The sequence below is a fragment of the Acomys minous genome (assembly GCF_964271855.1).
Source record: "Acomys minous genome assembly, chromosome: 14".
Lineage (NCBI taxonomy): Eukaryota > Metazoa > Chordata > Mammalia > Rodentia > Muridae > Acomys > Acomys minous.
Window position 1 is genome coordinate 39274516 of NC_140496.1, and position 125355 is coordinate 39399870.

Here is a 125355-nt window from a genome sequence, read left to right on the forward strand (position 1 = left end):
TGCACATACATGCCCATGCACACATGAATGCATGAACGCACACACAGGCACACACACACAAACAATAAAATAAATATATGTCTATTTAACATGAAAACAGGCTGGTCAGTTGCAGAGTTCTTGCTAAGAATACATGAGACACTAAGTTCATGTGGCACCACAAAAATTAAAATTAATGAATTTGTTATATTAAAATCCCTGCTCATGCCTGGAGAGATGGCTCAGATGGCTCAGAAGAATAGCACTAGCTATTCTTCCAAAGGTCCTGAGTTCAATTCCCAGCAACCATAGGGTGGCTCCAACCATCTATAATGAGATCCGGTGCCCTCTTCTGGTGTGCAGGCATACATGCAGGCAGAATACTATATAAATAAATCCTTTTTTAAAATCCCTTCTCAGAGTCAGCTCCTGTGACTAGCCCACCGGGGTTACAACCCGGGAGTCCAAGATTGGCCTCCCCCAATTCTCCAGCCTCTTTTCCCACCTCTGCCCCCTCGCTCTGGTCCCTTCCTCACACATTCCCAGCTCCCATCCACATCCCCGTCCCCCTCCCTGCCTGACACCTTTGGTGAGCATCTTTTACTTATGCCTTTCGTGGAGGCTCCATCTTCGGTTGGTCTGGTGGGATTCTAGAAAGTACAAAATGTCATTTTAAAAGACCAGGCCTGGGGGGTTGGGAAGATGTCTCAGTCAGGAATTCAGGCAGGATGGATCTTAGTATGAGTGAAGTCCTCAGGACCAACATAGTCCCTTGGCATTTGCTCCTTTCTCCTGACAGTGGAGGACCAGCCACTGTTGGAGCATCAAGTCACCGGACTCTGGTGGAATCCATCCTTACTGTAAAAATGGCTTCTCCCATTGGCCAAGTGGCTGCTAGGAAACTAATCCTTTTGTATATTCAGGCTTAGACAGCTCCTTTTTTTTTTTTTTTTTTTTTAACATGCTTCTCCCTTTCCCCTGAACATGTGGGTGTGTGCACACAGTTTTTCAGGCTTATGGCTGTAACCATGGGGCCCTTAAAGGCAAACTACAGGAAGCTCAAATCAGAGTCATTGCCTTAGGTACCTGAACCATCCAGTGAAAGGCCTGAGTCAGGAGCTCCAACAGTCGCCTTGGGCCTTGGTCTCACTTCTTACCTATCAGGGTTATTTTTCTTTCCTTCCTTCCTTCCTTTCTCTCATAATTATTTATTATTTATATAGTGTTTGCCTGCACGTGTGCCTGCAGGCCAGAAGAGGCCACCAGATACATTATAGATGGTTATGACCCACCATGTGGTTCCTGGGAATTGAACTTGGGGCCTTTGGAAGAACAGCCAGTGCTCCTCACCTCTGAGCCGTCTCTCCAGCCCCTTATCTATCAGCTTTCATCTACAGACTCTATTGTGCCTCGTAGGCTCCCCAGAGGTCCCAGCTTCACTTCCTGTCAGTCCCAGGCCCACTAGAACACAGAATGCCTTTTCCGTGCCTCATCTGAATGCATGGTCCAAGTGGACACACGGCCAGCATCACAAGAGCACTGAGCTGGAAGGGAGGATCTACAGTTGGCTCATTCCTATAGGTGTGAAGTGAATTCCACTCAAACTAGTCACATGAACTGAGGTGGGAGAAGGTGTTCCTCAAAGAATATAGTCATTCCTCCAAGAAGAAAGCTCAGCTAACATACAACAAACTCTTGTGTAGCTGGTCTCTGCTACTTTGTGAGTTCTTCTTTTTCCATCCTTTATTCCCTCTGGCTTCATCCCCTATCACTAGATAGGAGAGAAAGAAGGATAGAGGGGAGAGAGAGAGATCTGTGGATCCAATTTCTTTCCTTTTATTTCTTCTTTGAGCACAGCTATTAGCAAACTATAACCAGGCTCCCTGAATGACCAACAACCACCCACCATGCCTATGGTGGGCATTTATATGCCCTCTGAATAGTTCCCAGAATTCCAAACATCACACAATTGCCATCTGCAGCTGGCAAAACCACGCCTTGGCTAAAGCACAAGGCAAATCATAGTCAGCTGCTGGCGGACAGTCCAAAGCGGTCCCACATCCCCACACCTGGGACTAAAACAAAATACATTTTTTATAATATTTCTGTTGGTTTACAAATACTTTACTTATTTTTTATGTGCATTTGGTGTTTTGCTTGCATGTATGTCTGTGTGAGGTGTATATCTTGGAGTTACAGACAGCTGTGAGCTGTCATGTGGGTGCTGGGAATTGAACCCAGGTCCTCAGGAAGAGCACTCAGTGCTTTTAACTGCCTATCCACCTCCCCAGCTCCACTATTTCTCTCTCTCTCTCTCTCTCTCTCTCTCTCTCTCTCTCTCTCTCTCTCTCTCTCTCTCTCTGTGTGTGTGTGGGGGGGGGGTGTTAAAGATTTATTGATTTATTATGTATAGTGTTCTGCCTGCATGTACACCTGCACACCCAAGAGGGCACCAGATCTTGTTATAGATGGTTGTGAGCCACCATGCGGTTGCTGGGAACTGAACTCATGACCTTTGGAAGAGCAGTCAGTACTCTTAACCTGTGAGCCATCTCTCCAGCCCTATTTCTGTGGTTCTAAAAGAAACCAAAATCCCAAAATTGTCACTACAGCCCTGTGATTCCCATATCCAACCAAGCCACCATCTGAATACACACCACCATGATTTCCCCTGCCTGCACTTCAGCCTCCCCACTTTGAGACATGCGTGAGAGATGAGTCAGAGGGCGCTGGTGCTAACCGCACAAGCCTGAGCCCCTGAACTCTGTCCTCAAAACCCAAAAAGAGATGGAAGGAGAAAACTAACTCTACACAATTGTCCTCTGACTCACTGTGGCACATGCATGCCCACTCACATACATCACACACACACACACACACACACACACACACACACACACACACACCATTAATAATAATAATAATAATAATAATAATAATAATAATAATAATAAAGTACTTCCATGACACCCATTTGTCTGACCCATAAAATCCAAAGTACAAAAAACTCAATAGCCTTGCCGTCTGCCCAATCCACCTTCCTATCAGTCAGTTGACTAGCACTTCAGCCAGCCAAGACTGGCTACTGTCCTTCCCACGCAGCTTCTAGTCTCTCTCTCTCTGGAGGGCATCTTTAGCCAGAGTTCCACCACTTGCTGAAAATGTTCCATTATCCATTCTCCATGCCAAAAGCCAGCTCATCACAGGGTCTGCCCCCTCAGGAAGACTCAATGCCACACTGCAGCCATACCACCTACACGGCGGTCCAGCTGGTCCCGTGGCTGATGCCGCTCTCCCGTGGTGTAGTTCATCTGAGACTGTGAGCTCCTAGGTAAGGAAGAATTGTGAACATGGGTGGGACCACCTCAGTCCACAAACCAGTCTCCCTGTAGATCAGGACCCTGTGAAATGAAGGATCTCAATTCGAACCTCCCTATTGCCAAGGAGTTGTTTCTCATTGTCAAAGCTTCCTTTAAAAGCTGGAGACAGTGGCATTCCATCTATGTAGACCAGACAGGCCTTGAACCACGGATGCTCCTGACTCTGCCCTCAATGCTGGGATGACAGGCATGCACCTCCACACCAGCGTGGAAGTGGATCTTTTCTAATACTCTGGCATCAAAATTCTGGGAAGAATCACTTACTTGGCTTGGGCCACAAATCTTCCTGAGACAATCATAGTGGGCTGAGGGATGGGGTCACATGGCCACAGTAGGCTCAACCCCACATTTGAACTGCAGGAAGTCCATAAAACAGGAGCGTGCTGCCAGAGGACAAGGAAGAAGGAGAATGAAAAAAGTCACTGACCCGAGGACCCTCCCACCACTCAAGCCTGACCTGGGGATGTCATCCCTGGTGGATGACATCGGCCCTGGTCTGGATAACACAGCAGGCTCAGCTCCACACCACACACCACCAAGCACAAGCAAAGCAGTGCTGGTTGTTGGGCCCGTGTGTTCCAGATACTGCTGCGCAACTCACTTAATCTCATGGCATCCCTTAAGGTAAATGCAATCATTGCCGCCCTTTCATGGACGAGGAAAAGGAGGTGTAAAGAAAGGGTCATTCATTTGTTCAGAGTTCCCAGATAAGGAGCCAAGGAGCCAACAAAGCCCAGAAGGCATCAGCAGAGCCTCAGTCTCCCGCACCACACAGTACTGCCCACAAGGACTGCCCCATATAGACAGCTGAGCAACGGCAGTCTGCCTCCCCACATGCTTACAGCCTCCTACTTGAAGTACCTGCCACAGCCCAGAGCCCTGGCAAACAGCCTAGGACACCCCTGCTCTCTCCTCTGTCCCGATGGTAGGAACCCAGCCCTCATCAGGTCACAGCCCTCCCCCCCCACCCCCCACCTGGCCTCAGTTCCTCAGTCATCCTGGGGTCCTCTACTTCTCAGCACCCCAGCTCCCCACCCAGCCATGCCTGCACATAGAGATGAAGCACGTGACGTCTTAGATCGTGGGAAACAGGCAATGCACTCAGGACCACGGCACCCTGCAAAGTGGCAAGTGGGAGAGGGTGCCAGACCCCTCCATCTACCTCTCCCACAGGACACGAACTGATCGCACCTTACACAAAACCTCCCAATCCCCAACCTCTGAATCCTCCAGTATTTGTCTTACTTTGTCCCCAAAGCAGCTGTGCGACCTTGATGAACCCTTTTGCAGCTGGGGCCTCAGTCTAAGGCTACAGCCCTGCGGGGGGCGACTTCTAGACCAGTGGTGCCCTGACAGGGATGCTCAGGGACCAGCCCTGTCCACCTGACTTCCCCAGGAAGCCCTCCCTCATCCTGTCCAGTTTCACCACTCCCGCCTGCCTGCCCATCAAACCTCAGCTTTCTGGTCCTCTTAAGCCCTTGCCAAGCAGCTGGTGACCATCCATAGGAATTCCCATGACCTCAGTAAGCACAGGCTGCTCCTGCAGAGGACCTGGGTTTGGGTCTTAGCTCCCTAACTCCAATCCCAGAGGATTTGACACCCCCTTCTGGTGGCTCCCAGGTACTGCATGCACACGGCGTACAGACATACATGCAGACAAAATGCCCATACATGTTAAATAAATTAAAATCTTAAAACAAAACAACCAAAGCAAGCAACAAACAAACAAGCAAAAAGCACATAACCCAGATAGGCAGCCGGTAACTTAAACTCATGGCTTTCCTCCTCTCCCCCTTCCCAAGAAAAAGAGTGAAAGCTGGGGTTGCAGGTCAGAACATTCTGCCCAGGGCCTCTGCACAAGAGCTTTGAAACCTCAAAAGCAGCAGGAAGGAGATGTGCCCACATCCTGCTCACCTGTGACGGGGGATAGGCAGTCCCCAGGGGGTACGCGGGCCCTTACGTGGCAGAGAGGCACAAGGCACATTATTCCTAGCCTGCATCCAATGTCAGTCGCCGTTGCCTGGTACCCCACCCCTGTTCCTGAAAACCAAAGGCACCCCTTCCAGAGAAGAAAGGAGACAGCCTCTTCATTAATAGCGCTGGTGGCAAGGTAAGGCCGGCCGCCCGCCCCAAGCCCGCGTCCCTAATTATGCCACACGCCTTTCATCCCCACGCACACACGCGGAAAGTTTATTGTTGTATTTCGGCCTTTCTTCAGTTTCCTCTGCCTTTCATGCAAGGGGAAGGGTGCTGAGGGGTCAAAGCGTCCTCCCCCAGCGCCTCTCCCCGCTTCAGTCCTTTTAGAAAAACACCCAAAGCCATAATTTGTCTTAGAATTTCTTTTGAAACAGCTACAAGAAAGACTAACGACTGCTCTTTTCCCTCTGTTTCTGATTCCAGCCATCCCTTTATCTGGCTTTCATTAGAGCCTGGGCCGCGCCTCTTTTGTGGGAGAGACTTGAGGGAGCCGAGGCAGTTTCCCGCCGCTGTGATGTTGCTAAAGATTAAAAAGGAGCTTTGAAGCCGCACCAGCTCTGCCTGCGCCCCCTCGGAACAGGACCTCAGAAAGACCCGCGCCATCTGGCAAACCTGACATAAAGACAAAATAAAGTGATTGAAACAGTCTCTTCAAAGCCACAATGGCAGATTTGTTGATTTGGGCGTTATCTTTCATGCGAGGCCCTCAGAAGTCACCAGAACACCTAGATTATCTCAGGCAGGCCTGACTGGAGTGGATGAAGCCTTCCGAGCCTAAGCTTGACGAAAGGACTGGCTGTAACTGGTGGGGGATGAGGGATGAACTGATGGCCACTAGAGGTGGCTTTGGGACACTCAACAATTGAAATCTGGAGGTCTGTTTGCTGGAATTCCTCCTCACCCGCTAAGGCTCCTTCAATGAAGAAATTGCCGTCGTGACTGGGGCTTATATTCTGTTAGGTGGCAATGTAGGGCCCACAGCTCCCCGTCTTGAATGAAGAATGTTCTGTTGAGCTAGTGGGGTGGTGTACACCTGTGAGCCTGTGAGAGGTAGAGTTAGAACAGTCAAGAGTTCAAGGTCGGGGCTGGAGAGATGGCTCAGTGGTTAAGAGTGCCGCCTACTCTTCCAGAGGTCCTGAGTTCAATTCCCAGCAACCACATGGTGGCTCACAACCATCTTAATGTGATCTGATGCCCTCTTCTGCAAATAAAGCACTCATATACAGTAAATGAATAATTTTTTAAAAAAGAGCTCAAGGTCACTCTCAGCTAAATAGCTAGCCTGGACTACATCCAACCTTGTCTCAAAAACACAAATGAACAAATGCTGTCTTGGTTAGCAGTCTGGAGAGAGCAACATAAAAGCTGAGGAAATAGAGACCTTCCTGCACTGAGCTTCAGGCCAGGAGTTCAGGGTTATCATTTACCTGCCCACCACCCATGCAACTTTCCCTAGTGAGACAATGCAAGGGTTGGAACGGGGATAAGTGGGGGGTCAGGTGGAGGCTGGGGAGCAGAGCAGGTGGCCCTCCATCCCCCCACCTGACTTGCCTCAGCTAATTTGTCTTTATCTCCACACAGGACACCTGACTCAATCTCCGTCTTTATATTAAGGCCTTGCTAGCCAAACATGTGCACAACTTAACAAGGTAGAGAGGGTGTCTGGAAGCCTCCAGTCCTTCCTCCTGGTCCCCTTACACTGGAGTTCCAGCCAGCAGATGCTGACAAGCTTGATTTTAAAAAATAAAAATAAAAACAAAAATGAAGGGCAGTCTGGCATGTATTAGCAAAATTGTCAAGTTCACAAAATCTGGCCACTGTTCAGCCTCCAAGAATCTACTGGAGACCTGTTGCGCATGTCCACACAGACAAAAATGATGCCGGTCTGTCCTCAAATGCCAGGCACGGAAAAGACACACAGAGGGGAGCATACCAGCAAGAAGCGGTGCTAAGTCACTTCTGCGTTTGAAGCAGGGCCACAGGTCTGAGTCACAGTCACACACGCACGCACGCACGCACGCACGCACGCACACACGCACGCACATACACACACACACCCTTACAGACAGCCTGTCCACCCATTTTTCTTTGCCTACCCACCCTGGCCAGATGCACTGCCACTGTCTGCCCTCCCCACTCCCTTGCCTTTTCCAGAGGAAGCCTCTCATCACAGGTGGCGCACACCACCCTTCCTTCCTCTCAGAAGCACAGCTGGCTTGGCATGGGGTGCAGGGAGGGGCTCCCAACAGATTTCCTGGCATGAGATTAGGGTTCTATCTTTTTCCTCCCAGATCGAGAAGAGAGTTGTCTCCCCTGAGAGGCAGGCAGCACGGCTGCAGAGCACAGGCAGAAGAGGCTCGCAGCCCTCCAGTTCCAGCGGGGAACCTTCCAAATGTGTAATTCACCCTCCTTTGCCGGCTTCCATATGTTCATTGTCTGACAAACTCCTACCCATCCTTTAAAACCCATCTCCAATGACACTCTTCCGAGCTCACATGCCACATCTCCATCCCGGTGCCTCTAAAAGAAAGATTATAATCTTTTATTTTTCCAGAGTAAGTAAGTATGCATGTCTGAAGTCAGAAAAGCCTGGACCAGTAGATGTCAGCTGCCCTATCCATCAGCTGTGACATTTGGGCAGGTGACCTTGCCCCTCTGATTCCCCCAATTTCCTCATTTGTGAGTAGAGAGTATAAAACATATCCTCCTGGGTTGTTCTGGAGATTAAATGATATAACATGAAGCAGGGCAGATGGCAAGGTGGGCAAGGAGCACTGGCTGATCTTGCAGAGGAACTGGGTTCGGTTCCCGCCACCCACATTGTGGCCCACAACTAACTGTCTCTAACTGTAGTTATAGAGGATCTGATGTCCTTCCCTGGCCTCTGCAGGCCCTAGGCATCCACATGGTACACAGACATACGTGCAGCTAAAACATTTGTGTGCACCAGTAAAATAAAGTACACACGGTGGGATTCCAAGGACGTGAGCTCCACTCCTCCCTTGGCAGAATGTGAGTGCCTTAAGGACAGGGCTCAGGCCCTTCCTTCACTCATTCAAGTCACTCCATCAGTGGTCCATCCGGCCTGAGCTCCCTGAGGTCTTTGTCAGAAGTAGCAGGTCTCAGTACAGACTATGTCCTGGTGCCCAGCAATCCCTTAGCTGATTGGTTCTCATGCAGCCTCAGCACCTGCCGTGAGTGGCACTGTCCCCATGGCCCCATGCTTTTCAAGGGGTTTGGCAAAAGTCGCTCTTCCCCGGTAGTGCATCTGGCTAGAGAGAAAAAAAAAAAAAAAGACAGGACCTGTGTCCCTACTTTGAAAGCAGATGGCAGTGCACCTCTGCATCCCATGGAGTGCCCTGTCCTTTAGGCATCGTTTCTGTGCCTTGGCATATGAGGGCAGAGAGCACGCAGTAGATGTTCACAGCTGAACCTCCTACCCGGCTGCGATGGTCAGCAAACTTCTCCCAGAGCTAAGCATCTGCTTTCCAGTTTGCATTGCTGTGGAAAAAATATCTGAGAGAAAAACCTGAGGGGTGGGCGGGCGAACATTTGTTTCGCTCTGTGTCAGGAGTTTCAACTTGTGGTCAGCTCCATGGATGTTAGGCTCAGTAGAACATCGCAGCAGAAGGCCTTAGTGGACAACTGTGAGTCAGACAAGCAGCAGAGAACAGGGGAAGGCCCAGGGACAAGACACACCCTTCAGAGACATGCCCCCCAGGGACTCCCCTCCCCCCATCAGGCCTCATCTCCCAGTCAGCTATGAACAATTACATAGATTAGCCATCGCAGGCATGAGCATCCTCACAAGCCAGACATCCCTTAGCAACAACAGCAACTGGGGGCCAAGCCTTTAGCTGTAAGTCTTTGGGGAGGACACTTCATAGCCAATCCAAAACAGCACCCTTTGGGAGCACAGCCTCATCTGAACTCTCTGGAGAAGACAGAGAGGGACCACTATCCACTCTTTGGGGCTCCTGATCTGGGTGAAGACAATGTTCAGTTCATCCCTGAGGCTTTGGGGAGGGAGTTTAGCATGATAGAAGAGACAGGCACATCATTCTCAGTCTTGAAACCTGACAACCATGGGACTGGGACTGTAGTCATGGATTAAAATACTTGCCCAGCATGCAGAGGCCCTAGGTTCAACATTCACCAGCACTTTTCTTCTTCTTCTCCTTCTTCTTCTTCTTCTTCTTCTTCTTCTTCTTCTTCTTCTTCTTCTTCTTCTTGTTTTTTTGTTTTGGTTTGGTTTGGTTTGGTTTGGTTTGGTTTGGTTTGGTTTTGGTTTTGGTTTTTGGTTTTTTGAAACAGGGTATCTCCTATAGTCCTAGCTGCCCTGGACTCACATTGTAGACCTGGCTGGCCTCGAACTCACAGAGATCCACCTGCCTCTGCCTCTCAAGTGCTGGGATTACAGGCATGCACCACCATGCCTAGTGGGAATATAACATTTTTTTCTTTTCTTTCTTTCTTTCTTTTTTTTTTTTTAAGATTTAATTTATTATTTGTACAGTAATCTGCCTGCATGTGTGTCTGCAGGCCAGAAGAGGGCACCAGATCTCATTATGGATGGTTGTGAGCCACCACATGGTTGCTGGGAATTGAACTCAGGACCTTTGGAAGAACAGCCAGTGCTCTTAACCTCTGAGCCATCTCTCCAGCCCGAGTACAACATTTTTAATAAGATGAAACAAAGGCTCTTGTTTTGATTACACCCAAAGCTGAAATGTTTTTCATGGAAGAAGAGGAAGAGGAGGAGGAAGAGGAGGAGGAGGAGGAAAAAGAGGAAGAGGAGGGAAGAAGAAGAAGAAGAAGAAGAAGAAGAAGAAGAAGAAGAAGATCTTTCCTTTCTGCCGCCACCATGCCATCCAGACTAAGGAAGACCCAGAAACTCCAAGGGCTACGTCGGATAGCACCGCAAGCACCCAGGATGGCTCAGGAATGCTGGAGGCACGCATCACCAGGGGCTCAACTTTGACAAATTCTATCCAGGCTGCTGTGGGAAAGTCGGTGTGAGGTGTTACCACTTAAAGAGGAGTCAGAGCTTCTGCCCAGCTGTCAACCTGGATAAACTGTGGCCACTGGTCAGTGAGCAGATGCGGGTCAATGCAGCAAAATCAAGACTGGGGCTGCTCCCGTCATTGGTGTTGTGCGATCGGGTTACTTACGAAGTTCTGAGGAAGGGCAAGCTCTCTAAGCAGCCTGTCATCATGAATGCCAAATTCCCCAGCACGAGAGCTGAAGAGAAGATGAAGGATGTTAGAGATACCTGTGTCCTGATGGATTGGAGCCACCTAGAAAGGTTAATTAAATGCTAACATTTTCCAAAAAGGAGGAAGGAAGAAAGGAAGGGAGGCAGGGAGGGAAGGAGGAAGGGAGGGAGGGAGGGAGGAAGGAAGGAAGGAAGGAAGGAAGGAAGCTGCTGATTTGATGGAAGTGTCCCATTTTCCAGATTGAAGAATGTCCAGGTCTGACAACAGGCAGCACTCTCATCCCTGATAGTGCTAACTTGCGGCCTGGTGGGGAAGGAAGCTTCTGACTTTGGCCCAGTCTCTTAATTTGGATTGTTCCTGTCACAAGAGGACGCCTCCCCGGATGGAGGAGGTAGCCTGTACTCATAAGTAGCTTGGCACAGTCAGGTAAGCATGTATTGGGGGGGGAAGCAATCCAACCCCCATGCCTCTAAGAAGCTGGGTGTGCAGCATCTGTGTGAGCTCGGAGAGGCACCGCCCTAAGCCACACGCTCAGGTGACCCAGGATCACGCTCCTCTTGGGCTCCCAGAGAATCAAGCCCGAGGAGCTGGCCTGGGGCCTCATCCCCGGCATCTCATGCCAGCCTAGCCAGGGGAGGCTTTCTCACGATCGGGGCCATCTGGGCTGGCGCAGCTCCCAGAGGCCACCGACATGAAAAGCAAGGGGCTTGGCGGAAACGCCATCTGCACATCATAAAGCCGCTGGTGGTTCCCAGGGGCTGCCTCCAGCTGCGCTGGGCTGCCAGGATAGAAGACGAGTTGGGGCGGGGGGTGGGGGGGGGAGCTAGTGGGGGGGTTAGTTGAGTTGGGGGGGCTAGTGGGGGGGTTAGTTGTGGCAGGGTGAGAACAAGGACGGCTGGAGTGGAGCAAGAGGGAACTCTCCCACCTGGCGTCCCAGCAGTCAGTGCACCAGGCCTGTCTCTCTATAGCCACAGGGACTGCACTGGGGGTCCCCTGTCCCTGAAGGTGATGTGGTCATGCCAGCAGTGAGCAGTAGGGGCTAGGCACTGTTTTCTAGATCGCACTTCTTCGTTCTTTCGTTCTTTCGTTCTTTCTTTCTCTCTCTCAAGACAGGGTTTCTCTGTGTAGCCTTGGCTGTCCTGGACTCACATTGTAGACCAGGCTGGCCTCGAACTCACAGAGATCTGCCTGCCTCTGCCTCCCCTAGTGCTGGGATTATAGGCGTGCGCCACCGCGCCCAGCTAGATTGTACTTCTTGATTCAAATCCTACACCATTCCTGGGAAGAGTGGGTTGTGTGCTTCAGATTCCTCAGAGTGACTGCGGGCTCTCCAAAGTAACACAAATATTTAGGAGTGCACTTTATACCGGAGCTTTGGTATATATATATATATTACCAAAGAGATCACGTGGGTGTGAAGGGGGCGCTCCATCACTGTCTGTTCTCACTACCTTCCTTGCTGTCGTCGCTCCCATCCTGAAGCTCGCAGAGCACTCATCTCTAATGGGTATTAGATAAGTGATGTTGAGGCTATCTCACTGGACCTGCTGCCCAAAGACCGGCCGCACCAAGGCCGCAGCTGATTGGACAAGGGTTTGGACCTGGCTCCAAGGCCTCAGCTAATTGGACAAGGGCTTGGACCTGGCTCAAGGGAAGACCATCTATTGGCAACTGAGCAGGGCGCATCAGGTTCTTCGTGGAGAACTTGAATGGGGGTCAGAGCATGTGAACTGATGATTCTCTTAGGTTCCGAAGAAGCAGAGAGGAGAGACTGGCACAGAGGAGGAGGGTACAAGATCAGAAAGAGATGAGAGAGAACGGCGGCCCCCGTTTCTCTTTGGGCTCCCACGTGAGTTTCTTTGTAGACGAGGCTGTCCCGGAGAAAGGAGTCTTCCCAAGAAGTATCAACCCAAACACACGTCCCTTTGATCCACAGCCAATCACACTTACGTATATGAACTCTCACTTCCTTTACATCCCGTACCCCGCTGACCTTCCAAAATAAAGAACCCCAAGGGAGACGGACTGAAATGAGGCTCAGAAGCTCAGAGCAGGCTGAATAGCTGTGGACAATGGGGTTTCTGGAGGAGTAGGGACGACAGGTTGTAGAAGAAAAAGCACCAGTGCGCAGCAAGATCCCATAAGGATTCTATTAAAGCGTCAGAACTGAGATGCGTGGTCCTTAGAGATCGTCAAAACCCTATCACCTGCCACCTCTGGGCTCCGCCCTTCCCGGCTTGGCTCTCTTCCCCCTCCCTAAGTGTTTACTCTTGGCAGCTAACGAGAGAGGGGTTCGTTGGAATCAGACAACAGACAACAAAAAGGGTCCCACGTCTTTGTCAGAGTTCCCCTTTGGAAGTCCTGAGGCAAGGACTTGAACGCAAGCGGCAAAGGCCTGGGAATATCGACAGGAGGATGAAGACGTGGGCCAGAGCTGATCTGACACCAGCAAGGGGTGGTATAGAGTATACAGTCTCTGTGGGTGCAGATAGCCTGGCCCCACAAAGGCTCTGGGAGGCCCAAGGTAGAACACGTGCAACAGAGAAATTAGGTGCTCACTCACCAACAGCCCCCCCCCCCCCCCGACACCTCTTTAATTGAGGGGAACTCCAGGGCTTGGACTAAGAACTCAGCTTTTCTACCCAAGCACCCTTCTCTCTTCAGCTCCCTTGTCCTCACAGGGACAAAAGAAGCACCAGCGGCCTGGGGGCACCCTCAGGCAGAGACCCAGGGTGAGCAGCACAAATGCAAATGGAAAGTGTCAAGGGACTGCAACGCGTGGACAACCAGCAGCTGCCACACAGAGCAAACTCTCAGCATATCTGTACGGCCCCCGGGCTAATCACTGAGGCCAGAGGATGTGGGCTGAATCACTCCTGGAGCAGGATGGGGGGGGGGGGCGGGGGGCAAGATGATGGGAGGGTGAGTCCAGGTGTGAATCTCTGTGTTTTCCAATGGTCTTAGGTGACCCCTGTAAAAGGGTCATTTGACACTCCCAAAGAGGTTGCGACCCATGCAGGTCCTGACATTGTGCCAGGATCTGAGGGCGCAGAGGGAAAGGTCCCGTTTGCATTCTCTGGGAGATGAGGGTGGCAATGCCCTCTGGAAGTGAACACAGTCGTGGACAACCATTCGATCCTCGTTCCATCCAGTCTGTGGGTGAGATGGCACTGATTATATGTACCCAGACAAATGAAAAGTCGCTAGTGAAATTCCGTTATGCTGTGGATTACAAAAATTCATCCTAATTCTAGAGTTATGCAGTGTTTTTTTAAAGACATATTTTAGAATTTATGAATTATGGCCATACTGGAATATTAAAAAAAACAAAAAAAAAATTCCATAGGCATCATTGTATTTGCCGCTCAGTGAAAACTGGCTGGAAGTTAAATTACACTGCCTGTGTGTCATTCCACACAGTTGCTTCAGTAACCTGCCGGAGGCCACTAAGCTCCTAGGTGGACAAAGCCACAAACTTTGTCCTCTGGCCACTGTGTACCTCTGGCCAGCTCCACTCTCTCCAAATCCCTTTTAACCAACCCTGAACTTCTCCACATCTGTCCTTTCCAGCTGAAAGGAAGCAGCTCGCCCTGCCCTCTGCTCCCACATGCCATGGGCTTACACTTGAGATATTTCTGTTCCCTGGCAATCTCTCCTTTCTAGGAAAGCCCATCCCCCTCCCCTCTTAACCACAAGATAGTACAAGTGACCCCCCCCCTCCCATCTCCCCTCACCCCGAGTCATCATTAGAGATCTGTGAGGGACTAGGCACACAGCCTTGGAAGTACTTTCACTTAGGCCCGTTTGAGGATGGTTAATATGATAACTCCCTCACATATATGCCTAATCAGTCCCAAGCTGAGAAAGCTGAGCATCTCATGTGTGGAGTGTGTGTGTGTGTGTGTGTGTGTGTGTGTGTGAGAGAGAGAGAGAGAGAGAGAGAGAGAGAGAGAGAGAGAGAGAGACAGAGAGAGACAGAGAGAGACAGAGAGAGACAGAGACAGAGAAAGACAGATACAGAGAGAGAGAAAGACAGATACAGAGAGAGAGAGAGAGAGAGAGAGAGAGAGAGAGAGAGAGAGAGAGAGAGAGAGAAAATTGAATCCTGTTTCACATATGCTAGTCAAATATCCTTTCTGCTTTTTTCTACCCCAGGCCCTTTTTCTTTTACTTTTTAAAAAAGAGATTTTATCGGTTGTTGTTGTTGTTGTTGTTGTTGTTGTTGTTGTTATGCAGTGTGTGGGGATGTATGTGCTGTGAGCCCAGGTGCCTACAGACTCCCTGAAGCAACATGGTGCTGGGAACTGAACCACAGTCCTCTGCAAGAGCAGCAAGCAGCAAGCATTCTTGTTTGCCATCTCTCCAGCCTTGTTCTCTTTTGGGGGGGTCTTTTGGGGGGTTCTTTTGGGGGGGCTGGTTCTTATGAAACAAGATCTCACCGTATAAGCCTGGCTGGCCTGGAATTCACAGATTCCCCCACTTTTCTCTCCCAAGTGCTGGGACTAGAGGCTTGCACCACGACACCTGGATACTGTTTTATTATGAGACAAGGTCTCACTACGTTGCTCAGGCTGGCCTTGAATTCCCTGCCCCTCTGATGCTGTGCCACCAACCCTCTCTAAACTCTCAGTCGTTTTGAATGAGGGCCATGTGCTTCTTGGCACTGGCTTCCAGATGATGCACTGCCTGAGATCATCCCACTGCCCCCAGAAGGCATCAGAGCAAGGGAGGCAGCTTTGTTGTCCCTCAGAACTCCTGAGATCGGGAGCTGCATCCTGGTCTCACTGCATGCTCTGGCAACGGGTCAGGCTCAGGTCTTTAAACAGAGGGTGCACTTAGTGAACGCCAGGCAAAGGAGTGGAAGATAGACGTATGTGCACACAGGTGCATATCAGGGTGGCACACGTGTGTCGGCCTATATTCAGCCACTGCAAATGATGAAAGTCCAGTTCAAAGTGGCCAAACTTATAAACGGAATCTACGGGTGCGCTCGATTGAAAAGATCAAGAGGTGACTAAGCTTCTGCCTGGGTTTGATCCAAGGTCTCTTGGCTCTGTTTCTCAGTGTGACTCTTCTCAAGCACCATCTCCCCTGGAGCCTCAGAAGCCCCAGGCTAACACACAGCCAGCTTAGTTATCACAAGACAAAGTGACTAATGCAGAGCGGCTAATGCAAAGTTCCCTCCAAGGCCAACCTCAGCTCCCATCTCTGTACCGATCACTAAGCCAGAGGCTGTGATGGTCTCATTGGCCAGACCTCAGTCACGTGGTTACTCCTGGACCAATCAGTTATAGGCAGTCTTGCCGCCCTGGATGTGGGCAGAAGACAGGATTCTGCCCTCAGAGGAAGAGGAAATACTGTTGGAGGAGCAGAAAACCAGGATCAGGTGCAACAGCTAGAGCAGTGAACAAAATGGACTGATACAGGCCGAGTGTCTGGAGCAGGAACCAGAAAACAGACATAGCTCAGTCAGCTAGAGCAGAGAATGTGCTGGAAAGAGGAAAGAGGGAAAGAGAAGAGAAGAGAAGCCAGGCAGAGGTAGTACACGCCCTCAATCCCAGCACTTGGGGAGGCAGAGGCAGGTGGATCTCTATGAATTCCATGCCAGCCTGGTCTACAGAGTGAGTTCCAGGACAGCCAAAGCTACCTACACTTTGGGGAGGGAGAAGTTTGCACTGATGAGCCAAAAGCAGCCTTCATCTTGGGGGCCCTTTCGCTCCTGAGAAGCGGGAGATTTGGGCTTTGTTCGTTTGTTTCTGGTTTTGGTTTTTCTTCTGTGACAGTTAATCATGGTTGTCAGAAGCTAGAAAGAGACCCACACTCATCTGAGCTTCCCCCACCAAGCCACATGTAGGGCGAAACTATTACAACTAGCCTTCCACAGTTCCAAGCGCCAATAACCCAATGCATTTGCCCGACATGGCCTAAGTAGATGTGGCCAAGCCAAAATAGATTGAGTTGACAATGTCAGCAACTCCAATTCTGGTCTTATGGGGCCTCAGAAAAATAAAGTTACAACACAGAAAAAAAGGGTAAATGAGTTCCTGTTGCACTTCTCTGTGTAACCTTGCTACCAGCTCTTTACTGGTGACCCAGCTCATGAAGAACAGCAGTTAATATTTTGTCTAGCCGGGCAGTGGTGACACACACCTTTAATCTTAGCACTTGGGAGACAGATCTCTGTGAGTTCAAGGCCAGCCTGGTCTACAGAGTGATTAAAGGACAGCCAGGGCTACACACAGAGAAACCTTGGCTCAAAAAACTAATACATACATACATACATACATACATACATACATACATACATACATTGTCTACTTGGGTAGGTAGGTAGGTCAGCCTCAAACTCATTACACCGCTGAGGATGACCCAGAACTTATGACTCACCTGCATCTATCTCTTGTGTTCTGTGATTACAGGTGAGCACTACCTTGCCCAGTTTATGTGGTGCTAGGGATCAAAGCCAGGAGTTTATGTATGGCCAATACTCTGTGAACTGTTACATCCCAGCCCATGAGTTAACATTTTATAAAGCACAATGTATTTCTTACTTAAACTGTGTCTCTATTTTGCATAGAACATGCCTGTCCGCCCATGTTTGGGTAGCACCAGCGAGGCTCCCTTGTGTTTCACTCATCTCTGAATAGATGTTGTCCCATTGGTTCCCATGAAGATCTCTCAAAGATAATCCCCTGGGGCAGATAGAGAAGCAGGTTTAGGAACTGTTCTGGCTGTGTTTCTGTTCTCCAGTGTGCAAACAGGAGGTCAGACCGTTGTTGTTGTTGTTGTTGTTGTTGTTGTTGTTGTTGTTGATTTCTGGGAAGCCCATATGGTTTAGGTGACACTTGCTTCCCCCAGGCTTGAGGACTTTTGATATAAGTGTGGCTTGTAGCTGGATTCTATTTCTACCACTCTGGCCACCCTGCTGACCCCACTGTTGCCTCTTGGTGGTGTTTGGTTCTAAAAAGGCACAGGACCTTAGCCAACCCCATGAGACAACCCCATGACTTTTGATGGCCTTTGGGGGGTGGGGAACATTTGTTTCTCTGGACTGGGACTCATGAGGAGGTCATTGGAGTCTGACTGACGGTGGAGGCCCCGTGCCCTTCTCTGACCTGTTAGCCTCAAAGCTCCCTCCAGCCCCTTCTCCTTGGGTCACTCCTCTCCTTTCCTGCATTCTTATTCCCTCTAAAGGTCTTCAAGCATCTCCATGCTGGCCTGTTTGCACACCTGGCCTGTCCCCCCGGCATCACCCTAGGATCATTCCTTAACCCCACCAAATGCCCCTCCTAAACGACTCTTAGCCCACCACACTAACCAGTACACCCCCACATTCTTCCCTTTGGGACTGCACAGTGACCCGGGTCCCTCTGCCATGTCTCCTAAACCCACTCTAGGTCTCCAGAAACCAAAGCGCCATTTCTTAGATTGTGACGGTGGACATGCCTCCCCTCCCCCTGCCTCTGCTACTTCAACAGAATCACACACCTGGACCACACCCCAACAGAATCACACACCTGGACCACACCCCAACAGAATCACACACCTGGGCCACACCCCAACAGAATCACACACCTGGGCCACACCCCAACAGAATCACACACCTGGACCACACCCCAACAGAATCACACACCTGGGCCACACCCCAACAGAATCACACACCTGGGCCACACCCCAACAGAATCACACACCTGGGCCACACCCCAACAGAATCACACACCTGGGCCACACCCCAACAGAATCACACACCTGGGCCACACCCCAACAGAATCACACACCTGGGCCACACCCCAGCAGAATCACACACCTGGGCCACACCCCAGCAGAATCACACACCTGGGCCACACCCCGCCTGGCCTCTTGCACTCACCTCCTCACACTCTTGATCCCAAGCCTGTCCTCCTTTCAGCCTTCAGTGTGTCCACCAAGGACCCCTCTGCCACTTGCTGCCTGGATGTGCCACGCGTGCCTCGGCTTTGCAGGAGGGCATAGCCAGTAACTGGGGATGTTGGCTGCTAAAGGGTCAGTAGCCACCACTTTCTCTGGAGAATTGCCCGGGACAACTGAGTGGGCTCTATGGCAGGTGGCCCAGGACAGGCCTCACTGTCTGACCGAGGCAATGAGAAGCCAGTCCTGCTTCTGAAGGTGTGACTCTCCATGGTGAAGTCCAACCTCTGCATCCCATCACTGTGTCTCCTTGGCACCAAGCTAAGCTCAACTCACCTCACTTCACCTTAGCCTGCTTCTCTCGTTCCCCTTTAGATTTCTCCAGGTCCTCATTTCCTTTAGAACAACGGTTCTCAACCTTCCTAACGCTCTTATCCTTTAATACAATTCCCCAACCATAAAATTATTTTTTTGTTGCTACTTCATAACTATAATTTTGCTATTATTAGGAATCGCAATATAAATATTTTTGGAGACCGAGGTCTGTCACAGGGCTTGAGACCCGCAGACTGAGAACCAGTGCTCTAGGGCACTGCTGTCTAAGGCTCCCAACTCTTTTCATGTCAAGAATGGTTTGTTCAGGAGACCTTGCCAGAGCCCCACTCTGTTTTCTGCAGAGGTGGCACATCTGCAGTAGTGACCTATGCCATCATCCGTGTGGCACAGGTCTCCCTCACTGAATTGCAAGCTCCGTGAGGCCAAACCCAGGATAGCTTTCCCAGCTTCTTCCTAGTTCCTAGGGGCACCTGGCACATAGGAAACATACAGAAAGCACTAGGTGGGCACACAAAGAGGAAGGAACAGGAGAGAGGCAAGTTAAAGGGGACACAGGACCCCCAGCCCCCTCCCCCCCCACCTCCAGCCCCAGCACAGCTGCCACCTGCTGCCTTCTCTCTGCTCTCTCAGAAGCAGGAAGCTTGGCTGCTCCACCAGTGACTGAAGACAACCCTGGAAGCTGCACTGTCAACTGCATGTCACCACACATCACCTCAGACGGGTCCATCTCCAAAAAGCTGCCCACTAAGCGGCCAAAGCCCCTAAGCCTCAGAGCCTCTCTCAGCAGAGCTGGCAGGCTGGCGCCGAGAAGACCCTGACACACCTGCCCTGGCAAACTGGGAAACCTACCCCAGAGCTTTGAGAGTCCTGGGCTTGGGAAAATGCTAAAGTCCCTTGTCTCTGGGAGATAGAAGGGGCCCCCCCCAACAAAAGTATGCCGAAGAACCATACTTGGGTGGCCTCCCCCACTCAACCTATCCCTTCACATCTGGAAGGCCACCGAGCACTCTCACTCTTGTGCGGGTCACACACAAGTGTGTCACCCATTCCTCAGATGAGCAAACTGAGGTCAGATGGAGGAGAGGAAACAAAGCTAGGAACGGGAACCCCCAAGAGCCTTCCTGGCACAGGAGCAATCTTTAAGGAGAAAGGCAAACAGAGGTAACAGACAGCGACAATAACACGAAGAGCTTCAGGTCCATCTGGGACAACGGACTGCTGCACAGGAAAACTCAGGAGGGCCTCATAGGATCTCTCCCAGAATCAGGCCAAGGAGTTCAGCCCCAGCTACAGAAGATGGAGGCCACAGTGTACCCCAAGGTCAGGTGGCCGGGACATCAGATGATGCCCGAAGAGTACTCACTCATAGGGAGCATAGGGAGCACTAGAGCAGAACCCCTCAGCCACTGCACAGCAACCCTTCCCCTAAAGAGCAGGGCACAGAGGGCAGAGGCTGAACTGGGCAGATTTTCTGAGAATGCTACGCCCCCCAGTGGCCACTTCTGCACGGTGGCTCTCTCTGTCACAGTCTTCTTTACACATTTGTCTCCTGTTCCCCCAGAAAAGACCCCAGGCAGGGAAGGATCTAGGGTTCATAATCACAACACGGGGAGGCACGTTTGTTCATCCATTTATTCGACAAAGATGGCCTGTTTCCATCTCAGTTCTGCAGAAGGTGCGGGGGCCCTGGCCTGACGGTCCCCATCCTCAGGATAGTGAAAGTCCAATGAAGCAGAGACCGTGTGGCAGCAGGGAGGGGCTGAGGTAGGGACGGCAAACGGGCCAGTTCAGGCCCTGAGAGTCCAGATGTAAATGGGCCAGTTCAGGCCCTGAGAGTCCAGATGTAAATGGGCCAGTTCTGGCCCTGAGAGCCCAGATGTGGATCCGGATTTGACTGAAACACAGCAGTAATGCTACCTGAATTGCATGTTTTGTTTTGTTTTGTTTTGTTTCAAGACAAAGTTTCTCTGTGTAGCCTTAGCTGTCCTGGACTCTCTTTGTAGACTAGGCTGGCTTCCAACTCTCAGTAATCCACCTGCCTCTGCCTCCGGAGTGCTGGGATTAAAGATGTGTGCCACCAAACAAGATTTACATTACTATTCAGAACAATAACAAAATTACAGTTCTGAAGTAGCAACCAAAATGTTATGGTTGGGGCTCACCACAAAGGAGGAACTGTATTAAAGGACTGCAGCATTAGGAAAGTGGAGATTCCCTGGGCATTTGGATTCACTGTAGCAAAGTTCCTTTGCCCACACAGTCTGTAGATTTTCCAACGGGTGACTTCAACCTCTCAGGTGCCAAAGAGGCTATAGCAAAAGGGTAAGGGTCAAATTTGGCTTTTGTGAAAATGCAGCTACCTTCACCAGAGGTGCCTCACCTTCCCTGGCCGGCCCCAGATCCTCTTCCTGTTGGCCAGCAGGCTGGACTTGGCACCTAGAACGATTCAAGCTCTTGTTCCCTGGCCTTTCAAAACAGTGGGTATCAGGTGAGCCGATCAGAGCCCTTCCCTGGGATTGTTTTCTGGGTGCAGCTGAGATCTTTTCCCTAGCTGTAAGGACACAGGATGATCCTAGGGACAGCTAGTGGCTATGTTTCCAACTATATGCGGTAGGGGTGGGCAAAACCCCAAGAAAAGGGAGGGAGGGATGAACAGCACCAAATTCTTGCTTACCACCCTCCCCTTTCAGACAAGTAAACTGATAAATCCCCGTTTTTATTGACTTGAAATCATTTAAATGGGGTCTTTTAATTTTCTTCTTCTTCTTCTTCTTCTTCTTCTTCTTCTTCTTCTTCTTCTTCTTCTTCTTCTCCTCTTCCTCCTTCTCCTTAGTATTTCAAGACAGGGTCTCTCTGTGTAATAGCCTTGGCTGTTCTGCAACTCACTTTGTAGACCAGGCTGGCCTCAAACTCACAAGATCCACCTGCCTCTGCCTCCCAAGTGCTGGGACTAAAGGCATGAGCCACCACACCCAGCTCAAATTGGATTTTTCTCTCACTTGCTAACAGCAGGGTCTTAAAATATCATCCTATCGCCTCACCAGTGGAATCAAGGCATGGCTGGAGGTGCAGCTCAGCAATGGAGCATTAACCTAAAATGCACAAGGCGCGAGTGAAGAGACTCTGGGCAGCTCGAGAGTGGCGGGCACGGCTCTGACAGACCTTGCCCTTCTCCTCATTGCGCTTTCCTTGCTGAAAACCACTGGGTTACCTGCCTCAAGCTGGCCACCAAGGTTTATTCCTTTATTTTGGCCACTTCCTCCTCCCAAGGCCAGTTACCAAGGTCCAGCTATCAAAGTATTGAAGTCCAGCAATCAAAAGCTCCCTTTGACTCACTTAATTAACATGCCCAATTAAAATTAAACAACTCATTCTAACACAGGGTTTTCCCCTTTTGCCATAAAAACCCACCATTTCCCAATGGGCCATGTCTGTCTCCTCTCTGTCCAGAGGGGGTCCTCTGTACCTCTGGAACAAACACCTCTTACCCATCTCTCTTGCCCCCCTTCTCCCCCCTCCCCGTTCCCTTCCTCTCCTCCCTTGTCCTCTATCTCCTGTCTTCGCTTCTTATTCCTTGTCCTTTCTGCCTCTGCGGCAAATAAATCTCCTTTGTGCTGAGAACTTGGTCTTGGGGTATCTTAAGATGACTCTGAGGCTCCCTACAGGGGTCCCATCGCTAGCATACCAACACACAAAGATAAGTATACTAATTTTCCTGAAAGAGGCCATCCAGGAATCCAACTTGGTGTTGCTGTTTTAAATTGTGTGTGTGTGGCCGCGTGTATCTATGTGCACTGAATGCATGCAGTGCCCTAACAGCCAGGAGAGAGCTCCAGACCCCGTGAAATGGGAGTTACGGGCGCTGTGAGCTGCTGGATGTGGATCCTGGGGACTGAACCCAGGTTTTCTGCATGAGCAGCAAGGCTCTCAACTCCTGCAGCATCTCTGCACACCTGAGTCCACTTCTTAGTACCGTATAAGTGATGGCCATCAGATTCTTTCTAGAGGAAACCCAAAAGGAACCACAAGCTTATTCAACAAAACGTACAGGGCACTTTAAGGTTAGAAGTGCAGTAAAGACATCTTATACTGTGTACTAATCAATGAAAAGGGTTGGGACTCCAACACGGGCCTGGATTTGAAACCTGATCCCGCATCTGGCCCCACCTCACCTCTCAGGGCATCTGTTTCCTCATCTATAAAATGGGAATACGAATATTACCAGCCCTATTTTGTAAAGCGCTCTCTCTCTCTCTCTCTCTCTCTCTCTCTCTCTCTCTCTCTCTCCCTCCCTCCCTCCCTCCCTCTCTCTCTCTCTCTCTCTCTCTCTCTCTCTCTCTCTCACACACACACACACACACACACACACACAAAACCACTAACCCAGCTTTGTTTCCCTCAACACCCCTGGATGTGCAACAGTGAGCATTCTTTTTAGATAAAATCTCACTATGCAGCCCCAGCTCGTCTGGATTTCAGTCCTCCTGCCTCAGCCTGACGCTGGGATGCACCAGCACACCCAGGCACTCACCACCATACCCAGAACAAGCAGATCTTAACAGGGCATATCTGGGTAAGTGCCAGTGGACAAAATTGTCAGTGAGCCACTGCCCAGAAGGGCTGGGCATCCAGCGATTAGAGAACAGGAAGGGCACTGACAGGGTGAGAAGCAGACAAGGGCTACAAATCAGCAGACAACAGTCTGTGCCTCCCTAGGGAGTCAACAGCCAAAATTTTATCACCTTTTCTGATTTAGGTTCTAGCTAATTTCTAGAGTTCTATCTTTTTTTTCCAGTTATTTTAACATACATATTATCTTTTTAAAAACAGAGAAAAACATAAAACTGAAAGACTTCACCCCCATGGGGTCCGCATTTCCAGCTTTTGAATCGAGACACTTTCACCTCAGGTCTCACTTTTAAAAAACACTATTCCACACTTGGTGGGTTTTATTTTGTTAACGACTTGAAGGCTTTACTCTGTCATCAAAAAAGGCTTTGTTTTCTTTCTTCGTTTCTTTTCTTTTCTTTTTTCTTTTTTCTTTATATTTATTTGTGTAAAGGATGCGTGTGGATGTAAACGAACCAACTTTCAGGAATCGATTCTCTCTTTCCATTATGTGGATCCCGGAGATCAAACGAAGATCGTCGGGCTTGGCAGAACCAAAGAGCTGGTGTCTGCGGGATCCGGTACATATGGAGTTAATACTTTTGTTAAAGGAAAGAAACAAAAATAAAAGAAAGTTAAAAGGAGTCGGGAAAGGAGGGAAGAAAGGACGGAAGAAGAGGAAGTCGGAGGAGCAGGCCCCGCCTCCGACCCCGCCTCCAGACGCGGCCCCGCCCTCGACCGCAGGCTGGAGCGCCGCCGCCTCCGGCCGCCAGGAGCCGCCACGCGCGGCAGCCTGCACCTCGGCCGCTCGGCGCGGCCCCTCTTTCCCGCCGGTGCGCCGGCCTGTCGCCGTCCCGCCACGGCTCTCGTGCTCGGGCCTCGCCTCGCGCGTGGTCTTCTCGTGAGGGAGCTCGCGCCGCCCGGCGCGTGCCGTCCCCCTGCCTCGCGGCGCGGGGTCTCGCGGGCCCCGCTCCCGCCCTCCGCTCGCCTGGCCCGGACCGGAAGCGGCGCCGCACGGCCTGGGCCTGGCGCGGGGGGCGGGCTCTGGGGCCCGGTCGGACATGGGCAAGAAGCATAAGAAGCACAAGTCGGACCGACACTTCTACGAGGGTGAGGAGCGAGCGGCCTGCCTGCGGAACCGCGCCGCCCCCTGCCCGCAAGGCCCGGACCCGCGGAGGTCCCCCGGCGGGCCGGCGTTCGACTCGGGCCTGCCGGTCCGGGCGGGCGTTCGTGGGGCGCTGGGAGGTGGGGCGCCCGCCCTCGGTGTGCCCCGAGAGTCAGCCCGCGCCCTGCTGTTGTTTCAGAGTACGTGGAGAAGCCCCTGAAGCTGGTCCTCAAGGTGGGAGGGAGCGAAGTCACTGAGCTTTCCACGGGCAGCTCCGGGCACGACTCCAGCCTCTTCGAAGACAGAAGCGACCATGACAAACACAAGGACAGAAAACGGAAAAAGAGGAAGAAAGGAGAGAAGCAGGCTCCCGGGGAAGAGAAGGGGAGGAAACGGAGGAGAGTCAAGGTAAAAGGTGGCTTCATTGCTGATGCCTGTCCCCTACTTCCCCCCCACCCGGCTCCCATCCTCCTTGTCCTCTGTCCAGCGGGAAGTCTGGTTTGGTGGAGGAGTAAGACAGACTCACGTCATGTAAGCAGCTGATTTCTAGTCCTCGGTGGCTGCTTCGAAGGATGCTTTTGTAGTTCTCTTGGAAGGGTGAGAAGACATTGATTCTCTGGAAGGCCTCGGAGGTTTGTCAAACGGACCGGTTCTAAAGAAGTGAACGGGACCTGTGGGGTGTTCAGATGTTCTGGAATAAGTGTTTTCATGCCAGATCAGTCTGCGACTTGATGGGACATGCTGTAATCCCAGCAGTTAGGACACTGAGGCCAACCTATGTCTCTTAACAAAACTGTCTGAAAAGTAAAAAAATAAATAAAAAAGGAGAAGCCTGAAGTAACTAAACCAAGAGTAAAAACAAAACAACCATTTTCTTCTATAGGTCCCCCCACCCACCTACACACACACACACACACACACACACACACACACACACACACACGGTTTCTGTGTGGAGCCTTGCCTGTCCTGGACTCACTTTGTAGACCAGGATGGCCTCAAACTCACAGAGATCAGCCTGCCTCTGCCACCCCGACTGCCGGGATCAGGCGTGTGCCACCTACCCTTTATTTATTTATTTTTATTTTTTGTTTTTTGAGACAGGGTTTCTCTGTGGAGCCTTGGCTGTCCTGGACTCAACTTTGTAGACCAGGCTGGCCTCGAACTCAAGGCCATCGGCCTGCCTCTGCCTCCCAATTGCTGGGATTAAAGGCGTGCTCCACCACCACCTGGCCCATTTTCATTTAATAGAATAGATTAAGTAGCTGATGCCTTGATTACAAGGGAGGCTGAATAGTAAAAAATTAACTTTCTTCTCAAAGGTGAGCCCTTCCACATCTGGAATTGTCCTAGAATTCTGCACTTCTGTAATTTTTGCTGCCGTTAAGTGGCCTGTTGAAATTGATTAGTGCTTTTTGAAAGTGGTCCTTTCCGTAGTTTCTTTGTAGAATTTTTCTTTCGCTTTATACAGCCAAAGTGCCCTATTCCGTGTCAGTAAGGATATTGATGAGTAACCAAGCCTTAGAGATTGTCTCTTTAAAATGTCTTAAATTACGGGGGGGGTGGGGGGGGCAGGTTTTTATGGCCTTTAGCTAGACTATGACAATAGTTACAGTCTTTGGTCAGGCTGCCTGATATTTTCATTTCCTAAATTACAAAAACCACAGAAGCTCAAGTCTTTACGTTTTAACTGAGAGCTTTGGAAGTGAACATGAGCATTGTTTTACCTGTGAGCTCAGCAGGTCTTGTCTTGATTATACTCTTGGGCACCTCAACATCAGGTCCGCAGCTGCCCTAGAACTCGGTGTACAGCCATCATGCTGTTTTATCCTCCTAATTGCTGGCCTTATGGCTGTGTGTCACCACCCCTGGTTTGGAAACCTAAGAAAAAGTATATATAGGTAGGTTTTGGTGAGCTTTGCACATTTAAAAGTCTTTGCCCTTGGCCAGACTTCCCATGCAGAGTCAGAGATTGAGTCAGTATAGAAATTTAAGTTGAATGCTGGGTGTGGTGGCACATGCCTTTAATCCCAGACTAGGGAGGCAGAGGCAGAGCCAGGCGGATCTTACAAAGTGAGTCCAAGACAGCCAAGGCTACACAGAGAAACCCTGTTTTGAAAAACCAAAAAAAAGAAAAAAGAAAAGAAAGAAATTTAAGTTGAAAGATATTTTCTCTCAGAATTTTAAAATGTAGTTTGTGTGTGAGTGTGTGTGTGTGTGTGTGTGTTTTGCGGGGGGGGGGGGGGGGGGGGCAGGGAGGTTTGGGGGGCCATGCAGGTACTTGTGGAGCCCACAAGAGGGTGTCAGATCCTTTAGAGCTGGAATTACAAGCAAGTGTGAGCTTTCCTGTGTAGGTACCAAACTTGAGTCCTCTGGAAGAACAAGAGCTCTTAATTGTTGAGCCATCTTTCCATTCCCCCCTTCTCACAGAAATTTAAAATCATTTTAAAATTAGAATTAAGCTTATTTTAAATATTTTCTGGCTACCGTCCAGAAGTCAATCTGCTGCATTCTAATTCTTAGTTCTTAGTTTGTGACCAGTATTACCTTTCTTGGAATTTTTGGGATTGCCCCCTCTGTTATCATTTTTCTTCTTTTTTCTTTTTCTTTTTTTTTTCTTTTTCTTTTTTTTTTAAGGTTTATATATTATGTATACAGTGCTTGTACACCTCTATGCCAGAAGAGGGCATCAGATCACATTATAGATGGTTGAGAGCCACCATGTGGTTGCTGGGAATCGAACCGAGGACTTCTGGAAGAGCAGTCAGTGCGCTTAACCTCTGAGCCATCTCTCCAGCCCCGTTATCATTCTTCTGATGTTTCACAGTAGATACATGTGCCTTAAGTTCTGAGGTGTTGGTTGAAAGTATCGCTGATCATTTTCTTCCCTCTAATTTTCTTATTTTTTCTCTTAGTTTTTTGTGTTCTTTAAGGGAGAATTCAACTTTATCTTCTGAGCCTGAGACTGTGCATCTTAAACGCCTTCAGGTTACTCGGTGTATCTAATGTAGGACTCACATTTTGGGGTGCTGATAGAGAGCTTTGCAGTCAGTTTTCAGGCTCTACTCTACCTTTAGGCCAGCAACTCTGGGGACTGACTAGCCAGCCACCTGTGCTTTAACAAGGCCTTCATATGATTCTCACGTACATTTCATCTTAAGAACCATAGTAGGAAGCCATTCATGGTGGCACACGCTTTAACCCCAGCACTCGGAGGCAGAAGCAGGGAAATCTCGAAGTTTGAGTCCAGCATAGTCTACGTAGCAAGTTCTGTGACAGCCAGAGCTACACAGAGAAACTGTAGAAACGCAAAAAATTTAAAAAGGATCATAAGTCAATAATAATCTTTTATGTATTTCTGTATATACTATGTTGTGATGTTTCTCTAGACTTTGTATACAGAGAAAGGATTAGTTGAGAATACGGGGAAAGCTTTGCGAGGTGATTATAGTTGCTTTCCTAATTATATCTACTCAACCATCTGAAACAGTGGTTCGCAACCAGTGGGTTGCAACCCCTTTGCGGGTAGAATGACCCTTTCACAGGGGTCGCTTAAGACCAGTAGAAAACACAGATACTTACATTACAATTTATAATAGCAAAATTATAATTATGAAGTAGCAACAAACATTTAATGGTTGGTAGTCCATGAAAAACTATATTAAAGGGTCACAATATTAAGAAGGTTAAGAACCACTGCTGTAGGGGAAAGGAATTAATTGATCTACAAGGTATTAGAATCTTATTTCTCTACCTTTTTATTAAAACTTGTTCAGACATTTACATTTTGCTCATCAGGCTATCTTACAAGTTTTTATTTTTTAATGTGGTTGGGTGTTTTGCTTCCATGTATATCTGTGCTGCTTACATGCCTGTTGCCCATTAGAGGTCAGAAGAAGGCGCTGGATCCCCTGGATCTGCAGTTGTGAGCCACCCTGTGAACCAAACCTAGGTCCTGCTGAGGTTTCTCTCTAGCCCCATCTTCTGCTTTTTAAGTTTATAAAATTCCTGAGCCTTAGGGAGCCTGAGCTGGTTTTCATGTCCCTTCTGTGAATTACTGTTATGTTTTTGTTTTTTAAATTTGATTCTTATTCTCTTTATGTGGATTTGTAAATGTTTTGTATCTATTCCTCTTTTCCTTTTTATTGGTATTTGTGTCTTAAGTACTTCATCCCAGCCTATGGCTAGGTATTTTAGCTTAGTTTATTGAAGAACCAAAGTTTAGAATTAAATTTCAAGTTTGGACTGGGGAGACAGCCGTTAAGAGCACTTGCCCTTCTAAAAGACCTGAGTTCTGTTCCCAGTACCCACATCAAGCAGCTCGTAGCCACCTGTACCTCCTGTTCCAGGGTATCTGATGCCCTCTTCTAGCCTTCACAGGCACTGAATGCATGTGGTGTACATACGTACACCCAGGCACACACATATACATAAAATAAATAAAATAAAATAAAAAGGCATGGTGGCACACGCCTTTAATCCTAGCACTTGGGAGACAGAGGGAGGAGCATCTCTTTGAGTTCAAGGCCAGCCTGGTCCACAAAAGTGAGTCCAGGACAGCCAAGGCTACACAGAGAAACCCTGTCCCTGTCTTTAAAAAAAAAAAACTTTTAAGTCAGACTTATCAAAATTTGTTCTTTAAGAATCAGTCTTTTTTAAAAAATAATTTATTCAGATTACATCTCGATTGTTATCCCCTCACTTGTATCTTTCCGTGCCCCCCCCCTTCCTCCCTGGTTCACCCTATTCCCCTCCCCTAGATCTGTGACAGAAGGGGACCTCCTCTGTCACTAAATGATCACAGCCTATCAGGTCTCATCCAGGTAGCTGGCTTACCCTTCCTCTGAGTGCCACCAGGCCTCCCCACCTAGGGGAAGTGATCAAATAGGGGACACCAGAGTTCATGTCAGAGTCAGTCCACACTGTCCACACAACTGTGGAGAATGCACTGTCCATTGACTAGATCTGAATAGGGGGAAGAATCAATCTTTCTGTATTTCATTTAAGGAAAAAAAATTCCCTTCTCTTGGGTCTCAATTATTTATCTGAAGTTTTAAAGTTTTGTTTTCTACATTTAAGTCTTTATTTGGAGTTTTTGTGTTTAGGTTGGTTTCTGCATTTATCTTCTGTTCTGCTTGCCTGTCCCTGTGTTCATGTTGTCTTACGGTTGCACTATGCAAATGCTTTCTATCTTGTGTAGCTTTTGCTTCCTTCCTTGTTTGGTTGCCTGCAGTGCTAGAAATGAAGCCTAGCCAAGCCTTCAGGCTGTTAGGCAAGTGCTTTCCCAGGCACGCACATCCTCAGCTCTTCATTATCTCACTCTGATCTTTTTCAAAAAGCATTCACCCTTTAAGAAAAAAGCATATAATTGGTTTGTCAGATTTCATGGAAAATTCTGTTTTACAATATTGAGTAGTGGGCTGGAGTGGATGGCTCAGAGGTTAAGAGCACTGGCTATTCATCTGAAGGGCCTGAGTTCAATTCCCAGCAACCACATTAGTGGCTCATAACCATCTATAATGAGGTCTGGTGCCTTCTTCTGGCCTACTGGCTCGCATGCAGGCAGAACACAGTATATATAATAAGTAAATCTTTTCTTTTTTAAGTGCTTTAAAACAATTTTGATTGGCATTACTTTGGATTTGATGACTGTGGAGAGAACTGGCTCGCTTCATTAGCATGATATATCTCTTTTATTTGGATCTACTTACTGGCTCACTGGTACTTTATGATTTTTCCCAGAAGGTTATGGGAATCTTTGAGGTTAGCTCTGGCATATATTATATTGTGTTTGTGACTGGTATTATTTTTCTAATCAGTTATTTCTGGCATAGAGAAATGTACTTCTTTTCTTTGATGAGCATGTTCCCGTTATCCAGTAGATGGCAGCAGAATAACTAAGATTTCTTAACTTAGAATTTATTATTTTTAGTGGTACCTTTTTTCCTCGGAAACTAAAATCATATGTATTTAAAGACGTTGATATGAAATATTTCTAAATTGCTTCCCTTTGTTCTGTTTAGGAGGATAAAAAGAAGCGCGATCGAGACCGTGCGGAGAGCGAGGCAGAGAAAGATCTCCAGTGTCATATCCCTATAAGATTAGACTTGCCTCCTGAGAAGCCTCTCACAAGCTCTTTAGCCAAACAAGAAGGTTGGGATTGCTCTGAGCTGTCTGTCCTGAGTGCGGAGTCTGGCGCTGTAGGGAGGGAAGGGATTAGCATTAGCTCCAGTTACAACCTAAAGACCTTAGATGAGTTTATCCTAAGGTGTCTTATTTCTCTTGCTGCGTGAGAGCTCTGGGTTTGTTCTACTGTTAGATGGGTATTCTCAGACCTCAACACTTTTCTGATAAGTTGAATTTTTGTGTGAGGTATTTAGTAAAACATAGTTGGGTCATACAAATAGAAAACTGAAGCGCTAGATGATGCCCTTTTAACACTGGTTTCCTGTCTACTTTAGAAGTTGAACAGACACCTCTTCAGGAAGCTTTGAATCAACTCATGAGACAATTGCAAAGGTAAATGTTTTCCAGCTTTTTTTTTTAAGATGGCAATTAAAAGGATAAACATTCAGATCCAAACCACGTATCTGTTTTTGGTTATCTAAAGTAATTCTGTGTGGCCTAAATCCAAACATACTTACTTTTTTTTTTTTTTTTTTGGTTTTTGAGACAGGGTCTCTCTGTGTAGCCTTGGCTGTCCTGGACTCACTTTGTAGACCAGGCTGGCCTCGAACTCACAGCGATCCGCCCGCCTCTGCCTCCCGAGTGCTGGGATTAAAGGCATGCGCCACCACGCCCGGCTCATACTTACTTTTAAAGTAGATGATAAGTACCTTGTTTGGCAACACAAGTAGTCCCAAGATGGTGACACATATTATTCTTTGGTTTGTTTTAACAGGCAACTTGAAGGGTGTTATGAAATGTCAAGTTTCTCCTTTCTAAATTAGTTTCTCGTGTTCAAACTTGAAACTAGGAAACAGTACAGACCCTGCCCCCTCTGCCTTTTGCTAGTAGTACAGGCAATCCCTTCTGTGTGTTTGTGCAACACCTAAGCCCTGGTGTTCAGCAGTTACTAAGTCTGGCAAATAAAAGGAAATGCTGTACGTTTTATGCTCCTCCTTTGAGTATTTTGTTTTTGAGACCTGGAATTCACTGTCCTCCTGAATGTTGGGATTGTAGGTGTATGCCACCATGCCTGACTTAATGCTCCTTTTAAATGTAGTGGGTTTTGTCAAAAATATTCTGGTAGGTTGATTAAGCCAGTGTTAAGTTCATAAAGAGAAAAGAGGGACTCAGCTGTAACTAATATGGTTATTTTGGTGCATTTTTTATTCCAAATTTGAATTCCAACTCAAAGATGCATTACTTGACATTGATGGTCTTGGGCATGCATTCTGCTAGAGAACCTCTCTCCTAGCTGTGCTATCCATTAGTGCACATCACATCCTTTTTTAAAAAAAAAATCTGATACAATTTGCATTCTCAACATCTATCTGGCTTTTCAGTTAAAATCAGCAGTTACTAGCCTCTTTGGATTTTTCTGAGACAAACAAGTAGCTCTGGCTGTCCTGTAGACCAGCCTGGCCTAGAACTCAAAGAGATCTGCCTACTTCTACCTCCCAAGAGCTGGGATTAAAGGCAGGTGCCACTATACCAAGCTTTGGATAGCCGCTGTTAAGGTGCTGGAATAGCTAGGAAAATGCTATCAACAGCAGTCCAGGAGAGGAGAGTTAAGTATTAGATATTGTATCCCATTTGGGAGATGTAACTATGAAATGTTTTGGCTTTTATAACAAAAGAACGGAATATTTGCAAGTCCAGAGAAACCCATTAATCAGAGCAGTTTGGGGATGAGAACCCAGAACCACATTTTGTGATTAGCCTTGGTGATTGATTTTTTTTTAAACCAAGAATGAGACTTTAATCAGTTTTAAGTGGAGTTTATAACACTAAGAGATAAAAGGGCTGTTAACACACACAGTAACAAATGGACATCTGATTGGTATGAGGGATTACCCTGTATACGTCATAGCTGTGTATCCTCAGTGCATGGCATCTAGATGGAATGATCTTTATCCTTGAAGCTCAGATCTAAACCTGGCTTTAGAAAAGTATACTTGATAAATTCTGATAGTACCATTTTTGGCTAGAGAACAAGGTGGTCTTTATATTAAAATGACTGTTTTAGGGAATGCAGACACTTTATCCTTAACAGTAAGAGGTCAGCCACTGGTGAAGATTGTTACCCATAGTGACCCTGTGGACTGTTTTTAATTCAATGTGTGGGTTCCATAGTGGATGTTTGCTGTCTGGCATTATGTACTGGTTTTGCAGCTTAGCTACCTCATAGGAATAAAAGAAGCACTCTTAAATAGACTGATTTCAGGTTCCACCTCTCTTATAACTCAAACAAATAATTGTTAGTCCTGAGTTTCTGTCATCATCTGTCAGTGAGGAAACTACCAGTTTGGTATGCCAGCTCTGTCATTGGACCTGGGAAGAGAATAAACAGGCTTTTTAAAATTGCTGCTCCGTGACTGTTTTCTTTTTAATCGTTTACTATCGCTGCTATTTGAAGTTTTAAAAAAAAATTTTTGATATGCCAAGTTTACAGGGTGGACAAGTATGTCTAATGACCTAATCTTATAGAATAGGGCTTAATTCTTTTTTTACTTATAACCTCTTTTCACCCAATGTTTGTGCAGCTTTAAATATATAGGAACATAAAATAGGTAAGCAGATCAAACATACAAACATTTTTAAAATGTATTTTTTGTTTATTGTTTTGTTTTTGTTATTTGTTTGTTTGTTTGTTTGTTTTTGAGACAGTCTCTCTACACAGCTATAGCTGTCCTGGAACTCACTATGTAAACCAGGCTGGTCTAGAACTCAAATCCTCCTGTGTCTGCCTGTACCTTCATAATGCTGGGATTAAAGCTGTGCACCGCCAGGCCCAGCTTGAATTTTATTTTAAAACATTTTTTTTGGTCTACATCCATTTTTACCATTTGTTGAAGATGAAAGTGAATTTGCATACAAACGACAGAGATGTATTTATACATTCTTAAAGTTGCTGGACGGTTGATAATGTAGAACATAAAGCATCTTCAATGATTTTCTGAGTTGACACATTTTTAATTTATAATTGTCAATGCTGAGAACGCTGCTTCACGTAATATATAATACACAAAGAAATATTTGGGGATAATTTCAGAAATTGTTATGAGTTCAGTCCTAATCTCAAGCCAGAATTCATCTTACATTTTTTATGATATTTAAAGCAACTCAGAATTTTTAAAATGTCTTTTTAAAAATCAGGCATTCTTAAGACAATACAATCCAAAGATACATTAACCTGGTAGCTGCATACTGAGGAATAAAGTGAGAAACTATTAAGACGCCTTGTTTTCTCTGATTGAACCACTGTGTTTGGGTAAGAACTGAAAACCTTGCTCGTATAATAAAAGACAGTTGATAGCATAAAATAGTCTTCAATCTGATCCACGGCATTTTAGACAGCATTTGTCACCATCATATGGCATGAAACTGCATATGTGTGTTCAAGGGCAAGGCTACAATGAAGTCACGCCACAGCAGAAAGTCCTGACAGAAAGAAACACCTTGGATAGAAGTTCGATTTTGAGTTAATTTTTGGTTGTACCTTCAGAAACCTTTCCCTGTTGCCAAGTTTTTCTTGACACCTTCCCCACTACACCCTGTAGTATAAGGAGCTAGTCTGTAGAGCATGGATACTCAACCCTGACAATATTAAAAATACCAGTGCCTTGTACTCAAACACCAGTACCACACTGAACCCTGGCTCCGCCAATGACTGGAGCCCTTCCTTAAGAGAGGCTCTATACAGTGAGGTTGGAGTGGATCTTCCCTGTCCCGCTAGGTTTTTTGTTTCATTTTGTTTGTTTGTCTGTCTTTGGTTTTTGTTTTTAGGTTTTTGAGACAGGGTTTCTCTGTGTAATGGTCCTGGCTATCCTGGGCTCACTTTTGTAGACCAAGCTGGCCTCGAACTCACAGCAATCCGCCCACCTCTGCCTCCTGAGTGCTGAGATTTGAAAGTTCCTCTTGTAATAAACAGCTAGCCTTGTATGAATTTGTGATAGGAATCACTGATTTTCTCAGGTAGGGGTCAAGATGTCTGTACATAGGCATGCATGTGTTTGCCATAGCACACATATGAATGTCAAAGAACAGCTTTTTTTTTTTAATTATTTTATTCAGATTACATCTTGGGCCGGGCGTGGTGACACACGCCTATAATCCCAGCACTTGGGAGGCAGAGGCAGGTGGATCACTGTGAGTTCGAGGCCAGCCTGGTCTACAAAGTGGGCCCAGGACAGCCAAGGCTACACAGAGAAACCCTGTCTCGGGGAAAAAACAAAACCAGATTACATCTCGGTTGTTATCCCATCCCTTGTATCCTCCCATTCCTCCCTCCCTCCGCTTTCACCCTATTCCCCTCCCCTATGTATGTGACTGAGGGGGAACTCCTCCCCCCTCTATATGATCATAGGCTATCAAGTCTCGTCATGGTAGCCTGCTATCCTTCCTCTGAGTGCCACTGGGCCTCCCCATAAGTTAGCATGTGGTACTTATAGAACGAAGGACAACTTTTAGGAGTCAGTTCTCTGCTTCAACCATGTTGATCCTGGGAATTGAACTCAGATGTTCAGTTTCGGTTCTTTTTGGTTATTTGAACCAAGGTTTCTTTGTAACAGCCCTGGCTGTCACCTGCCTCTGCCTCCTGAAGATGTTCAGTATCTGTTAAAGAACAGTACCCCTTCCCCCATTACATTCACACAGCGTTCATAAGACCTCCTGTGGTGGTGAGGTACTCTGGAAGAGGAGGCGATTTAAAGGCCCTGAAGGCATTATGTGCACATCTCTATTGCCCCTAAGTTAGAATTTCCCCCCACATCTGTCTCTTATGTGTGCTCTGAGGCCTCTTCAGTCCTGAGCACCTGCAGAAGATGCTCTGCAAACAGACAGCCTGTAGGGTAAGGCTCCAGAGCCTTAGGCTCAAGAAGGTCATACAAATGGCTAACTTCTAAGGCCACTGCCTCAACTGGGTGCCTGTCTGGAAGGGACAATGAAGCTGCCAGGAGGGTGCTGCTACAGAGTAAGCCCAGGTGGCCTGTCAGGGCCTGGGGAAAGGAAGCAGAGCAGAAAGACCAGACCCTCTGCCGGTTCCTGTCCCTGTCTTCACGCCCAGTCTTATCCCTGCCCCACATCCTATCAGTTCCTACCACAACCCATTAGGAACTTTTTAAATGTCTTTTGTGGAGTAGAACCTCCACGTGTATTTAGTAGAAATATTAATTTGTTTGTGGAAAGTATGCATTTATGGACAAGGGAATGTATACCTATTAGGTACAGAACCAGAAAGGTTGCAGGTATGTATTCATAGATAAACCAGGTTGAGTCACTGCATAGTTAGCTGGTCTAGGTTACTTATAGAAGGTGTTGCTTGTTAATTAGGCTGTTCCTCTAAGAGGAGTTCTGTGTCTTTAAGAGTACTACTGTTGAGCTGGGGAGACGGCTCAGCGGTTAAGAGCACTGCCTGCTCTTCCAGAGGTCTGAGTTCAATTCCCAGCAACCACATGGTGGCTCATGACCATCTATAATGAGATCTGATATCCTCTTCTGGTGTGTAGGTGTGCATGTAGACAGAAAGCTGTATATGTTATAAATAAATAAATCTTAAAAAAAAAAAGTACTACTGTTTAAACTATTAGTTGGTCTTGAAAATCATTTCTTCAACTTCTCAACAAGAAACAGATTATTTTCTATATATAAGATTTATTATTCTCACTTCCACTTTTATAAAATATAACATTACCATTTACATGTCTACACAGAAAAGACCCAAGTGCTTTCTTTTCATTTCCTGTGACGGATTTTATTGCTCCTGGCTACTCCATGATAATTAAACACCCAATGGATTTTAGTACCATGAAAGAGAAGATCAAGAATAATGACTACCAGTCCATAGAAGAACTAAAGGTAACTGTATTTAGTAGTTTTACTTTTGTTTTATGATGATAGAGTCTTGTTTAGCCCAGCCCAACCTTGCACTTCTGATCCTCCTGCCTCCACTTACCAAAGACTAGGATCATAGATGTCTGCCACTAGGTTGGCTCATTAGGTTTTTATTAGAGAAGTAGATTAAACTGTAATGCGTTTAAACTGAGAGTCAAACTTTTATGTAAAACAGAAATCATATTAAAAATCGTAAATTTGCATCAGATTCCCAGGATCAACATGATGGAAGGAGAGAACCAACTCCACAGAGTTGTCCTCTGATTTCCATGTGTGCTGCAGTAGGTGGTGTGACAGGCATGTGCATACACACACACACACACACACACACACACACACACACTAGGTAAATAAGGTGATTTTTTAAAAGATGTATTTAGTTGCAGGGCATGGTGGTACACATCTTTAATCCCAGCACTAGAGAGGCAGAGGCAGATGATTCTCTGTGAGTTCAAGGCCAGCCTGCCTACATAGTGAATTCCAAGACAGCCAGGACTATGTGGAGACCCTGTCTCAATCAATCAATTAATTTTTTTTTTTGAGTAATCTGCAAATCTGAGCCACCAAGATGGATAAGGAACTTGTTATGAAAACCTAGTGGCCTAAATATTTGCTGTACGAGCATGAGTTTGAATCCCTAACACCTATGTAAAGCCACACATACCAGCAGGCATCTCTAATCTCAGCACTGTGAGGAGGAGGTTGTGTGGAGACAGGCAGACCCTTAAGGGCTTGTTGGCCAGCTAGTCTGGTCACCTGCACACACTCCCTGAAATAATCTAGAGGTCACCAGGTCAGCGTGTGCATTTCTTGTTTAGGTTTTGTTTCCTCTTTAGTCTGAGTATATGTTGGTTTCAGGGATGTGCTTTCATGTTAATCTTACGTGATCAAAGTTTGCATTAGGCCACTCAAACAGGTAACTTGATTTAGGTAATTTACCCTTTGGGTAAGTGTAGGGGCTTCCCGTGGTAATGGTCACCCACCCTGAAAGATGGGCACTACACAGTTAAGGAATGGAACAGTAAACTTTTTTTTAATTCAAATGTTATAATCAGCTCAAATGTATGCAAACTGCCAGCATCTAATTCTCTTCAGTTTTAGTTTGAGTGTGTAGGTAATAATCAAACTACTTCCTGACATATTTTCATCTAGTGAAAATGAGTCTGAAACTTTATTTCAGACCTTGTTACTGGGTAGAAAAGCATTTTAGAAGATGGGGTTTGTTGTTGTTGGTCTTGTCTTGTGGTCTGTCGTAGTTAGGGTTTCTATTGCTGTTTAGTTGAGACTGCTTATAGTTTCAGAGATTTAGTCCATTTACATCATGGCAGGACATGGCAGTGTAGCGCTGGCAGACACGGTGCTGGAGAAGGAGCTGAAAGTTCTTGATCTGTAGGCAGCAGGAGACTGTGACAGTAGGCCTAACTTGGGCATATTAGACCTCATATCCCACCTCCACAGTGACACACGTCCTAACAAGGCCACACCTCCTCATAGTGCCACTCCTGATGGGCCGAGCATCCAAACACATGAGTCTGTGGAGGCCATTCCTATGCAAACCACATGGTCACAGGAGGGAGTAGAAGTGTGTTCCTTGAGTGTGTTTAAGCCAAGACTCAACACTCAAAATGGAGTATTTTAGCCTTCTGGAATTTTCTACAGGCCAAAAAAAAAAAAAAGTGTATAGAAAGATTCAGTTTTTTGAATGACAATTCAATTACATGGCAGCTAAAATGTAAGAACTCTGAAAGTCACCTCGGCCTGGGGATATAGTTGGTTCCTAGGTTTAAGTCCCAGCAAATTACTTTAACAGATTAAAGTGATCTGCCAATTCGTAAACTCACTACTGTCTGCCAGATATAGCCAAGTGTTTGTTTACTAAGTGTACATAAGCGTCTAATATCTTATTTCACTTGCATTGCTCTGTAGCTCACGTAAGATTCTGAGAGGTCCAGAGCTAAGTGTCCACATATACTTCCATCTGGTTTTTACTTGATAGCAAATTTATTGTGGACTTTGAATCTGTCTGCTTATGAACTTAAAAAGAACTCAGTCTGTATTTTTATTTTGTTTAGAGTGTTCTAAACTGTCATCACTACTAAACAGTGAGAGTTGAGTGGCTTTGTTGTGGATTTGGAGGTTTGTGGGGTATTTCAAGTTAGATTCCCCCACTCCTGATTTAATAGTAAGACAGTGCCATGATCACACATGCTTACTAGGGAAAAGTGCAGGGCTCATGCCTAGGACACACACGACTTTGAAATGTAAGCCCCAATGCATTTCTGATAATTCAGCTCCTCTAGTTTATGTTGCACCTCCTTGAGGTTTATTTCACTTTGACATGGTTTTAGAATGTCTGCCAATTATGTTTAATTTTTGGTACTGTCTAAACACTTAAGGTAGCATAAATATTTTAATGTTTTTGTTCAGCTTATTTGGGATTGACAGAAAAAAATGTTATAATTTAACTTTGATCCCAGTTTTTAATTAAAATTTGAAGTAAATATTTGTCTTAAACGCAGGGTAATATATTTTCTTTAAATTTTTTGTGCATATGATTTTTTTTGTTGTTGTTTTTGTTTTTCTTTCTTTTTTTAAGATTTATTTTTTATTATGTCTACAGTGCTCTGCCTGCATGTACACCTGCAGGCCAGAAGAGGGCATCAGATCACGTTGTAGATGTTTGTGAGCCACCATATGTGGTAGCTGGAATTGAACTCAGGACCTCCGGAGGAGCAGTCAGTGTGCTTAACATCTGAGCCATCTCTCCAGCCTGTTTTTGTTTTTCGAGAAAGGGTTTCTCTGTGTAGTCCTGGCTGTCCTAGAACTTACTCTGTAGACCAGGCTAGCCTCAAATTTACAGCAGAGTACTGGGATTAAAGGCATATACTGGCACCATCACCACCTGGCTATATGATTATGCTGAAAAAACTTTTTAAATTTACATTCTAGATTGAAAGTCAATACAGGCCAGGTGTTGGTGGTGAGCGCCTGAAATCCCAGCACTCAAGAGGCAGATGGAGGTGGATTGCTGTGAGTTCGAGGCCAGCCTGGTCTACAAAGGGAGTCCAGAACAGTCAGGGCTATACAGAGAAACCAAAATTTAAAAAAAAGAAGAAGAAAGTCAATACAGAGATAGTAAATGCTTAAGAATTAGAAACATGTACAAATATTTTGTTAGGTTTTTTTTTTTTTTTTTCCCATGACAAGGTCTCTCTGTGTAACAGCTTTAGCTGTCGTGGACTCGCTTTGTAGACCAGGCTGGCCTCGAATTCACAGAGATCTTCCTGCCTCTGCCTCCCAAGTGCTGGGATTAAAGGTGTGTGCCACCACCACACAGCCATTTTGTCAGTCTTAAATTGCTGTAGTTGTTACTTAATAAATGGTGACAGAAAAAAGATGTCTTCTTTTGGTTTTGTTTGTAAATTTTTACAGGGCCTATATGATTTCAGACAGAATTAAGAGTCTTATTCTAATGCATTTTTCCTCTTAATATTCTCTTTGTAGGATAACTTCAAGCTAATGTGTACTAATGCGATGATTTACAACAAGCCAGAAACCATTTATTATAAAGCTGCAAAGAAGCTGTTGCACTCAGGAATGAAAATTCTTAGTCAGGTAAAGAAACTTACCACAAATCAATGAATAGTATAAAATCTAGATATTTGCTAAAGCTACACTTTACTCGTTAGCAAATCATATTAAAGTAGTGAGAAATTAGGGGATAATTTCTATCAAGAAAAGTTAGCAAGATGCTCAAATATAGTCACTTCTGTTTCACAAGTTACATTACTACATTTATTTATGATATCTGTGTGCTCTCTCTCTCTCCCTACCCCCTACCTCTCTACACGAGCAGTCCCTTCCTAGAGGGCTGATAGTTAATGGATAATAAAGTATGTGAGCCACTGGGAGGAAGGCAGATCTCTGTATGTTCGAGGCCAGCCTGGCCTGCAGGAGAGTTCCAGGACAGCCAGGGCTACACTGAGAAACACTGTTTCAAAGAAATGGAAAGAGTGTGAGCCACCACCCAGCTACAGGAGAGAGCTTAAACTGTACCGCACATAGATTATGGCAACAAAGTAAATGAGTCTTACCCATAAAAGGGGGTATGGTGTGGCCTCAATCTTAGTCTCCTAAGAGACTTCTAGTGAGACTTCTAATTCCAGATAAAAGCTAAAATAGGGAAGACAACAGAACAACCAGATTGGGGAGGGATTATACAAAGAAATGAATTTCAGTGTGACAGACAGGCAGAAAGGAATCAGAATGAAGAACTTAAGCCCAGGCTTAGGGCAATTAGAGAAAGAAAAAATAGTTGTATGTATTCCCTTAGGTTTTCTGAATTGTCTGGCGATCCTATATTAAATTTCTACAGTTGAAGAAAAGCCTCAGTGTGCAGGTGTCTGGGTGCCTATGCTTGGCTTTGAGAAGTTCTTGGATCAGCTTACCTAGGAAAAGGAAACATTTGAATTGATGGTTATCCTTGCACTCCTAATATTTTGACAACATCAGTTCCCACTCACCTAGGAGAATGTAAAATGTTTGTTTCGTTTCTTGGAGACTCTCAAAATCTAAAATACAGCCATATTCCAGGTTTGGGGATGCGGGGGAGGGCGGGCAGCGAGAAACCCTGACCTCTAGCTGCGTGTTGTGGCACATGTCTTCAATCCAGCACTCAGGAGGCAGAGGTAGGTGGATCTTTGTGAGTTCGAGGCCAGCCTGGTCAAAAATCAAGTCTAGGCCAGCCAGAGCTATTACACAGAGAAACCCTGTCTTGAAAAACCTAAAAAATATTTTTTTTAAAAAACCTGGCCTGTTTATTTTAAAAGTACATAGAGAAAATACAGTCTTCATTCACTCCAAAATAAATATGAGATGGGGGGAGAAATATATATCTTTTGCTGTTTTTTGTTTTGTAACAGGATATCACTATGTTGTTCTGACTGTTCTGGAACTTGCAGTGTAGACTGGGATGGCTTTGAACTCAGAAATCTGCCTGCCTCTGCCTCCCAAGTGCTGGGATTAAAGCACCACCACACCCAGTGTGTAATTGATTTTTAAGGAAATGTCTAGTGGTGCTTTGCTATTATTTTTTCTTTCTTTTAACCAATTTTCTCTAAACGGTATAGTCAGTATAACAAGCGAACAAACTGAAATGTCTGTGGAGTTTACTGGGCACAGGAGGATTAGTTTGTCCCCTTTCCCTTCTCTCTCCCTGTCTTGTTTTTTAAAAATGTCTTGGAGTTGCAGCTCTCTTGTGCCCCACCTCCTTTCGAGTTACACTCTAGGTAGAAGAGCTCTTCACAACGGTGGTTCTGCATCTTTAAATGTAGACTCTCTGAGTTAACACTACATAGTGTAGCAGTGTAGACTCCCAAGAGAGTCTGCACTCCTTTCCATGGATGGTATCTTTTCAGAGACAGATCTTACGAGTACTCATTGAAAAAATGGTAATAGCCGTCACTTTCCATTACACTCAAATATTAATACTTAACACATCTGTTGTTTTTATAAAGAAAGAACTGATGGCCAGGCGTGGGGATATAATCTCAACCCTTGGGAGTTGGAAGGAGGGGGATCAGGAGTTTGAGGCCGCTATAAGCTACAGAGTGAGGTTCTTGTCTCTTAAAATAGCAACAGAAAGCAAAGCAAAGATCACTGTAAATACTTGAGAGAATGCTATGTTCTGGTCCCCTTTTTTGTGGTATAAATAGCAGTATTTGTAGCGTTGTGTCTCTCCCTGCTGTTTAGAATCTGGGTGACCTGGCTGTGCAGCCTTTCTCGGCTTCTGTCCTGTACATGGGGTTGGTGCTTAACTCAGAGCTGTCTGGTACAGAGAAAAGCACTCCACCAAGTGTCAGGACTCTAAGGCAAAAGGTGGCTTGAGGCCAGGATTTAGTAAGCCTTCTTGGAAGGAAGGAAGGCTATATTAAACAGCATGCTTATGTGGAGACATGAATTACAAAAAAAGAAAATGCATTGCTTTCTAAGTAAAATTAAACTTTTTCCCATGACATTTCTAAATTTAGAATTTTTTTTTCTTGTTTATACTTTAGTATTACATACGTCATATTTAACAATGTCCCTAAATGTTTTTTTATTCAATGCTTTACAAAATTATGGAATGGAAATTTTAAAAATTACTGAGAATTTGTGATCTAAATCTGCTTGTGTGGCTGTTTATTAAGTGGCTACAGTGTCAGTCTGTTGCCAGTACTAAGGATCCACGGATAAATAGACCTTACCTAAGTGATATATGCAGTGAATAGCCAACTCACTGTTGAGAAGTATGAAGTAAAATAGCACAGTTTTAAAAAGCATACTGAGTGGGAGTTTTTTTGTTTGTTTGTTTTGTTTTGTTTTGTTTTGTTTTTGTTTTAATGATACTGTTGAGTTTGGCACTAATTAAGAGAAACTGTCAAATACTGGTGCAAACTGATAAAATCTTCCTGGAAGACAGCTTGACAGTAAGTATCCCTTTACCCTCCACTGTAGGAATTTGCCCTAGTATATGTTTTTAGTTAAATAACTGTTTTTATTATACATTATCATTATTAGAGAGCATACTTGGCCTCTATCGTGTCTTCGTTTATTTATAGTCTGGTGCATCACTCCATAGTTTTACAATTAGGTTAAAAGCCAAGTAAAGAGACTGGAGATAGCTCGGTTGGCTGAGTACTTTGCAAAGCATGCACAGAGCCATGGGTTCAGTCCCCAGTGCTGCATAAGGGGTAGGGTCAGGGAGGCAGGAGGACCAAGATCTACATGATGAGTTTGGGGCCACCTTGAACTATATGAGACCCTGTCTCAAAAACCCAAAAGTGTCCAGGAGTCACGCTCTTGGGTGTTTGTCATTGGCTGTACCACTTAACAGTGCAATGATAAGAGGCCTGGGGGTTCAGCATTATTTCTCTGGCCTTAGGGAATCACTCCTTTCTGGGCCATGTTGCTGTTATTTGACTTCTAGTTCTTCCTAGTTTCTGTTTCTCCACAAAAGCTTCCAATGCTGTTACAGTGTTCATTCAGGAGGTGGTGCTTCTGGTTTATCTGGTAGAAACTCTCAGAGCTAAAAAGGCAGAGTCATCTGTAGGAACAAATTTGTCTTCTATAAAATATATCCAGAAACCTCAAATCCCTAACAAATGAAATTTTCACAGCACATTATTGCAGTAGAAAATTAAGCATGTGCTTAACAAAATAGGAGCCAAGTTTTTTCTGGTTAGCAAGAACATTATGCACTATGAAAAAGTATGCTACCAGCCACTTATTCTCCCCTAACGCATGTTGTTTTCACACAGCAAAATGCTAATCATCTGGAATCCACCATAGGATTCCAGAATATAAAGATCCTAAGTCCTCAATCACTCCTTAGCCTTCAGAAGATAAACCTGTATGAATTCTTAGTCCCAATTCATACTTTGTCCTTGTTAACTTTTTCACGGTACAGTATATTTGTAAAGCCTCCTCTTACAATGGAAATTAAGTGGTCTGAATTAAATGGACTTTTTCTTCCTTGTTCCTTTGGTGTACTTATATTTGTTTCTCTTCCCTCATTAATAAGTGCAGACTCTGATAGCAGGTATGCATTACTCATTAACAGTCATATAATATTTTTTAAAATATTTTTAGGAGAGAATTCAGAGCCTGAAGCAGAGTATTGACTTCATGTCAGACTTGCAGAAAACTCGGAAGCAGAAAGATAGAACAGATGCCTCTCAAAGTGGGGAGGACAGTGGCTGCTGGCAGCGAGCGAGGGAAGACTCTGGAGATGCCGAGACACAAGCCTTCAAAAGCCCCACAAAGGACAATAAAAAGTAATACATTTGGGGCTGGAGGGATGGCTCAGAGGTTAAGAGCACTGACTGCTCTTCCAGAGGTCCTGAGTTCAGTCCCCAGCAACCACATGGTGGCTCACAACCATCTATAATGAGACCTGGTGCCCTCTTCTGGCCTGCAGGTGTACATGCAGAGCAATATGTACATAATAAATAAATCTTTTTTTTTTTTTAAAGTAATACATTTGGCAATACAAACGTTTGTTTGTTTGTTTAGCAAGACAGGAGTATTAAGTCAAGTTTGACTTGGGAAAACCAAGTACCCATACATCCATACTGCCTTTCTTGATGTAAAAGTGCATTTTAGTAGTCTGATACCCATCTTGTCATATACAGCACTGTATGAAATTGACCGAACAGCTCATAGAACAATTCCAAATAAATGTTTTTACTAGTTTTAAGACAGAAAATTAAGGCATTATAGTGTCAAGGAGTTCGGTTCCATAAGTGTTTTATATAACTTAATTGCATAGAAACTTAGGGGTTCCTAAGTGGATGGGTTGACACTGAGGTGTCACATTTTCAACCGAAGAGCTGCTGTTAGTTCTCTGGCATGGCTACCCACTCACACCACTAATTACTGAGTACTTCTTTGCCAGCCATACTGGAAAGTTAGAATTAGCATTTTGGGTCTTTGCTCTCATAATGCAAAGAAAGTTTAACTTAAATTTTAGACTTCCTCTTCAAAATAGTATTTGCATTAAAATTTACTTTCAAGACTGTACCCAGAAAAAAATGTGTAAGGCAAGTACCACTAGTACCCGTTGCCAGGTTGCTGGGGAGTAACACTGGTGACCGTAGGACAAGTGTCTCTACTTCCTGTGTTCATCTTTGGGGTGCCTTTTAATATTTTTCATTTTACTTAATTAGATACTTCTTTTTAACTTTGTGTTAACATGTGTCTCAGGAAAGACAAAGATGTGCTTGAAGACAAATGGAGAAGCAGCAACTCAGAAAGGGAGCACGAGCAGATTGAGCGCGTTGTCCAAGAGTCGGGGGGCAAGCTGACACGGCGACCAGCAAACAGTCAGGTGAAGGCCACCTTCTCTCCACCCTCAGACCAGTAGCTTTTTGATGTCTTGTGTCCATGTCATTGTACCTGCCGTAGAACTGCCATCACTAAGTCATTACCCAGTTGTCTCAGCCCCTCATAATGCTGGAATTACAGGTGTGCACCTCCATGCCTGGCAGCAGACTTTATCCTAACTTAGATTCTGGTCTTTTGAACTTACACTGTATTGATTATATTGGTTTTACAACCAGGTAGATTCATACATGGCTTCACCTTCCCACCTTCCAACCCCCAGCAGTTTGTGCACCTGTGGTAGTTTTGATCGGTTTTTGTTTATAGTTTGGGAGAACTAATGGCCCACACAGCTTCTCAAAATTAGATTTTCTCAGCTTCCATTTCTCTAGCCTATCAGTACCTTGTAGACATAGCTCTGAAGATGAGGGTTCTGAATTTAATGATGATAGCCTAGGGTGTTCCGTTTGATGGCTAGTGTTCTCTCTATATAGAATGTGTTAAACTTTATTCCACTGCTACTTCGGTCATTTCAGTGTGAATTTGAAAGAAGAAAACCAGATGGAACAACAACGTTGGGACTTCTCCATCCTGTGGATCCCATTGTAGGAGGTAGGATCTCAGTTTCCGACTCTGTGAACCTGGTACTGTTTGCAAAGGACAGTAAAACGTGCATGTTGGTCAGACTTTGCTTTTGACAGGATACAGGTCACAGGAAAAAGGACTCATTATTACTTGGGTACACATTTTGAGAGGATTCTGTCCAGAATTCTTGGCTCCATTGATGCTGAGCTTCTGCTGAGGTAGAAGAGGTGGTTGGAGCATGCAGTAGCAGTTACTCCCCTTATGGGGGTACAGGAGGGCAAGGACAAGACCCTGCCAAGAACTTGACCGCCAGTGACCTACTTCATTTTCTAGAACTTCCCAGAGTAGATGTGTGCAGCCTTTCAGTACAGCCTTTTTGAGCAGCACTTCATGTCCAAACCATTAACACAACATTCACGTTTAAAGCAACCTGAAAACTAATAAATCCAACTCTTAACCACTGAGAACAAGTCTGGGTGCTGTATGTTTTGTGCTAACAACTAGCTTAGCTTCTGCCTAGATTAATTTGTTTAGTAGATAATGCATTTTTATACTATCATGAGAATGTAGTAGGAACACAGAAGTGGATACTAACAGAATTCCTACATTTAGGAAGTGATGTCCAGTAGTCATTCTTTGCTGTGGGTAAATCACTGTCTTTGGAGCCGAACGTAAGTTACACAAGGCATATGAAAGGAAGCAAATGAGAAAAGTCCCTTACTCTAACACCCTGTGGGGTAGAAGAGTAAAGACACCTGAAACATCACAGGAAACGATGAGGGCCATGAGATGAGTACTCCCTAAACGGCTGTCTGCAATCCTTAAGTGCCCTAGCCAAGTAGCTCGGCCATAATTGTGTCTAAGACAAGGTGTGGCTGCCTAGGATTTGATAGAAAGGGAGGGCTTCCTAAAGGAGATGATATTTAGGGTCATGTCATAAGTGAACTAAGGAGAGGCAGGTGGATCCCTGTGAGTTCGAGGCCAGCCTGGTCTTCAAAGTGGGTCCAGGACAGCCAAGGCTACACAGAGAAACCCTGTCTCGGGAAAACAACAACAACAACAACAACAAAATAAAACAAAAGAAAGCGTGAGCTAAGGGATTCAGGGATAGCAGTGGAAGAGCTTGATGCGTTCTGAAACCGAAAGGGTAAGCCTATATTCAGTGACCAGTAATAGGACTAGCTCAGTTGATAAGACTGCTGGCCAGGCAAGAGCAAAGCCATGCCCAGCACCATAGAAACTAGGTCTCATCCCAGCATGTGGAATACAGAGGCAGAAAAGCCAACCTGGCCTATGTGAGATCCTGTCTCAAAAAGCCTCAGCTTTCTTCATGTTGGGGTTTAGGTGCATGACACTCTGTTGAGGCTACTTTTAATAAAAATTTATTTGTGAGTGACGTGTGGCATGATAATAAAGAATTCAACAAGGCAGTGCAGTATAATGAAGAGGACCAGGTTTATGTTCTGAGCCACATTCCTTTCCAACTTCACATTTTCTTAGCTTAAAAACTGGATAGAGTGACAGGTGATGTGGCACACACACCTTTAATCCCAGCACTCAGGAGGAGGCAGAGGTAGGCGGATCCCTTGAGTTTGAGGCTAGCTTGGTCTACAGAGAATTTCAGGACAGCCAGGGCTCCACAGAGAAACCATCTTGAAAAACAAAACAAACAAACAAAATGAACAGAGTAAAATCTGCCCAACCTCCTTCACATCGAATAGATAAAGTGACATCTCTGCCTCACTGCCATGTGTGCCTCTGTCATTGTGCTGAGTTTTCTGCCGTAGAGCCAGGCTACTGCCCTGTAAGACTGGGGATGACAACTGGAAGACTGCAGTCTGGAGTGAATACCCTGCAGGGCTTCAAAGAGGATAAAAGGAACCGAGTAACCCCAGGTGAGGCCCCCACCTGTTTCAGGGAAGTGGGGAAAGAAAGGGAAATTATTATTCATGGCTTCATTTGCTAGGTCTTGGTGGTATTTTTACAATAGCAATTCATTGTCAGCGTCTAAGACACTGGAAAATTGGTTGTTAGTATTCAGAGTTTCTTCCTCCCTTCTCTGTAGTAGTAATTCCCTTGTGTAGATGCTCTTTGGTGCAGGTGTCTCTCTCTTTCCAGCTTCAACAGTACTCATTCAACAGGTCAGAAATAGGACAGAAAGACAATATCCCTTAAACAGTACAGTATAAAACACTTACACTGGATTCTGTAAGTTGCCCAAATATAATTTGGTATGTGATGAGGACATCTGTGGGAGTAGAGGCTCCAGTCAGTCCCCAAGTATACTGAGGGATGACTGTACCTACTGGGAGTGTCTTAGATTTATTTATATACAGGGCAGTGAAATTAGAAGGTATTATCTTTTAATAAAATCAAAAGGTACATTGACAGTTTTAAACGCTACCATAGCATTTAAATTTTTTTGACAGTGTTATACTTGAATTATGGACCCTATAGTTCTTATGCCCCACATTATGACTCTACATTTGCCAATATCAGCAAAGATGATTCTGATTTAATCTATTCAACATATGGGGAAGACTCTGACCTTCCAAACAATTTCAGGTAAGCCCCCACTTAATACTCTGAACATGCTTTTTCCTGAAATATTAATGTATAATGTGTGATTCATAGGTAGACTTACAAAGTTATGTAAATGATAGAAAATGTGTTTAATAGTCTTTTAGAGGACATATCTTCCTGGTATTGGCCTTTGTAGTACTTTAATAGAAATATCTTTATTTTGTAGATTTATTTTATTTTTTATTACTGTTACTATTATTATATGTATGAGTGCTTTGCCTGTATGCCCCACATATACCAGCCTGGTGCTAGAGTTGGTCAGAAAAGGGTATTGGATCCCCTGGGACTGCAGTTACAGACAGTTGTCAGCTATGTTGTAGGTCAAATCCAGGTTCTCAAATGCTCTTAACTACTGACCCAATTCTCCGAGCTCAGAAATGTTTCTGAGCTGGATTCTACAAGTTGCCTAAATATAATTTGATATGTGATGAGGACATCTGTGGGAGTAGAGGCTCCGGTCAGTCCCCAAGTATACTGAGGGATGGGCAGAGGGAGATGTGTTTATTTGGTTTGTTTGGAGGTTGGAATTTTTTGTTTGTTTTGTTTTGTTTGAGATAGAGCTTCTTTGTGTAGCTTTGGCTATCCTGGAACTCTGTAGACCAGGCTGGCCTCAAACTCTGCCTCCTGAGTACTGGGATTACAGGTGTGCTCCACCACTGCTGGCTACAGAGATACCTTTTTAAAGATGTTTCTGTTACTGAAGTTCAGGAGCTTCTTACATTAGAAACTGCTTTCCTATAAAACCTTACATGTCAGTTATGTTTCAGACGTGATCAGTTTAAGAACCACAAAGCACTACCCCTAAGCCATTCAGGACAGCTTGACTGTCCTGTGCCAGCCAAACCATTGTAGTTACTCCCTCTTCAGGATGCTCAGTGCTTTGTTTCTGATCAGTTTAATGAGATACTGTTCCAGTTCACCAGGACCGTGGCCCAGGATGGGCCTTTGAACCTACATTTTCTTTTCTCGACACTAGTAACTTGTTCAAGAATTTAGTCCAGTAGATTAACCAGTGCCCTGGTTTGGGGTCTTGTTGTTGCTTTGGGGTTTGTTTATTTATATTTGGCAGGGGCACATTTAACTCCAATCATTCACATGTTAGTGTGTGTGATTGTGTTGTTTCCAGACAGGATCCCTAAGTTAGGACTGACTATGGTTTCAGATTGAGCAATTCTTATTCTTAGACTCCACAGAACGGGACACATTCCTTCTAGATTCCTCACTGTGGCAATCCTCAAATCAGCAGTGGGTGCCCACTGTGTACCAGACATTCTTCCATAACAGAACCCTGTTCTCCTGTCAGATAGTGACAGAGCTTTGGAGCAGGACAAAGGCTCAGGGAAAGGTAATGCTACATCAGCAAAGTGACAGGAGAGGGAACTGGCAGTGCTCCTCTATGAAGGAAGGACATCCTGGCTCTGAAGGAGCTAAGCAAGGGACCTGAAGTGACAGCTTGCCTGACCCAGTATCAGGAGGAGCTTTAAGGAACGGAACAGGTGGAGAGGAAAGCAGCGCTCACCAGAGTCACTGTGGGAGGACTAGGGGTACTTGGTTGGTCGGTGGCACAAATCTGGCCTGTGATTCTGAATTGACCACTCTGGCAGCTATACAAAGTTGGGCTGCTAGGGCAGAAACCAGGACATGAGCAGTAGACCAGGGACATAGCCATTGTGGTGCCAAGGGTTGGTAATTAGTAGGTTGCTGGCTTTTAACTGGAGGGTAAGAGAAGCCGGGATAATACCAGGGTTTTCAGACTTGCAGTTTTCTGAAAGGGGGATGGTTTTAGAACACTTGGGGAAAGTAGCTGACATTTCAATTTGGGGTATTTTAAGCTTGTGATACCTGTTTATGGAGGGTTTGATATATATATGAAAATCCTGAGGTGAGTGAGGTTATTAAGGGGAATGAGGCCCCATTGCTGACATCTTTGTTTTCTTCAGAAGATCCTTAGGAACATTTCAGTTTTGCTGCTTTTTTGTTTTGTTTCGTTAATTTTCTCATGATGGTAAGTATACAGGTGCAACGTTGTTTCTGAACAGAACATTTTCTTTATAAACCCAGGGCATCTGATGGGAAAAATTGGCTGTGGTAGACACTAAGCCATGGAGACTTTCTATATGTAAGTGATTTTCCCAACTCTTTTTTTTTTTTCCAGCATCTCTGAGTTTTTGGCCACATGCCAAGATTACCCGTATGTTATGGCAGATAGTTTATTGGATGTTCTAACAAAAGGAGGGCATTCCAGGAGCCTACAGGACTTGGACATGGTAAGCACGCTGCTCAAGAAACAGGCAGTTTATAAGCGGCTTTGAAGTGCTAGACATTCAGGGGAGGATTAGCCAGTGTGACAGCTAAACTCCGTTCCGTGGAAGGATGGCCTGCCATGGGTGGAGGACAGAACGGAAAGGACTAACAGTGTCTGCCAGTGTCTGGGAGAGCTGGAACATGACCATTCTCTGCTAATTTGGGTAAGACTCAGAAGTCAGCAAGTGGTGTGCAGCCTCATGAAATGAAGTGGAGTCTTGCTGCTGAGCTGGGAACTAAGTTGGCTGACAGGATGGGGAGTGTGGCTTTCCTCATAGTGCATAATAGCAACACACTGGGAGCCTCAGAAAGGAAATGCTTCTCTGTTGCATCTTTTGTCAGTAAGTGTGAGCTCCCTAGTTCAGCTCAAAACAATTTACACTCGGAGCTTAGAACCAGGAGAGGGATGCTGATGGCTAGAACATTCTGGTCACCAAGTTAGAGGAGTCTTGGAAGTCATCATTTTTTTTAAATTACATTTATTGTTTTATGTATATGAATGTGTTTTGCCTGCCTGCGTGCATGTACACCACGTGCACGTCTGTTGGATCCCCTGGAACTGGAGTGGCAAATGGTTGTGAGCTGCCATGTGGGTGCTGGTGATCAGACCCAAGCCTTCTGCAAGAACAAATGCTCTTAGCCCTGAAGTCATCACTTTTCATGATGGCTATGACCTCACTACTTTATCCCCTGTTTGCAACTACACAGGTGGTGATAGTTGCTTGGGTGACTTAGCAAGTTCTGTCAGTGTCTCCTGCTTCAGAATCCTACCACATGAGCTGCTTTCCCTCTTGAACGTGAAAGATAGGAGGAACTTTTTCATCTGTTCAAAAACAAGTGTACTTCATCCTTCCCTCAGCTAATTGGAATTAGTAGTTAAAATCAAATTACTTTTATTTGGTGTCTATAGTAATACATTTAAAATACGGTCTTTCTGCCCTTTGATCCAGTAGTTTCTCCTCTCAGAGTTTATTCTAGATAGTAAGATGAGAGTTACACATATAAAGGCTATATGGCTTACAACTTTGAGAAATTGGAAATGGGATGAATCAGAGTATAAACCTTCAAAAAGATAAGTTTTATTGATGTCCATGATGTGTTCCCCCACCTCACCCCCAGGACAGGGTTTCTCCGGGTAACAGTCCTGGTTGTCTTAGAACTCACTGTGTAGAGTACGCTGTCCTCAAACTCCAAGAGATCCACCGGCTTCTGCTTCCTGAGTGCTGAGATTAAAGGTGTGCTCCACCACCAGGCTAGATGTGTTCCTTTTTATGTGTGAATTACACTAATACGCACACAATCATGGGGAGTCATCTACATTCTGTGGCATGTGTATATTTTACAGTAAGCCTCTACTATCAGATAATATTGCTTCCTGTAATGCCTATTTGTCTCTAAAATTATTCCTGTATCTCCTTGTCAGAGACGCAGTGTTTAAAAGACTATATTTAGGTATTTATATACTATTACCAAATATCTTAATATATAATAGTATTCTTTTAAAAAGAATTTTTTGAGACAGGATCTATGCAGCCCAAGCTCCTCAGACGCGTGGTACTTCCACTTCCGCCTCCAGCTGCTAGTTACTAGGCATATACTGCCACACTTGGCTATGTGTAATCAGGCATGAATCTTAGCATCACTAGCCACTCACAAAGACTCAAAATGCTAATAATCACATTAATTAATTTGGGCTTAAAAATATATTCTTGGGGCTGGAGAGATAGCCCAGCAGTTAAGAGTACTGACTGTTCTCCCAGAGGACTCGGGTTCAATTCCCAGTACCCACATGCTAGCTCACAACTATCTGTAACTACAGCTCCAAGCGATTCAACACTTCACTGTGACATACATGCAGGCAACACATCAATGCACATAAAATTAAAATAAGTTGTTTAAAATACATATATTCTTATTTTCCACAATACTTGTTTTTTCTTGGCAACAATGTTTTCTATTTACTTTGATATTTGCGTATATTCTGTTTGTTTAAAAACTTTTTACTTTATCCATATAGTCATCACCTGAAGATGAAGGCCAGACCAGAGGGGTGGACACAGCAAGAGAAGCAGAGGTACTTACATTTTATCCTTTAAATGGAGAATAAGTTTAAGAGACCTAAATGATTAAGCTTTATCTATTTTAAGATGACAGTACTACTTGGGGCTGGTGAGATGGCTCAGCAGGTAAGATACTTTGTCACCCAAGCCTGGGGACACAGTTTAGTCCTTAAGAAAAAGAGAACTGACTCCACAGAAATTCTCCTTTGAACTCCCAAACACCATACTGCTATGGCATGTGTATTGTGAATACATACACATACACACACACAAATGATTGATTGGTTGGTTGGTTGATCTTAGTTTTTCAGGACAGGGTTTCCCTGTGTTATCTTGGCAGTCCTAGACTCGCTTTGTAGACCAGGCTGGTCTTGAACTCAAAAAATGATCATTTTTATAACTTTGGGGGGCAGGGATAAGACAGTGTTTCTCTCTGTAGCCTTGGCTGTCCTGAACTTTCTTTGTAGACCAGGCTGGCCTGGAACTCACAGAAATCTAACTACCTCTGTTTCCTGAGTGCTGTGATTACACCACACCCAGCTGATTATTTTTATTAAAAAAATATATTAATTGGGTATCATCTGGAGTAAGATAAGTAATTTGGGGAATATATAAGTAGCTCGTGTAGTAGACAAGAATTTAAAGAAAGAAACCCAAAGCCATTACCACAGGGTAACTGCCCAGCATGCACACTCAAGGTTGTTTTCAGGAGCAAGAACAAGCCTGGCAAGATGAAGACAGTCGCTCTCCCAGCAGGCAGGGCATATGCTCAGTGAGCTCAGAAAGCAGGTGACCAGGGCTCCCAAAAAGAGGAAGACAGATGGTGAGACTGTGTAGGTAGAAACCCAGTGATGAGTCCCTGTGCAGTGTTAAAAGGCTGAAATGTTTCTTAGAAGGCAAAAGGTAGGCTACTGTAATAAATTATGAAGAGAGGGACCATTCAAAAACTGTAGGACTTGCTGGGTGTAGTGACATGTGCCTTTCCCCCCACCCCACCCCCGCAAGACAGGGTTTCTTTCTGTAATAGTCCTGGAACTCTTTGTAGACCAGGCTGGCCTCAGAGTGATCCCGTTGCCTCTGCCTCCTGAGTGCTGGGATTAAAGGCGTGCACTAACTCCACGCCAGGCATGACACATGCCTCTACTGTTAGCATTCAGGAGACAAAGGGGAGTGGATCTCTGTGAGTGTAAGGACAGCCTCGTCTACATGGCAAGTAGATATAGAGTGACCCTGGTTTGTTTGTTTATTATTGTTGTTGTTTGGGTTGCATTGGATTGGTTTTTTGAGACAGGGTTTCTCTGTGTTGCCCTGCCTGTCCTGGAACTCACTCTGTAGACCAGGCTGACATCGAACTCACAGAGATTCACCTGCCTCTGCCTCCCAAATGCTGGGCTTAGATTCACCTGCCTCTGCCTCCCAAATGCTGGGCTTAAAGGCCTGTGCCACCACACTTGGCTGTTGTTTGTGTAAGAAAAAGGCTGTGGGACTTGTCGTAAGCAAATAAATAAATAAATAGCTTGGCCTTTTAACTAACATACAAGAATCTAAACTCAGGAAATACACCAAAAGAAAAGGTTACTCAGTAATACAAAAGAGAGACATAATAAAAAAATTGACAAGACCTGGTGGGTTGGGGTAGGTGATAGCATTGTTAGCTCATGTAGGACTTTCAGGGAAAAGGACCCTACCTTTGAGAGAAAAGGTCCAGAGAGATTGACAAGTGTATTTGGGACTTTACTGGAGGTGTGGGCCTAGAAGTCCAAAGTCTGGGCTATGGTGGGAATCTGACATGTATGATACAAAATTAATTTTATTCAGCCATACAGTGATATTCTCCAAGGAGAGCATGGAAGATCTTGAAGGCTAGAACCTTGGAGATGTCCAAAGTTGAATGGGCATGAACCCTCTGAAAGGATGGTTAGCAGAGATGGAGCCGCTTTAGCAAGATGAGTCCAGTGAAGGGCTCTTGGAAGTATCAGTCATAACCTTGACCAGGGCGATCTCGGTAAAATGGTAGAGGCAAAGGGTAGACCGCAGTGACTCACACAGCTTGAGGGCCCTGGGTCATATAGGGATGTTTAAGAAAGGACAGACTCAAGCCAAGCTTTAACTGAAGGAAGGGAAAATTGTGATGTGAGGTCCTGATAAAGTAGGTGGTATTTAGATAGCCATGCCATCTTAGGGAGAGAGAATCCCAGCAACAACTTGTGTTTGGTCAAAGAATGGGAAAGGAACTCAGATAAGAAAAACGCTGTTGAGTAGTGTTGTAAGGGTCTAGCTGCAAAGGTGAATCACAAGTACACACTTTGTGCCCTGCACACTCTTCAGCCATGTGTAGACAGACGGTGCTGTCAACACCCAAGTAAAATTGGAACCATGAACTTTGGGTTACTTGTTAATTGGGTGATGCATTTCTTAAAAGTTGTGTTGAAGTTACGGAAACTCTGAGTCTTATGTTTCCAGAAATAAAACTCTTAAGACTTTGTTCTCTCGTGCAGGACTGATGACCTAGCAAGTGGCAAGTGTAGAGACTGGGCTGGAACAGTCACCTCTGAAACAGGCATTGCCATAGTCACCGAAAGCAACAGTTTAGACAGTGACAGGCGCTTAGTACTTGTCTTCAGAATGGTTGAATATGAGTCAAATGATGCAAATTGCATAAGCTGTCATGTCATTACAGAGAAGTGTGGATTTATGGACGCTTTTTTTGGCCAAGATCTGAGAACAGCATTTTAAAAGAGTTCTTGGAAGACATAACCAAAATTATGACTGTAAGGTGACTAGGTGGAATAACTTTGCTTGTAAGCAAAAGCTATCATACTCATTTTTACTTGGCACTGTCATGGTTTAGCAAACTCAAATAATTAACTTTTTTTCCTTTTGAAGCAGAATACACAAATAGAGCCAACAGGTCGTTTGGAGTCCAGCAGTCAGGACAGGCTCACAGCACTGCAAGCAGTAACAAACTTTGGTGCTCCAGCTGAAGTCTTTGACTCTGAAGGTGAGTGTCTGAGACCACAGGTCGCTGGAAACTGCTCAACACAGGCAGTTAGACTTGCTGCCATGTCAACTCATTAACCTAACGTCTACTACAGGAAGATTCGGCCAACTAGGTTCAGAGAGTAGTAGAGCTCAGCTGTACTGTTGGCCTCAATTAGAGTCTAAGCTAACTATAACAAAGCCTAGAACCACAGATCAGACACGGGTTGCCTTTGTTTTCTTCAATCTCTTTTTCTTACCACACAGAGGCTGAGGTTTTCCAGAGGAAGCTTGATGAGACTACAAGATTGCTCAGGGAGCTCCAAGAGGCACAGAATGAGCGGCTGAGCACCAGGCCTCCTCCCAATATGATCTGTCTCTTGGGTCCTTCTTACAGAGAAATATACCTTGGTATGTTTGTCTCAGTGACGGGAGGTAGAGCAGGGCTGGGTGCATGAAAGAAAGGCTTCCAGCAAATGACAGTACTATAATGTAACTACAGTGAACACACCATGAATGCAGCATTTCTGCATTGATACATTTATAGTTCTTTAGGGGTTTATCAGGGGCTAGGCATATGGCTTAGTCAGCAAAGTGTTCGCCATGACAACATGAGGGCCTGAGTTCAGATCCCCAGCACATGAAGGTGTAATGGCATGCATCTCTAGCCTGAGTGAGAGAGGGTGGGAACAGGCAGATCCCTAGAGCTCACTGCCTAGTCTAGCTAATTCAGTGAGAAACCCCATCTTCAAAATTCTTGTCCTTGTGAGGCTGAGGCAGGAGGATTGCTGTGAATATAAGGCCAGCAAAGGCTACATAGCAAGACTCTTTAAGAATAAAATGGTGCTGGGTGGTGGTGGCACACACCTTTAATCCTAGCACTTGAGAGGAAGAGGCAGATGAGTCTCTTGAGTTTAAGAGACCAGCCAGAACAAGTTCCAGGACAGCCAGGGCTACACAGAAAAACTCCGTCTCAAAAAACCAAACATAAAGAAAAAGGGAAATGACTAAGGAACTACTTTGGTCCCTTGAGCTTATCTTCCTGTTTTTCCTAGCTGAACAAGTGACCAATAACCTTAAAGAACTCACACAACAAGTGACTCCAGGTGATGTTGTAAGCATACACGGAGTCCGAAAAGCAATGGGGATTTCTGTTCCTTCCCCCGTCGTGGGAAACAGCTTCGTAGATTTGACACAAGGTAGGTTCCCTATTTCTGTGGGTGGGAGACTTCTGTGAATATTCCTTGAGATAACATTAAGAACCCTTGTCTGGGGGCTGGAGAGATGGCTCAAGAGGTTAAGAGCACCTGCTACTCTTCCAAAGGTCCTGAGTTCAGTTCCCAGCAACCACATAATGGCTCACAACCATCTATGAGATCTGGTGTCCCTTGGGGCGTGCAGGCATACATGCAGGCACAACAATGTATACATCATAGATAAGCAAATAAATCTTTAGAGAGAGAAAGAAACCCTCGTCTGGCTTGATTTTGCTTTATTTAAATTTTGAGATTTTAGCATTACAAAATAATGGGTTTTTATCATGGCATCTTTTAGTTTTCTATCTTGTTTAAAGAATTAATAGATGTGGTACACCTGTCAAAAGCTGCAGTGATGACTTAATGCAAGGCTTCTCCTTAGCTGTGAGTGTGGCATGAAGGGCTGGAGCAGTGCTTCTCCTGGATGCTAGAACAGTGGGACAAAATGCTGAGTGCTGTCTTCTTCCTTCAGAGTGTGAAGAACCTAAGGAGACCAGTGCTGCTGAGTGTGGGCCTGACAGGAGCTGAACTAGACTGGTATTTGATTATATTTTGTACATATTTTTTCATCCTGAACTTGGAGGTGCTTTTCAGAAGATATTAACTATTTGTAAATTGTGTTTTAATTAAGCTTTGGAACAGTTCCTTTTAATGTTCCAGAGATTGGACTTGTATTAGGAAATAAAGCTGAACCTGGGACTGTGAGGCTTGCCAGTGTGTCAGCTGAGTTGCTCCTTGCCTTTCTCTGATTTGGGTCTGAGGTTGGACGCCTAGAACACACACAAGCCTTTTCATGATCCTCTTTCAAAGGAGCAGGTCCTCAAAACAAATTAATTCTTCCACTTTTCACATTTACCACCCCCATAAAAGACATTATAAACAGGTAGTTGTAAAATCTGCCTTCCCAGAGTTCATCTGAACCATTTAAAAAGTAGTCTTGTGAGCAGGCCATCCTGGTGGCCTTGCAGACTGCCACAAACATTGGTCTGGTTTAACTGACAAGACCCAGCTATTTTATTATTGTTGTTGTTACATTATTATCATTAGGTGTGTATTATGTAAATATGGGCACATGGTGCATGTGTAGGGATCAGAGGAAACCGGTTGGTTGGTTTGTTTGAAGCAGGGTTTCTCTGTGTAGCCCTGGCTGTCATAGAACTAGCTCTGTAGACCAGGCTGGCTTCACACTCAGAGGTCTGCCTTTGCCTCTCGAGTCCAAGGAGTAAAGCCATGCAGCACCACTGCCTAGCTCAGGACAGCTTTTAGAAATTGGTTTTCTGCTTCCATTGTGGATTCTATAGATTGAACTCAAGTCACCAGACTTGTCAAAAAATGCTTTTTTACTCTCTAAACCTTCTCACTGGCCCAGGACCCAGCTTTTTAAACATAGTCTGTCCATAGAGATTTTCTAGCATTACACCAGGAAAGTAAACACTCAAGATAATGTTTAAAAAGTGGGCTAGGAGATTCATGGGGTTAAAGTGTGTCTAGTGGATTTTCTTTCCTTTTCTTTTTTCTTCTCTCTTTTTCCCCCCGGTTATTTGAAGCTATAGCAAAAGGATATACCAAATAAGATGAACCAAATCATCCTTTACACACAGTAGTCTAGAGCTTAAAGGAGAGCTTGCTTCTGCTCAGTTTCCCAAAGGCTACCTGTGTCTCTTTGTGCCCCTGAATCCTAGCCTATTTCTAAAATACAAAGGTCAAGTGACCAAGCAGATTAAGTAGGAGAACATCAGATATGTCTCCTTATATCACACATCACTGAGCTGAAAGGAAAAATAATTTTTCTGAATATAACCTGTTTAAATAGCAAGCTGGGTATGGTAGCGCATGCTTATAATTCCCGGTACTTGAGAGGCTTAAACAGAAGGATTGCTATAAGTTTGAGTCCAACTGGGCTACATAATGAGACCCTGCCTCCCATTGCTCAAAACTGCCTATAAGTTCAGTTCCAAAGACTCTCATACCTCTGGCCGCCTCTGTAGGCACTGGCAGATATATCATCTTTCTACAGAGCTTGTCTGCAAAACATCTAGACAGAAAGACAAACCTATTTTCTTGATTTGAAACTAATGATAGGGGCTGGAGATAAGGCTCAGTGCCTGCCCTTCCAAAGGACCTAGGTTCAATTCCCAGCATCCACATGGCAGCTCACAACTGTCTACAACACAGACATACATGTAGACAAAACACCAATGCATATAAACTAAAAATAAATTATTTTTAAGCAATAACAAGGACAGTGAAGTTGGTTTTCTCCAGATACTACAGTGACCCTCTTGTAGACCATTATGCTAATTAAAGAAAAGATCAATTCCTGTATGTTTATATCAAGTCTTTTTAAATTCTGACTTTAGACTCTAAAATATAATTTAGGGGCTGAGGAGTGGAGTCTGTTGATATAATGTTCGGCTAGCATTCATGAAGCCTGGAGTGTGGCCCTCAGGACCATCTAAATTGGCCATGGTGAGCTGCAGGTAGAGGGTGACTCAGTGATTAAAGCTCATGTACAAGCCTGGCAGTCTGAGTCCCCAGAGCCCAAGTAAAAGGATGGATGCAGTAGCATGCATGTCTATAACCTGTACACTCCTATGGGAAGATAGGAGGTGGGGACCAGCGAATCCCTCAAAGTTCATGTAACAACAGAAGTGGGAAACTATCTCAAGGTAGAAGATGAGGACTAACACTCAAGGCTGTCTTCTGATCTCTACACATGCAGGCCACACATCATATAAGCATGTATACACACACACACACACACACACAGTAGCAGCACATGTCTATAATCCTATCACTATAGGAGTAGAGATGGGAAGTTAGGAGCTGAAGGTTTGAGGACATCCTGGGGTACATGAGACCTTGTCTCAAATACGTAATCCATTTTTCACCAGTAGATCTACTTTGCACAAGTCAGCTCCTTAAGACCCAGAAATTTAATTCAAAACACCTTAGGACATTCAGGTTTTCAGTTGTTGGTTGGACATATAAAAAGCCAGGCACTGATGACTTATGAAAATGAAACAAAACAGAGACAAATTATTGATCTATAAGTAGTAAACATATAGAAGAAACCATAGTTATTTGCTTGTACCCATTCACAGTACTGACCTGTTACCCATGAAGTACACAATAATCATCATCTTTGGTCAGGAAGTGTCCTTAAGTGAGCCAGAAGACTTAGGGTGTTACTGTCTAATCAGTGAAGGCTACGAGGGGATCCTGAAACAAATCCTTGACCCATAGAAGGGTTTAAAAAAAAGGGGGGGGGGGTCCTATAAGACACCTGTGAAGAAATGGCTTGGAAATTAAAAAACAGGTATGTATGCTTTAACTTCCAAGTGATTTTTTTTTTGTCAGTTATGCTCTTATGACCTGAACAATAACTTAAAACTACTCCTAGCACACTGCTTCAGTTAAAAATAGAGAACAGTACATAAATGGTAGCCAATTACTTCTAAAGTCAAGCTAGGATTTCTGTTGCTGGAGGGAAAAGTAACTTGAATGTTGCAAGAGTAGAAATGTGTCAGCCTCAGGGAGGTTCAATTTTGCTGTGTCTGAACTGCATTGTGGCCTCAGCAGGAACTTTCCTAACTCCCCAGGGGAGCCTTGCTGGGAAGCCCTGGCCACTACTAGATTCCTTTGTGCAAACAAGAATCAGCCCTTCTTGCTGGGCTGATCAAGCTCCACCGAACACAGCAGAGGCAGACAGGGTCCTCTCTCCCTCCCCTCTGCATCCCCGGCCACTCATCTTTGGACCAAAGTCCCAAGTAAACCTGACTGGTCAGACATCCTGGCTGCAGCACTTACATCATTTGCAGACTCCTGTGTGCATACTTTCCTGTACTTTAGGAGGTTCCTTGGTGACTACTAGCTAAGAATACCATGATGTAGTGAAGTTCTGTGGCAGTGAAGTCATTTCCAAAAAGGAGTAAGATGATTGGTCATCTCACTTTGAATGGTCTGGAGCACAGTAAGACATCATCCTACAAAGCTGAGTGAGAACAGCTTGGCATTTGTTGAGGGGCTCAATTCACAGGCCAGGGTCTTCAGCACATGTTCCTGCCAGGTAAATTGTACTTGAAGCTCCGCAGAGTCAGCTCAGAAGATTGGAGAAAAGGCAGGTGGCACACAGGTTGTCCAAGCCCACACAGGCTTTCCCACAGAAAAAAAGCTGGGCACAGTAGTGCACATCAGTAACTGAAGCACTCGGGAGATGAAACAGGAGGGTTGAAAATATGAAACCAACCTAGGCTGACCCTGTCTCCAAAAAAAATAAATAAAGTGCAGACAAAAAAATTGAAACATTATACCAAATTTCTAGGTTTTTGGCTTCCTGAACCTTATCCCAGAAGACTTGCGTCAAAATGCTTGATTGTCGATCCAAAGCTTTATTGTTTCTTGGTCATCTTGCTGCTTAGAACTCTATTCCTGCAAAAGCCAATCCTATAAACTGACGCTGGACAGAAATCTATTTACTTATAGTCAGGGGGTTAAAAAGAAAATATACTAGAAAGGAGATCTTTGTGTAGCATCTAACAATAGTAAAGATAAAACTCTGACTACAATGACACATCCATTTCAAACATAAGCCAGGAAGGTTAAAAAGTGACAAGTGTCAATTTGAAGGTTTTCCTCTACTGCTTAAGACTACCTGCCAATGTGCACACTAACCTCATTTGCCAGAATGCCTGTGCAGGAGATTAGCATCCCATGATGGGTACTGATGGAAAGAAAGGAGGCTTCACCAGTGCTAGACAGCCTAGCTGAGCCTCCTGTAGCCAGGAGAGGGTTTGTCTCCCTGTATATGCTAGTTACTGGCCACCAGGGCTGATGTCTGTCTTGATGATGTACTAAGATCTCTTCCCCAGCACCCTGGGAACAAACACCGCCAGGAATAAACCAGCCGTCTTGCTAACTTGGAGTTGCACGGGCTTCAGCACAGAGGTTCTGTGTATAACTTAGTAGCTGCTTCAAACAGAATCGGGTCAGAGCCATCCTGTAGTGCAAGTCCAAAGAAGCCACACAGCCATCTGCCGCTGGCACGGGGCAGCAGTCTTGGCTCCCTCAGGGAAGGAGCCTGACCACCAGACTTCTCAGTTCAGTCCCAGTCCTTGAAACTTGGCGGTGTCTGTACACACAAAGTAAGTCCGCAGCTCCCCTTTGCCTTTGACATTGATCAGTCCTCGGCACTCACAAGAATATCCTAGTCCCTGGAGGATGGTGCACGTCTCTTCTGTAACCTAAAATGAAAAAGAGCCCTATCTTCAGAGAGGCAGGGGATGGCTAACAAGCAGTGTGCCTGTTGTCTATTGCTGACAATGATGGCTAGAGTGGGGCTCCTTTGGGGAGGATGTTTTCCCCTGAGTCAGTGCTTCACAGTAGACTTACCTGGATTTTCCCAAGCTCTCCAGTGCTCTCCATGCGGCTGGCAACATTGACTGTGTTTCCCCAGATGTCGTACTGAGGCTTGCGTGCTCCGATCACTCCAGCAATCACAGGCCCATGGTTTATGCCTTAAGATGGTTTACAGTTAGCCATGTATAGTGACACTGAGGGAGCCCGCAGAGGGGTGCAGGTCTGTTCTCTCCAAGCTCTGATGCCCCTGAAGCTGAAGGGCCCAGCTGCTTCTTGTCTGTACTCCAGGACTCACTAGCTCTTCCCTAGTATCTTCTAATTTCCCTTTTTAACAAAAATAAGCAGGCTTTAAGTACCTGCCCTTAAAGCTGGTTGTGACTAGTTAGGTTTAATAAATTTGTCTTATTCTCTATATTTTATTTGCAGCATGATGTGGCCCTGTATTTATATAGTTATTACTGAATTTTCAAAGGTAGAAGGTTTGTGGCTGGCAAGATGGCACATCAGGTAAAGATGCCACCAAGTCTGATGACGTGAGCTGAATTCCCAGAACCCACACAATGCAAAGAGAACCAGCTCCCTATACAGTGTTCTTTGACCTCCTCACTTGTACTGTGGTATGTCACACAGTAAGTGTAATTTTAAATTTTCTAATAAAAAGGCATTAGGGAGTAAGCTCACATGAGGAGCTGAGTTGGATACCCAGCACTCAATGTACAAAGTGTGCTGACACACTTGTAACCCTAAAATTGGGGGTGTGGATACAGGCAAATCTCTTGGGTTCACTTGCCAGCCTAACCTCATTAGCAAGCTCCAGGTCCCAGAGACACAGTAAGAAATAAGGTACTCAGCTCCTGAGGTTGCCCTCTGGCCTCCATACATGCATCCACTCATAAATACACACTCTGCCCCCAAAGGTAACTACATGAGCATATGCAAGGAAGGTCAGTGTTAATGATAATATCAGAAGGTCTGCTGAAGCCTCACAGCAGAGGGCCTGGGGTGCCCTCCAATGAGGGCGTGTGCAAGGCTGAGCTGCCCGTTTGGAGCCCTCACCAACTCGAAGGCGGAAGGAATTGAAGGAGTGCCTGTTGATTCCATCCAGCTTGCTCATCAGGGCCATGCTGAACTCAACCAAGACACCGATGTGCACATGCTGCCGCTCCAGGTCCTGCAGGAAATGGATTGCATCCCCACTCTGCAGCCTTGACTGAGGGCAAGTACATCCCATGGGGATAGGGTTCCTGTTCCCACCAGGGGTCTCCAGGCTGCACTACAAAGGTCAGAGGCCTCCTGACACAGCACCTTTAGAAGGTGATGGGACTGGGGATGGCCTGTAGTTACTTTCACACAGGCCTGGGATACCTGGTTCTCATGTCCTGACGGGGCACTGAGCCCTGCGGCAGCCATGTAGGTGCTACCAATGGTCTTGATCTTCTCCACACCACTGAACTTGGGCTTCAGCAGCAGCTGCAAACCAAACAGAAGCCTAGGAAGTCCTGATGCTAAGAGGAAGGAGCCTCCTTCCCACACACAGTGCAGACAGCTCAGCCATGGCCATCTGAGCTGACGGCTGCAGGTGAGAACACAGCCCCCATCATCATCTCCCGTTCCTTCTCGGGACTCCAATCCTTTAAGAGTAATCAACCCAGCATCAGTTACTTAGAGGTGGATTGGTGGCTCCCACAAAGTTTAGCCCAAACTGACTTCCTGAAATGGTTGACAGCATGTGTGTAGCCTGAGTCAAAATTGTCTGGAAGGACCTAAATCTACATTTTAGTACATGTCCAGTAGAGATTTAATAAAAGTTAGCTTACTTGGGCTGGAGCGGTGGCTCAGAGGTTAAGAACACTGCCTGCTCTTCCAGAGGTCCTGTGTTCGATTCCCAGCAACCACATGGTGGCTCACAACCATCTACAATAAGATGCAGGCAGAACTCTGTAGATATAATAAATAAATCTTTTTTTTTTTTAGTTAGCTTACTCAATAAATAAGTGTGTCTCTTAGTGTTTAATAGAATATAGTTTCCAGCCGAGCCTCACACATAGCTGAGCTTGAATTCTCCCACTGAGCCTCCACCCTGCCCTTGCTAACACACAGGTGGCAAGCTGCACACCCCTATAATGACTAGTCAGGCTGTACCTCATCAAAATCAGCAATGATCTCATTCAACAGGCGAAGGCACTCTAGCCCTTCTTTGTTGACATCGCACTCAGTGTAGAACACTTTGAAATCCGGAACAGATGCAAACATGACACAGACACAGTCATAAGACTGATGGTACCAGTCCTGCAGCAGGGGAGGGGAGAAACAGGACCCTGACTGAGACCACTACCTAGGGGCTCCATCCTGGTGGAGACAGGCACCCCAGGCTGCTTGGCTGTGTGAGCTGTGACAGTGAGTGCAGCTAGGAGATGGCTTTATACTGAGCTGTCACTGGGCCTGTTTTCCTGTCAGAAAGGCTTTGTCATCTGCTCTTCATGGAAGTATAGATGCCTCATCAGTACAGAACATCCAGATGACAGACATCCCAGCATCTCACGACCTGTTTTTCAGGGTAGAAGTTACGGCCAGGGAGGTAAAGCTCCTTGCCCACAGCCCCTGGTGGACCTCTGACTTGACTGCAAGCCTGCCTTTGCACCTAGCACACTCTCAGGGGTACTGCTGAGTAGGCCAGCTTTGCCAACAAGGGCACTCTACCCTTCACACACCTCAGCTGCCTTGTCACCAATGAAATGGGCAGCCACGTGCGCTGGCAGCACATTTTCTAGGAGGAGGCGGTTCACGTTCTCCATCGTTTCAAACTCCTCATGCTCCTTCTTGAACTTCTTCTTCCACAGACAGTCCAAGCGGCAGTAGTAGTCAATCTGCAAACCAGGGAGCTGGTGTCATACCTATCACAGCTTTGACACACCACCCGCCTACCTGCAGTGCTGTCCACCTGCCCAGTCCTGTGCAGAACAAGACCAGCACCTCCACAAAAGGTCCCTGCCATGCTGGTGTCTCAGCCCCAGCCATCTGCAGAGGTTGGGCAAGGAGCCTACAAACCTGTCTGGACAGCAGGATGAGGGTAGCATAGAACAGGACCAGGTAGAAGTTGATCATGGTCTTCAGGTCTCTCTCTAAACATCTGCTGGGGGAGGGTGCAGTCGCCTGAGCCTCCAGAGCAAGGGTGTGGTTGTGCATGCTTTGTTCAGCAGACAGGAGCTGACACGTCCTAAGGGAGTAGGGAGTAAACACTTTACAGATGTGCAAGGAAGAAGCCTCAGCCAGGGACTCTGGGTCACTCTAAAAGGCCCATCTGCTAAATGAGGGTCCAAAGGCAGCCAAGAGCTCCCTCGGGAGGAGCCACAACAGCTACTGTAGACTGGCATGGGGACCTGGCCAGAATATGGCAGGTGGGGCTTTTTCCCCTAAGTCCTCACGCTTCTAACCACATGGGAGCCAATTCCTCTCCTCAGTCCAAAGCCTTGAAGGCTGCAGCAGTGCCTTTTCCACCCACACGAGTGCACCTGCCCATGAGGAAACAGGCGGTCTGCACTTCTGACATTGGTGCTCTAGAGCACAGCTCAGACTAAAGTGGTTCAAGGCTCCCTTCTTACCCCTTGACTGGCCCAGAAACAGGAGGAGTCTGATTGCCAGGACTCCCCCCCCCCCCCCCAAGAACACATCAGTAAACCATATACACCCAGCTCTGGCTGCTCGAGACCTGGCTCTGGCCATATGCTAGGTCAAAACAAGACGGCTTGCAGCAGTGGGCCACAGAAAGGCACCAGCAGATCAGGCCCCACCTGTTTGTACTATTGCTCTCAGTGCTGTGGTCTGGGTCGTGCCAGCATGGGGAGAGGTTGAAGAGCAGCAGGTAGGCCACCAAGGCCACCGTCAGCAGTATGGCCTTCAGTTCCAGGCTCATCCGCAGGAAAACAGAGCACGCCATGAAGCCCAGGATGCAGCTACAGGTGTAGTACTGCAGGTGGGGACAATGTCCTGTCAGTCACCCGAAGCGGGCTAGCAGTAACAGTCCACTGCCAGCCCCCTCCTGCTGAGGGGCTCAGGCCAGGCGTCTGTACCATCTTGGCCCACTGCATCCCTTTCCAGCGGAGGTCAGCAGGGGCGCTGCATGACACTGGTGTGACGATGGTCATCCCTAGTCTTGCCACTTTTCTCATGACTCCTCTTGCCTTGGGCCTCTCCAGGCACAGACCTTGGTTTATGTCAGCAGCCCTGGGCCCAGCCCTTTACTCCTTTAATGCCTCAGTTAGCCTCTCTACAGAAAAAGTGACCCAAACACACCCTAGTTCAGCTGATGCTGGTCTGCACTCCCTGCCCACCCCCAAAGCTTAAAGCAAACAGCCAAGACCCTGTTTCCTGTTTTCCTGGCATTGGGGTGGGCAGGAAACAAGCTTGGTGGCCTGGACCTTGCCTTCTCTACATATGCTGGGAGACACTGGACTCAGTCTTCTCCACAGTCTGAAGACTCAGACTTCAAACCGTGAGCTGTCCACTCTGGCCCGGTAAGAGCAGGTAGCCCTAGAAGACTGAGCCAGGGGCTGGGTGCTGGGGGATGCCAGGATGAGCATACTCACTGGAAGGAGCTTGCATGGGATTCCAACTCTGTTCCCTGAAGTCAGAGGGTTCGTCTCATTGTCTCTCGGCTGCTCTGGGCCTGGGTTATGCATCAGTGCCTACGGGGAGACAGGTTGTCATTAGAGTATATCCAGGGACTCAGACCTGCCAGGCCCAAGGGAGGTGACCCAAGACTACTATGGGCACCAAAGATACCATGAGGCTGGGTACTAGGCTCTCTGCTGAGCCCAGTGTGTGGCCTTATCCACAGCAACCACCCAGGTATGGAGTACTTGGGGAGGGGAGGAACAGAACAGCAGCAGCCCAGGACAGGCATGGGAGGAGGCTAGGATCTGCCCTCTCAGGAGCCCCCTCTTTTTCTGAGAGGGGGCCATGAGAGCACATCACCAAAACTGCAGCATCCAGTGCCAGGGGCACAGTGTGAAGGAGACCTCTGTTCCAAAGGAAAGAGCGAAAAGCAGGGATGTGAGCTCCTGCGGGCTGCTCTGCAACTACCAGCGTATGACCTGCATCAGAGGGCAAGTCTACCCCTTACTGAGAAATTTTAGTTCCAAAGACTGTGGGAAGGAGGAGCTGCTCCCAGCACATACCTATAGAGTTGCTGGGTGCCTCAAGCCCTTCCTTGAAGGATGAAGAGCTCTAAGCTTGTGGTGGGGACCCAACAGATCACTGCAGAGCTATGGGGGCAGGGAGGTCACACCAGATGGAGCTGTTCAGGTAACAAGGTTGGGATTCTACAATCTAGGTTTCCCAGGTCAAAGATGGTCCCTTTCCCCAGGAGACAGCCCCTTGGTACACAGCCCCGCTAGGGCTTGCTGTCCTGACCCCAAGACTCACCAGGTTGATGATGGCAACAGTCAGTAGGCTGCCAACAGTCAGCACAACCAGGGACAGCCTGAGCAGGGGCTGTGTCTCCACACTCTCCGAGATGGCCCAGAGCGTACCTCGGCCTGGAAAGCACCTCTATGGAGAGGGACAAGTCATGCAAAGCAGCAGCTGGGATGAAGGACAGCCTTACTCAGGAAGGATGGATGGCACTAACCAGCCTGGGAGGCTGAGGACTTGGGGGCAGCCTGCAGGGACTCAATGGTCCTGGACGTAAGACAAGGCGCCCAACCGATGCCCAAAGCAAGACTGCCTGGGAGGAATAGACCATAGGGCTGAGGATATGTCCACTGAACTCGGGGACCCACTCACCGAGAATTCAGTCGCAAAGCAGAAGCTTAGAACCAGCCCCAGCAGGCAGGCCACCAGCCCAAAGGAAACGCCCAGAGTTGCCATCCTGGAAAGGAGGGGAAAATATGAGTCCAGGTCCCGTCCACCAGTCCCAGTTCTCCATTTCATGAACACCTGTCCCTCCCCAGGGGATATGCTGCATCCAAATGTCCCACAAACAACAGTCTTGAAGGTGAAGATTGTCATCAAGTCCCCCTAGGGGCCAAGTTTCTAAGATGTGAGTCCCATCATTAGCCTCTGGGACCCTGGCTGGCACACAAAACACAAAAGCATTTGTGTAGGGGGCTGGAAAGATGGTTCAGTGGTTAGGAACACTTGTTGCTCCTGCAAAAGGATCCAGGGTTGACCCCCAGCACCCACATGGTGGTGGCCAACCACCTCTAACTCCAGTTCCAGGGGACCTGACACCCTCTTCTGACAGCCTCAGACACCAAGCAGCTATTTGCTACAAATACATACACGTAGGCAAAACACTCACATAAATCCAATAAAAAAAATAGTAATCATCCATATATAATATTCTATTTAGTTTGGTTTTGATACACCGTCTTACAGCCTGGGTTAACCTGGAATTTACTATGTAGACCAGGCTAGCCCCAAACTTGCAGCAACCCTCATGCCTCTGTCAGAGTGCTGTGGAATCACAGGCCTAGGCTGCCATACTTAGTTGCTATTTGTCTTTGTGCATGTGTGTCTGTGTGTGAATGTAAGCACCTACATGCCATAGCATGCACATGGAGGTCAGAGACAACCTCTGGTGTCACATTTGCCCTTTAGCCACGTGGGTGACAGGAACTAAACTTGAGTCGTCAGGTTTGTTGGCAGGTGCCATTACCCGCGGAGCCATCTCACTAACCCTGTCTAGTCTACTAAGCACGTCCAATCTCACAGTAACAACCATGCTTGTTTTAACTGCCTTCTGGAAGTTATCTGCGGCTAAGCTTTGCTCCCTCTGGCCTTAGCCGCTTGTCCCTGACCATCCAGAACCTAAAGGAGGAATTGCAGGGCTCTGGAGTCCAGACTGGATACCACCATTCCTATAAGTCTTAAGTTCCCTACTTGAAAGAGGGAAATGACAATGCCCATTGTTTCTAGGGTGTAGGGGCCAAGACCATACAGATAATGGCACCTGGCAAGAGACAGAGGAACCTGGGAAAGTTTCACACCTAGTCACAAGGAAGTCCAGGCACCCCAGCTCTGGGGCCATCTTCCTGCTCCGGTGGGGAGGGTCACTGGCCATGAAGCACCTTGCCAGTTTCTGCTGGGTCCTGCTATGGTCACCACCCCATCTAGCTGGACCCCAGTGGGCTTGCCCCCATCCTCCCCATCACGGGCTGACCTGGGCATCACTAGAAGGTGGACAAGCAGGATGCAGACGAAGACGAGGCTGGCACAGGCGAAGTCATAGCGAGCCCGGGGGATGGGCACCAGGCGGTACTGAGGGAAGGCGGGGAACATGACTGTCAGAGACAGCTACCAGCAAGGTCTCTTCAGTGCCCCACCCCCAAGTTCATATCCTAAAATAAAGTGCCTGGCATACTCCTGGAGTTGAAGGGTGGTGTCCCAGAAGGCCATTCGCCTGCCAACCTTATACAGTTCCTCTCTGCATGGGCAATACCCTGCACCCAGCAAGGTTTTTGCTTTCGTTTCTCAGGCCCCATGGACTGGAACCAAGCCTGAGCTCCTGTGGTTCAGTAGGCCTGACCACACCCCTAGCCAAGGACTATTATCTGGGCCCTGGACAAACAAGCAGAGACCCCCGAGGCTCCCTCTCTACACGACACCAGTTCATTACCACTCCATCATGCCACCAGAGTCGACTCAGGTCATGTGACCCATAGGCCCGGAACTCTGCTCAGATCCCCAGGGAGAGGAACCCTCCCCTTAATCTTGGACACAAGGTCATGAAGGCCAGGACCCTCTCCTCCAATGGTTACAGCCTAAAGCTAAGGACACCAGCTTTGGAATGTCCAAGTTGAAGGCTCCTTTCTAAGCCACCTGCCACCTACCTGATGGCCGCTTGGGGAAAAGGTAGGTTAGATCCTAGTATGGCCCAAGGCCTGCAGGGAGCCATAAGGTGCTCTAGACACACAGGGCCACTAGAGCACAAAAGTGTGTCACAACAGCCAGGCAGGAGATGCTAACAGATTTTCAACAAGGAGACTGTATTTGAGGTGTCTTTCTCCCAGAACCCTGAAGCACTCACTTGCCCCAAATCTCAAGGACAAATCTCTAGCATGGTGTCAGGTAAAGGGGTGAGGCCAAGAGAAAGAGACGCAAACGAGATGGCACAGAGCCCTGTCCACCCCCAACATCCAGTGCAGAGATCCCCAGGGGCCTCCTCACCCTGTGGGATTTGCTGGACGCCAGAAGCCCATGCCCCACCCACCAGACCTCGGCCTGTTCCTCTGCGGGGGCTGCCCCAGCCTCACCTCACGCTCAAAGCCCTTCTCCAGGAAGATGGGACCAAAGGTGTGGAAGTCATCAGACTTTGAGCAGCAGGGCCTACGGGAACAGCAGCAAAATGGCGCCCAGAGCGGCAGAGGGCCTCACTCTTGGAGGCAGCCCCAGGGCAAGGGAAGGAGCTACAGGCCAGAGCCAATATCCAGTATGAGGGGGCCAGCCCTGCTACGGGAGGGAGGAGGTAGAGGTCACAGGCCTTACCTGGTAGAGCTGAGTCCCTCAATGGCTGACAGCATTTCATCATCACAGTCATCCTCCAAGCGCCTCTTGGGGGATGCACTCCTAGAATTACAGCCCCCCCGCCCCGCTGCATCATCCCAGGGACCCACATGCCCAGACTTCCCCCCAGACCAAGGCCACCTCCGCTAGGATAGAACCAGCACAGAAACCAGAGGAAACACCTTTCCTCGCCACCATCACACAGTACCCTGCTGACCCAGTCCTAGGGTTAGCACGCAGTGAGCACTCCACTCCAGACATTCTATGGGAGCCCTGCACCCACAGAAAACGAACCTGAGCCCTGACAAACCCATGGAGGCCCAGACTGGGCCTGGCCATGCTGCCCCAGGCAGAGACTGCTCAGGGCACCTGCCCATAGGAGGAGCCTGGGACAGCTCTCCCCAGTGAGCAGTGTGCTGGGAAGGCAAGGTGCCTACCTGTCAGGGGTACGGTGTCGGCGCAGAGGAATGGTCTGAAAGGGGTGAGAAGGAGAAAGTGATCACTCCCTGAACACTGGACCCTCATTCACCATGGGCCTGGCTTTCTTTTCTCAGACTGGAAAAGGACCAGGAGATTCTAGGATATTCCAGGCCCCATCAGAGCATTCTCCAAATACCTCCTCCTGTTCCAAATGGAGGCTTGGCAGAGACTACCCACAGTGCAGCTGAAGGAGCAAGGCTACGGCGGAGCCTTTTGCTCAGAGGGCTCCTAACCCAGCAACCAGGTAGAAGGGGACCTACCTTCGGCCTCCGTCCACTGGGGATGGTGGTCTCGCTGCTGCTAACGCTCTCCCGGTGGTTAAGGTGTGCAAAGGGCCGAGCTGCCCCCCAGGACTCCAGATAGCGGGTCACACGCACTGAAGCTCGCATCTTCAGAGTCACATCCCCTTTGGGCTTGGAGAGGTGATGGCTGGGTGGGGGTGGCTGCTGGCTCTGCAAGCATACAGACAAGACCTGTCCCACATGTTCCCCTCTCAACTACCTCTGGCATGCATGTGACCCGGCACGCCTGGAGCACTGGCTGATCTGGTCAAGGGTAAAATGTTACATTTCTGAGCCTATAGTATTCTTGGAGAATGGACGGCCCTGGGGACCAGCTTAAGGCCTCAGTTTTCATCCCTGTCCCAGGCCAGGAAGAGGCTGATGGCTGCACAGCCCAAGCTCAGCACCACTTTGAGGAGGGGGTAACCATGAGCCTTGCTCTGCCCACCCCCATGTGGCTCGCACATGCTGCAGTGTGAGAGCAGTGGGCAAAGGACGTGTGCTGGCCTGAACCCAGAGACACAGCTGCTAAGGCACAGGCCACTCCAGGGCAGCCTTTGAAGGAGTGCCACACCCAGCCTTAAGCTCAGCTCCATGCCCATGGTTTGCCATATGCTTGCTGGACCCTGCACCGTTCTGGAGCCTCAGTAGCGTAGCCAGGCCCTGAGTTAGGGTCCAGCTCTGCCTCTGTCCTCGTGTCTCTGAGCCCCAAGTTCCCCTTAACACATTCCTGGGCCTTCCCCAGTCAGAGTAGCCAAGTATGGCTGGAGGCAAGAGAAGAAAAGAAAGAGCCCCAGTGTCGTCAGACACAAGCATAGACTGCCTTGTATCTGCTGAGACTCTTGTCTCCCCAGCCCCCAGCACCTTAGATACCCTCTCTCTTCAGCCCATCTCTTCAGGCTTGCCAGCACCAACAGGCAGAGGCCCACCCAAAGCCCAAGACCCTGGCCAAAGCACAATGGCAAATTTACTGGAAACTTGCATTGTCTCTGAAGATGGAAACCTCTTTAAATCCTCACCGCTCTCCATCTACTCAGGCCAGGACCAGGATGTGGAGGTCCACCCCCCGAAAGGCCTAGGGTCTGTGCAAACGACAGCCAAGCCGTACAGTGAGCACGAGTTCCCAGGTCTAGAAGTCAGGGCCTTCCTCTGAGGCGCTTCTATTGCTAGCAAGCCTGGCCTGGTCACATGCTGGCTGGAGACCTCCAGACCCCTCTACACTGTCAGCTGTGTGACTGAACAGATGAAGGAGAGAGCTGGAGAGAGAGCTGGAGAGAGGGGCCAGGCGGGACAACAGTTCCACACTGCCAGTGCCACACACATGCTGCTGCTTCTCTGGAGCCCGGCTGGAGTCTTGGCCAGCATTCTGCAATTCTACTGGCTCAATCTCTGGCAGCCCTGGGGGCGGGCTTTGGAACTAAGCCTGCAGATGTCTTTGAGGTTGGGGGCTTCATCCATTTCAAAACCACCAAGTGCATGCTCAGAGCTGAGCTGGGCCATCTGCAGGCTGGAGGGCCAGGGGCAGAATGACAATAAACAAGGAAAACGATAAATAAACAGGAACACATGGCGGGCAGGAAGGCCTAGGAACAGGGCTTTTCCTGTGCGGTGGCTGGCTGCCCTGGGGAACATCAGCAAGATCAGGAAGACATGAAGCAACCAAGGCAGGCAGTGGAGGCTAGGTGGGCTTGCAAGCTGCCACCCCCCACCCACCCCCACTCCCCCGCAAGCATAACTAAGGGCCAGGATGCAGAGAGCTGGGAGAAGCCCCTGACAGCAGCATTCTTGAGCAAACTGCAAGGATGTATCAGGAGGTCAAGGCCACAGACTGCAAAAAGCAGCAAACTACCAGCCTGGAGCAGCCAGCAGCCAAACACAGGGGACTCTCCGACTGGGCTAGGAGGGCAAGTTGGGCTCCAGGAGAAGAGACAACAGGAACAAGCCATCTGAGAGCCCCAGACTTGCTTGCTCCAGGAGCAGGCTGCCTGGCTATTCTGTTTCCCTAGGCCTTCTTCACAGGAGTTCGCGCCTTGGCAGGAGGCCTTCCTGCAATTAGCCTCCCCCATGGGACTGCACACTAACTCTGCACCTGGAGTCACTGACACAGCCCTCACTCCCACACCTTACAGAAAACAGGAAGAGGAATGTTCCTGTTTCAAGGAAGTGCCCTCTTTTTCTGGGCTAGTCTCTGCTACCTCGTCACAGTCTTGTGAGTCAGTTGCTAGTAGTTGAGACCCTGTTCCCAGGCTGCCCAACCCCCACCCACTCCCCAAGCCCTCTGTACCCGGGGGTCGATCACCAGATAGGTCCTGATGTTCATCTCTTTCAGATAGGGGTCGCGCTGCTGCCCGTGCCCATCCTCCACCTCGTACGCCTTGTCCAGGTGGTTCAGTGTCGCCTCTGTGATGTGCACCCGGCTGGGGAGACCCAAGTCAGATAAAAACACCATGGCCCCGGGCACCCACTCTGGGGATGCACAGCAGGTGGGCTGGCTCCATCCCCTGCCTCCACACTTCACTCCTCCCGGGGATCACCCTGGCCTTTGCTCCAACCCTGATGAACCTCACCCGGGGACTCCAGATGCCTCCATCCTGTTGGCCAAGGACACATCATGGGACCACACATCATATTGCCACTTGCGGAGCCCGATGACCCCACACAGCACATTCCCCGAGTGAATGCCCACACGCATGCTGATGTCCACTCCTGTGGCCTCGCGAACCTGCCTGGAGCAGAGAGGTCTGTCACCTACCGCCGCTTCAGAGCCACACTGGGAGTCTTGGGTATGGCAGGGCACCAGGGAGGGAGACAGAGACCGCCCCTCCTCAGAGAGGCCACGCATCCTGTCCGTGGGAATTGTGCGAGCTCACATCCAGCTAAAGGGCATAACAGGCAGGAACTTAGAATGCCACTTATGCGGATGGGCCACACTCTGTCCTGGTGCCCCTTGCCTGGCATCCCTGGTTGGCACTGAAGAGGCTGCCAAGATGTAGGGGGTGCTAAGCCCTACATGACACCCAGACAAGGACCCTGGGGGCTTCTCTACCCCAATTATAGGAAGTGAGAGTCCCACTCAGGGGAGTTGGAAAGATGGCTCAGAGGTTAAGAGCACTGGCTTCCAAAGGTCCTGAGTTCAATTCCCAGCAACCACATGGTGGCTCACAACCATCTATAATGAGATCTGGTGCCCTCTTATAGCATGCAGGAATACATGCAAGTAGAACACTGTATATGTAATAAATAAATACAAAATTAAAAAAGAGAGAAAGGGAGTCCCACTCAGTACAAGGAGCCTCCAAGGTGGAGCCTCCCAGGACACGGCACCCATGCCACCTCCGGGTATGAGCAGAGCTCTCCACTCCTCAGGCAAGCTGTTTGTTAGGAACACAAGACCACCAGCATCTTTGTCCACTGCTAGAACTGGGGATAAGCAAAGCTGCCTCCACACAATGCAGAGTGGCGACCTGTGGGGTCACATGACAGGCATCTCGGGCACTCTGCACTGTGGACTCTTACTACTTGGGGACGGTTTTGGAGCAAAGTGGTACTGAAGGGAGTATCTCCTGTGCTACCTGGACAGGCCACCTCCATCACCTCATGATTCCCCCTGCATGGCCCTGAGCACCTCACCATCACCATCAGATCAATGCCAGCAGAAGGGCCCAGAAGATGCAGGTCATCCTGTTGCTGAACAGTGAGGTCTCTAGCACCAGCAGCTTCCCAGAGGAACAGGAAGCAAAGAGGCTGACCTAGCCTGTGGAAGGCCTCCCTGCTGTCTGCCCTGAGCTCCTCCTGCTGTCTCAGTCCTTGGAAGGATGGAGCCCAGCTGCCCAAGCTCAGCTTTTTATTCCATTTGGTTTTTTGGTTTTTGTTTGTTTTGTTGTTGTTGTTTTGTTTTTTGAGACAGAGTCTTTCTACACTGTCCTAGAACTTGCTATATAGACCAGGCTGGCCTTGAACCCACAGAGATCCATCTGCCTCTGCCTCCTCAGTGCTGGGATTAAAGGCATGCACCTCCACACCTGGTCTAGCTTAGATTTGTAGATGCTTCTAGGACTTGAAGCCCAGAGGAAGGGTGGCCAACAGAAAGAGTTTGAATCCTCCACATGGCATACTGTGAGAATCCAGGCAGGCCCCATGCCCCACCCACCTCAGTCTGGAGTTTGGTAAGGGACATGATCCTGTGCCCTAGCCCGCCTGCACCTACTTAATGGCCTCACATATGTCCAGACCCATCTTCACGCAGTTGCGGGCATGGGTGGGCAGCGACACAGGCAGGCCTGACACGCAGTAGTAGCAGTCACCCAGGATCTTGATCCGCATGCACTCGTTGGCCTGCAGGGTAAGCGAGCAAGGGATGTGCTCAGGGCAGGTGTGGGGCCAGCCGGATTCCCCCCTGCCAGGAACGGCGCCTTCAGTTCTGGCTCGGTAGCTGCTACCGAGCTTGGCAAGAGGACTGGGGCCCAAGGACCTGGAGAGTTCCAGCTAGGGACCCAGATATGAAAACAAGGCTTAGTAAGGGCTGTGCAGGAAGGATTGTGTTTTATTTATCTACGCAGTGTGTTCAGCATCTTCTGTAAACCTGGCCAGGTAACAGGACTTAAGTAGCAGACAACAGATTTAAAATCCTGCAGCTGTGGGATGTGCATGCTACTAGGAAGTTGGAACTAAATCGACACAACTGGGAGATGTACCCAAAGAGAAGATGTGGCACTGGAAAAAAGAGGAAGGGCCCAGGGGACCAGAGCCCACACAGCCCTTAAAAGAAGAGCATGCCAACATGTGCAAAGGCCCTGAGGCCAGGAAGTTACTTGAAACAAAACCAGGGCAACTAGCGTGGCCAAATTAGAGTAAGTCAGGCAGGAGCTATAGCAGGCATCCTACGCAGAGGCCAGCGGGAGGTAAGCCCAGGGATGCTATGCTGCTAGGCCTAGAGTGTAGGGGAAAGCAGAGAGGGAAGGTGCAGTAGGGAGCCAACCAAAGGTGAGTCTGGGTCCCCCACAGGCATGCTCAGAGAGAGAGGGTCCTGGATGGACGTCAGCAGTCCCACCAGAGACTGTGCTGAAGCCACTAGTCCTCTCAAGCCCCCAGCAGGGACCACGTGTAGGGGCCCGGTGTGGTCGCCGGCCTTTGCTTTGCAGCTTCTTGCACCCTGCTCAACACCTTCTATCCCAGGTGCCCCAGCAGGCAGCCCGGCTGGGGCAGTGACATCTAAGTTCCCTCCCCCCAGGGGTGAGGGCCAACTGTGTCCAGCCAGCGCTCAACCAGCTTCTGATCCCCCTGCACCTGGTCTTGAAAGCACATAACCTGTGGGACATGAGTGTCAGAAGGGAAGCCCTAGTCACACAGCTGAGCCAACACTCAGGAGCCACAGGGAGATTCACTAAAGGATGAAAATCCGTTCCTGGGGCTGGAGAGATGGCTCAGAGGTTAAGAGCACTAGCTGCTCTTCCAGAGGACCTGAGTTCAATTCCCAGCAACCATATGGTGGCTCACAACCAGCTATAATATAATCTGGTGCCCTCTTCTGTTGGGCAGGCACACATACAAACAGAACATTGTATATGTAATAAATAAATCTTTTTTTTTTTTTCAAATCCGTTCCTGTTCGGTACTTCCCAGGCTCCTCAGCACCAGTCTTTGCCTAGGCCACTGTGTCTTTATCTGTTTCCCTCACACTCTGTTCCACACACACTGAACTGTGTTCATGTCAAGGAAACAGATCTTTGTGTCTATTCCAGGCCCTGTTTCCCTGCCCCACTGGCTTCCCTTCCTCCTCCAAGCCTGAGTCTCTGTGTCTCTGTCTCTCTCTGCCTCTCTCTTCCCCTCCCTCCCCCACCCTTTCTTTCCGCCTGTTCCTCTCCTTGTCCCTGTCCATGTCCCTGTCCCTCTCCCTCTCCCTGAGACAGGGTCTCACTATGTAGTCCTGGCTGGCCCCAAAGCACAGAGCTCCACCTGCCTCTTGTTGGGAGTGCGCCGCTGCACTGGGCCATGGGTCTTTATTGAAAGCTTCTCAAGCTTTCTTAATGTGCACAGTTCACCTAGAAATTTGTCAAGCTAAGACTCTGATTCTGGATGCTCCCAGACCCCCAGATAAGGCAAGCCTCCCAGACTAGAAGGCATCCCCTACAGGTTCCACATCTAAGTCCCCAACTGAGCCTCTGGACCCACAAACACCCTAGCTGTGCACTTTGTGACCTGTTCTCCTCCTGCTAAGGCGGGAAACAAGCTTCTGCACCTTGGCACCCCGGGCATATGGGGTACTCAGAAAACCATCTACCACCAAGACACTAAAATTCAGCCCCAGGCTCCACCCACTCCCAGCCCAGGGAGCACATGACACCCTGTGAAGGCAGCAGCAGGCTGACAGCACGCCCAGGCTTACCTTGGCAATCTGGTCAAACTTCCCAAAGAGCTCGTTGAGCACGACCACCAGCTCCTTGGGCGAGCAGTCACTGGCCAGCTGAGTGAAGCCCACGATGTCGGCATACAGGATGCTGGTCCAGGTGGACAGGGCTTGGATCAGACCCCCAGGAGGCGGCCCCGCCTCTCCCCACATCAGCCCCCAAAGGCCAGAAGAGGAGCTTCCAGCCAGCTTGACCCATCTTAGTTCCAGAGCCTTTCACTACAGCAAGACAAAGCAGACCATCTACAGCCTGACCTCCCTGCACCTGCACCTGCACCTGCACCTGCACCTGCACCTGCACCTGCACCCAGGGAGTCAAGAGACCTGAACTCCCAGGATACAATTCCGCCTCCTTCCAATCATCCCTGGGCCCTGAAAAAACCACAAATGAGCAAACTGAGCAGTGATTCTCAACCCTCCTGACACTGCCACCCTTTAAAACAGTTGCTCATGTTGTAATGACCTCCCCCAACCATGAAATTATTTCATTTCCACTTCATAACTATAATTTTGCTATCGCTATGAATCGTAATGTAAATATTTGTGTTTTCTAGTGGTCTTAGGTGACCCCCCCCCGAAAGGGGTCGAACCCCATGGGTTGAGAACCACCTAGGCTGAGGTTCCGGGAGGTAGGTGGTGATGCCTTCAGGCCTGGCTGCCTGTGTGTCCAGGGCCTGTAAGATCCCCAGGTAGATAGATGCAGCCCTAACTGATGCTAATAGATGTTTGCTAGGACATAACGCGGGCCCTTAGGCAGAATGTCAGGAATTCCAAATGACCATATTATATCTCACAAGAGATCCTGCACCCTGTCAAACTAGTCAGGCCAAGTAAGGACAGGAGGCACCTGGTCACCAAGCTCGGGAGCTTTACCTCCTTTGAGAATCATCATCAGGGAGGCCCTCTGTGCCCTACCCAACTGTGCAGCTAAATTCCCTTGGACTGCTTTGATTTTGGAGAGACTCCACGCCTTCTTCCCATAGAACCACACTCAGTCCTTTAATAGCCTTAATCTGATCCTCCCCCTGAAGGAACAAAAACAAACGGAGGCCCAAGGAAGGGCCTGACCACCAATCCCTGAGTAGTCTGAAGCTCCCTATGGAACACCATCTGCCCAGGGCCAGGGGAGTGGCGGCTGAATACTCAGAGGACGTGCACCATGCATTTCCTACTCCCTGCTCACCTCACATTCTGGTGCCGCTTGACGTAGAGGCTGTGGAAGTTGTTGTCAGGCAGGTAGCGGCGGTCACCACCCTCTTTGAGACGTTCGATGATAGCCAGCTTCATGCCCATGGAGATGTGAGCTGGGAGCACCGAAAGCAGTAGGTTCTCCTGGGCACGGGAGGGCGGACCAGTGGGAGGACCAGTGGGAGGACCAGTGGGAGGACCAGTGGAGACAGGCAGAGAGGATTATCATGCCCTAGGCTCGCAGCCTGGACATGACTCTTCCCACAGATTCTGCCCACAGTGCCATGGTTTCCTTCTGGGTTACACCCATCACCAAGACACGCCCTCCCACTTGCAAGGGACCAGCCACTTGAGCCACACGGGCAGCACTCAGCCCAATGGAGGGAGGTCAAGGCCGGGTACATAGTAGGCGGGGAGACAGGCAGAAAGGATGCAGGTCCTTACCTGCTGGCGCTTCTCCACACGCAGCTTCCGGCGGATCTGGATGCACTTGACGGTGTAGATGAAGAGGTCCCGTGAAGCATCCTGCAGCTGGTGCTTGTGGTAGGCACCCGTGAAGTTCCCACCCAGGAGGATAACGGCATTGGCCAGGAGCTGAGGGAAGCCGAGCGCAAGGCCGGCACACTTGCTCAGTACCAACCCCACAGCAGACATGGTGGCATCTGTCCCCACTGCCTGACCTCAAAAACTCTTTAGGTTGTCATGTCCTGGGTTAGACAGAAAACTGAGGCCCACTTGGTGACTGATTCCCTAATGAGTTGCGATGATCACAGGACCAGGTCTGGGCCTTCTTTGCCCTACCAGACACATACCCTGCCAGAGTCCAGGTACTTCCAAGGAAATGGTGGCCACCTCACTGAACACCAAACCCAGCCACAGACAGCACAGTACCCGGCTGGCTGCCCAGAACTCTGCCCTCTTCCCCAGAAGCGGATATCCAGGCCAGTCAGAGGAAGACACATCCCTACACCCCAGTGATGTAAATGAGGGTACACACCCACTCAATAGAGTCACCACCACCTAGACTGGGGTGCCATCAACCTCAGGCCAGGCCCTGGGGAGAGACACTCAGGGCAGGATCTCACCACAACAGGGCCCTGAACAGGGCTATCCTAAGATCAGCAGTGAAGAGAGTACAGGGCCCTGCCTGTGGCCACCTGCCTACAACAAGTCCCAAAACTTAAGGCCCAGAGCCCGCCCCACCCAGCCTCTGTCACCCTCACCTGCAGCCCCAGCTGTGTGCTGGACGTGGATGTCTTGAGAGCTCCTGTCACAGCTCCAAACACCAGGAGGTGGGAGACAGTGGAGACCACCCCCACAGCGATGGCTGCCCGCGTACTGAGGGGCAGCAGCACGTACACCACAAAGACGATGAACAGGAAGAAAGGCACCTGGGGACAGTGTACCCAGAGAGTCAACACGGCCCAGGCCCCTCATCCTGGGACACCCCCAACCTGGGACCTCTCATCTCTCCCCTACATGGTGAGGCACAGTGACATACGCGCAGCAGTATGGGAGGGACCAGCAGAATGCTGAGTTACCGTCTGTGTCAGGGCCCTCGGGGCTGTTGGCCTGGAAACCGCTGCCTGGGGCTGGATCACTTGTTGCTGCCCAGGGACAGCGCATCCTCACTCACTCCCCCTGCCCTCCCAGTCTCTGGTTTCATGAACCTGACTCCACCCAACCACAGAAAAAGGAACAGGCTTTGATCAGACTATATGCTACCTCACAGCAACGGAGGCTAAGCAGGCCAGGCCGGTGCACCTCGACCCCAAGGTTCGAGCTGCTTGAGGGAGCTCTCCAGCCTTCACCTGAGATGGCTTGCATCTCAGCCTCTGCTTGGGGACAGTAGAGGAGAGCAGAGTCCAAAGTGTCCAGGCTGCTGGGACAGGGGGCCAGTCCCATTCAGCTCTTCCTGGCACACCAATCCATTCGCGCCTTTTTTGCCTCCTTGGGTTGGAATCCTGCCGTCCCTAACCAAACAAAACGCCAGCTACCCGAGGCGACCCTCCTCTGAGAAGAGAGTCAATTGTGGGCCACCTGAAAGTCAGCACCATAGTGTCTACAGGCTGTGTTGGCCCACTTCCATGGGCCCACTGCCACAAGTGGGCAGGAGCTGCCTGCCGGCTGCATGCTCCAGCTGCCGGTGCCTAAGCCCAGTGACGTCAGCTCCCACTCTTACCTGCTCCCACGCATAGGCTTTCTTCTGACAGGATTCCCACACCAGCACAGAGCCTAGCATCATGAGACAGGCCCAGATGAGTAGAGCCAAGGCCCGCAGCCATCTCCGCACCAGGCACTCAACGTACACCAGTATGTAGAGAGCCACAAACAGCGTCAGCATGAAGAACGCAGTGCCCAGGACAGCCTGGTGTGTGGAAGGCGCCTGGGTAGAGCAAACAGACACAGAGCACCTGGTCCTCCAGGAAGTCGACTCAGGAGGACATCAAGCACCTTCCACACTGTTGGGCTCCCCTGACTCGTGATCTCCCCCACCATAACCCCCAGGCCTTGCTAGCATTGCCTTTCCCAGTCACTGCAGCAGCTTGGGCACCCCCAACCCTGCCCTAAGAGACCACTGTTCTCCTGTGGCGGAGAGGTGACCACAGGAGCCAGAACAGGGCCTTTTCTCAAGCAAAGCCCTGCTTAAGTGTCTGGAGGAGGGCTGGAGAGATGCCTCAGAGGCTAAGGGCACTGACTGCCCTTCCCGAGGTCCTGAGTTCAATTCCCAGCAACCATATGGTGGCTCGTGACTATCTATGATGTGATCTGGTGCCCTCTTCTGGCATGGAGGTGTACATGCAGTACAGAGTACTCTATACATAATAATAAATAAATCTTGGTTTTTTGTTTGTTTGTTTGTTTGGTTGGTTGGTTGGTTGGTTGGTTTGGTTTTTTTAAGTGTCTGGAGGAGGAGAATTTGTGCCTGACTAAGAACCGGCTTCAGAGAGACACAAAGAGCAGCCATCCTACAGAGGGGTGGCATTAGAGTAGAGGTGCAAACGGTGTGAAGGGTCCAGAAGATGACGAATGCACCCAGAATATCCTGGGTCCCCCACAGACCCTAAGCTTTACAAGAATGAAAGCACCACCAGCCTCTGGAAAATGGTGTCTGTGTTGTCGCTGCAAGGTCCGGTTGTCCCTTTCCACACCCTGAAGGACACTGGCTACCCAACGCAGAACTCCCTGCAGCCTCTGATATTATTTCAGGAACTTCTGATTGCATCTACAACAATCAGCAAGAAAATGAAGATTATAAGGACAGATTCTCAGTCGTACTGGTCACATGCTGAGTGGCCAACAACTGCACACAGCAAGTGGCTGCAGGAAAGCAAGGACACAGGTCAGGAGCGGGAGCCATGTTGGTAATATCTGCCCTGACAGTCATAAGGATCCTACACCAGCACTTAGGAGGCTATGAATTCAAGGTTAGCCTGGGCTACATAATGAGACCCTGTCTCAAAAAATAAAATAAAATAAAAAAGAGGAAGGAGAGGAAGAGAAAGGGGACAGGAGGAGGAAGAAGAGAAAAAGGAGAAGGCAAAGGGGGAAAGAAAAAGGAAGATGAGAAGAAGAAAAAAATCTGAGATCATAGATTCTGAAAGGAATATAGGGATTGATTGGTGATGTCTGCCATGGTCAGACAAGGGAGGAATTTTTTTATTTTTATTTTATTTATTTATTTTTTGTTTTGTTTTGTTTTGTTTTTCAAAACAGATTCCTCTGTGTGGCCTTGGCTGTCCTAGAACTCATTCTATAGACCAGAATGGCCTTGAACTCACAGAGATCAGCCTTCCTCTGCCTCCTAAGTGCTCGGTTTAAAGGCATGACTTCCATCAGCCTGCCTGCCTGCCTGCCAGCTCCTTACTTGCTTCATAGCTCCAGCTTCACGAGATCCCGGAATGGACCCCAACTGTGCCTGTTCTACCAGCAGCTCCTGCACCTGCTCCAGCTCCTGTGGCTGCAAGAACTGCAAGTGCACCTCCTGCAAGAAGAGCCGCTGCTCCTGCTGCCCTGTGGGCTGCTCCGAGTGTGCCCAGGGCTGTGTCTGCAAGGACGCCTCTGACAAGTGCACCTGCTGTGTCTGATGTGGGGACAATGGTGCTCCCACTTGTAAATAGTAGTGCTGGACCGCCCCAGAGTTTTTCATACAGCTCCACCCTTTTCCCTTAACCCCCTTTCTATAAATATGTGAATAATAAAAGCCAATTAGGTTCTTTAAAAAAAGGTGGTGGTGGGGGATTAGCCTCCACTACCTGTGGCTTGACTCAGGTTCTAAACAGAATGAATTTTATGGTGAAGAAATTTAAGAGTGATTTATTTGGTATTATTCATGTAATAGCTTAAATCAACCAGACTTCAAGATTAAATTCAGATTGACTTGTTTTCCTCCCACCGAGAGGTTCACAGAGGAAGAAGATGAAGCTCTAGGCAGGCACCCGTGTGCTGATGCTTTCCCATCGGAGCCCGAAGGCCGGAGAGCCACAGCCCGGGCGGGGCCTTACCTCCTGGCTGAAGGCGATGCTGATGAGTGCAATGCAGGTGGCCACAGCCACGAGGAGGAGCAAGAGCAGCAGGGGCCCGTGATGGCTGGTGAGGCGGTACTTCTCGTAGAGTGCTGCCTGGTTGGGGCCTTCCTCTCCCTCATTTAGGAAGTAGCGTCCCTTGGCTGGCATCGTCTTCCCCAGTGGCCTGGTCCAGCAGCCTGCTCAGGAGCCCTACGGCCTGAGATGCATCTGTCCGCATCTGACACTTGTCTGTGTGGCCTAGGCCTCTGGCCTCTCTGAGGCTAGCAGGCAGGACTGGGCAGAGGCACCCAGAGCCTGTGGCTCCATCAGCGTGTGGCACCTGTTCCGGCCACTGGTGTCTTCAGGGTGTCTAGGGTGAGCTGATAGGACCATCCAGGTCCTCAGACCTGTGGAGTCAATGCAGACCAAAACCATTTGATGTCAATGGGCCAAATCAGGAAAGAACTGGCACAAGGAAAGGCAGGGCTAGGTGAAGTCTTTTGAAAACTACAGTTCCATACAGTACGTGGGCATATGTGAATCTAAAGTCATTAAAAATGAAATTACGGAAGCCATGCTGTAGTTGTATTCAGGAGGCTGAGGCAGGAGGATTCTGAGTTTGAGGCAGCCTGGACTATATAACAATACTCTAATTATAAATTCCCAGCGCCCCGTCATACTAGTCACTGCCTAAGGCACACATCACTTGTGGCTACCACAGTGGATGGCACAGACCCACAGTGCCTTCGTCACCATGGAGACTCACACCGCACACTGCCACTCAAAGCCTGACCAAGCCACTTCCTGTTTGGTGACCGACTTCCTAGCATCGTGTGCGTGGTGTGAGGCTGGGCCACAGGCGTTTCTCTTTCTAAGTGGATCCCTACTGATGGCCACAGAGCCTTCTAGCTCAACCTTTCTTTGTTCTCCGAGCTTCACAAAAGCCACCTGCCAGATCAGATGAGCACAGTACGGGATCTGTCTAAACCTCCACTCCGTTCCCAGGGTTCCTGTGTGAACAGCACACTGTCTAGATGCCTGGGGCTCAGTCTGTGTCTTCAGGGCCATAGGGTCCCAAACTGAGGTCCTGGCAGCCTGGGACTTAAGGACAGTCTCAGGATCCAGATGGTTTGGGGATGCTCAGAGACAACAGGCTCAACTTGACAGCTTCAACCAGGACAACGCCCTGCACCTGGGTTATACTAGGTATCCATGTAAAACTATGTTTTCTCCTTTTAGATTTTTTATTTTTAGCTATGTGTGAGTGTATATGTATGCCGTATGTATGCAGTTGCCCAGGGATCAGAAGAAGGTGGCCTGGGGCATTTGTGAGCCACTCAACATGGACAATGGGAACAGGTCTCAGGGCCTCAGTAAGAGCCCCCAAGGACTCTTAACCATTTCTCCAGCCCCAGATGGGCTTTCTTGTAGGTTCGTTGTTTGTTTCTGTTTGAGACAGGGTTTCCCTGTGTAGCCCTGGCTGCCTTGGAACTCACTCTGTAGACCAGGCTGGGAGTAAAGGTACCACCCAGCTTGAGATGTGTTAAAGGGACCCACAGACAGAGAAGGTTTTTCTGGTACCAGGAGTTGAACCTAGAGGCTCACACATGCTAGGCAAACACTCTATCACCGAGCTACGGCCCCAGTCCTTCTTTTTTCCTTTTCTTTTTGAGACAGGAGCTTACTAAGACACCCAAGCTGGCCTAGAACTCCTTCTATAGCCCAAGCAGGGCTTGACCCTGCCATCTTCCTGCCTTGGCCTCCTGTGCAGCTGGGATTACAGGGAAGTGCCAGCACACCTGGCCCACTGACACTGACTCATGTAGTGTGCAAGCTCTACCTCACAGGACAGAAAGCAGAGTCAGGGAAAAGGACAAGGCAGCCTTTACTACAAAAGGACTCCACGCTGCCAATGCTAACCAGAGCCCCACCCCCACCCCACCCTCACCCCTAACTCCCATCCTCACCCCCCACTATGCTTGACATCAACATCCATCATCCAATCATCAATACAACTGTGTTTTCCCAAAGGGCTTCTTAGCCAGCCTGTGATGTGTCTGCCCAGGCTACCTCCTCGTGGTGCAGGCTGTGATGGCTATTCTTGGTTGTCAACTCTACAATATCTGGATTCAACTAAAACCCGAGCAGCTGGATACGCCTGTGAGGGGTCTATCTTAAATCGTTTGGAGTGGGAAGCACCTCTTTTAATCTGGCTCTTCTGAAACATAATTTTTAATGATTTCCTTTTATTTTATGTACATCGGTGTTTTTCCCTGCATGGTGTGTCTGTGTGAGGGTGTCAGATCCTCTGGAGCTGAAGTTACAGACAGTGGGGAGCAGCCATGAGTGCTGGGGGTGGGGGGCGTTGAACCCAGGTCCTCTAGAAGAGCAGCCGGTGATCTTAAACCGCTGAGCCAACTCTCCAGCCCCTAATCTGTTTTTCAAAGATTTATTTATTCATTATGTATACAGTGCTCTGTCTACATGTACACCCATAGGCCAGAAGAGGGCATCAGGTCACATTATAGATGGTTGTGAGCCACCATGTGGTTGCTGGGAATTGAACTGAGGACCTCTTGGAAGAGCAAGCAGTGCTCTTAACCACTGAGCCATCTCTCCAGCCCTAATCTTCTACGGTGGAAAGATCTACTTTAAATCTGGGCTGCACCTTCACTGGCATTAGAGCCTGCTTCTCCAGGATTCCAGCAGCTGAGACATCCAGCCTTGCGTGGACTAGGAAACTACTGATTCTTCGATCCTCCGTTGATAGCCAGCCATTGTCAGATTACCTAGGCCACAGCCTATAAGAAGTCACTCTAACAAATCGTATATATCTTTAATACAACTCCTCATGTTGTGGCGATCCCCCAACCATAAAATTATTTTCTATGCTACTTCATAACCGTAATTTTGCTGTGATTATGAATCATAATGCAAATATTCCATCTGCAGGAAATCTGGTACCTATGAACCCTGTGAAAGGATCATTCGACCCCCAAGGAGTCACAACCCTTAGGGTGAGTGCTGCTGCTCTAGAGACTCCTGACTAACACAGGCTGGCCCTCCCAACCTCCAGTTATGACAGCGACTACACACAGATTCCACTTGAAAGCAGCCGCCCTGTTCCAACAGAAGCCTCATAGAAGAGCCATCCTGCATCGGGCATCTGGCGACCCCCTTCACGTATGCCTCATAGTTGGGGGTAACAGGACTGAAAGCACAGAGTGTGCAGCCCACTGGTCATAAGAAGACAGGGAGGTCAAAGGACACAAGCCGTCAGCTGCCAGCAGAACCTTCAGAGAAAGAGGTCCAGGAGTACTAGGCAAGAGCCCAGGCCTCGCAAGGGCCTGCAGCAATAGGCACACTGGAAATTGTTGTCCAGGAGAATCCTGTCTGCCGCAGGCTGGCAGTTCAAGTCTGTTCGCATCAGCTCCCTAAGTTGCTTCTTCTGTATCTAGGCAAGCCAGTCTCAACTGCACAGAAAGGGCTGACCAAGCACCATCTGTGTGTGCCCAGCCCTGTGCCGTGGGCTCTGCAGAACAGAGCAAGCCCCATCCCTGAGCAGGGCCCAGCTAGGGCAGCCTGAAGAAGCTGTGCAGTTGCTGCCCACACATTCATACCTTGTCATTACAGACGCAGAGCTGAGCCCAGCAAGGCACAGTAGCATGTCTAAGATCGCACAGCTGGAGGTGCTTGCCAGAGGTCTGGGATTCAAACCACAGCTTCTGGGCCCAGGCCTCTCTATTGCCACTCTAAGGGACTAAACCAAATGCCACAAGCACACAAACAGCAGTCTTGCCTGACCCCCTGGCTCAATGCCAAACACCCGTGGGCTAGGATTACTGGGCCGAGAAACCCCAGACACCTATGGCCAAGACAGCTCTCCAGAGACGCTCCGTCCTCTAGGCAAAGCCAAGCCCAAGCTGTGGGCTACCAGGACACATGTGCATACTCAACACATGCACATGCCGCGCCTGGTTCCAGCCGTGACCCTATCTCCCCCAAGCACGGAGCCAGGCGAAGAAGCTGTGGCAACAGCCCCCGCCACTCCCACCCCTGCCCTATGCCTGTGGGAAACCAGGCCGGGTGAACACTTTTATTTATGGATTTAATTAAGCCACTTCCTGAGCGACAGTGGCCCCGGGATGAAAGTGGACAATGAGATGCACCAGACACAAGGATTCTGGCCACCCAGGGCTCTCTCATTTGGCTCTCGGAACAGCTGAGCAGACGAATGCAGGAAGCCAAGTTTCCCCCCTAGCCCGCTAAGACAATCAGAAACCCAGCGGCAGCTGCGGCTTTCCTGGGGCCAAGCTCTACCCTGAGCTATTTCCAAAGGCTAGACCCAGATGCACTGCACCAGGACAGGGTTCAGAGCTCCTCCATAGAGCCTCCTTCCTTCCTTCCTCGCTCAAAAGCCCCTGTAGCTGGGCCGAGGAAATACTTCAGGGGGTAAGAGCATGTGCTGTTTTAATGCAAAAAGCTGAGCATACTCCTGAAAACCCCAACACTGGGGGCCGTGCAGAGACAGGTGACTCTCTGGGGCTTGGTAACCACCAGCCTAGCCAACAAACAAACTGCTCCAGGCCCCAGTCCTTAAATCTGCACTCTGCCTGGAGGCCTCCCGTTCCCATTTCCCGGATATGGGGAATGAGCTTCAGAGAGGCCAGATCGTTGTCACGGTCACACAGCTAGTGAGACAGAAAGCTATGATTTGAACACAGGCCATGCACAGCCCACTCCCCAGCCTGCCTCTCACTCTCACAGAACTAACAACCAGAAAGCCCATTAACACCTCAAAATGCCGACCCCTTCCCTGTCCTTATCCCATAAGGCCAGGACAAGATGATGGTAACAACGGGTAGGGGTGAGGCAGAGGTCATCAGACACTTCCTTCTGCCCTATAGGGTCGGGGACAAAACCAAGCAATGGGATCCAGGAGGCGTGCCTCATCCAGGAAACCCAATAAGCCATGTGTTTATTCCTTTCCTGTATCCCAGGCAGGGCTGGGACCTCCTCATCGATCCTGACCAGTGGTGTTCATAATCCTGAGTAAGACAGTAACAGGAGGCACAGACTGGCACACAGCTGAACCTTTAGGGTGTTTGGGAGACCTAGCCACCCCCTCACCCCCTGTGGCTCTAAACCACCCATGCTTGTACCCACTTCCTTACCTAAACAAAACTGGCAAGAACCCTTCTCCAGCTTCCTCAGCAAGCCTGGAGCTGCCGAAGGCTTAGGGCCCTGGTGTCCTCAGAAAAGGGAAGTGGGGGCCTTGAGGCATGAGGGCCCCTCTGTAGGCCTGTGAGGAAGAGAGGCCCCACCAGGCCCTGGCCCCACCCGGGCCTGGCAATCTACTACTCTTGTCACACCCACAGCAGACCCTGTTCCCGGGCCTTGGTGGGGCCACTGGGGAGTGTCACCATCACCAGCAGACTCCTTACTGCCGAAAAGGTCTCACCATAAGCCAGCTCCTCAGAAGACCCTGGGTTTCACGCACAAGCTACCAGAAGCGTGAGGGGCACCCAGGAAACCTGAGGAGCACATGACCCCATCCTATGGCTTCTCCACTTGTGTCTCCCTCCCCAGCGTGGTCTTGGCCCCCACAGCCCTGTGGGCCATGGCTTCCATGCTTGCCCTCCAACTCAGCATCTGCTGCCCAGACCCCAGCCTCCTAACAGGGTCCAGACAGAATATGCTTTTCTGTCTAGCCTTCAGCTGGTCCCAGCTAGTCTTTGTAATGGCAACGGTAGGCTTTCAACAGCACGGGGTGGGGATGCAGGGCCTAGAGTGAGCAGGGAAAACAGAGAAAGCAGCCATCAGCCAAAAAGCAAGCACACAAGGGTACCGCAGAGGAGCCTGCAGCCTTCCGCATTACTTAGCTCCCAGGTGTCGGGGTTCAGGCAGCTCTGCACTGGTTGGTGGAGAAGCGGTATTGCTCACACTCTGCGAGGGCCCTGACTTTCTCTGGATGGAAAGGGGGTGCGCAGAGCCGCAGGCCTGCTGAGCCAAGCTTGCAAGGACAAAGGGACATGTGAGTCCAAAGCTAAGGGCCAATCTAGGTCAAGGAAGTGCTTCAGGAGCAACACCTAGCAGCAAGGCCCAACATAGAGAGATAACTGTGGTAGGAGCAGGCCCAGGCCCCAGTGTGGCTCCCACCCACCCCCATCTCCTCAGGAGAGCCTGCCTGCCAAGGCAGAAGAATCATCAGACTCCCAATGTAACTAACTTTAGCCTCCTGTCTCCTCCGGGCTGGCTTCACCTGGCCCTGAGGCCACAGCTATGGTCCAGATTGTCACACCAGTCACCATCTTGCTGTGTGGCCCTGGGCAAGGCCCTAGCCTGAGTTAGGCCTCAATTTCCTCTCTTTCAAAAAAAAAAAAAGCAGTATGTAAGACCTCCGAGGTCTCAGCTTGATCTGGACTTTGCTGGGCGTTGGGTAGAAACTACCTCACGTGGTAAAGACCCTGAAGGTTGAGGACAAAGCAAGGGCAGGCTGGGAGTGGTCCCGGGCACTGCAGTCTTCCCTTCTCCCACTGCTACACAGGAGCTGCTCCCACATCCTTGTGGCTTTTTTTCTGTGTGGGTGTCAGGGAGGGTTTGGGGTCCCCTGTGGAGGCTAGCAGAAAGCACCGGATCTCTTTACAGCTGGAGTTACAGGTGGTTGTGAGCGACCGGGTGTAGCCGGGAACTGAACTTCAGTTCTCTGGAAGGCAGCCAAGGGCCCTTAAGCACCGAACCATCTCCCCAGCCCCTGTCTGTCTGTAGCAAGGTCTATGTTGTTCAACCAGCTTCAGACTCCAGATCCTTCTGCCTCAGGCTCAGAAGTGCTGAGTGCTGAGTGCTGAGATCCCAGGGGTTGGGCCAGCACAGCTTCTCAGTTAAAATGCAAATACAACAGGTGTGTGCCACCCATCTGGTGAGGGGCTTGGTGGCCCTGATAGTCAGTCATTCGTTTGTTCCTTCACTCTTTTCTCGGTATGCATTCCAAAACCAGTTACGCCATCCGCATGCCAGGCACCTGGCCAGGGCCAACCGAAGCTGCCTAGGGCAAGCTCCAAGAAGCAGAGGACTTAGGGCCTCCATGCCACGTCTGCTGGGACTCTGCAGCCAGTGGGAACGGGCAACGTGCTAGCTGACACGCGGCCAGCCAGACGTCCCAAGGAGCATCAGCTCTGCCCCCACCTCTTCTTTTCTTTATTATAATTTTTTTTTTTTGGTACACTTATTTATTTACTTTGTGGATGGGCACACATGTTAGGTCAGAGGACAACTTGGGGTGGGAGGGGGCATTTCTCTTCTTTCACCACGTGGATCCCGGGATTACCCCTAAATCATCAGTCTTGCTGACAAGTGCCTTTGCCCGCTGAGCCATCTCACTGGCTCCGTGCCCACCTTGTGCTCCAAATTCCATTATTCGTGATTCATTCTTTTAAACGTTGCCCTTCCCCAGCTCCACCCACCCTCTAGAATGGAAACACTTTCACACCCACGCAGAGCAGGGTTCTGATCGCCTTTCCCTTGATAGGAAGGAACCAAAAGCGGAAGTCTACCCAGCCTCCCCGACCTCAGTGGTGCCAGGCCCAGGCCACACAGCTGTCAGGAGGCTGCCTGCTGGCTTCACGCTTTGCAGAGGGCCTCACCCAGACGCTGAGTGGCTGTGATGGACAGAAGGCAAGAGAAAAGCTGGTGCCCTAACTATCTAGAGATCAGCAGAAGCGAGCATGTGAGCCTTTAAACAACACAGGTCGAAAGAGGGCAGAAGACTGTGAAAACACTGCACATCAACACTGACATGGCTAAGGCCGGCCCTTCCTTCTTTCCTTCCTTCTTTCCTTCTCTCTCTCTCTCTGTTTCTCTCTGTCTCTCTCTCTCTCTCTCTCTCTCTCTCTCTTCAAGATGTGGTTTCTCTGGAAACCATAGACCAGGTTGGCCTCGATCTCAGTGATCCGACTGCCTCTGCCTCCTCCTCAGTGCTGGGACTAAATGTGTGCGCCACTACCAACAGGCTGGCTAAGGCCTTCCTCACTTGATTCAAACTCAGGAGCCATAAGGAGACGACTGACAAATTCAAGCATTTAAATAAACAAAATTTACTACTTGGTTTAAAAAAGAAAAAAAAAAAAAAAGAAAGAAAGAAAACTTACCAAAAGAATAACCAACAGGAGAGTCGAGCAAGGGAAATACATCTGCAAGTCACACCACGGGGAGCTGACCCTCTTCATAGGAGCAGAACACCTACAAAAAGAGTAAGAGTGAGAGGAGATCACAAACACAGAGAACAGAGAAAAGGTAACTTTTAGAAACTTGGGGGAAAGATGACGTCACCTCCACCAAGTACAGGAAATGCAAATTAAAACTACCAATTGGCAAAGATGAGCTTACTTCTTAAAGTCTGTGAGACAGGCACTCGCATTCACTCGCGGCAGGCATGTGTGTCGGTGCACACACTGACACTTTTTGACTTAGCAGATCTATTGCCATAACTGGTTGTGTGCATGCTCTTGCATGTGTGCAGAGACGCATACAAGATTCTGTGTTCCACTGTTGGTGACAGCAAATGCCTGAAAGTATGTCTACCACGGGGGCTGGCACTACACATCCTTGTGGTAGAGCAGATGCCCTTGGTATACACAGCTTCCCGTGAAACTCTACATGGTCAATGTCATGCCTAGTGGATACAGACTAAGCCAGAGCAGTCCCACCCCAGTACCCCTTCCCCCTCCAAAAAAAAAAAAAAAAATAGCTCTGGCCCTAATGGCTAAGTCTCCAATCTCATTCTTTTTTTTTTTTTTTTAAGATTTATTTATTGTATTTACTGTATATGAGTGCTTTATCTGCAGAAGAGGGCATCAGATCACATTATAGATGGTGTGAGCCACCATGTGGTTGCTGGGAATTGAACTCAGGACCTTTAAAAGAGCAGGTGGTGCCCTTAACCACTGAGCCATCGCTCCAGCCCTTCCAATCTCATTCTTATCCTCTATGCCTATTGTTACACTCCCTGTACAACCGAAAACAGTCTCAGTAGGAGAAGTGACTCCAGGCTTTATCAGATAAAGCTGCATGGCTGCGCTCCGTATGCCTCAGTGTCCTCTTTTGGAAATGAAGAAGAGCAGTCTGACCACAAGGCTCTGAGAGGGCTCCACGGGGTCACGCACACAAGGTGCTGAGCCAGCATCTGGCACAGGGGAAGGACATCTACATGGCTGTTACTACACCAACAAAAAGCATCAGGAGTGTGGAAAGAAGTGAGCTGGGAAGAACTCCTTTCCCCCATCCTGTCTGAAGCCCAAAGCACGAAAGTGGCCTGGCTCCTAGGGAGGACAGAGCAGAAGCCGCCTCCTCAAGATGACTTTGGGGGGTCCTAGGCAGCAGCAGAGCTGATTTTGTGGGGCAAGCCCAGCTGGGCCTGGAGGAAGCGGCCCCAGAATGTGACTGACGGGGCTGAGGATGCTGATATGAGGAGCAAGGAGAGCTGGCAGGTAACACCCCAGAAAGCGCTGGACCCTGCTCTATGCCTCCCAGGCTTTCTGACAGACAGGAAGTGGTGTGTGCACCATATGTGTATCTGGCCTGAAGAGGCCAGTAAAAGGCACATGATCCCTTGGAATTGGAGTTACAGATGGTTGTAAGCCACCAAGTGGGTGTTGGAAATTGAATCTGGGTCCTCTGGAAGAGCAGCCAATACGCTTAGCCTCTGAGTCATCACCCCAGCCCTAAATACAATATACTAATTTGTTTTTTATAGGTGTGACTTGCCTGAATATATATATATATATATATATATATATATATATATATATGTACATCACAGGCTACGGTCCGGTGCCACATCTCCCAGAACTGAAGATATAAACAGTAGTGAGGCATCGTGTGGATGCTGGGAATCAAATGCAGGTCCTCGGCAAGAACAAGTGCTCCTAACCACTGAGCCATCTCTCCAGTCCCGCAGGCTCATTCACAACTTCCACCTGCATCCACTGACGCACAGTGCCAAGCAAGATGGCCACAAAAAGCTTTACACACATCCACAGTGCCCGATCACAGGCTGCTCCTCCTCCTCCTCCTCCTCCTCCTCTTCCTCCTCCTCCTCCTCCCCCTTTAAAGCCCTTATGCATATGATCAGGTGGGTGACCTAGAGCAGTGGCTCTCGACCTCCCTAATGCTGCGGCCCTTTAATACAGTTCCTTATGGTGTAGTGATCCTCAACCATAAAACTGTTGTGTGTTGCTACTTCCATAACTACAGGATTGCTACTGTTATGAATTGCACTGTAAATATTTTTAGAGATAGAGGTTTCCAAAGGGGCCGCGACCCACAGGTTGAGAACCTACAGGGACCCTGTCCTACAGAGGGTAAAAAGCTGCTGGTTTAAAGGGTTTTTCTCTCTCTCTCTCTCTCTCTCTCTCTCTCTCTCTCTCTCTCTCTCTCTCTCTCTCTCTCTCTCTCTCTCTGAGCTCTTCTAATGAACTTGCTTTAGGAAATCCTAGCTCTGCAGTCTCCCTGCCCCAACTTTAAGCTCCTCCCCCCAGGAAGTCTCTCCAGGCCATGATGGCAACTCCCCATTTCTGGCAGCCAGGAGCTCTTAAAGGCTGGGAACCCCACTTCCACTTGAGGCTGGGTCAGACAGGGTGGAGACACCTGCCAGGGACCAAGCAGCCTTGCCCTCCTGGATGGAGGGACCAGAAAGATGAGGTCAAGGGCACAGGCCTGGGCTCTACGGCTCTCCTGGGCTCAGCAGCTGCCCCCTGGAAGTTTCCAGGTAGGATTACCTTCTCCCCTGGTGAAAGGAAGCAAGAAGATGGCTCCCAGCGCCAGCCTGTGCCCAGGTGCCTTCACTTCCAAGCCTCACTGGGCAGGGAACAAGACTCACAAATCAGTACAGCTCCACCACCCCCTGCCCAGGCCTGGCCACTTTAGGGTGCCTGAGCTTCTGTCCTGCTCTTCCAGCAAAGGCCTGACAGGCAGGAGTGAGCAGCCTGCCCTACCAAAGCCCAACAGCAATCCTGAGACCACCACTCACCTCAGACGCCCCAACAGCCTACACAGCAAGCACCAGTTGTGGAAAAGGCCTCCCTAGGCCAAGGTCCTGAAAGCCTCCCTTCCCAGGCTTCCTGAGATCCCCCTACAAGGCCAAAAGGACCTGTCCACAACGGGGGAGAGGCGGGCCTGTGAACGGGAAGTCTTCAGGGAAAGCAGCCCCTGTATCCCCCGCCCCCCCAAAAACCACAGGCTGACTTCCGGAGTCACACCCACCCACAGGCTCAGAGGTCCTTCCCATAGTACCTGAAGCCTGGGCACCTCCTCTGGTCTCCCCCAAACTCCAGCCTTCCAGAGCTAGGCTGTAGGCTGAACACTGAAGACTCACCCACGGAACCTCAGGCTCAACAGGCCCTGCTCCCTAAACCCTGGTCTCCCCTGAAGACACTCTTTGGAGGGGTGGGGAAGGGAGGGGCTGTACCCGGCCAGAACACAAGGAGCAGCAAGCCCACCCCCCCCCCACCCCACCCCTGCTTACCCCAAACTCTCTCGGCAACTTCTTGGGCCTTCCTAGTGCCTGTGGATTTTGTCTGATTTTGCTTCCCCAAACAAGCTCCACCCTCTCATCGTTGGATCTGGGTGGGCCCCGAAAACGCTGCCTGTCGCCCACCTCCCGGCACACCGACCTGACCTCGCCAATTCCCACCCTGCTGAACCAACTCTTCTAGGAAGCCCACCCAGTCCCCCCAGCTCCCCACCTGGCTTCCCCAGGGCTGCCATCCTGACTGAAGCCCAGAGGAGGAGGTGACAATTCCTAGAGACTGGAGACAGGGACAGACACACCCACCAGAAGGGCCCCAAGTCCATATTCTTCCTGTTGCATGAGAGACCAGGAGGTAGAGCCGTGGACAGAGCTGTGCCCTCCCACAGCACTCACCAGAAAAAGCCATGCTATGCTGCTTGCTGCAGAGCTCCGAGGCCCTCAGTTGTCCCACCTGTGCGCCAGGACCCCGTGCTTCTCCCTGCTCAGTCAGAGCAGGTGTAAGTCATCTAAGCCTGAGACCTGAGACTTAAGACGCTTCCAAGGTGGGCAGCTGGGCCAGGGCCCTGGAAAACAGGGGCCTCAAACAGGGCACTGTGGACCAGGTGACGATTAAGGTTCAAGTCTCTGGAAGGCATCACTGGCACACCTTTCCTCCCTCCGGGAATAGCATGCCATTATGCAAAAGAGGCATAAACTCCCTCTTTTCTGGATCCAGGCCTCTGCCCCAGGACCATGGCCACTCTGTGAGGACTAGTTGGGTGCTGATACCCCGGGAGGAAGCAAAGAAGATGGCCCTGGTGCCAGAAAGCACTGCCAAGAAATGGGGTGTGGTAGCAGAGGCCTCAGTTGCAGGAAATTCTAGTGGCCAGCCATGGGTGGGGGTGAGGGACAGGAGTGGGCACAGAGCCATAAGGAGAGGACGTAAGAAAGAAAATGTCTGGTGACCACAGGAACCTGCAACAGAGAAGGGGGTTGACCACAGAGCCACGGGTAGGAGGCAGTTGCCGTATGGATGGACTCAGGGCAGACACATGGAGCTTCTTGGTGGACCCCCAATACTTCTGAAAAGGGACCCCTGAAAGGCTAAGTGCATGTGGAGGCTGCACTGGTGGGCAGAGCGCCTGCACAGGCAAGCGGCAGGAGAGCACCAAGCCAGTGTTGTGAGCAAGTAGGGCGGGGGTGACCAAGAGTGGACAAGGGGGACAGGATGGTGCTGAACACAGAGGACAGGCTTTACGGAAGGCCTGGCCCGGGAGGCTGACAGGGTTCACAACTGACTACTGCAAAGGCGAAACCAATCTTACACTATTAGAGGTCTCAATACTGTGGAATTCCTACCAAGTCCGGGCTGCCCACCCCTATCCAGTACTGACTACAGGGCCTGAGGCAAACCAGCGCCTCTAAGTCCAGCCTGCAAGGGCAGCAGGTGCAGCAGGAAAGCTCTGTTCTAGGCATCCCTGGAGAAGGTCAGCTAGGGAAACAGAGCTCGGGACCACGCTGTTTCCCATTCCATCCACCGCCTGGTCTGTCCAGCTGAGGAAACAGGGAACAACAGACACTTCAGCCAGGGTGGGTCTGAACCAAGACTGATGAAAGCCAGCCATGGTGCAATGCTGACACACTGAGCAGTAACAGCAGGTTGAACCAGATGCCTGTGGCTAGCTGGAAAGTGCTGGGCTACCCGCTATGGCACGACAGAGGAACAGACAAGAGCAGAGGCCGTGGGCTATCCCTCAGCCGATGCTCTCCAAGCCGCCCATCACAGCATGTGTCTGACCCTCGTATTTACCTCCCCGGCACCATCGACTCCATCTTCCAAATGTGAAAAACAGAGGAACAGAGGGGGAAAAAAAAGGTCAACACAAGGGACGTGGGTTATCCTGGAGCTGCCCGCTGACCCTGCCTATCTCCTACCCACGGCTGAGGAGAACCCCATGACGTGATGATGACCGGCATTTTTGGAGCACTGGAGATTAACAGCAAGCCATTTCACAGACAACGGAAACGCCCTCCGTTGCTAGTCCCATACACGGGGGTACAGTAGAATTCTGTTGGAATGGGGGCATGGGGGGGTGGAGCCTGGTGACCTCCAGGTGACCCCTTCCTTGGGCGGCTGACCAGACGTGGACAACTTGCAGATGGAACTCACTCCCAACTGTGGTCTGCACAGGACTGTCTGCTTTGGTGAATGCGTCCCTCCTGAGGCGGGAAGGGCTTGAACAGCGGCTGCTGTAGCATGGGCCCTCGGCAGCGACCCCCTCTGCCTGCTCGTGGGAAAACCAAGATCATTCTCCAGCTGGGCTAAGCAAAAACTTGTACCCAGCGAGGGAGAGGGAGGGTTGTTTTTTTTTTTAATCTGCTTAGTATGAAGGACCCCACGGTTTTGTCTTCCAGAGCAGGAGGGACAAGAGGCCTTATCAAGAGCCGGGCGTGGTGGCGCAAGCCTTTAATCCCAGCACTCGGGAGGCAGAGGCAGGCGGATCGCTGTGAGTTCGAGGCCAGCCTGGTCTACAAAGTGAGTCCAGGATGGCCAAGGCTACACAGAGAAACCCTGTCTCGAAAAACCAAAAAAAAAAAAAAAAAAAAAAATGAGGCCTTATCAAGGGACAGACCATGTTGCCGCTCAGAATGGCCCAAGCAATGGTGGGGTGGCAAGGATGCACTTTCCTAATGCACCTCCCTGCTGAAGCTAGACACAGCCACATGTCCGAGAAGACTGGGCCCAACTAAGGACTCAGGTGGTCTGGCATACGGAAAGTCCCATGTCACCCAGCTATTTCACCATGGGTCCAGAGACAGCAGTCACACCATCCATGGGGACCTCTCTAGGAGGGAGCTGTCCAGGAGGGCCACCACCATTAGTCCCCCCCCTATTCCACAACAGAGCTCCTGTTCTCTGCTCTGACCCTGTACCTTACCAGAAAAGAAGGGGTGTTCCAACCCCACTCCTACCCTCAAGCATGGTGGCCCGCTACCCTTGAGGTGCACAGATGGGGGGACTAGAGGAGAAAAGACTTGATTCAGGACAAGACACACGCCAGCATCTGATTCCCCCCCCCCCCCCTGTGAACTTGGCAGTGAATGGCTTCAACCATGTGGTCAAAGAAATAGTCACAAATTTTAAGGGGTGCTCACATGTCCTTCAGACAGTGTCAGACTGGACCTCTGTGCCTGTCACTCCTGCCTTCCCTTTTACCATGTCCACCCATTCCCTAGAGCCCCAGGACTAAGTCCTAGCTAGCAATGGAGGCCTTTCAAAGCCCCTCTCCAGACCCGGAAGTCAGTTGCTAGAACACACCCTCTTCTCCCACCTCTCACAGGAGAGCTATTCCTCCTTCCACGGCAACCTTCCTGCTGCCCCTCCCCACACAGACACCTGGGACAGGAAGGCCCAGAACACACTCTCACTCTGCAGAGATGAAGAGACGTCAACCCTGAACTTCCTGTAGCGTGCCTTGCTTCAGACTTCCTCTGAAACCCAGCCCTCATCGCTGCGGTCTTTCCACTCTCCAAGACAATAACACATTCCGTGCCAGAGGCAGTATCTTTCTACATAGTTTTGGTTGTTTCATTTATTTATTTTTTCTTTCCAAGACTCATTCAAACACTAAATACTTACATCTTAAATGTGTTTATTCACAAACTGGCTAAGATTTCCTGAGCAACGTGGTCCGTTCCCTGGAGTCCATGAGTTTAGACCCACCTCTCACACCACCTTACGTTTCATGATCTGGTGACAACTCAGGGTTACATGGAGCCTTCTAGACAGAGCTAGCCCATGTTGTGGCCTCCAGTCCAAGCCTTTGAGATCTGTCTGGGCCCCACAAGCAGACAGCATGCCACTGTGTCCCAGTGCCTGCCCCCTAACAGGAAAGAGGCACCTATTCCACCCTGTGCCATGTGCATGGGACCCCCCCCTCCAGATGGTCCACCACGATCCCGGGGTCTTGAGACACAGGGCAACAGGGAAAGAAACCGTTCCCTTTTTCTTAGACATCTTGGTTTTCTGTCTCTTAAATGTGTATCCCTTTCAGAGTATGTTTTGAATTTTTTTCTTTCATATGTTTGGTGCTGTGGATGGTACCCACTGCCTCAGGCATGATAGGGGAGTACTCTACCACTGAGCTACCCCGGGCCCCACCTCCAGAATTATCTCTGATTGCTTTGTTTAGTGATGATTTCTATTTTCTATGAGAAAAGCAAGGTGTGCTTGAAAATGTAAAACTCACAACCTTGAAAGAAACAAAGGCTTCTAAGAGTATGCAGTTCCCAGAATTCCAGGTTACCAGGGCCAAGTGGCGTTGCCTAAACCGCCCCCCCATCCCCCCCCCCAAGCACCGGCAGCACCGTTTTTTCTGCCAGGCTAGGAAAAGCCTGGGCCAAGCTGTCTGGGTTCCTCACTGGGGAACCGCCCTCCGGGCTGCCTCTGCCCAGGAAACTGAGGAGGCCCCCTCTTCCCACCAGCCAGCCCAGCCCACCAACAAACAGCCAGGCTTTGGGCTCACCTCCTTCCCACCAGCCTGGGGGCCAAGGCCTGTCCTGCTGTTCCCCCAAGGCCGAAAAACAGGCGCCATCCCATGCCGGAATCACATTTTTACCTGGCTCTTCCGAGGCTCTGAAGCCATCCAGCCAAACTCTGGGCCTGCAGGGAGGTGGCCGGCCCCTCGATACCCTTGTTCCGAAGGCGGCCAGGCTCACACATGGGAAGGCTCCCTCCACCAGCTACCTAATGAGAATGAGTCACATCTGGGACCCACCACTTCCTGCTCCGCAGCGGTAGCAGCAGAGGGCTAACTAAGGCTGGGCCCTCAGCTCTGCTCAGCTCCTGCTGTGGTGGGGGTGCGAGGAGGGCCCCTCTCCCAGCCTGTGAGCCTGCCACAGGAGTCGAGGAGCTGCCAGGCCAGGCTCCCAGCTCCAATGACTTCATGGAAATTTGAGGCTTGAAGCTGGAACGATTTAAAAAAAAATATGAAACAAGAAGTGAAAACCTCCATTAGAAGCTCGAGACAACTGCACCCAGAGAGCAGATGCATCCTTATGGGCAATTAAAACTGACAGCCTGGCACGAGCCTCCAGCTCAGCCACTCCCGGACAGGCCCCTTCCCTCACTGATGTCATCCCACTGGAGTGAGGTGGCCTGGGGTACCCATCTGAGAGGTCACAGATCTTTCTGCACTTCCCTTCTGTCTCCCGTCGGAGCTAGGGCAAGAGTAAGGTCTAGGCTTAGCATTAAGATTCTGATTCCAAAGCAGCAAAGCTTTCGCCTGAAGACACCCAGGAGCCATGGCCCTCATGAGCTCAGGGCTCAGATCTGGCTCCCCTTCTCTCCTGCCAGGCCTCACTTCTCCCTGGGGTCCCAGAGCTAGGGGACAAGGAGCAGGAGCCTCCTCAGACAGAGAGGGAGCAGCCACCTGGTCCCCAGGCAACCTTCCCAGCAAGGTAACCTAAAGTACTGCGCTTTTTTTTTTCTTTTTTTTTTTTCTTTTTTCTCTAGACACCCCAACTCCACGCGAGCTCCTTACAGGGAGTACATCTGCCCCTTCCACAGTGCGGGGCGTTCCTGGGCTGGGTCCCAGCCTCTATCCTTTCCCGTGGTGGGGTGTCCTCCCCACACTGCTGAGAGCGGCATCCTTTGTGCCCAGCATCCAGGACACATTGGCCAGGTACCAGGACATGGATGGGACTTCAGAGCCAGTCCCTGTGCACGGGGTGGGGCGGGGAGGGGAGGGGAGAGGGGAGGGGGTGGTCTACAGGTCTCTGTTGAGCTGCTAATACAGAAGCTACAGGAAGGCAGAGGGAACATCACAGAGAAACCTGACGTTGCTACACCCTTCATTGAGCAACTGTCTCCAGGCCCAGCTGGGTATGGTGAAGCAAAGAAGAAGCAGGTGTCACTGAGGAAAAGTGTGCCTCTGCAACATACACAGCTAGAAAGGACTCCTGAAGACTATACAGAGATCACCCACGGAACCAGCAAGATGGCGCAGAGGGCAAAGGAGCCCGCTGCCATGCCTGACAACCTGAGACATCAACCCTGTTGGCAGTTCAAGTTTGTTCAACCCCGGAAACCTGAGGGGCAGAAGGAGAGAAGCAACTTCCACAGGTTCCTCTGACCGCCACACATGTGCCATGGCATACGCGTGTGAACACACACACAAAATAAAATGCAATAAGGCATTACAAAAAAAAAATATAGATCACCCACAAGTCAGTAACAGAAAGACAACTGGCCAGGAGTAGTGGTGCAGGCCTTTTATACCAGCACTTGGGAGGCAGAGACAGGTGGATCTTTGTGAGTTCAAGGCCAGCCTAGTTTACAGACTGTGTTCTAGGCCAGTCGGGACTAAATAGTGAGCCCCTCTCTCTCTCTCTCTCTCTCTCTCTCTCTCTCTCTCTCTCTCTCTCTCTCTCTCTCTCCCTCTCACACACACACACACACACTAATAATAATAATATTTTAAAAAGACAATTGGTCCAATTAAAAGGCAGGCACCAGCCAAGCATGATGGGACACATTTGTAGTCCATAGCTACTCAGGGGACTGAGGCAGGAGGATTGCTTCAGCTCAGGAGTTTCAAGGCAGCCTGAGCAATATAGTGAGGCCCTGCCGCAAGTAAACAATAATAATAAACAAAACAGACAAAAGATTAACCAGGTGCTTCAACAAAGACGCTACTTAAATGATCAGTAAGTGCCTAGAACGGTACTTAGGACCATGAACCAGCAGAAAAGTAAAGCCACACAGACTGTGCTGTGCCACTGGGACAGTTAAAAGCAAACACCAAGTGTTGACAAGCTCTGGAGCGATGCCAGCTCTCACATGCTACTGGCAGCAACGGAAACACTGGAAAGCCGCTTGGTGTGCAGACAAAAGGTAACCAGACGCTTCCCCCGTGAGTCCACGTGTAGGTATTCATACAGCAAATGTGCAGCTCTAACCGTGACTGGCAAGCTGCAAACAGCCTCCAGGCCTGGAACAGTGAAGAGGCAAACAAGCCTTCATGGGTCTCTACAACATAAAAAGGCGGGACCACTGATCAGAGGTCACGACACAATGACCAGCGACTGATAGAGTAAGAAGCATGGTGCTCCCAGGGCAGTGCTCCCAGGGAGCCTGCTACCAAGTGGACACAAGGGACCTTCTGAGATCAAAGGGGGTGCTACCTCTCCCTCTGGTGCTGGCCACACTGGACTACAGTAGCATCTCTTCCTCCACCCTGTTCACACCAGTGTCCTTTCCTGTCTGAATTACACATCTCTTTCTGATGGTCACGGATAAATGTCCATTTACTCAGGAGGCTAGGCGCTCTAAGGCTCACAGGCCTGGCATACACCAGAGGACAAGGCTTGAATTAGGACCAGCAAAAGGAGAATGCAGCCAGGATGAGAGGTGGACTAGACCCTGACTGGAGCTTGGGAGCAGGAAGAAGCCCGGAAAGTGGGGGTGGGGTGGACTGTTGGTTCCACCTCTCTGTCAGGGAAGGTCCAGGGACCAGGCGTTCTCAGGCTAATGGAGGAAGAAGTCCTCTGCCCCATTGGTAACTCTGAAAAGTGACCCCAGAAGCAGTGGGGCGAGCACACAGAAGGCTGGTCATTGGAGAGGATCCTAGTTATGAGAGGGTCTCCCCTGGGCCCCTGTCCATCTGTCCTTGAAGAGCTTGGCACACCAGGCACACTCAACTCCCCCCATCCCATAGCTCACCCTCCCATGAGGTCCTCTCAGCACTGCAGTTGGTGTCCCCTGTGGTCACATCTGACACTTGGATGTGTTCTGGGCAGCACACTGACTTCAAGGCATAGTTCATTAATTCTCACTTTGTCCGACCCCACCCCCCTCCTCGGAGGACATCAGGGGTGTTCAGACAATGCAGTACACACAGCTCTGAGGAGCCAGACTGGGAACCGGTGTCACCTCTGCCTGACTCGGCAACGTACCCTCAACCACTCCTCTCAACCCCCCCTGGGAGCAAGGCAGGACTTTCTTCGCGAAGACAGGGACCTCTAAACCCCAACCCGTGTACAGGGTTCCCAAGGCTTCTTTGGGGACACTTCATCTTCCCCTCACTCTCCCATAACCTGGTGTCCTCAGGCCTGGGAAGCAACAGACAGGCAAACTGGTTTCTGCAGGTTCCACCACTAAGCCTTACTGTCCAGGGCAAGAGACACAAAACAGACTTAAGAGTGCCCAGGTCAGGAGGCCGGGCGGTGGTGGCGCACACCTTTAATCCCAGCACTGGAGAGGCAGAGGCAGGTGGAACTCTGTGAGTTCGAGGCCAGTCTGGTCTACAAAGTGAATCCAGGACAGTCAAGGCTACACAGAGGAAACCCTGTCTCAAACAACAACAATAAATAAATAAATAAATAAATAAATAAATAAATAATAAAATTAAGAATGCCCAGATCAGAAATCAGCAGATGGTGAAAACAACCACACGGGGAAGTAGGGCACACAGATCTGAAATGCTCCACTATGAGATCTGGGGTCCAAACTCAGGCAAATAATCTCATCCATGCCAGAAAGAATTTGGTCTTCACGGAAAGTGGTCCCAAGGTGGGCCCGCAGCCACATGCTGGGTGGGCGCAGACAGACAAAGCGCAACTGTCAGTCAGCCAACCAACAATATCAAGTGCTGAGCAAACCAGTTTGACCCAGTTTGTCAAGCCCAGATGAGGGGCCCCTCCCCCACAGGAGAGAGACACCACAGCACCCCAGTGCCTTTCAAACTCTGGCCAGTTTCTGCAGGCGTGAGGAAAGAAACCACCTTCACTCTGTCCCATAGCCTCATAGCCACGGTCTTCCTCCCCTGCTTCAGGGGCTCAGCACCCTCCAGGGCAAACCACACTCTAAGCAATGGGCTGGACGCTCACACCAGCCCAGTTCCTTGACCTGGAGCAACAATGCTTCACAGACAGAGCTTCCGCGTGTGACCTCACCCAAGCCGCAGCAGCATTCCAGCGAGTGAGTGAGCGAGAGCAATGTTGCTCTACTGGCTGAGAGTCTGTGAGAGCTTAGGCCCATAGTTGGTGCTCACTCAGTTAAAGAGACAGGCCAAGATGCCTGCTGGCACCTCACAGTGAGACCCAGTGTGATCCACCTGGCTCCTCTCCTGAGAGCCCACTTCCTGCCTTCTCTCCTCACAGACTTTACATGGCTAACCTGTGTCTCCTTCCTCAGCCCATCAGACCTCAACACTCAGCCCAACAACTCCTGTCTCCTTTATATGCCACCAGCCAACTGCTCCATTCTGCCAGGCCCCTTTACTCCCTGGTCATGTCAAAATATTTACAAATCCTGTCAAGTCAGGTATAGGAAGCCTTCCTCTGGGCCCCAGGCCCCACTGCCACAGGTCCCTCCACAGGGAACAGGCAGTGTTAACCTTCTGTGCAGCTCCCTGATCCTGGAGGGTAAACAGCTCAATGTATACTTGTGGTCAGCGAGAGCCAAGGAAGGGACAGGCATGGGCCTTTTAGGTGGACCGCTGTGACCTATACGAGAGCAGGGTTCCCATAAGAAGCTGTTCATAAGGCTGTTGGCATGTGAGCCTCCAGGGAGCCTGCTTCCTGGGAGTTATACCTGACGTAGCCCTTATTCCCTGTGTGGCCAATAAAACACACACACACACACACACACACACACACACACACACACACACACACATTACTGAAATCACATGTGACCACTGAAGTCAGGGAAGCTATCATGGTTTCTCTCTTGGCTTAGCCCCTTTAGAGAAGCCACCTTGCGAGCAGACCCCCAGTCTTCTGGCAGGCTTGCTGCTCCACGGGCAGTCTGGCTACAACCTCAAGCTGCCCCCCCAAGCCAGAGCCACTAGGCCTGACGATCTGACCTCTGACACCAAGGGAAAGCTAGAGTAATGCATCCTGCCTGGTAACAGACAAGAGAAGGAGCACTGTGCCCGGGAAGTGTCTCAAAATGAAAGAACTGGAGGGCTAGACAGAGCCATCTTCACAGCCACTGGAGCCCTCAGGGTCCAGCCACACATGGCTCGTGCCAGAGCTCCCGGGCTTTGATTCCAAGCATGTTACGTCTTCTTTCCTTCCTTTCCCTTGGGTTTGAGCAGAGTGCTTGACACACCTCCGAAAAAGACTGGTCTCTTCCCCTCTCATGTGGCAGCCGTGCCTGTTTATGGAGGCCTAACAGGCCTCTGGTCTCTTGCCTCAGAGCCCCCCTTAGAAGGAGGTTTTCCTTCTCCAGTCCCAGCCACAGGAACTGAACATGACCTCGTGGTGTCTCTGCCAGATTAATGCAGCATAGGACCATGGCACCCACACTGCCGGCAGCAGCAGGCTTGCCTCAGGTCCTCCCCCCTAAGCTCTTTCGTGCTCTGGCCAGTCAGAGGCGGCTCGGCAGGCTTGTGATCCTGTCACTTAACCTCCCTGAGATGATTTTCCCTGAGGTCCAAGGGGGCATTCCAGTGCTCAGCCTCACCTCTTCCAGAGCAACTCCTCCCAGCCTGAGCTCAGGGACACATGGGGATCCCTTCCTGTCCAGGCTAGGCACGTAGACATTGTCCTAGTCACGCCTTCATTCCCTAGGCAGACAGCAGGATTTCCAGAGCTCAGGCAAGCCAAGACAAACTAAGGAAAAGCTGGGGCCTCGTAGTCACTGGTGGTCTGAAAGGGTGAACTGCTGCTGGGCATCAAAGCCGCTCCAAATGTCCACCTCGATAACAAGCATACCTTCCCAAATCCAGCCTGGCCTGTGCAGAAATGCCACACCTGCCGCTTGGCCTAGTCTCACGAGAGGTAAGAAGAGAGCCCCCACCCCATGGTCAGCAGATGTCGGCCAGGCCTGGGAGACAAGGCCTTTGCAGGAGGAAGAGGGCAGCCCGGGTCACAGAATGTTGAGTAACAGCAGAGACTCCTAAAAGAACAGATGTGAAAGCTATGGTCCTGCCAACCAAATGCTTGATTGCCTTTGAAAGATTCAGCAGCAGGGCCCGGCCAAGTGCCTGTTCTTTCCTGTATCCAGCCCAGAATGACCTTGGGAGGGCAGGGAGGAAGACCGCATCCCTTCCGACAGAGCCTGGGGAGCAGTTCAAGCAAGGAATGCAGCCCGGTGTGCACCAGGCCTTGGGTTCATACTTAGCACCGCACAGGAAAAAAAAAATCAGATATTTCAGGCCTTAAAAGCTACTACTATATGTGAGCATTTAGCCTTTTTCTTTTTTTTTTTTTTTTAATTTATTCATTTTTGGGTTTTCGAGATAGGATTTCTCTGTGTAGCCTTGGCTGTCCTGGACTCACTTTGTAGACCAGGCTGGCCTTGAGCTCACAGAGATCCCCCTGCCTCTTCTTCTCCAGTGCTGGGATTAAAGGCGTGCACCACCACTGCCTGGCTTAGCCTTTTTATTTCATTTTGCCTTTTAAAAAAGGGTCTCGCTGGGCACAGTGGCACATGTCTGCAATCCCAGCTCTCTGGGAGACAGAGGCAGGCAGATCTCTGAAGTTCAAGGCCAGCCTGGTCTACAAAGCCAGTCCAGGACAGCCAAGGAAAGAAAAAAAAAAAAAAAAACCAGGGGGTATCTGTAGCCCAGGCTGTCCTTGAACACTTTATGGTGCCAAATATGACCTTAAATTCCTAATCCTGTGGCTTCCCTTCCACACTCTGTTTATGTTGTAGATAGAACCCAGGGCCTCCTAGATACCAAGCATCCTGGCCCCTAGCACATTTTAAATGTCTTTTTATTTATGCTTTCAGTTTTCAACTTACATGAAGAAAATACACCCCCAAAATTAAAAGCTAATGAGAGGATGAGGCTCAGTATGGTGGAAGAAACAATGGAGAGAAGGAGGGAGGGAGGGAGAGAAGGAAGAAAGGAGGGAAAGAGGGAAGGAAGGAGGGAGGGAAGGAGGGAGGGAGGGAAGGAAGGAGGGAAGGAAGGAAGAAAGAAAGGAAGAAAACAGCAGGAGGAAAAGCTGTCATGGGTAAAATGTAAAGAAAAGAGGAAAAATAGGGCTTAAGACTGCACTCACCAGGAGGTTCCCCAAAACTGGCCACACTCAGCAGCCAGAAACTGGTTAAAAGTAAAGGCTGGGATCCTGGTGTGGAACCCCTTTAATCCTGGCACTCGAGAGGCAGAGGTGAGCAGATCTCTGTGCTTTGATTTGAAGGTCAGCCTGTTCTACAAAGTGAGTCCAGGATAGCAAGGGCTGATTGATACACAGAGAATACCTTGTCTCAAAAAACCAAGAAAAAAAAAAGTGGAGGTTGAGCTTCATGGGAAAGCCTGAAAGTGACTGTCAGAAGTCCACCAGGAGGGCCCATTACATATCTTCCAGAAGTTCACACAGCCAACTTCTCCACACTGTATGGAGCACAGCCAAGCTGAAAGGTAAACCTGTGGCTACAACCAACTGACAAGATTCAGGGGACCAGGGACACAGTAGGGGACTAGTGTCATGGGAAAAGCTGTGATGATCAGGAAATGAGTATCAACCACACACACACACACAGAGAGAGAGACAGAGAAACAGAAAGAGACAGAATAGAGACTGAGAGACAGACACACACACACACACACACACACACACACACAGAGAGAGAGAGAGAGAGAGAGAGAGAGAGAGAGAGAGAGAGCACATGAATGGCAAATATAACAGTAACCGCCTCAAGATCTGGATTGTTTTGTTTTTTGAGACAAGGTCTCACTATGTAGCTCTGGCTGTCCTCGGATTCACTATGTAGACCAGGCTGGCCTCAAACTCATAGAGATCCTGCTGCCTCTGCCTCCTGAGTGTGGGGATTAAAGGCATGTTGCCATCATGCCTAACTTGGATCCGGATTCTTTTAAAATACTGAAAGATAGCAATTTTGTTGTTTGAGACAAATGGTCTAAGCTGGCCTTGAACTCCTGACCCTGCCGTGGCCTCCTGAGTGCTGCGGCGTGTACACAGTGAGCTCAATATTTTTTGTTTTTCCTAATAAAGCACTGGAAAGTCCTTGTAAATGAGTCATGTGCATTATGAACAAGAGGGCCATTGAGCTCCTGCGTGAAGTGCTTCATCTAATGACGAGATTGTCCCCTTTGGCCTGCATCTCCCCCTTCCCCCTTCCCACCTCCTTCCTTGCTTCTGAGTTTGATCATTTTATATCCCACAAAGGAGTGAAGGTGAGCAGCATTTGGGCCTCTTTGCCTTCCGTGGATGCTGTGAATAGCAGAACGTCCTCCTTTTAGAGTCTCCATAGTAGTTCACTGCATAACTTGCCACATTTCCTCCACTGTGTTATCTCCCGAAGGGACCAGAGGCTGCCTCTTTACTTTGCTGCCTACAGAGACAGAGTCGCCACAGACATGGAAGTGTTGACAGTGTCTCTTCAGCAAACTGAAGGTTGACTTATGTATCCAGGGCTGCATCATGTGTTAGCTCTGTTCCAAGTTTCCTGAGAAGCCTCCTCTCGGTTTTCAGCAATAGCTGCACTGACTCCATCCCTACCAGCCCTGGACACGTGTTCCCTATCTCCACATGCTGGCAACAGTCATCTCTCATCAGTTTGCTAATAGCCATTCTGACAGGTGTGACGTAGCCTCTCCTTGTGGGTTTGCACGTGTGCTTTCCTGATGACTCACGAGCATGCTAGCGTCTGTCCGCTGTTCCCTTGTAGCCTCGTGTCTGTGTATGCCCCTCGCCCATTTTAAATAAGGCTCTTTAATTTCTTGCTATTATCTTACTATCTCACATATTTTGCATATTAATCCCTTATTAGATGTTCACCTTGCACATATTTAGCCTAGTTCACAAACCAGTCTCTTCCAATGGCTGCCTCCTTCGCCGTGCAGAAACTTTAGTATCATGTGATTCTATAACCTGAGATTAAAATCCAGATTATTTCCCAGAGCAGTATTACAGTACACTTTCTTTCTCTCCCTCCCTCCCTCCTTCCCTCTCTCTCTCTCTCTCTCTCTCTCTCTCTCTCTCTCTCTCTCTCTCTCTCTATTTCTCTCGTGTGTGTGTGTGTGTGTGTGTGTGTGTGTGTGTGTCTCCTCTTCAAGCAGTTTTATAAGTCTCAGGTTTTATGTCTTTAGTCCTCTTGGCTGGTGTATGTGTAAATTGTGTGAGATAAGAGCCTAATTCCATGCTCTTATAGGCAGAATATGTAGTTTTCACTGTCCTTTTCCCTTTGTGCATTTTTGGCACCCAGTTGGAATCAGTCATAGTACACAGGTGCACTGCTGGCCTTTCCCTATCCAGTTCCATTGGTCAAATCCATATTTATGCAGTACCATACTGTTTTAATTTCATAAGCTTTGTGGCATAGTTTGGAACCAAGTTCTGTAGCCTCTCCAGCCTCCAGAGTCTTTTTGCTTGAAATAGCTTTGACTATTTGGGGTCACTTTTAGGTTTACATGAATTTTACAATTATTTTTTTTTCTATTCCTGTGAATAGAAAACTGTTGTTGGAATTTTTATAGAGATTATTTTCAATCTGTAGATCACCTGGGCAATTTGAACATCTCAACATTATTAATCCTTCCAACCCATGAACACGGGATATAGTTCCATTTCTTTTTGTTTGGCTTCTCATCATCAATACTTGATAAATTCCGGGTAAAGTCTGCAGAGCTTTCATCTCCGTTGGCTAATTGTATTGGTAAGGCTCTTCTGGGCCATGACGCTACTACAGATGGGACTTATTTCTTCCCTGGCTAGTTCCCTGTGGAGTGTGTAGAGACACAGCTGACTGCCTTGCGTGTGGATCCTTACACCCAATCTTTACCACATCAGATTTGGGGGTCATGTGTGTGCGTTCCAGAATCATTATCTGTTTGTGAAACAGCCCAGACTCCAACGTCTACGGATAAAGTGATCCGTTGTCTGGAAGGGGAAGTGTGTGGGCAGCGATGACTCTCGGCTAGCCAGCCGCGTGGGGGGGGGGGCATGAGTCTACGGTGTAACCATAGTATTCTGCACGCACACCTTCATTATATTCCAAAATGAAAATTAAAACTCGTCCCCAGCAGAGCTCTGAGACCTACTGTCTCACCCCCAGCGACTTTTAGCCCCCTCTGCAGGTGAGGGATGTGTCCTCTGAGAAGGAAAGTGGCCCAGTAGGACCTCAGCCAGTGTGCCTTACTCCCACCTGGAAGGAAGACAGACCAACATAGCCTCCCCCAGCCTGCAAGACCCTCTTGCTGGAAGTACAGTAGGCTGCAGCGTCTCTGCCTCCCCACCCCCAGAGCACACTAGCTGCCTTCCCAATGTATCTGCACCTCACCTGTTGGGCTCAGACTACAGATTCCGGCCCTGCCAGAAGCATCTCATTCTTGTCCAGGCAAAACCCTCTCTAAGGAGCTCCTCCCTGTCTCATCCCCAGACCACAAAGGAGCTTGCTAGGTAGCAGAAAGCCCTTGGAGCCTGTAGTGTCCACACCCCAGACATAGTTTAGTATAAATCTTTGTGTGTCTGCGGCCACCACTGTGTCAATAAATGGATTTCGCTTAGCCTAAAAAAAGGTTTCCCACTGCATGCAAAGGTGTCCGATGCCTCATGCCTCTTGCCTTTGCAGGTACCTGCAATCACATGCACAATGGTTTCCCCTCACCACATATACATGAATATAATTTAAGGTAATAAATATTGAAAAATACCGAGAACACTCTTACTGTCCAGCTGTCAGGAAAACTAGCAAACTCCCCTGGTTGAATGCTGATCTGCCTGAAAAGGCTTAGTCTTCCGTCCCCAAGGCTACAAAGAGCAGGGTCACATGACCTTCTTCCCCGGGAGCAGTCAAGAGAGCTCGGATGCTGTTTCCTCTTCTGTACTGGAGACCGAACTCAGGGCCTCACACACAGTAGACAAGCACTATGCCGCTAAACTACATTCCCAACTGTTTACACATGTTTGCGTGGGAGGCACACATGTGCTAGCTGAGCTAATTAATGTTATTTCATACATGCACATGTCCACCTCTATGAGACAGATTGGCACTGAGATACCTTCACAGTCACCTTCCCTTTTTTTTTTTTTTTTTTTTTTTTGAGACAGGGTCTCACTGACCATGGAGCTCACCAATTTGGCTAGACTGGCTGGCCAGCATACACTGAGACCCTCTTGTCTCCGCATCTCCCAGGCACTGGCATTCCAAGTGTGGACACCTGCACCTGGCTCTTCATGTGGTTATGAAAGATCCAATCGTACTGTCACACTTGCACAGCAAGCACTTTGCTGGCAAAAACTTTCTCTCTAGACTTGCCTTTTGCTTTCAGTGTGAGACAGGGTCTCACTAAGTTGCCCAGACCTTCCTGGAAACCTATTCTGTAGCCTACACTGCCCTTGAACCTGTGGTCCTCCTGCCTCAATCTCCAGAGTAGCTAGAACAGGGCTGTGTGTGTGTGTGTGTGTGTGTGTGTGTGTGTGTGTGTCTGTGTGTGTGTGTGTGTGTGTGTCTGTGTGTGTGTGTGTGTGTGTGTAAAGTTAAGAAGAAGTGGGCTGAAAAGACATATACCAGTATCCAACATTATTCTTTAAAGAGTAAAGACCCAATCCAGGCATGCTAGTGTACACCTGCAATCCCAGAACTTGGGGAGACTGAGGCAAGAGGATCAAGAGTCAAGACCCTGTCTCAAAAATAACCCTCAAAAAGGAGGGGAATGAAAGATGGTTGCAAGGTCTTGCTCCCACAATATTACTATAGCTTCTGGTTTTTATTCCAGTAATGAAATTGGGATGTTTCTGGAATTTATGCCAACCAAAGATAAGGACCATGACTCAAAGCCTTCCAGACAAAAGATGCTCTGCCATCCACTCATCACACCGTGGCCTGGTTGAAGACCTCTGAGGCCATATCACCCATGAAACCAGTTTCCCTATGTGTCACACCCCACACCCACCAAGCCAAATGCCCCTGCCATCTTCACAGGTCTGATCCCCCCTCTCTATTAGGTGGGAACTGTAATATACAACCCCATAGGGTCACATATGCCATGTCTATGGCCACTGCTCCTCCTTTCCTGCCTAAAGACCCTATTCCTAGGCTCTTGGGACCAGCTATGTGCAGAGCCATTCTGTTCTCACTGGCAGACTGTTCCCTGATGGAAGCATGTGTCCCCATTTTAACAGAAAATAACCCAGAAGCTCAGAAAAGAAGTGGCTACTTCCTCTGTAAGCCGTGGTAGGGCAAAAAAAAAACCACAGCCCAGGCCCCTCGGTGAGCCCCAGCCCCACCCCAACCCCTGGTGAGGGACCAGGGACCAGTAACCTCTCATGCCTCCTACAGAGACAAGTATACAGTTTGGGGTGGATAACAGGACAACTGGAATATAATGCAATATAAAGGCAGGAGCCTCCACCTGCCCCGCAGCCCCCAGTCCCCCTGCCACTCACAACCCTGGATTGTCCCCGAGGACAGCAAGCCCAAAGTCTCTAGAGGCCACGAGACACTGGCCAGTAAGACAGGCTGGCCAGCTAACGCCTGGGTGTAAAAGGGACTGCCACTGAACGTCAGGCAATGACTGCCATGCCCCAACACAGCCAGTGGCACGGACCTTCTGAACTGGCAAAGGAAACCAGAAGGTTGGTGGTTTTGTGTAACACTGCGTAGCAATTAATGCAAAGAAAACTCTAAACACTACCGTGATCCTCCTGTGGATGTCCTGGAGTCTGCTGTGTGGACCTGAACAAGCCATGTAACAAACATCTCTGGGCTTTAATAGCTGTGAGCTGCAACACAGGGGACTGAGATGTGTCTCTCGGTTATTCTGACACTGAGACAATTAGCCCTGACTAGTGATAAAACAACACTAACAGCTGGTGCTTCCAGAGACAAAATGAATGTTATTTCATTCAGACCGCAATCTCATAGGAAAGGAATTATTTCAAAGTCTACGCTGCAACGCCAGTGCCCGGAGCCCGCCTGTAATCTCAGCATTCAGCAAGTGGCACAGAGGACCACAAATTCAACAACAAACCTCGGTGTTCTAAAACTAAGGAGAAAAACAATTCGGAAAAGTCTTAAGACAATTCTATATTCTTCCTCTGGTTTTTGTATAGTCGCCCTATTTTGATCCATTTTCTCATGTCTGTATGTGTGCATGAGCGTGCAGTTTTTGCAGTACTGGAATGAAACCTAGTGGTGTGCGTGTGTGTGTGTGTGTGTGTGTGTGCGCGCGCGCGCGCGCGCGCGTGTGCTCGTGTGTGTGTGTGTGTTTGCGTTTGCGGTGCTGGAATGGAACCTAGTGGTGTGCGTGTGTGTGTGTGTGTGTGTGTGTGTGTGTGTGTGTGTGTACGCGTGTGCGCGCGTGCGTGTGCTCATGTGTGTGTGTGTTTGCGTTTGCGGTGCTGGAATGGAACCTAGTGGTGTGTGTGTGTGTGTGTGTGTGTGTGCGCGCGCGTGCTCATGTGTGTATGTGTGCATGAGCGTGTAGTTTTTGTAGTACTGGAATGAAACCTAGTAGTGTGTGTGTGTGTGTGTGTGTGTGTGTGTGTGTGCGCGCGCGCGTGCTCATGTGTGTTTGTGTTTGCGGTGCTGGAATGGAACCCAGGGCTTGGCACAGGCTGGACAAATCCTTCATCACACTGCTCCTAACATAAAACACCCATATCTCATCTCCAGTACCACTGTTTTCGTAAGCTTTCCAGCTTTCTCAGTCCTGGGCTCCCAAGCTGCAGCTCACTCTCAACTCTCTTTTGTATCCTTCAGCCCGGAGCTGGTCTTGGCCTTGAATTCTTCTTGTCTCCATTTTTCGATGAGAAACTGAGGTCAGAGCGCTTGAAGCAATTGCCCAGTGTCACACTACATGGAAAATTGGTATGTGTGGGGGGGGGGAGAGGGGGCGGAGAGTGTTAAGCTCAAGAGCGCTCCCCTCCAGGCTGTGCACTTGTCTCCAGGCCTCAGACTGCAAACAGCAGCGTCTGTTGTCAGCAGCTGGGGGCTGGGCGCCCTCCACAGCAGGTGGCCACTGTGCACAGACACCTCACTCCGCAGATGGTCGTTATCAAGCACCTTTCTGGGTATACTACCTGGGGTCCCACACATGGCTATGGGCCTGGCTAGGTGTCACCTCATTTTGTGTCCCCAGTTAGGCCATTGGAAGATAAACCGTGTGCTCAGGCAGAGAAGACTCACTCCCACAGCTATGTATCTATGTAAGCCTGGGACAAAGGGAACCAAGGGAGGCTGGGGCCAGAGTTACCTGCCTTTTCTTGTGGCGGGGGGGGGGGGGGCACCCACGCCACCACAGTACCGAGTTAAGGGCGAGGGACTGCGGATTTAACTCATACATACAGTGGGTCCTTCGTGCTAAGAGAGCAGCAGCCACAGCAGCAGCCGCGGCAGCGGTTTTTTATTCTCGTTCCCTTCAGAGTTCCAAAAAGCCTTCTAATAGGCAGCAAAACAGGAATCCTCCTCCCAGGTGAAATCCCTCAAGAGGTGATTGCACACAGGAGGAAAAGTCTCGAGGAAGGGAGGGGCGCGTTCTCAGAGCAGTAAACATGACTAGCTAACCAAGATAAACACAGACATGGAAGCTGCTAGAAACAGGACGTGAAACAGCAAGACAGGCAGGCAGCCCAGTCGGGCCTGGTTCCTACGCACGTGTGTGTGTGTGTGTGTGTGTGTGTGTGTGTGTGTGTGTGTGTGTAGGGGACATTATGTATGTACATAAGCATGTAAAGGTCAGAGCCAATCTTATACATCCATTTCTCAGATAAACCTTGTTTTTAAAAACAGAATTTCCCACTGGCCTGGAACTAGGCTAGACTCAATAGCCAGCAAACCTCAGGGACCTACCATATCTTTCGGACCATATGACAACTTCCCCTCCAAAAGTGGGGGGAAATTACGGTGTGCCTTATGGTTCAATTGCTGTCTATCGGGCATCAACAAAGAGGTTACTTACTGATGTCTTCAGTGTACCAGCCAAGGAACGCGCAGGGTTCAGTGTGTCCGTGGGAACAGAAAGAGGGGTGGGCGGTATCACTGAAATCCCTTCTCACACAGAGCTTGGTCACTGAGCCCCCACATCCCCATCTCACTGGTCTAAGCTGAATGCCTATCTCAGCTTGCCTGGTAAGCAGGTGCGTGTCAGCTTGCTGCAGGGAGGGGGCAGGGGGGGTGCAGTAAAACGTGTAGCAATAAGGAAGCTCTATCTACCATTTGTCCCTCTTTAACTCCAATGGGGCCACGTTGCTATGCAGAAATCGTTACTGGGCATATGGAATAAGACAGAATTGATCATTCTGCATTGTGACAAAGCTTAATCTTATATGCTAGTTGGGTTGTTTAATAAAGTTTAATTGTTAATAAACAGAGCCAACACTGCATATGTAAGAAGACAGATAGATTGAAAAAGTGTGGTTGGCCAGGCGTGGTGGCAGCACTCAGGAGGCAGAGGCAGGTGGATCTCTGTGAGTTTCAGGGCAGCCTGGACTATAAAGCAAGTCCAGGCTACCCAGGGATACACAGAGAAACCCTGTCTCTAAAAATGAAAAAAGTAAAAAAAAAAAAAAAAGTGTAGTCCAAACGTCTTGGAGGGCTTCTGGAAAAAAAAAACAAAACAAAACTGCTTTATTAGTGCTTGACCAGTTCAGAGCACATGTGCTCAGAGCACATTTTTGTTGTAGCGAAACAAGAAAAAACAGATTTAAAGAGATGAAGACTCATATAGCTATAACTCCTGGGAGTCTTACCAGCCAGTTGCAACCTCTTGATGTTTCAATCAACAAATCATTTAAAGTCTTTATGAGAGAAGAGTGTAAGAAATCGATGGCAGCTGGGAATCATGATCCAACTTCAACAGGAAGGATAAAAAGGCCCACTATCACTCCAGTTTGTGAGTGGGTTCAAACATCATGGCAGTCAGTGAAGGAGGAAATCATATGATCATTCAAAAATTGTGGCATTAGCAATGCCTTAGACGGAACTGAAGATAGAATCATAAATGAAGATAATGAAGAAAGTGACACAAGTGATTGTCAGCAACTGAGCTTCCTAAATCCTGACACTAGAGACAATGAGTGTTTGGGGTTTCTAGAAAACTAGAAAAGTGCTTGAGTATCTAAGTCTTTCCTCTATATTTTGTTATTTTAATAAATATTTTATTATACTAGTACTAATTTGGTTCAGAATATTTTTTTTCTTGTTCTACTACCCTAAAAACTGGGTGCATCTTATGGCCAGGTGCGTCTTATGGACCAAAAAAATGCGGTATCCATCTCTGCCTCTTTGTGCTGGCATTACAAGTGTGTGCCATCACTCAGATGCTTTGTTTAGTTGTTTTTTGAGATGGGGTGTCTCAGATGGAGGGGTGCACACCTTTAATCCCAGAACTTGAGAGGCAGAGTCAGGTGGAGCTCTGAGTTTGAGGCCAGCCTGGTCTACAGCGTGAGTTTCAGGACAGAAACCCTGTCTTGAAAAACCAAGAGAGACAAACAGAGAAGGGGGAGGAGGGAGAGAGAGAGAGAGAGAGAGAGAGAGAGAGAGAGAGAGAACGGAGAGAGAGGAGAAAGGGGAGGGAGGGGGCTCTCAACACAGCTCTCCTGCTGTCCTGGAACTCTTCTGTAGGCTGTGCTGACCACAGAGATCCCCCTGCCTCTGCCACCACACCTGGCCCACCCAGCTTTTCTACTCGGATCCTGGGGATTAAACTCATGTGCAAGCACTTTACTGACTGGGCTTCCTCCATAGGCCTGGCCTTTTCTCTTCTTTGTGCAGCAGCAGTGGCGGCAGCAGCAGGTTAGACCACTATGTCCAAAGGGCAAAAGAGGATAAATGCTCCAGAGACAGAGCCTAAAGCCCCCAAGAGCCCCAGGCCATTTCCCTGACCCACAGACCAACCAGGCTGAAAGGAATGCTGAGGCCAGCTCTGAAACCAGGGCCTGAACACTTTCCAAAGCTGGCTAGAGCTGCCCAGCGGGAGAGGGAGAAACACCAGAGCAAAGGCTGGGAGGTGGACGTGGCACAGATGGCATAGAGAGGTACACCCTAAAGTATCTGGGAAGAACAGGGGAGCCTCTGGGCTGAGCCCACACACTCAGCCTCCTCAGAGAGGGACTGTGGGCCAGTGCCCAGAGCCCAGCCTGCAGGGCAGGAGTCATCCCAGAATCCCACCCACCATCCTGTGGACCAGGAAACACTGGCTTCCCAAAATGAACACTGTCACCAGCCTTGCCACCTCCATCCTTGGGCTACTGTCTCCCGGAAGGAAATCTCCAACCACTCATCTCCCCATCTACCCTTTGTCCAGCCTCCTCCCATCAGCGAACACGGCACACATCTCAGATCCTGCTTTGCAGCGCTCTACAGGTGGCCCCTCAGGCTATGTCTTCGGCCTGTGTCCCAGGCCTTTCTGTTGGGAAGAAAGTACCTCATGACCTCACCCTGGGACATCTAGCAGATAAACCAGCTTCATGCAACGTCAAGGGTCCCATGGCCAGGGCCACTGTTGAAAACTCAGCAGAAAGGGCCGGGTGTGGTGGCACACACCTTTGAGCCAAGCACTCAGGAGGCCAAGGCAGGCAGATGGCTATGAGTTTGAGGCCAGCCTGGTCTACAAAGAGAGTTCTAAGACAGCCAGGGCTACACAGAGAAACCCTGTCCCAAAAACCAAGAGAAGAAAGAAAAAGGAAAGAAAACTCACTAAAATGAACATAGAAAAAACTGGCCTCTCCTCCCCACTACGATATTTTTTTTTTCAGAGACAGGGTTTTTCTGTGTAGCCCTGGCTGTCCTGGACTCCTTTTGTAGTCCAGGCTGGCCTTGAACTCACAAAGATCGGCCTGCCTCTGCCTCTCAGGTGCTGAGATTAAAGGCATGCGCCATCACGCCTGGCTCCCACTAGGACATTTTGAAAACACGGCATAAACAAATACATGACAGCAATAAACTTCTCCAAAGATTTCTCCACACAGACCACACTCCACAGATGAGCCAGTCCTTGGAGGCAAAGGACAAGCCACCCCGTCTTCCCTATCACCCAGTGTCCCTTGTAGTAAAGGACCACTTGAGACTAACTTACCAGCTCATCTGCCTGCCGTGCTCGTAGGACTGGTAGGCCTACCAGGTTCTTTCCCTGAGTTCAGTGAGGGAGCAACCAACATAAACTAAGCCACTATGTCCCGCTACTGAAGAGAGGCATCCATGAAGTGAGATGAAGTGCATAAGGAGATACAGGAGGAAGGGAGAGATGGGAAGGCACTGAGCAAGCAATATGGCCTTTCTCTCCTCAGGCTAGCTCAGGCCCACAGGAGACTTTTGCCTTTGGGCATGGGGGTTGGGTTCACAGATCTGACACATGGGCACTGTGTCAGAACTAGATGCGAAGGCCAGAAGACTAGGTCTTGCTCCCAGCTCCTGGCCTGACTTGCCTTGAGACTCGAATGACCTCATCTTTCCCAATAGTCGATGGGGCTGCTGGTCCCAATCTTGCCTAACTCACGGTAAACCGATATGAGGCATGATCAGGACCCGTTGGTACGGGAGGACTCGGCCTCCCCACCCCGAGGCCTCCTTTGTAGAAGCCCTCAGAAGAGCATCATGGAAAACCAAGATGACCTAAAGCCCGAGGAGCCTTATTCAGCACCACCGGAAATGGCTCTGAGATACCTGTCTGCACAGATAATGACTTCAAATCCCCTAAGGGAGGAAGTCTGACCGTCCGCATAGAGCCAGCCGCCTCTTCCGAGTGGGCTTGTCTCCTAACAGATCTGGGAACTGACTTTTCTTGTCCAACCAAACCCCAAGTCACCAGCGCACAAGCTGCCCTACTCTGCGTAGCCTCTGTCACTTATAAAAGCAGCCCCTGCTCCAACAGTTCCCTTGTCCACGGGCCTAGAGCTGCCTGGTGCCCTTAACTACACAGTAGGCCAGGCAGTTCTACTGATCTTAGCTCATCCTCCGTCCAGCATCATGGATCCTGGTTCCTACTTTCCTCTTGAGCTTTCCCTCTGGGCTGGGCCTCTTTAAAAGACCAGCTACCCAAAGGATAGCAGCTAGCCAGCTACTCAGCACCTTGGAGCTTCCTTCCAGTGGTGTAGGCATGCGGGGCGGTGGGGGTTCCCCGCTGGGATCACTCCGAACCCCAACCTAGCAGGGTCCAGCATCCTGGTGATTCCAGTTAGGTGATGGCTTTTAGCGAGCGTGTCCCTTAGTCACTCTAAGCAGACCGCCTAGCCCCCTGGCAAGCCCCCAGCCACAGAGTAGGTCGTCCCTGCCACCAAAAGCCCACAGATATCCAAGGGAGGGGTGTGCGGGAACCGGTGCCCCAGTGATCTAGAGCCTCGTGCTTCCCATGTCTCCCGTCCCCCGGCCCCCGCCACGAACCCCACCCCCGGCCCCCGCCGCCGGGCTGAGAAAGGAAGCTTCTAGGGAGAAGCGCGGGTCGGAGGCGGCCTGTCGGGTCCCGCGCCCCGACCGGAGAAGCGGAGGCTCGAGCCGCCTATGACCACCCTGTGCGTCCTGTCCCGAGGGAACCGAGGAGAGGACCCTACAGCCACGCCCGTCGCCCGCGCTCACCTGCCGCCGCCGCCGCCGAGGGACCTGGCTCACACTGCAGTTCCCGCCGGAGGGCGCGAGAGCCCGGGAGCCCCCAGATGGCTGTCCTGACCATATGGGGCGCCGGCCGGGGAGCTCGCGGCGCAGGCCGGGAACGTTCCTCACACGGTCCCGCGTAGCCGCCTCCGGCTCCGTTTCCAGCGGCGCTAGACCGCTAGACCGTCTTCCGAGTCCCTGAGGCTTCAGGAGAGAGCCACGCCCGCAGCCTTAGGTCACTAGACAGACTACATCTCCGGGTTCCCAAAGTACCTCTCCCACGTGGTCCCCGGCGCCTGGCCCATTCCCTCCTCCGAGGAGACCAGACAGTGATGTCTCAGCTGCCTTCCTTCAGATCTCGCCTACCCTTTGGCTACGCCTGTTTCTGGAAGGCTCTACGCAGCAACTAATGCTCTCCGGCCAAACGTAGACGTTCCAAGCTTCTGTCACCCAGACCTTGACCTCCTAGGACTGGCTGAGGTGAAAGCCACCCACCCATCTGTCTTGCAAGCACAACTCTATTGACCTAGAGGACAAAGCCAGCCTAATAAAGTAGGTGTATAACCTCATGGTGACCCCTATAACCTGGGGTGGGGCACCAGAGTTGGCACGAAAAGAAAATCTACCGTTTCTGAGACTGGGCAAGCAAGAAGTGAGTCATTATGAAGTCCACCCAGCAGGACATTCAGCTGGGTGAATGTCCTTCTGTCCCCGCATCCTTGTATCTATGAATGACGTTTCACCCTGTTGGGAGCGCTCAGGGCATCTGCTATGTACGTTTTTTCAAGAGCCAATTCAGCCTTGATAGGATCTGCCCAAGGATGTGTTGAGCATCTGGCTTCCAGCACACAGGTGATCTTGGGACAAATAGAGGGGAGGAACTTGTCTGGTCTAGTGGGACCCTGGGACCAAGGACCCTTTTTAAACAAGAAAAAAGAGACTCTAATGGGTCATGACTCTGTTTCCCACAGTAATTCTGGGACCCAACCCAGAGATCATACTGGGTTGGAATCATCTGGAAGGTAGAAACTGACTTCCACTCCACGTGGCCAATGAGGCCCCAACCAAAGCTTATACCCCTGTTTCCAGCAAGCCTACCCAGGCTCCCTGAGATTGGGCCAGGCATTGCTTCTGGCATGCCACAGTGATGGCCAGGCCAAGGCAACACTTGCTATCTAGACTGGAGCCTGCTGGTTTCCTTACTAGGAGCCCTGGCCTCAGTTCCCAAGAGATGAGCCCCTGGCAGCAATGAGATGGCAGCCTTTGTCAGAACCCCAGCAACCCCACCCCATCAGCAGAAGCCAGGACATAGGGAGCCCTCTTAATTGGTTCCAAAATGGGGTGGGGTGGTGGTGGTGGTGGTGGCGGCATCTTGGTGCAGAGGTGGCATATCCTCTGGCCTTTCCAAACAGACTGCAAGGAGCCCTCAGCTCTTTTGGTGTGGGTAGCATAGTTAACGATGCTATGACTTTGGTCTCTGTCATTTGTATGTCGTTGTCACACAGGCCTGTGACCAGCCTTATAGCAGAGAGGAAAAGAGCTGGAGGATGCTTGCCTCAGCACATGCTGCCAGCCCACATGGCACCTTCATCATCCTCATCTCTGTGGTGGACATCCCTGCTGAAGTCTGATGGGATGGACACTCTGAACCCAGTCAGTGAGTCTGTCCAAACTGTGGGCCACACAAGAGTCTCCCAAAGGTGTAATGCAAACACTCACTGGGTGGGGCTGACTTGAGTTCTTACTCAGCATAGTGGTGCTGGGGACTTGGCTTTCTATTGTTTTGTTTTGTTTTGTTTTGTTTTGATACAGGGTTTCTCTGTGTAGCCTTGGCTGTCCTGGACTCGCTTTATAGACCAGGTTGTCCTTGAACTCACAGCGATCCCACCTGCCTCTGCCTCCTGAGTGCTGGGATTAAAGGCATGTGCCACCACACCTGGCTTGGCTTTCTATCTTTAAAAAAAAAAAAAAAGTTTATTTTTATGTTAGGTATATCTGCATGTATGTCTGTACGCCAAGTATGTGTAGTGCTTGAAGCGGCCAGAAGAGGGTGTCAGACCCCTGGATCTGGAGTTAACAGGCAGGTGACCGGTGGTGATGGTGGTTCACACCCTTTAATCACAACATTTAGAGGCAAAGGCAAAGGCAGGTCTCTGAGTGAATTCCAGGACAGTCAGGGCAGGGCTACACAGAGAAATCCTATATCAAAAAAAGAAAGAAAGAAAGAAAGAAAGAAAGAAAGAAAGAAAGAAAGAAAGAAAAGAAAGAAAGAAAGAAAAGGGCCTCTCATTCGTTCTCATTGAACCTGGAATTATGTTTGGCTAGAGTAGCTGGCAGTGAGTTCCAAGGATCCCTTTGTCTCCACCCCCTCCATGCCTGGTGCTGGAGTTACAAGGGAGCACAGACCCAGCTGTGCACCACCTCGCTGTGTGGTCTGGGGACCTGCTATTCGGAGGTGGAAGGCTGTTTAATAATGCAGCTGTTCAGGGGTCTCCCACCCTCTCAAAAGTAATCCTGTGGCTCGCCAAGTTGTGCCAGAGCAAATTGGTCCTTTGGTCTGCTGTTGGCACCCTATCTGGGATGAGCAGAATTTGTTCATGTCTGCAGGCAAAGAGATGGCTCAGTGGTTAAGAGCACTAATTAACTCTTGCTCAGTTCCCAGCACCTACATGGAGGCTCACAATCATCTGAAACTCCAGTGCCTAGGGATCTGACACTCTCTTCTGACCTCTGCCAGCACCAAGCTCTCACATGGTGTATATACATACATGCAGGCAAAAGAACCAAACACAAAAATAAATGTTAAATGTGGGCTGGAGAGATGGCTCAGAGGTTAAGAGCACTGGCTGCTCTTCCAGAGGTCCTGAGTTCAATTCCCAGCAACCACATGGTGGCTCACAACCATCGATAATGAGATCTTGTGCCCTCTTCTGCATGCAGGCGTTACATGTAGGTAGAGCACTGTATACACAATAAATAAATAAATCTAATAAAAAAATAATTTGTTTATAACGTCGCAGGAAAATTTAACCCAACACCCCCCTAGCTCGTGCTTGGGACATTGCTTTAGGAGTCTGTGAGGCCTTTGAAGGTCAGAAGTGAAGAACTGGAGGCTAGTCGTTGGAGGTCAGGCCCACTCTGGTTCTAGGCTGGCCTTTGTATTTTGCTTCCTGGTCCTCTGGAGCGTGGGAGAGCTAGCTGCTCTGCAGTAAGTTTCCGATCCCACCGCAGACCGAGCCATTCCCTCTCTGCTGTGCCTTCTTCACGGGCACAATAAACCTCTCCCGCTAAGTTGTTCCCTCCCATCAGGTGTCTGGTCGTAGCAATGAAAACTGTGAGTAATCCAGAAAATTGGTACTGAGAAGTGGGGCTGTTGGTGTGATGGAGCTGGACCATGGGTCTCACCAGCCTTGAGGATTGGCTTCTGGAAGACTTTGGAGTTGAGGAAGAAAGCAGCCCCGGAAAGCTGCAAGCAGAACTTAACAGGCCATTCTGGCAGGAAAACAGAAGACCAGAATGCCAAGAGAAATGAAGATATGGGACAATGTACCCACACTAATAGAAAAAGGGCACCTCCAAGCCCAAGACCATACAAACGCCCTATAGCCCCGTGAGCTCCAGCTGCCTTAGGGACCCTGTACCTATAGCCTCACCTTCTGTGGCACACACAGGCTGTCCCTAGGGCTGCCTTACTGGGTGCCTACGACTTTCCTCAGCAGACATCCCACGTTCCTGGTATCATCGATGTTTTCATAGCAACCTTGGGTTGACCTTCATTGCTAATACCCATTCACAGGTGTACACACTGTGTCCGTGGCAGTCAGAAGACAGGTTTCAGGAAGTGGTTTTCTCCTTCCACTTTGAGTTCTGGAGATGCTTCAACAAGTGCAGTTACCTGTGGAGCCATCTCGCTGGCTCAGGCCCAGCTTCCTCTTGCTGTCTTCCCATTCCCTTTTGGGATGGGAATATTTACTCTGTGGCAATGAACATTGGAAGTCTGTAACTTCTGATGGCACGTGTCTTTGATCTCAACACTCAAGAGGCAGGCAGATCTTTGTAAGTTCGAGGCCAGCCAGGTCTACAGAGTGAGTTTTAGGACAGCCAGGGCTATATAGAGACCCTGTTTCAACCACCCACCCCAAGAAAAGGGAAGTTTGTAACTTTCTAAATATTACAAGGGCTCAAAACTGAGTTTCCCCTGAATCTCAGAAAAAAATTTGGATTTTGGGCATTGGGATTCAAAACTGTGGATATTTCTGAGATACTGAATTTCATTTAACTTTTTTGGTTTGGCTTGGTTTTAGGTTTTTGAGACAGGGTTTCTCTGTGCAGCCTTGCCTGTACTGGACTCGCTTTGTAGGCCAGGCTGGCCTCGAACTCACAAGAGATCCACCTGCCTCTGCCTCCTGAGTGCTGGGATTAAAGGCGTGAGCCACCACTTCCCAGCATTCATTTACATTTTGAGATGTCATGAAGCCAATGGGGGGCAAATGTATAAACTGAAATGTCCCCCATAGGCTCATGTTTGGGGCACTTTGTCCCTAGCTGGTGGCACTGTTTTTGGTAAGCTATGGTGGTAGTGACAGCAGCAGGGCATCAGGGGGCTTGAAAAGTGACATTTCTCATCCCAGCCTGGCCCATGCTCCCTGCTTCCCAGTTCTCCAAGATCTTACATCTAGGTTCCCATGGCTAGGCCTTTCTCACATGATGACTGAAACCAGGAGCCAACACACGCCTTTGTCCTTTCTCTCTCTGTGAAGGCCTGGCTGTCTCGGAACTCCCTCTGTAGACCAGGCTGGCCTCAAACTCAGAGAGATCAGTCTGCCTCTGAGTGCTGGTGGGTAAGCTTTCTTTTTCTTTTTCTTTTTTTTTTTTTTTTAACTTTATCTTTTTGTTTTGTTTTTGTTTTTGTTTTTCAAGACAGGGTTTCTCTGTGTAGCCTTGGCTGTCTTAGACTTTCTTTGTAGACCAGGCTGGCCTTGAACTCACAGAGATCCACCTGCCTCTGCCTCCCAAGGGCACACACGGGCTGGATAAGTTTTCTTAGAAGAAATATCAGAGGATGGGCTGGAGACATGGCTCAGAGGTTAAGATCACTGGCTGGTCTTCTAAAAGTCCTGAGTTCAATTCCCAGCAACCATCTATAATGAGATCTGGTGCCCTCTTCTGGCCTGCTGGCTCACATGTAGATAGAATACTGTATAAATAATAAATACAGCTTTAAAAGAAAGGAATATCAGGAGACACAAAGAAAAGAAAAACTGGAAAGCAGAAATGAAACCTTCCCAGGAAGGTTAGAGATACAAAATAAAGAAGTCAAAGATGGAAAGGATGGGGGGGAAAAAAAAAGACAAATAGAGGCTCTGTCCGGGTCACTCAGTATGTGAACAAATGCGGAGTTCCTGGCAAAGCAGTGGGGACTGGAGTAAATAATACTTCAGGAT

At 48.9% G+C, this 125355-nt stretch overlaps 3 protein-coding genes and 1 long non-coding RNA gene across 10 annotated transcripts in view; 2 read left to right on the top strand and 2 right to left on the bottom strand.

Moving 5' to 3' along the window:
- The window catches only part of LOC311582711, a 21785-nt gene extending 9708 nt beyond the window's left edge, over positions 1 to 12077 (bottom strand). The window contains exons 1-2 of the long non-coding RNA XR_014774206.1: positions 11949 to 12077; positions 10508 to 10577 (exon numbers count right to left, since the gene is read on the bottom strand). This is a non-coding gene — a long non-coding RNA (uncharacterized lncRNA). The remainder of the gene's footprint in view (positions 1 to 10507; positions 10578 to 11948) is intronic.
- A 12124-nt stretch (positions 12078 to 24201) lies between these two features.
- On the top strand, positions 24202 to 57876 carry BRD7 (bromodomain containing 7). 2 transcript variants are annotated; one of them, XM_084757158.1, is made up of 17 exons: positions 24202 to 24493; positions 24688 to 24896; positions 30512 to 30641; positions 30950 to 31007; positions 36365 to 36509; positions 40050 to 40160; positions 44175 to 44359; positions 45288 to 45411; positions 45941 to 46016; positions 47777 to 47884; positions 48419 to 48554; positions 50728 to 50839; positions 52894 to 52950; positions 55823 to 55937; positions 56183 to 56326; positions 56971 to 57114; positions 57644 to 57876. In XM_084757158.1, the coding sequence occupies exons 1-17, from the start codon at positions 24445 to 24447 to the stop codon at positions 57697 to 57699; spliced, it is 1959 nt and encodes a 652-aa protein (XP_084613284.1). In that variant the 5' UTR covers positions 24202 to 24444; the 3' UTR covers positions 57700 to 57876. The 2 variants fall into 2 exon arrangements, with proteins under 2 accessions (XP_084613284.1, XP_084613285.1); XM_084757159.1 differs by having other exon boundaries at positions 55826 to 55937.
- A 2213-nt stretch (positions 57877 to 60089) lies between these two features.
- ADCY7 (adenylate cyclase 7) lies at positions 60090 to 120410 on the bottom strand. Of its 6 annotated transcripts, none has more exons than XM_084757145.1 (27): positions 119897 to 120410; positions 92045 to 92135; positions 83895 to 84304; positions 81572 to 81775; positions 80613 to 80780; positions 79834 to 79983; positions 79385 to 79533; positions 78181 to 78292; positions 76003 to 76130; positions 74363 to 74521; positions 74080 to 74212; positions 71775 to 71966; positions 71472 to 71506; positions 71017 to 71097; positions 70785 to 70857; positions 69692 to 69789; positions 68314 to 68398; positions 67954 to 68079; positions 67116 to 67214; positions 66321 to 66496; positions 65578 to 65746; positions 65241 to 65396; positions 64672 to 64818; positions 63895 to 63999; positions 63586 to 63700; positions 62563 to 62687; positions 60090 to 62414 (listed from the first exon to the last, which is right to left on the bottom strand). In XM_084757145.1, exons 3-27 carry the CDS (start codon positions 84063 to 84065, stop codon positions 62268 to 62270), a joined length of 3303 nt encoding a protein of 1100 aa, XP_084613271.1. In that variant the 5' UTR covers positions 84066 to 84304; positions 92045 to 92135; positions 119897 to 120410; the 3' UTR covers positions 60090 to 62267. The 6 variants fall into 6 exon arrangements, with proteins under 6 accessions (XP_084613271.1, XP_084613270.1, XP_084613274.1 ...); XM_084757144.1 differs by lacking the exon at positions 119897 to 120410 and adding an exon at positions 100023 to 100233; XM_084757148.1 differs by lacking the exon at positions 119897 to 120410 and adding an exon at positions 99930 to 99958.
- On the top strand, positions 81800 to 83880 carry LOC311583500 (metallothionein-1-like). The gene has a single exon (XM_084757164.1). The coding sequence runs from the start codon at positions 83292 to 83294 to the stop codon at positions 83475 to 83477; it is 186 nt and encodes a 61-aa protein (XP_084613290.1). The 5' UTR covers positions 81800 to 83291; the 3' UTR covers positions 83478 to 83880.
- Positions 120411 to 125355: the final 4945 nt, after the last annotated feature.

Bases quoted from the DNA above. Each gene is read 5' to 3' on its own strand.
- BRD7 (XM_084757158.1), top strand. From the start codon at position 24,445: ATGGGCAAGAAGCATAAGAAGCACAAGTCGGACCGACACTTCTACGAG. The intron at 52,951-55,822 runs GTACTTACATTT...TTCCTTTTGAAG, and splicing joins ACACAGCAAGAGAAGCAGAG to CAGAATACACAAATAGAGCC. The intron at 57,115-57,643 runs GTAGGTTCCCTA...TTCTTCCTTCAG, and splicing joins CTTCGTAGATTTGACACAAG to AGTGTGAAGAACCTAAGGAG.
- LOC311583500 (XM_084757164.1), top strand. From the start codon at position 83,292: ATGGACCCCAACTGTGCCTGTTCTACCAGCAGCTCCTGCACCTGCTCC.
- ADCY7 (XM_084757145.1), bottom strand. From the start codon at position 84,065: ATGCCAGCCAAGGGACGCTACTTCCTAAATGAGGGAGAGGAAGGCCCC. The intron at 71,967-74,079 runs GTACAGAGGGCT...GTATGCTTGCAG, and splicing joins ATCTGGTGATCGACCCCCGG to AGCCAGCAGCCACCCCCACC. The intron at 64,000-64,671 runs GTACAGCCTGAC...TTTGGTTTGCAG, and splicing joins TCATTGCTGATTTTGATGAG to CTGCTGCTGAAGCCCAAGTT.